Here is a 144,179-nt window from a genome sequence, read left to right on the forward strand (position 1 = left end):
GAGTATGTCAATACCACCCATGTGGTTGTTGTAATCTGCCACAATTGCAGGCATGGAAACATCAATCCTTTTCTTTGCCTTGTCCCATCTTCCAGTCATGCGCAGTGGCTCTACACAGGTATGGGTCGAGAGCAATGTCACTGCTCGGTTGTCAAACCATCTAACAGCCGAAATGTTGTGTCTTCGACCCGAAAGTCAAATGACCCTCTGCCTTCCTTCTTGAGCTCTTTTTCACCTTTGATGTTACAGTTTGAAAGCCGATTCTGTCTGACAGTGCCAGTGTACTGTAATCCCCACCCTAAAAGTTTCTCCAGGAGTGGAATGTGGTGAATAAATTGTCTGCATAGATCTTATAGTTTGAATTCTTTGCTAGTGTAGAGACAAGCTTCATCACTACATCTCCACCTTGGCCAAGGTGGCTTCGGGTGCCATCGCCACCTTGATAAATGTCAAAGTCAAAGAGCATTCCGCTGGTACCAGCTCTACCCCATACCTTGAATCCCCATGGATGTGGTTTGCTTTTTATATACTGCCTGATTGGGCTGGTTGTTCCTCGATACTGTACCATCATTTCATCAATTGAGTTGCGCTCTTCTGCTGTTACTTTTAGGCACTGATCCCTCAGACTGTCTAATCATGGTCGAATTTTCCAAAGCTTGTCTTTCTTCTGTTCATCTAATATGCTGCTATTGTTGATAAAGTGCAGTTGGGTAGTAAGCTGTTGGAACCTATTCCGTAGCATTACACTACTTACTGGTACATAGTTGGTACTTTGTTCCCAGTATTGTCTCACGCTGCTCATTCGTACAAGGCCCATATGAAAATACATTCCCATCATCTGCTCTACTTCTTTCTTCGTGGTGTTGATGATTTTTCCCGTTTTTGTGTGCTGTAGAGGTTGGTATTGTCAACCATGCCATCAATCATATCCGCAGTCACAAATTGTTGGAAGTACTGATATGGTGTTTTTATATTCTGATTAGCTGGAGCCTCCAATTTGGCACCGGTGAATGCCAAATTTGGTGGTTGAAAGAGCTTTTTCCTCCAGCGGTATGAGGGCAGGACTCTTTTTGGTACATTGCCGGCTGTAGGTGCAGTTGCCTGCACTGTGTTACATAAAGGTTCTTCATCACTTTCATCACTTGGCTCGCAATCATTACCACCAATAGTCTACAGTAGATCAAGAAACAATGTTATAGATGTTAATTTTGTTGTCGAAGGACAAGTTTAGCACCCTAAAGCAACAATTATATCGAGACCAGCTGCGCTTACGCCTACATATAAAGCATTCACAACTAAATACCTGCAAGTCTGGATGCCAATCTTCATCTGAATCACTCTCCTCATAATCTTCAATTTCACTGTCATCGCCGTCAATAATTTCTAGTATATCCTCGACATTCACGCGAGATCGAGAAGCCATGTTGGTTACCACCAAAATTCAAAAATTTAATTACACTGAACTACTATTTCACAGAACTCACGATGCTCAACTACAGAATGTGACTATGCTCTTCTCAAGTTCTCAACTTATATACCATCGTCAAAACAACTCACTTGGTGCAAAGAATATTCACCTTTACCTTACTTGATAATCCATTTGTATCGGTGACGACCCTCAGTTTAAACACAGAAAGAACTACATAATTGGAACCACATATTAGCCAATGCAGATTAGTTTTACAATGCATGTTTGTCAGCCATAATTCAACTATAAGCTAGGAAGTGCAGGAAATGAGAACAAAGGCCCACTGTTACACCGGTGTAACATGAATTATTTTTGCTTATGAAAAGGACCAAGACATCAAAGGATTTATTACATAATTATTTTGAGTAAAGTACAGATCCTGTTAAACAATATTAAGGATGATTTTGGCAGTGGAAATGCACTTTGGACTTGAGATTATTTGAAGATTCTAGCCAGTTCTTGCCAGTGGCTGGCAATGTGGCACCTGCTCTTTTTCAGGATGGGCTATAAATGCACAACCCAGTATACTAGGGAAAAATTGACTCTGTATGTAAATATAGGACAGTTTATGTACTCTAGATAAATTGAATAAGAAAATGATAATTTTACAAGGCACCACAGCTGCTCAAATGTTATGTTACGTATGCGTCACAGAGGGCTCTTTGGGGTTAAATATTATTATCCAGGCAGCACATGGTTGTTAATACTCAACATGGACTAGCATTTCTGTACAAGTAATTTGACTGACTCTGAACATGGAGTTGTCTGTACTACCGGTTTACTGTATTCATCGCATGGTCTCTGATGTCCATGTGTGTGTCGCATCGCAATTCTGTTAAACAAAAACATTGAATATCAACCACATCATTTAGAATTCATAAGTATATAGCCTTAGTTCTTTGTGATTAATTTTGCTATAACAAAACCTTTGAAAGCATCTTCTTTCAGTACTAAAATTACTTTCAAATAACGTCTTTGTGTTTGTTAGAAAACTCATAGAACAATTTATATTAAAATAAAACTCAGTATTAATGAAAAAAGTTTTTACTATGAGTTTTCTGGCTCAAGGGCACTCAGTAATAACAGAGAAGCGTAAATACAGGGTACTTTCCGGACTGCTAACAAGATAAGGCAATTTCTCAAAGAAATTTGCGCATACATTATCAAAGGCCCATAGAAATTTTGTATTTGGAAACTCGAAATCATTGGTCAATTATGCCAGGTTTGTAAGTTGGTGTCTTTCTGTTGTAGTGGCATGGCTTCACTACCTTGGGGGTGCATGAGGTAGCTGTCCGGTTCTCGAACAGATATGGCCAGGTAGCGACAAGCTTATCAGTCATTGTCGTTTCAAAAGATATTCACAACGTGTCGGTGGTGCCCGAACAGACATCGCTCACAACCTGGGCAGACGCACGACTCGCGTTTAGTGTTCTCACATCCAGTCGTTACTTCACTTACATAGAGATCAACCTGGGAGATGGTACCGTCAGCCGATTCTCTGCAGCTGATCCCATCATCAACAGGATGGACCAGAATCTAAGGTAGCCCCTTGTACTATATCAAAACTGTCTTTGGATAAAGCATAAGATGGTGCTGCGCTATGGGCTGCGCTATGTCCTGTGCTATGGTGTCTCAATTGTATTGTACTATTGAGTTTGATATTTAACACAAGCAGTAGGCTTGGTGATGTCTGGGCTTTCTTCCATTAAAAGTCAAATAGCCTGAAGGAGGGTGTTTAAGAGACTGTTTTTCAGGATCCAAGCAGAGAATTGAAAACAAGTAGTTTTAGCAACCTGGTGGAAGACGCGGCGCGTAGACGAACTGAGATTTATTAATATAGATATTTAATATGTTTATATGTAATATAGGTGTTTTATTAATGTATATTTAATATGTTTATATGTCATATAGATGTTTTATTAATGTATATTTAATATGTTTATATGTCATATAGGTGTTTTATTAATGTATATTTAATATGTTTATATGTCATATAGATGTTTTATTAATGTATATTTAATATGTTTATATGTAATATAGATGTTTTATTAATGTATATTTAATATGTTTCTATGTAATATAGGTGTTTTATTGATATAGATATTTAATGTTTCTATGTAATATAGATGTTTTATTAATATAGGTTTCCAGTTTTTTGCAAATTATAAATCCATAGTATCGCTGATACATATGTACCTGTAGGTATTTGCATGCTTTTGAAAGTGAATTGGAAGATGCATTAGATATGGCTTCTATAATTTTTCGGCTCTCTAAAAAAATACTCGAATTGAAATAAAGAAAAGTTTGACCCATAAAGATCAGCACTTTTTTGTCGTTTTCACCTGAACTATGTTAATTCTTCTTTGGTTGTTCACCAGAATGTTTAAAAAATGTTAAAACATGCTCTTATACATACTCGCTTGACAAATAGTATCATGTATTCATTTACTAGATTTAGGTAATGTAATGGTCTGTTGAAACAGTTCCAAATACTGATTAATATTGGCTAGCCATTAAAAGAGAAAGTTTCTGAAGCCAATAAAGGATCCTATCACCTTTTTCATTATTTTAAAATATTTTAACCTTTATCATGTTTTGATGTATTACAATACTTATTATTAATAATAGTACACAAGGCTTACTCATTTTCATACAGTATGAAATTTTCTTCAGTATGACAATGATTTTAACTTGCTTTGGGATTTCTAATCTGGCTGTCATTATGCAGATATAGCTGTGCATAGATGTATCGTGAAATATTCTTACATTCTATTGTACTAGACTCAGTAGGCATACTAGTATGACGATTGAAAAACTTTAGTTTTAACCATTACATAAAATTAGTTTCTTGTAACTGTTTGTTTGACCAATTTTCATAGGAAATTTCTTATGAACTTGCTTTAGTTGAATTTTGTCATTTTTTGTTTTAGACCAGCGCAACGAAATGGATATAGAAAGGTTACGTCAAGCTATGGAATCGGCTGTCTTCTCACCTTTGATGCATATATCGCATACAGCACTAGGGAAGGCCATTACAACCTCACTTGGTCTGTTTTTAACAATGACACCATGATCAACTCTACAGAGCCCATTCCTTATTCAGGTACGAGGAGTGAATCATGTGATAATGATGACTGATATATTAAATTTTATTAAACATATTTTTCATATTTTAAACTAGAAATTCCTATGTCATACAGCCCACGACTAAAGTGATATTGGAAAAAAGAAAGGGTACTGATGGTTGAGAAATGCAATATTAGCAATCAAATGGCACTGCAGTGCAATAGGATAACTGCAATGGTAGCTGTTATGTACTGGGTGTGGGTGTTATTATATACAACAAACAGCAATAATTAAAGGAAAAGATTATATGTTTATATCTCTCCCCCTGCAATAGGGGAAATGCAATATTGGCCAATATTAGAAGTAAAATGCACTGATATTATTAGAATAACCAATATTATTAATATAGTAATAATAGAAAACCAATGCACAATTTTGTTTACATTTCAAAATGTCTTAGCTAACAATATCAAGAAGTTGTGATATTTATATAGATTTTTAGAAAATCTATTTAACAAAACTATTTAGAAAAAATATTGCTCATCATCGATGTTGTTAGTGCGACTCATACTTCAATAGTCATCCAAACTTATTAAATATTGTAATAATCTCATAAGAATCATTAGAAAAAAATATCATCGTCATTTCCTTTACTTTCACTGCTTTGGACATCAGTTAGAATACCAAAGTACTCAAAAGTTTCCAAAATGTCAGTTACTTTGAAATCGGCAAAAAAGAAATGATTTCAGCACTTCTACGTTAATTACAGAAACCTTCGGCAATTCGCCAATGCTATAGACTGGTGAAATGTGCACGTTATTCTTTCGTGAAATGTGCACGACTTAATGGTTCTATTCTCTGTCGCTCGGCGGTTCGTTTGCCGGTCTTAATTTTGATAACAGCAAGGCTTGGCAAGTTTTAATAACGATTTTCAGCCAAATTAATCTGTCTATTTGTGTATAATCCGTTCAGATGTGTAAGTTTTAAAATACTGTCAACACTTTTCAAAGACTTGGTAATATATTTAAATATGTTTTTATGTGTTTTGTATCGTTATTATACTTAAACAACTACACAAAAATGGTTAAATTTGTTGATGAGATTTCGGTACAAGGGTTTGCGACGTTGTTGATGAATAATTTTCGTGAGTTGTGTGCACATGCATTTATCATAAAACTCTCAAACAATCGCTCCGCTCCTTTGGTCGTGGGAACATTTAAACTGCAGTTTCACTCTGCAGTTAACCCAAACTAACAAATGGACAAAATTCTCTACAGTATTTGTGCTGTAGTCTGTTGCTGTTAGAGACGCTCTAAGCTGTACACTAATCCTGTGTACTGTTACTTTAAAGATGCAACTCTAATTACCTTAGCATCTGTCTAAGCGGATCAACAGTCAGTGTAGAACAAGTATGCAATGGCTTATGAAATATATAGAGTAAAAGATTGTCTCTGTTATAGTATATGAGCCCATTGCTGGCATGAAGTTTCAAGGTCATCTCTCATATCAAGTTGGAATGACTGCTAGGATATCAGTCTACTTTGACTCAGTGTCTTACGAGCACACCAGTCGGTGGACCTTGATCAACGCAGACACTGGTGAAACTACATACACGGTAGGTTGATTGACGTCTCATCTTTTGTCGTATAACTAACCTAGCATGCTCTTAGTCAGATGAAAAGTAGTTAAAGCCAGATTATGTTGGGCTGACTATTGCTGCACTGTAGGCAGCGTGTTGCCCGCACTACATATTGGTTAGATCATTTAACCCTTTCACTGCCAGATGTCAGCTGTGTCTTCTGCTGCGGTTTCACAATAGTTTCAGCTCATTAGTAAGCATCGTTTTGTTTCATTTAATATCAAACAAGTAATGCTAAAAACAACTGAAAATGTAGATTTTAGCTTCCTAACATATTTATGATTAAAAAAATTATTATAGTCCACCGTAACGGAAGTCAAATATCACACCAACAATATGATTGAAAATATGATTTCACTTTCATGAGTAAATTATAAAAATTTTTGTGATATTGAAAGTGCTCCTTACCAATAATAATAATTTAAATAAACTGTTTTAGGTCCAACTGAATTGTGGTTGCTGTAACCAAATTGAATATTCAGCAAAAACTGTAGGCTATACTTACATTATTTTGGTAAATTTCCTTATCGTAGCATTAGCTCTTAAAATGGGAAAAATTGACTGCAAAAAATTTGCTCATGTGAACATGTAACATTTCAATTGGTTTTGGATTTGTTGAGCAGAGTTTTTGCCAAAGATGAATGACTGACCTAAAAATCAAACTATCTTTTCCGAGTTGTTGGCTGATGAAAAATAGTTTACCTGCGAATCTTATGTGAAAAGAATGTCTCAAACTGCTTGAAACTCACTCGATAAATTCTGGGGTTGTTTTAAGAAGAATTTTAGCTTCCTAGTTTCACGCCATCTTACAAAAAAATTTAAAAACTATTTTTATCAGCCGGTTGAGCTGAAGGCATTGCCAGTGTGAAATAGGAGCGAAAGAATAGAGTTCCTTGTCTGTGACCACATGAAAAAAAATAAAGTCAAATTTGCTGATTTGAGTCGGCTTACCTTGCCACTGCTGTAAATTGACTAAAGGGATGTCCCTGACATCCCTGACAGATATCCCTGAAATTTAATAAAAGCCTTGTGTGTTATCAAAGGATTTGACTGTGTTTTTTTCACTTTTCCTTAAACATTGTGCAGAATCACCTAGCCATTACTGTTTTTGAGCAATAATGCGTTTTTAGGTAGTTTTATCATTTCGTATGCAGGTTACGGAGGAAAGAGGAGATGAGTTCAGCCTGATGATAAATGCGACAGGCACCTTCAACCTTAGGTGTGAAGTTTGGAATCCAGTCAGTGGTATGTAGTCATTCTTCACCCACTCAACAACTAATCTAGAAAAACGGAGTAATTGTTAGATGCTAGACTTTGTTGTAGTAAGGCTGATTGCGATTAGAGGTATTGAATAAAATAGCATACGATATGTACTTATCGATAAGCATAGGCAGCTAGATAAATTCGTTGCGATTTATATAAAAAATCCAGTCCAACTATTTCGAAGTAGCTGAGTGAAGTTGAGTTGATCACTTTAGTACCTGGTTGTCTGCTATTTATTGAGGGGTGATTGCAGAGAAAAGCTTTGTTGGGTTCACTAGTATCATAGTTGAGCGCTGATGAGACATACTTTATTCATTTGCTAATTAACTGCAACATTTTTAGGGAATACATTCAAAATATGTGAAATAAAAGAAATGCATGTGTAATTTGGTTTTAGATCATTAAAGCTCATATCTTCCAGCTTTTTTGAACAGATGTCATATTTTTAAGCACTTTCCATTTGAGCCATCGAATCAGAGTGCGCTATTTCTCATGATAGTGATATATTCTTAATGTCTATGTTATAGAGCCTTTGAGGAAGGAGGTCTTGATACTCATTCTCGAGAGACTGGGTAACCTTTACATAGACCCTGTAAATGACACGCTGCGTATTCCTACTCACCGAACTTTGACATTTGGGGCACACTTAGACTCGGGTTTTGGCGCTAACTATTTCTGGAATGTAACATCAGTACGCAGATCTGTCAGCTACATAGCGCAGGATAACCTAGGTCTTACTGGAGAATGTCACGTCACCTTTGTGCAGCCCGACATCTACAACGTGTCAGTAAGTGATCTTTGATAAAGTTTCTCTTTAATTGTTTGTTTATATTAGTATCAAATTATATAGGAGTTGTCTTTCCTTCTCAAGTCTACATTCACTGTCTCAATCCTGTTTGAGTGGCTTTACATAAGAATATTTTCATGTAAACTCATTGAGGTCCATGGATGCAAATTGTTGCTTTGCCAAGTTTGATGCGCCTATTGCTGGTTCATTGGTATCAAAGGAGTATTTTCAGTCGTGTGGGTTAAGTTACCCTCTTAATTGATTTGAAAAATTTGTTTTTATTGTAAGTTATTCAAGTTTTTTTAGCATTTGCTCGGGATTGGTTACATTCTTCGCTGAATTAAAAGATCAGTCGTAATCCAGAGTTATTCAAACTTTTTTCAGGTTTCAGCGCGGATTGGCGCAGTTTCTACCTCATCCTTACATGTGCGTACTGTGTATGTGTATGAGAAGGTATCACGTGTTACCTGTATAGCTGAGAATCATCCTGACTCTAACTGCGCAATAAAAGCTTTCCTGTGGGTTGGTTCAGACGTCAGTGTGAACTTCTATTACCCTGGTGAAGTTATCTCTCGGGACTTTTCTCTTAGCAATCAAATAACAGTCGCACCATCCCTTTGTCCGGCTATTGGGTGAGTCTTAGCTGCATTTCACTTTCCATGGTGTGAATGTGGTACTTTTTAGGTTTTATCACGCAACCATTAGACCGACCTCCATTAGACAACCATCGACTTCAATATTTGGTGCTAGTTTACCTTACTTAATATGCACAAACATAGACTGTCTTCTATCGCAAGTTGATAATCTTGAGGGTAGTATATGTAATCAACTGGAGGCAGTGCTAAGTGATGTCAAGGATCACTTACTAGAATAGTTCAAGGATAGATTTCTAGGTTTACTGCCACACTGTTGAGTTATTGTTGGCTCGTTACCTACAACTCGTTTCGATTTGATGTACTATAGAATCCTACATGGTGCAAATAACTTGGTAGATTAAATTAAAAATTGTGCAACAAAGGTGTTTGGTGAGTAATGCACAAAAGGCTGCGCATAGATTAGGTTATTGAAGACGTTAAAAAGTCGTTTGACAGAGTTTGTCGCTAGAAATCTCATTAAAACTTGTTTTTTATGTTAGTTCTTACTATTGTTGCCGTTTTATTTTAATGCAGCTTAAAAATTTACTGTAACTTTTGTTACTTTTGTTGTTATGTCATTGTGATCGCACATGTTTATGCTGGTCTATCGTTGTGTTAACACACGATTGTCTTGTGTTTTAGTGTCCATGACATTCGGTTAGTTGCCAGTAACCTCGTATCGAGTGTGGAGTCGTCTTGTCCTGTTATTGTACAGCCCTCGGCCGACTCTGTAACCATAAGTGTTACTGCAGCATCTCAAATGCAGTTGTCAGCTTCTGTGTTACCAGGTAAGCACTTTTTCATGCATGAAATAGTGATACACCATCATTTGGTTGATAGTAAAGTCTTATTTGAATGCGTGATGAGCAAATCTTTAACTTTCATTAAGATTTCAAAGACTACTAATCGCCTGTTGATGTTATTCAAGATCAGTGGCTTTGTTATTCAACTGTTGCAGCTTTCTGCCCTTCATTCAAAAGAGATTCCAGTTTCTATTGCATTTAGTATTACCCAATTAGATACAGTAGATGCTGCTATAACGGAAACCTCCTATAACATTAATTCCACTTAACATAAAGAATTTATGTTAAGTCTTCTGCTTTGTAAGAAACATAACAAACTGCATATAACATAAAGCGTCATGTTGGTGCAATTCTTAAATTTGATATGAATAACAATAATTCCATAATAAGCCTTATAAGTGATTTTCTCTCTTGTCGCACTTGGGAGAGAGTATCTCTATTATATTTCTTAGTGCCCTGACAGTCTAGTACACCATTAGAGATCGTCAGGTGTGGGGATGAAGCACAGAATAAGTAGCGTAAAATCCCTATAATGTAAACATTCTTGGAACGTTTATGGCTCCAATTAATGGTCATATAGTGATGGTCAATCCCACACTTTGCCTAGTATTTGACTGTAACATGATCACCACAAATTTTGGTCACTTTCCCTGACCTGTGGCAAAGAAGTTCTACTCTAACTTTAATTTAAACTTTCTTTCAAACCAGCTTATGTTTGAAAAGAAGTAGGGATTTTTCAACTGTCCGGGTTCTCTCATACGAAAAAATTTGACTGACTCTACTTCTGCCCACAACTATTTGATTTTCTCAAATATAACATTTATGAATGTGAATATGGAGACTTTCCCATGGTCAAGATAGTCAGATTTTACACAGATAATATTTACATCTTGTGGTGTATAAACACATCAATTTTGCAATGTGCCTTCTAACTCTTTCAACACTATAGTAGAGCAGGAGGGCATCAAAAAGCTGTCAAAAAAGTTATTTATTCCTTTTGAAGGTGGGCTATGTGATAAGAGTGGCTTCTAGATCAGAATTTGGAGCTGATTTCAAATATCTGGTTTCTACACCTCTCAGATTGTTCATTTTTGAGCAATATAATTAATATATTATTTTAATTAAATAGATGTCTGTAATGTTTTATGTGCTTCTACCAACAATGTGATTATGAAAATAACATATAAATACTAAATAATTAGCAATAACCTAAGTTGGAATCAATTCTGGTAACACTAAAATATTTATTCTTCAAATACTATAATTTAGAATTGTATTATATAATATTATGTATTCCCAATTTGGTTGATATTGTGGCAGCTTTACAGTTTGTCCTTGTTATTCCGCAACTCCTATATCATTACAGATCTGCAAAACGAAATGAAAAGTATTTATAAAGACTTAGACCATGTATATACAACATTTTAGTATACATATATTCATAATTAATGCTTATTATGTTGAACCGTTTACTTTACTATGCAAGCGAAATCGCAATTATTCAGTCTTTTATACGATGGGACACATATGTATTCTAATCAAACATGAAGCACACCTTTGATTACAATACCATTCGAATACTAACCTTCTAATTCACAGTCATCTGAGTCTTCTGCATCACTACTTTCATCTTCATCCTCTTTATTTCTATTGCTACAGCAGCTGCTTCTGCACATGTCCATACATTTGAGATCTGTATTGTTGCACTGACAGCGACGAGACTGGCACCCAGTTTTGCATCGACAAAACAAGTCCACGAGCACATCAAAAGGTGCTGGTTGTTGTGTCATCCATCTAGCTTTAGGCTCTCTCTCTCTCTTCCATAAACCATCCATGTTGCTGGGGGATGGGGCATTGATAATGATTTGCTTGGCTATTCTCCATATCGCGGCCTGATAGGCAGCCCTAGAAATATGGAGATTTAACTCATCTAGTGTGGGTGGTAGGTTTGATTGTGATGTGCGAGACGGTGAGCAGATCTTATACCGTGCTTCATCGATGGAATTTGTCTCTTCACTATATAATCTGCATATGAATGTCTCAATAGATTCTCTTATTGCACAATCAACTTCAAAATCTGTTCCCAATGATTTCAGTGTGACAGAATTCAAGATTGTTCTTTAGCACCTTGAAGAAAGTTATTTTCCCTTTGGAATAGAATGCACTTACACTGTCGCATCCACTTAGAGTCTTAGAGCATGGAGCCCGAGCAGTGCTTTGCATCGTACGGGTGTGAGGACGGTAGACAGACAGCCTGTTTACATATCTTAACTGCTTCTTACTACAGCAGTAAATGAGTTTTTGTGATGGCAGCTCATCCACTAGAGATAGACAGCTTAGGAAAACATCTGTGTCCTGGCACTCGACTAGAACTTTTGAGCTGGTTTTGTCTTCCATTATTTTTGCAATATGTGATAACATGCACGTATCTGCCTCCTCGTGGTCTGATGTCAAACTATCTATTTGACTTACAGCGATTGATTTGTCAAGGTCATAGCTGATCATGTGGCATTTTTGAGAAAAAGCTGTTACAAGATCTAGTTTCTGCTTCACAGTTGACTTCCTCCATGTATCCTTTAAAAATTTCACTAGAGCAGTCTTGTTTGAGCCATCTGCTAAAAATTCAGACATTTTTGGCACTGATTAGTTCGGACTAAACACAGCAACCTTCTGCCTTCCTTTCACACTTCTACGACTTCTCTCACCTCCTTTAATGCTGATATCAGAGTATGTGTCACAAACAAAATCCACATGACATGTGCGATACACGTTTGCAATACTAACTATCCGTTGCAAAAGCTGACTTGCAACCATGCCAAAAGTTGGAGGAGCTTTCAGGGTCTGAATTTTGGCCATAGCATCAACCACAACAGCGTCAAAGACTGGTAACAAATCCTGGTTAACATAGATTGATGGTTGATCATCAACATCTTCCTCAACAGCAGCCATCAGAGCCGACTTCGCAGTTTTCAATATAGAGCAATCAAAGTTAGCCAGGGACCAGCTGATGTTGCCAAGATAGAATTATAACACTTTTCTCAAATCCAGGTTACGCTGTTGGCTGATCACTAACAAATTCTCAAACAGTCTGTGCGAACACTCTAGGACTTTTTCTTTTGATTTTTTTAGCTGATGGTAATGTGGTGAAGGTTTTGAGCTTGTTTGACTTGATGGATGCATTGAAATCAATTTCTTGGGTGCTTAATCTCTTCTGGACAAATTCTGAAAGCAGTTTCTCTCCTATCACATTTGCCATTTCAAGATCCTGCTTCACTTCCATGGAGGCTTTTGCACCACTGGTAATATCTACTAGCTTGGTGGTTTGAAACGCAAACGGATTTATTCTAGCTGTTATGAGTCTTTCATGACTTCCCTCATTTCCTCATCAGCCTTCCATGCCTTTTCACGCATCTCATAACTTGCTGCATCCAAATCACCAGGTACTAGCATCTTCCTCATGTCTGTATGTACAGCTGTTCGTACAGCTGTTCGTTCCGGGTGAGATAGAGTTCAGCGTTGAGAGGCCGATTATTCCTGGTAAACCCTATGATTCCACTGTTAGACCTTGAGACTCTTTTAACTGTTTGCTCAATAGATTGGTCACAAGCAATAGAGCTGAATGGACAGTGATGTCGTGACTGATAAGTAAAATACCCCTTCTTCATAAGAGCCTCATACACCTTGCGATGTGATACTTTCAGATTAGTCATCTCAGCACAGTACAGCGTGCCATATCTAGCGTAGTTTGTGTGATCATATGCAAAAAACCAAGGAAGGATCATACATGTAATTTATCTATAAATTTATGTCCAAATTGTAGGCTATAACACGTCATGTAAACTGCAAAGAGTTAGTTTTGCTGCTCACAAAATGTGCAGACAAAAATGAAAATGTTTTCTTTTTCTCCCACCAAAGTACCATCATCATGGAGTAATTATCATGAATTTGTAAAGTTATAAATATCTAATCTCACTTCTTCTGTTGTATCACATTCCTTCTGTCTCTTCTCATTTCTTTTCTCAGCTCTTTCCATAACGAGTTTGTTACAATACTTTTTATAACAAGCATAATGAAATAACAAATCTTAACTCTCATCAAAGTTTTCAACGCTTAGCACTTTTTGAGCAATTTTACATTGAATGCTCTCTTCTTCCAATATCAACCATCTGTTTGAATAATGTTTGGCCGTCTCATATTGAAGTTTAGTCACTCTGACTAAGACTTCACAGACTGATCAAGACAGTGAAGCAAGCAGTCTTGCTGCATCCTTGGCATGGATTTAGAAATACTGAGAAATGACTTACCTATTCTCAAATAAAAGCATTTATAAATTTGAGATTATAAAAGAGTTTTCTTTGTCTGATATGTAAGGTTTTCCAAGCAAACTCGGAGTTGCCCCCTCCCATTTCAAAAGTGCTCTCTAGCTCAGAAATGTGCAAGCACATAGGTGTAGAAACATTATAATTGAAATCAGCATAAATTTCTGACTATAAAACATCTTTGTTTGAGTAGCCCACCCTCTGAAGGAAAAGGCTGAAAGATAAGTTTGTTCCTGCTCTACTACTAGTGTTGCCTATGTTGGCGCATATGTGAAACTGGTGGCATAGGCAAGGCACAAATTCACTATAAAAGCTGTTCGCGATTATTTTAGTTCCTGTGTATTTATGGAGACAAAATTCAACATTTTGCTTCTCACAGTTAAACAGTATCAGAGTTTTCCAGATATCCCATCACCAACTATGACAAACTTGCATAATTCCATAATTCAGATTCATAAATGCATTAAATCAATATAACTCATTAAACTAGGGGTGTCACATAACACATAGGTATGACGGGACCAAATTAAACATCTGTTTATTGAAACTTAATGAGGCCAACAAAAAAGTCTTTTGCATATAGATTAGTGCTATCATGTAATAAGAGAACACGTAAAAGTTCGCATTTGAAGTTAAATTTATTCACCTTGCTTTTATATTCATTTTTCATGTATGATGTAACAAACATGTTTCATTTATGTAAACCAGTTTAACTTAAAATATAAGTTTTCAATGCAGGTATGCTTTTCTGTCCTGCTTTTACCAAACTTCAATATTACCTAAACAAAGATTTAATGAATGTAATATGAGTTAGACTTTGTTAAAAAGCGCTTATAGAATCATGAAATTTTGATGGACAATTGGCTTTGCGTCACTGCTAGAGGAAAATGCTCAGTTGGGGAACCTGCGGTTTAAATGTTGTGAAATCTTAGACACACATGCTTGAATATGTGTATAATAATCATACAAAAAGATTGCAGCTCAGCTCATACATTTGCAAAATGACCTCTCAGATCCATATTTTATGGACAGACCCACATGCATTCAAGAGATCTTTGGAGAACAATACGTAATATCTTTAGTAACTTGTCCTTATCCCACTTGTGAAACTTCCTCAACTGAAAGTATTAACAGTCAGTTTTGTATTAACTTGTTTTCAGCTGATGTCACAGATCAGGTGCTCTATGTCTGGTGGTACGAGCAGGATGGCAGAGGAATGGAGAGTGTTAGTGCCCTTCCATTTCTCACCTTGCAAGAAAGTCAACTCAATTCAAGTATAGTTGTGAACCTACATGTGTATGGGTTAAAGGGTGGCACACTCACTGTTCCTCCCACTTCCTATCAACATACTCGTTCCTTGCTAGATCATCCCACTGTTGTGAAACCTAATGAGCCTGTTGTCATCAATGTCAAGGTGGGTCAAGTCAATGAAATATAGCAGCAGAGACGCGTAAATCGTTTTATTTGCATTTGTATCTCTGTGTCAATTGCTGTTCTAGTTGGAGCCATGTGAAACAACTGTCATTTGATATTGATAATATTAGCGCGTAATTTTTTCTTCCTCATCATTGCCTTATAACCAGTTCCTTTTAGTACAGTCATACCTCGACATTGGAGCTTAGTGCGTTTTGGGACTGAGCTCGTCTGTCAATTCACTTGTGTCTCAGGGCATTATTTCCTCTATGAAATAACTAAATACAAATTCATTCGTTACCATACTAAGAAAAAAACACCTAAAACAGAATACATGTATTATGATGGAAAAGCGTGTTTTGTAATTTAGTACGTTCACTAAAAAGTGACAAATACCTATTACAGTAGTTGTTAGAATCTGCAATAAAATGTAACAGTGTTATGTACATTACTGTAAGATTTTAGCTTCGAGACAAAGACTTGATGACAACGTGTTCGGGACACTAAACTTTTGTGACGCTACGTCACAGAAACTTTGAATTTAACTTAAATTAATTCAGCTTATTAAATACACACTTAAAGCTAAGTTTTAATCTTTTACTAAACTTAATGTAATTTTGTCATTTTAATTTTTTTATTATCTGTTTCCGGTTTGGCGCTTTTTCCCACGTTCACTAAAACTTTAGCCAACCTTTTTAAAACTTTTTTCAAACTGATTCGAAGAGAAGACAGAGCGATGCTGTTCTCGAAAGTGGTCTCTTGCATATTTGTCCATATCGTAGCCACCCATAACCGGCTCATTGCTCGTACCTCAAAGATTACTCGTATCTCAAAGAAGAAACTTGCTCAAAACGCTGCTTGTATCTTGATTTTCTCATATGTTGGGCCACTGGTATGTCGTGGTATGACTATACGTGCTTACAATATCGGTTTACTATTAAAATACCTGTTACAGTGTTGTGTATGGTGTATAGCTATTGTTTTGGTTTTCGTTGGAATGCGATGGCTGCTCTTTGTATTGTATCATTCTTTTTGTCCTTCTATGCTGCTGCATTCCTGTCTTACTAATTCTACCTTTTGATTATTCTTAGCAGTTGTCTTACCTTGTAATAACATTCATTGCCCTGTGACTCTAGGAAGGTTAGGATGATATTCATTATAGTAATCCTTTTGTAGAATGTAGAGGATTTTTCCAGCCCAGTGATAAGAGTATTCTCAGATGAGTGTTTCTTCAACCAGTCTCAATCTACATGCACAGTTAGCTCTGATAGGTCACAAGTTGCTACTCTCAACTTTTCTGCGTTTGATCGCTCTGGTAATGAAGCGAAATGGTCATCAATCATAGCCGTAGTTCCTGTAATTCCCGGCACTTTAGATATGGCTTGCCCTGAGCGACTTGCAGCGAGCAGGTAGATACCTTTCTTACTAGTAGCTGCAGGTACTCCATAAAAATTTCCATTCTTCCCAGAGATCTCACTAACCATAAAACTTTAAAATGTTTGACAAAAAGTTTGGTCCATACTTTCACATGCAATATTAGTGTTTTCATTACCATCTTGTGTGGCTGTTTGTTTTCCGGAATCTTTTACAGTACATATACTTTATTTCAACATGTTTCGTCATTGTCAATCACAATTCCAAATGTTTATCCATTTGTAGAATGTCAAAGACATCTCCAATGGGAAATGAAATTGCTTGTCCTATAACCATAGACTGCCAAAGTTTGCTGATTTAATGGCAGGAATTTTAAAACTTATTTTAAATGTCTCCATTTTAGAGACAGTATTCAAAAATATTTATTCTAAAACTTTTTGGCGGTGACAGTATTGGAATATGCAAAAATAACCTTAGCCTGTGTACCCACGCAATCCATGTGCACTTGGCTCATCAGTCAGAGTCTGGCATGTAGTAGTAACAACTTGATGCATTGTAACTCAAATCTTTAGTTGTTTACCAAAAATCTTCACTCCATAATGCATTGTTGAAAACGTTTTCACAGTATCAAGACGTGCTTTGTTGAGCTTCGGTCATTGGTGTTAATAGATTGAGGTGCTGCCCTAGAATTTATGACACGGACCTGCTCACTAACCATCTAATTTACATGCAGAGTGATTTAACGTGATACCTCTTGAGCATACGCTTTAAACCTTATTGCTGACCTACCAAAGAGCTACTTGAACTACTGCACTATTACATATGCTAAAGGGCTTTTATTCATCTACTGATATAGTTGACTTGATGTATATTACGACTCGTCCAGGTATTCTCAGACTCTTGTTCGTGTAAGCTTGGCCGAAGGGAATCTCGCAGACTACTTCGCCTATTTCACCTGGTATAAAAATGATGAGATGCTGGCTAACACAGCTGTGCCTGCAGTAAGTTGATGTAGCTGATTATTTGAACAGTGAGAACTGTTTTCTATTATCTTTATAATTGACATTTTTTGACCTTGAAATGAAAGAAACAGACTCCCTTGTCAGTTGCACTTCAGTTCCAAGACAACAAGTTTTTGCAGTGTTTGCAGTTGCTGTATAATTCGTAATTAGGTCAACAGAAGACCCTGTATATTGAAGTTGCTGTATAATTCGTAATTAGGTCAACAGAAGACCCTGTGTATTGCTGTTACTGTATAATTTGTAATTAGGTCAACAGAATACCCTGTGTTTTGCAGATGCCATATGAGTTCTCCACAGAAGGAGACTACAATATTACTATTGTAGCAAGCAATGCTTGGGGCAGCGTCAGCGCATCCTGCTTTGTCACTGCAATCACACCTCTTATTGAACTAGAGGTCTGTTTATTTGCCTATTCGACTGTTACATTCATCTGCTGGTAAAAGCTGTCATATTTCTCATACAATGTTTGCTTGCTCAAACTTGATTGAATGGCACCAACTAAAAATCAGTAGGTCTTGCTACCGTTGCTAGCCGTCGCTAGCCACCATTGCTAGCCACCATTGCTAGCTACCGTCAACACATGCGTCAGCTAAATGTGAGAGATGTCATGAGTGACCATTCAGTCAGTTCATTCGTTACAACGATTACCTTCTTGCGGTAACATTAACGACACCGATGTATTAATCTTTGAAAACTCTTATTAGAACAAGATGTGTGATGTTTATCTATAGCGCTATATTTTAAATTGATTATATAATTGTATTTACACATTTGGTTATAAATATCCCAGAGCAGTACATGTCATTTTACTAATTATGATACAATACGATATCTATACATACATGTATATGCATGTATGTATGCATGTACATATGTACATGAGTATGTATGTACATATGTATGATTGTACATATGCTACATATGTATATTTGGATATATACACATATGTATATATGCATGTACATTACATGCATGCATACATATGTAAATACACACATATGTAAGAATATATGCACGCATGCGCGCACACACAAATATCTATATATGTATACCTATATAGATACACACATGCATAAAAGCATATCTTGTAGGAATATATTAGATGAACCATGAATGTTATCATTTGCAGTTTGACTTCAATTAGAATACCGATTAGCGGATGGTTTATTAATTGAATATACATGTACCTATAGGTCATTCAAGTGGGTAAAGCCAACAAGAGCTATATGATCATACCACACTTAGCTGGTTTGCTTCTATATCTTTGATGAAAATATGTTGTTCAACGTTTTCCACACATTTTAGAAGCTGACATCGCTTATTCAAAATTTATGAAAATTATAAAAAATATTATTTTATGCATCAAAACTGTAAAACAATACAAGTCATCCATATTCCTGTTTTCTTGTAATACACTGGTCTGTTGGCTATTTGCCATTTTGCTACTTTGCAGGTGAAACCAACTGTCGTCTACAAAATTGGCAGGTATCGTTTAATATTGGAGCCAACCGATATAACAGTGATTGTATATGGCCCAAGAACTCTTTTCAATCTTACGATAGACTATGGAGATGGTCAGAATACCACATACAATGCCTCTGCTATTCAACAACTTCGATGGAGTCCGTGAGTAGCCTATGATTTACATTTCTGCACTCCTATTGTTTGTTTGTCCTACAAGTTCAAATATTTTATTTAAACATTTAGTAGTACGGCTTGGCAACGAATTCACGTATATCCAAGATCTGCTCGTTTCCATCCAAGATCTCAAGATTCTAAATGTTTCTAATTAGTGAGTAGGTAATTAAATTGCCTATCGTACCTGTACCTAAACAAAAGGAAACCATTATCTGCATGCGTTGAGCCAATAAAAAATGATTATAACCCATCATGAGCGTAGTTTCGCTTCGCAAAAACCTTATTTTCATCACAATTTTTTCTTAGCAATGACCATTGGTGTCAGACGCATTACAGCTATAACGGTTGCACTAATTGTAGATCAATTGACTTTGAGTGATTTTTATTGAACAATAGTACTACTGAGAGCTATTATTTTATTTTTAGCACTAATAATAATTCTGTAAGCTGTAATAATATTGATAACTTGTCCGACTCGGACACGCTCAGGGTCATAGAGGAAATGCCCAAAATGTGTCCGAGCTCATTTTGCAACATCTTTGTGGCATTCTTATGCTGTCAGCTGATGTAAAATATTTTATGCTGATTGATTTGATATCAAAACATTTTTTATAGGCCGTGTGGTTCAAAAGTTATGACAACCTATATGCTCCCTTGTCAAATACTTCCTTTTACCGAATATGTAATAATGTCCCGGTCATGATATTAATATGGTAGCGGAAGAGTTAACAATACTCACATTGTAATGGCTAGTAGTAGCGCAATCTGTGAAGGTTCAGGCTCATTGGCTTACACATCTCTCTGCATGCATTTTGTCTAGAGTGGACCCACATAGAAGTTCCTTCATCATCGAGCATCAGTATGAAACGGATAAACAACACAGAGTTTACGTAACGGCTTCTACAGCCCACTCTACCGTCAATGCTACAGGCATTGTCTACAGGTGTGTGCAGTTACATCTTCATGACATTTTTGATGCCTCAATCTCATTGGGCTTGTTGGTTGTTTCTTACCTCCAAATACTACGGCCACTCGTTAATACAGTGCACCCTCAGGTGGAGGATGTGCCTGTTTTACGGTTTTTTCGCTTTATAATGTGGAACACAATGTTTTTTCGTCCTCTTGTTATGACATCTTTTTAGCCATACGACATCATCAAAAATGTCTTTTAATATTCAAATTTGGCGATGAGTGTGCTGAAGGCGTCGGAATAACGAAGATGCTGATATGCTGTTCACCGAAATCCGTCCCACAACACCTAAAAGAGATTTGATGCTCTCCCGCCCTCCCCCCTCTCTCTCCCCCCCTCTCTCTCCCCCCTCTCTCTCCCCCCCCCCCTCTCTCTCCCACCCTCTCCCACTCTCTCTCCCTTTCAGTTCAGCATTCTTGGTGTTTCATAAATGCAAGATAAGCAAGAAACAAAAATTTGTGAAAAGTAAGCGAAGGTAAAAATTTAATGTGCATTGTAGCATCTAATATAATATTTACAATAGACTTTAATTCATTATACATATATAACTATATAACTACATATATAACTACATATATAACTCTATAACTACATATATAACTATATAACTACATATATAACTATATAACTACATATATAACTACATATATAACTCTATAACTACATATATAACTATATAACTACATATATAACTACATATATAACTCTATAACTACATATATAACTATATAACTACATATATAACTATATAACTACATATATAACTATATAACTACATATATAACTATATAACTTTGATTCGATAGCCATGAATGATAAGATTGAAACGACAAAACGATCAAAGGGAGAAGTAAGAATCATAATCATAAGTAGATCATAACCAGTAAATACACTAAAGTTACTGTAGAGAAGTATAATTACTAAGGTTGATATACTATTTTGGTACTAATTTCAATGCGTATGATTTGCGTGTGAAATTTTGATATTTTTTACCAGAGGTGTTTGCATTAGATAATTACTGTACTTTTCGGACTATTAGCCGCTACTTTTTTCTGATGATTTGAGCCATGTGGCTTATATAAGGGTGCAGCTATTTTGTGGCTTTTTCTTTGACCACTAGGACGCATTAACCAGAATATTTGGTTAGTGCGCCTTTAGCGGTGAAAGAAAATACGAAACAATCCCTAACGGTACTGTTTCGCTAGGCACTAGGTTAATAAGCGTCGGTTAATACGAAACAGTGCCGTTAGGCACTGCTCCGTTTTAAACAGGAATGTTGCTGGCGCCGTTAAAATTGAAAAGTACCGTCCTGAGTTCTGCGGCCTATACAAAGGTGTGGCCTATGTATTGTTTTATTATCGTTCTTTTGGAGAATAAAGCAGATGCCGCTTATATAGGGGTGCAGTTTATAGTCCTAAAAGTACGGTACTATGGGTTTCTATACTCTTCAATACAACATTTTTGCCTTACGATGCCACTAGCACCGGATCGATTAATGTCATATGGCAGGTGTCATCTGTATCATCGCTAATATTAACTATTTTATGGTAATATAATTATTACCTACTACTATATTAATGCTATTTCTGTCATTTATATGCTATAACTTTATTGGTCAAATTTCACTTATATATGTTACGTAGCTAGGTAATAATTATGCAGTTTAAACATCAATTTAAATTTACCAAGATTTGATGTGAAATTTTAGAAAATTATACTTTTAAAGTTATTTCCAGCATGCATGTGCATTTAAAAAATTTTGAAGCTTTCAAAGCTAATTGCAGTTTCATAACAGAAATTAAAAGACTAGTAAAGATTAAAAAACTGTGTATAAAAGTAACGAAGGTACATAAACTATGTTAGTTTGATCTTCACTGAGTCTACGAGTAAATCAAGCCATTATCTGTTCCACCTCTACTTTTGAACCTATGCACCACTAATCAAGTAACTTAGTCTAAACTTGCATTTGTGTTTTTAGTAAAAGGAAAACCTCTTTTTATTGATTATGGTTTGACTAGTTTAGCTTTTTTACATAGAATTTAGTTTTAAACGTTAAGTTTTTGACTTAGTCTATGCAATGAATTTATTTTAGTTTTTTAAGGATTTACATGCAGTATTTATTGAGGAGTTATTATAGGATGTTGAGCTTCAAAACGAAATGAACTAATTACAATGCGAAATTGTTTTCTAGGCAAACCTGATCTTAGAGTGACTTGCCTCAATTTGTAAAAGTCTGACTGTATAATCCTTCAGCAATCGTTTTGATGTTACTTAAATGGGCAGTGGTGACCTTAGGATCTAGAGTTCCTGAACTGTCAACAGCGGTTGGTGCTCATTATTTACAAAGGTTCACTGGTGGTGACATGAAGAGCATCCAACCATAAATTGCTCTCTCTCTCTGTTTTTTAGGCTACAATAACTGACTGCTCATTTCATAACAATCGTGTTTGTTGACACGTTTTATTCAATGCTTTCGTAAATCATGTACTGATCGCTGACTATTGAAAGCGGCATGTGGTAGATAACTCCAGATACTTAACTACATATTGTGCACCCCAATCAATGATAGATATTTTCACATGTATATTGGAGGAGTGTGTAGAAGAAATGACTAAGTATCCCAAGTTACTTAATTATTAGTTCAAAGCGACACATCTGAGCTGGTATTATGACTCTTGCAAAAACTCTAGGAATATTAGAACATTTAAACTAGTTGATGACCTTGAGTTCTGGTATAAAATGGCTGCTTTTGTTTTGGAACAGGAGCGTCGCAGGTGTGCTAAGCCATCTAATTGGAGCCGAGAGAGGAAGTAACTTTGAGAAAGGTGAAACAGCAGTTTTGATGACGACCGTGCAGTATGGCAACTATCTTTCTTTTGAATGGTTCTACGATGGCCGAGTCGATGTCATAGAAACGTAAGGGAAACCTTTATATGTTCCCATAGACTTATATGTTCCCATAGACTGATAAGAATATAGACTTATATGTTCCCATAGACTGATAAGAGTGTAGACTTGTATGTTCCCATAGACTGATAAGATTATAGACCTATATGTTCCCATAGACTGATGAGAATATAGACATATATGTTCCCATAGACTGATAAGAATATAGACTTATATGTTCCCATAGACTGATAAGAATATAGACTTATGTGTTCCCATAGACTGATAAGAATATAGACTTATATGTTCCCATAGACTGATAAGAGTATAGACTTATATGTTCCCATAGACTGATACGAGTATAGACTTATATGTTCCCATAGACTGATAAGAGTATAGACTTATATGTTCCCATAGATTGATACGAGTATAGACTTATATGTTCCCATAGACTGATAAGAATATAGCGTGTAATCAATATATCTTTTGAATATTTTCATTTTTTAGCTTTTTATGACATAATCGTAAGGTTTGAAAGAACTAAAAATACTCATGGCTTTTTTCAAGACCTTGTAGAGGTAATAATGACAACATTTGTATTAAGGAAGGCATTTGTTTTTAATTTGGGCTGTTATTCACTCAACTGCTAAAGGTTTAAACATGACAATAACTGGTAAAATCAATTAGCTAGAAATATCAGTTAGCTAGAAACACCGTTTCGATTATTTTAACAAATAAACCAGCCGTTACTGTAGTGTGCCCTGTCTCCTGTTTTGATCAAAGTTGCACCAAGCCAACTTTCACTCCCGCGAGGGAGTGCAACTTGGAACTTGCAACTTAGGTGCAACTTGTTAAGTGTACTTAACAGGCCAAGGTTGTTAGTGGCATCAGGACTGGCATTCAATTTTAAATACCATATTATAGCATAAAATGTAATGATGAATCATGTAACTTTAGCTAGAAACTCGACTCGCTGTCACCTCTATGCACCCTCTTGCTCAACACGCCAAGTAATTTCATACATTCGCTGTCTGAAATGTTTTAAAACACTGCAGATATTATTAATTATCTTTTAATATATAAATTGAATAAATTTAAACAGTCTTAGCACAGTTTAGAGTTCAAATAGAGGTTTTATGGTATGTCGTACATTTGTATCACTAGTTTTGCTACGGAACCAATGCACTGTAGAACCTAAACTTCCAATGATCTTTCTATTCGAAGGACCTATAGAAACCCTTTTTGTATTTGTTATTACTTTATTCATTTTCACGTGTAATTTAGTTGTTACTATTAGTTTTATATGAGCTTTAGTTGAACAAGTTTTATGTGACCGCTTGATGTATTTATTCAAATTATTGAGCTCTAGAATGAATGAAGCATAATTCATTGTATTGTTATAATAAAAGTTGTTCCCGCGTGCGATGACTTTGACATATAGAGCAAATATCAGAATATTTCAATTCAATTTGTAGAGGTCTGCCTCTGTAATGCAATTTATTATTCTAGTTCAATCTTCTAATCTTTTCATTGGACAGGAGTAAAAATCATTCGAAAGTTGCAGTAAAGCTAAAAGCCCTAGGACATCCCAACATTACTTGCATTGTCCACCACCCAGCCTACCCAGATGGAATTCCTGTCGACTTCTCTCAGATACTCCTTGTAGTTATCAAACCAGGTCCGATAGCAATCGGTGCTGTCGGTGACATCACCAGTGCAGAACTCACCGCTGGCACTCTCAATATCACCTTTTATATCAGGTACAAGTCTAAAAACTGTCAATTGATATGTGCAAGGTGTATTTGTTCTGTTGCTAGCCTTTGTTCCTACATTTTATTTCTTATTTCTTAGCCTGCCTTTTAATCACAATTAGTTCAGTATAAACTTACATTGAATAAATTTAACACTTCGAAACAATAAACGGCTTTGTACATGTTAGTAGTGCTTCTTGTTTATCATAAAATCTTAGTCAGTACATTTCAGCCATTGCTTGTGTTCCATATGTCAGTCTTCTCTCAATCTCTGATTGCTGTAAGTTACAGTTAGTTTGTCTTTAGGTATACAGCCGGCCCGGACAATGCTTTGGTGGAATTGTGGGGTGATTATGCTAATGGGCCTTTAAGCGGGGAGACGATTTCTAAGTGTGAAACCGAGGTTCTAACCTTGGTCGTTTGCAGGGCATACGCCTCTCACGTCTATAATAAAGGTACAGGCCAATAGATAATTTAGAGCTTGAAAGTATTACTTGATTAAGTGTTTGTGTATTATGTATCTGTGTGAATGTCTTTTCTTCCCCTGCAGTGTGTGCTATCATTCTGTTTTACATCTTAGTTGAAATACTAGAAAAGAATGCAGGTACAGTTGACACTCGTTGAGACACAGTTGACAAACGGATCCCGTTCATCCTGATAACGGATAAGATTGACAAATATGGACATGGTAGTTGTAATCAAAGCGCAGTTACATTCAGACAATTGATAATTGGCTTAAATTAATTTTAGTATAATTAGTTAATTATTAAATGTAAGAAACACTTGTCTATTGGAGCTATTTAATTAAATCATTCGCAGGAGTGAAATACATTTTGCAATCATATCATTTGTGTGCTATTCGACTTTCATGATGGTAAAATACAATTTTACGTTTTATAAATACATGTATGTTGTAAAACCATGACGTAAGTTTAAATTAATAACTTATTTAATATTAAGTCAAGCAAAAGAATGATTTTCATAAAAGAAAAATATCTTTGAGTAATTTTCCATTACTGGAGTTGTCTAACCTTTGTTGCTAATTTTAAACATTTCTGCGCTTTGGATATTTTTTTCTTGCAAGCTAAATATAAGTTTATATAGTCTAGTGTGCAGTATATAGTGCAATATATAAAGGCTTCATTACTGTGATTTTTTTCACTATAATTATATAGGTACATCGGTTAAACCAGCCAATGGGCTATATCGGACCACCCAACACTATTATTGGTTCATTCAGGATCGACTGTAACATGGTTGAACCTTTACTAAATTTTAGCTGGACTCTACAACGTAACAATGCTTCTGATGGTTGGAGATGAGCCATACTACAAGTCGATGAGCTTTGAGGTTATACCACCAAAGATGCTGCTCGCGTTTACTGACCCTCACAGAATCGTAGCTGGTCAACTTCCGATCTATTACTTTCATGCTAACGACACGGTCAGTCTGTAATCCTAGTCACTTATAAAGTGATTAGTCGATATGTTCTTCCTTACTCTTCTTTTACATGTATAGTATTGATTCAAGGTAATTATGTTAGAAGAGAGAACATTAATATACTAAACTCTAAGAGTTGAGTACAGTGAAACTTGGATAACTCGCCCTCGGATAACTCGAAAAGACGGTTAACTCAACGTATTTGTTTGGTCCGTTCCCACGCAATGATAAATGGCTTTAAATAACTCGACCGAAACTCCGTTAACTCGAACAGTTTTTTGCCAAACGGCTACAGAGACAGTTGTTACTATCGCTTTAGAATATCACTTTATTAAACATCGACTTTTAGTAGCTCTTAGGCTTCGTTATTACCAACATTGGCAAAATATTTTCAATAATGACTTTTCTAAAGGTTTGCAAAAATCAAATTTTACTAAACATCCGCTTAGCGATAGCCCTCCGAAAGCAAGAACAGCGAGGTAAAATTCGGATAAATTTAAAGTAAAATCGACAAAATTGATAATGGGTTTTTAATAACAAAGCAGTTTTGTAATAACTGACTGCAAAATTGATCTTGGTTAAAACGCTCGGTAGAAAAATATGTATGAAGTTTTTCTGAGCGTTTTAACCGTGATCAAGTTTTGCCAATTTTAATCTGAGAACGTCCTTGGCAGTCGCATCACCTAAAACAACAAACAAATCTCAAGTGATAAAAAAATATCTATACTTTCTGATTAAAAATATTTAAAACTTCACACGAGAGACCCTTTAACTTGCAACAAGCAATCTATGCTTTTGATTGATATATAGTTTGTATATGTACATGTATCTACTGATAAATACGTGCACTTATGACTGTCTTGATAACTTGAACGCTCTAATAACTCGAACACTTTTGCTCGGTCCCTTGAAGTTTGAGTTATCCGAGTTTCACTGTATATTAAAACTAGACAGTTTTTTACATGTGTGAACTTTGTCGTTGCAGCCACGATGCTGCTACATGCTTGCCACTCATCAGGCTTTGATTGATTGGTCGCAACCTGATGAGCCCCCAGCGTAAAACAGCTTTGTAGCTCCCAGGACAAATTGTAGTCATATTAAAAGCCGTCTAGTTTATATATACATATATATTAGCATTACTGAAGTAGTTATCTTTTACTACTGTATATACATGTATATGTTATATTTGTAACTATATATATATATATATACTGTTGTGAGGTTTTGGCCTATCACCTCTCCGCTTCTAACAGACTTTGGGTTTTACTTGCTTTTTGATTGCATTTTTCGGCTGCTAGTTGTTTTAGATATTTATTGATTTCTATTTGACTTGCTGAGCTAATTAAATTGTATTTTGTTTGATGTATTTCTGTTGCATTTGTATTTATGCGCAACTTGGGAATTTCTCTGATTTATTTCCTCATGTGTAGTATTTAACAATCGTAGTCTGAAGAGGGGTTCATCTTTTGCAACTGCACATTTCACCAAACAGTTGAACAGCTGAGGTGGAAAGCATATCTATGGTTGAGTCTATGTATCAAGGTTTGTATGCAGTTGGCCAAACTTTCTTTCTCCACTAGGCCAAGTTCAATGTCGAGCTTCAGAGCACCGAGTCTATCACCCTGCCGATTACATATCGCTGGTCGTTTGGAGACCAAGAAATGCAGTTTGAAGAGGCTGGATTCCATACTAATATCAGCCACAAGTACACATCAATAAGGGAGGCTGGCTTCACTGTCTCTGTTGTTGCATCAAACACTGAGATAAGCATGGAGGCTATCGCCATGGCAATAATCTACAAGCCTATTCAACGTACGTGTCTAGAGAGTGGTATATATGATTTCTTTAAAACATTTTAGCTGTGTGATGCTTTATATATTTATAACGGTTTGTTTGGTAGGGTTTAATTTTTTAAAACAGAAGCTTGTATTTGCTGCCATAAAAGAACAAACCTTTACATTCTTCATTTCCATTGACACTTTTTGTCTCATCTCCTAGGAGCAGGTATTGCACAGAGTTATTTGAAGTTAATCTGCGATATTTGTGTAGGTGTGGAGTTGCTAGTCGAGGGACGAAGTTGGACAGAGGAGAACCAGGGAAAGCTCTACTTCCTCCCTGATGAACTAATCAACTCCTTGCACCTCATAGTCAAGGTTTATCCTGAGAATGTGCCATTCGAGAGTTGTCACATCGTGAAGGGAACACCATATGATGAGCCTACCGTAACAAACACATTTTTTCCCGAGAACACTGAAGTTGACATGCATGCCTATGACAGCAACTTCATTGTCGTCAATAATCGACCTATTCTCAGGTCTGCGTAGTGTCTTTATGCAAATATTTAAAGGTTGACTTGCAACAAAATTCACATTACAGTTATTTGATATGAAAAGATTCACCATGCCTTACTCTGTTGTGTTGTAGGTGCAAAATATGTGGGAATGTGATTACAAGCTCTTAAAAGCTCAAAAACGAACAGTTAATCGCAGCCACACGAGACTGCCGTAGTTTCGATTATCTTTCCAAAACGGCTCAAATGTGACGTAGCTGTGTTAGATGGTTTTTGTTTACACTTTCATGCAGCCTTATTCGTCGAAATATTTCACAAATATACTTCACGCATTCAATTAAACCATGTCTATTGTTCTTACGCGTCTGTTTTATCGTCATTGTAATGCTGTCACTTTTAGCTGTGATATCTTATAACTTACCTTAAAAATTCGTTGAATTTTTTAGCCTTAGCTTGAAGGAGTACATATCATTGTCTGATAATCATGACGAGCCTGTTGGTCATTTGTGATAATCGAAAAGTGCTGCAGAAATTATTTGCGAAGTATTGGGTCACATGATCAGATTACGACTTGCCGATTAGACCAAACCGAAACAAAACTGTAAAGTAGTGAGCATCTATATTTGATACGGGGTCTTCGGTAAAACCCGAAGTGTTTGTCATAACTAACGCTATGATAAGTTTTATATTGAGCTTTTTATTGCCTTTTCAATTCACGGGAGAACATCACGCGACAAGACGATAACCAAATTTCACGGCTACGTCAGAGAAATAAAGAGATTCCAGTCTACGGCGGCTTTTCGTTTTTGAGCTTTTAAGAGCTTGTAAATACATTTCCACATATGTGGCACCTACAACACAACAGAGTAAGACATGGTGAATCTTTTGATACCAAATAACTGTAATGTGAATTTTGTTGCAAGTCAACCTTTAAGCACTTCTGTACTAATAATTCACACAGAAGTTTATTGATTCATAAGTAACTTGTTGAAGAATGAACATCTTTATGGCACTGTAACTTTATTAGGTACCAACAACAGAATGCCTAAGTTAATACTACTCCAGAGTTTTCAAAAAGTGTCAATTTTTTCTTGACATGACACAAACTCACTGCCTCACTTTTGAGGTCATGCTAGGGTCACACCGCAGTGCACACACTCTCACTAACATGGATGGGAATAAGGAGTAGTACTACAGTAGTAGCATAAGTAGTAGCATATAAGAAGGCAACTAGGGAGTCTAATTGAACTGTAATGACCATGTAACTTAACTGTAAGAGAACCTGCCTCTAGTTATATTCTCAGTTTGTTAAACTACTTGGTTTCACCTGCGTACTTTTGTTGTTTTGTAGAAGGCTAGTTGTATCAGCCCTGTGTGTTAATGTCCGACTTCCCGATGTGCCAATCAATAAGGTACATGCCGAAGTTCTCACAATTTATCGAAGAACACCGATTCTCAGAATGTACTATCAGCATCCTTCGTAAGTAACATCTACTTCTCTTACACCGGTTATATTGCGATTTTCTGCTTTTTGCCGGCCACAACTTTTTGTTTTGCTGTTCTATCACCATGTCAGCTGTCACATGTCAGCTCTATTACCATTGTCAGCTGTCACATGGCAGCTCTATTACCATTGTCAGCTGTCACATGTCATCATGTCAGCTCTATTACCATTGTCAGCTGTCACATGTCAGATATATTACCATTGTCAGCTGTCACATGTCAGCTATGTTACCATTGTCAGCTGGCACATGTCAGCCCTATCACCATTATCAGCTGTCACATGTCAGCTGTCACATGTCACCATGTCACATGTCAGCTCTATCACCATTGTCAGCTGCATATTTTACTACTGTGGCAGCTTGTAATCTGCCGATAATGATTGTTTTTCGGTGTCATTTTTGTTAAGCTATTCTCAGCTGTTTCAAGATATATGCCTCGAGCATTTTAGTGTGAAAATAACATGTAAAATATTAATAATGTGTTAATAATTTCACACATAAGTCACTGCGGAGTATCAGGTGCACCTCTGGCCAAGCTATGAAAAACCTTGACTTACAGCCCGGAAACTACAGTACTGTTCAAAAAGACCGGCACTTTTGGAGCGTTTCATGAGTGAGCTGCCTGCTGGATAAACCCACTAGTAAATCTGCTGTTTAGGTTTCTAGCAGTTTTTTTGTTAGTTATGTGCCCCTAAAGATTTCTTTCCAATGGGCTATTTATCTTATTCTGCTACCACGCAACATTTTTGAAATTGTTGGTAATATAATAATATTATACATCTAACATCAATGAAAACTCATTATGATGGGCCATTACGTTTACAATATTTTTACTCATGTAAAGTTTGAAATAAAAAAAGTACAAGCAAATCTAATCTACTCATAAAACTAGTGAAATTGTATTCCTTTTTAAGATACATGGGAGCGCTTGACATAAATTTCGCGTTTCAACTTGGAACATTACAAAGTACGATGTAAGATTTTACTACTTTGCTGAACTTTTCAAGATCTGGCGTTGAAGGTGTCGCTGAATACTCCATGTATCAACAGCATTAGTTATACATGTGTTAGCTATCAACAGTATTAGTTGTTTTAGCTATCAATTGTATTTGTCTCTCTGGCAAGCATGCCTGTCTGGTATGCTTGCTTGTCTGGTACGCTTGCTTGTCTGGTATGCTTGCTTGTCTGGTATGCTTGCTTGTCTGGTATGCTTGCTTGTCTGGCATGTTTGCTTGTCTGGTATGCTTGCTTGTCTGGTATGCTTGCCTGTCTAGTTTGCATGCCTGTCTGGATGCTTGCTTGTCTGGTATGTTCGCTTGTCTTATTGTTATGCCTGCTTTATGCATACATTTTTTAGCTAGCTTACCTTGTAAGCTACAAGTAAGTTTATGTTCTTTCCTATGTGCTATCTTATGTGTGGATGGACTTTCCTATAAGATGACTACACGTTGCAACTTAGTTTGGGTTTTAAATTTCTTGTATGGGTCACCTGCCGGATGTTGTGCTTACAGGGCCGCTTCACCTAAGATAAAAATAGGTAATAACCTCACATATGACTGTCGTGGCTTGGACAACAGCAATGATGGGTACTACACTCATTACCTGGATGGTGAGATAATCGCCGAAGGCATGGGTCAGGCGCTTGTCACTTTTACACCCATGAGGTTGGTACTTCGGTAATACTTGATCTACCGTATGAACTCATGTATATGTTGATCACGTGTGTAAGCCGATCGGTATTTTAAGACAAAAATATTGCGTCATTTAAGTATTGCTCTTTTGCAAGTCGACCCCGTTAATCCAGAATAATTGTATCGAAGCTAAATTGATTTTTACTATTTTTACTATCCGGAATATTCCGGAATAAAAACGCAACATTCAAAATTTAAAGCTTTTTTAATCCAAACAATAAATCGAGTTCTTCAACAAAATGAGGTTTGGGATGACTCGCTTACGGTATGGTAATATTTGTGAAATGACTGTAAGCTAAAACGTTAGTTTAACGTTTCCTGTTATCAATCGTGTTTATATACTTCATTACTAGTAAACAAACAAAAGAGAAAATTTATAGGGCACAATCTAATTGAATATACACGCATTAGACTCAATGCGGAATATACTGTTGTGAAATTTCGCTTAACGTTTTTCTAAATATATTACTTGTTAAATTTAAACTTCTAAAACTGTCGTAAGCTTGTTGTTTACTGGTAATATATACCATATTTTTACTGATATTTGATAGCGGTAATTCTATGAACTAACTGTAACATTCACTAGTGTTACATGCTACAAACTTTGTCGTATGTTTCATTTTTGTAGCATGTAAATGGTTAGAAATGTCGCATATTTAATTTTTCAAAGCGATTCAAACTTCCGATTCAAGGGGGTATCTTTGAAAACATCAACCACGAAGTAGGCATGGAACGAAATGGAATCAACATCAATATTCGTACTATTGCACAAATCTTTGCGATCGGAAGTCGGATTTTCATCGGCTTCATTGGTGACCTCCTTACAGCATCCCTACGCGGCTCTGTTTTTAACGCGCGTGTTTTAACAATATTCTATTAATTTTAAAACATCGCTTAAGAAAATAATTATGAATTTGAAAGTAAAATTTCTTGAACATTTTGACATTTGACCTTAGACGCATTTTAATCGTGTCAGCCGCAATATAAAATATGTGCCCCGTGTAGCTAAAAGCGCAACAGACTAATATAAAAAAACGCGGAGTTGTTCGACAATTTCTTCATAGCATGTATACTCATCAGCTACAAACAATTGAGTTGTGCTTAAAATTGTTTCCTAGAAACTCGACTTATTAACGAGTATATACTGCATCCTTCCTAGTCGCTAATTTCATACATTCATACTATGTCACATTATTGTAGGTGAAAGTATGATCATTGCTAAAAAAAATGCCTTTCATCATTCTATACATTCTCTTTTTGTCATACCAATAGGGACGATGTTTACAACCTCACTTGTCATATTGACAATGGAGTCAGCGAGAAGTCTTTTACAATGTTGCTGCCTGTCACCAACTTTGCGTGTGATGTCACTCTGATAATAAAATCCAAGAGCTTGCCAAATGCTGAGGCGGTTGTACTTCCCTCACAATGGTATAGTTCTGAGGCCATCACTTTACAAGGGCTTATGAAAAGAGATGGATGCCAGGCGGTTCGTTGCTTATTCTCATTGTGAATGCACATTATAAAGTGTTTGGGTAATTATAACCTTGAACCATTTGTTTGAAGCTGGCGATATAGCTTACCTATATTAGATAACGCTCTGCCCTGGCAAAAATTTAAATTTACCGGTGTTTTTGAGCAGATGTGGTATTTCTTCTGCTTCACTCCTGATGTGGTTGTGATTGCGTTAACTCTTTCACTACCGAATTATTTTCTTTAATTAATATTTAATAATTAAATATTCCGTAAAACCTCATAAAAACTAAACCAGGCAGATAATTGTTTCCTTTCGTTCAAGTTCAGATGTGATTGGCTAATTAATTTGGGGAAGGCGGGGTAGGCTGGCCTAGGTGCCAACTTGCCCCAAATGTAAAGCGTCAACCTGCCTCCAACTACCATTTTTGAAAAACTTGTCTGTAATTTCTTTTTTTGAAAAGCATGCATTCAAGTTGAACAAGGATTCTAGTGCAAACATGCAAGATGATATATTGGAAAAAATATAAACTTGGTTGTCAATCCTCTGTGACAAAATTAGACCACAAAGTCATCTAACAAAAACTACTTTTACATATAAATTTCACTTTTGTAAAGATTAAAAACTCACCTTGACTTTATTAAAATGGCTGAACTGGCAGGAAGTGATGTCACTTCAACCTTATTCTTTTGATGTAGTAACATAACTCCTAAACTTGGAAGGTTTCCTGAAGAGTTGGAAGTGCCAACCTACCCCTTCCCCTAACTACTTATTAATCACAAAATGTTCTTCAAATCCTACTAAAGCCCCCCCCCCTCCACACCGCTCTTGGCCATTTACAAAGGGTTAGCAATCGTAGTTTATATTACGATATATTTATTTTATTATGATATTTATATTATTATATTATGAAGTGTTTTGTCACACTCACAACTCTCAGCTTGTTCTTAAACTGCTGTAGTTTATGTAAGTTATCTTTCTATCAATGTTTCACTATGGTATTGCGTTTAAGATAGCCCATAATGTCGTTAAGTAAAATCCATGTATAGGACAATGACAAGGCTAACACCTACACTCAAAACATATTTCAGGCAACAAACTGGAGTATGAGTTGGGAAGTGAAGAAGATGGAAGGTGACAGTCTGGTTGAGGTTGGAGTCTACATACCGCCATTTTCTGACCTCTATTTGCCTCCCCGGACTCTTGCTCCAGGCAACTACATCATCTCTTGGAATGTATGTATACGTTCTGAGCAGCCGTCCGATACTGAGGAATTCTATGTGAGAGCCTGGTGCTTATGAGCTCCTATGGCTCATTCATATCGTTGATTTCAAATAGCGCATAGCGGTTGTATTTGGATGTATTTGCTTGCAATCCATGATTGTGCGGATATTGTTGGTGCTTTGATTAATTAGAGCTACCTTGAGGCGCACGCCGGTTGGACGGTGAAGATAACTACGGGTCTGTGTCTGTAGCCCTTGGGTTTGAAGGTCTCCATCTTTGGAATCAGACATAGATATACATTGACCAACGTGGTTGTATTTTTGTTGGATTCAAGCTTTCCACATCCTATGTTGCTGTATCTCTCGAATCAGATGCATGATGTATTTGTTTACGGTCTAATGGAAAATGGATTGACAGCATTTCATAATATTCATTGCAAAATCAATCTCTAGAATCCCAAGTACAATGGTTGTATATGTCATATACGGTTTAGCATTATATACATCGAACTTACAGTCGTTCAAATGGTGTGATTCACTCGAGCAGAGCCAATTAAAATCAAACTTCCACTTGTGATTGTCTTAACGTATGAATTATTTAACATCCAATATGAAATTTAAGCAAATGTTGGTTTCTTCATCTGTAATAAACATCATAGTTTTCTAAGCAAAAGGGAAGATAATGAAGATAAAAGTGAGAAAAAGAAAATTTCAGCAATAATATAATAATAGAATAAATAATCTAATCTAAATTAGTCTTTCTTGCAGGTTTCAATCGTGGGCACTAAATTCAAGCAGAGTGTCTCTGAGCGGCTGATAATATCTCCAACCCCTTTTAGAGCTGTCATAGCTGGAGGTGAGTAGAGCTGTCATAACCCGGAGGGGAGATTGCGTGTTCTTGTTTGTCATCTCTTCACATTTGGAGCAATTACAAGTATCTCTCCTGCACATAATTTTGGCATCCTTTAAGTTTACTGATAATCGCACAATATCTTAATTAAAAGTGATTTTAACATTTTTCATTAATCCAGTGATTACTTTTTTAGTCAAAGAAGTTAGTGAGTTGTGTACGACTTTCCTTGTTTATGAGTTTTGTCAGCTTTTCTTTGGTTTAATCATAAACAACCTGTGGTTATGCTTTTGTTTTCCAGTAAAAACTCTACATAGGAAATTAATCCGTTCCTGAAGCCATTTTTTAAGCTGAAAATTTGCTAAGGAAGAATGCATTTTACTCAATAAATGCCTTAATCTGTTCTGAGACCCACAAAACTGCTGCATAACATTTGTATAAATTATAAATGATAGTTAAAACCTTTGGCATTGGCCGACTAAGAAGTAAGTTGCTGGGCATCAGCTAATGGCAGACCAGCTCAGCTGCGCTATTGTCAAACCAGGCTACTCATTTATTTAATGGCTAGCATCTTTTAAATTTTCAGGTTTTATCTTTCTGTTTTGAGATTAGTTTAGAAGCATCTTTCATTATTCCGAGAAATATTTATATGAAGACATTTCGTAACAAGAAATTATTTATTAGAGGTTCTTTGTGACTAGAAGTATTACTGTACGATTGTGTAAAATGGTAGTCGGCACTTTAAAGTATGAGAGTAATTTCTTTCTCATTAGAACTGTTAGAAACGGTCACAATTGGTTTCTAACCTCCTAGATTACTTCCTGTGTGTTCTACTAGTAATTCTACAATGGCTTGAGTGGTAGCAATGGTCCTAGTAGTGTCATCACTACAGCATTTGCAAGCATGATGAAAGGTTTAGCAAAACTTATATGTCCATATTCTGAGCTATCTAATATCCTAAACATGTTCATAGATATAGTTGACAAGCCTACATATTGTCTCTTTATCATTGGCAATTGCTGATAGCTAGTCAAATTAGCAGTTGCTAATATCTTTTCAATTAGCTATTATTGATAGCGACCCAAAAAGCGATTGCTAATAGCTTCAAAAAGCTATTGCTGATCGCTACTTCAATTAACAATAACTAGTAGCCTTTTTCGTTAGCAATTGCTCTTAGCTTCTCAAGTTAGCAATTGCTAATGGCTTTCTCAATTAGTAATTGTTGATAGTTACCCAAATTAGCATTCATAACACGCAATTGATTCAACTGTTAACAGGGATAGCAAGGAAGCTAGGTGCATCTATAGAGCAAGATGTAGAGCTAGATGGAAGCATGTCATATGATCCTGATTGCCCCGATTGTGACGACCTCCAATACTTGTGGGCTTGTAATATTCTACACAAACTCAATACTTCCTGCTTTGTCAACAGCTCAAAGTGAGTAGCCCCTTTTTTACTACTGTTAGCTATCAGGAGTTCCTCAGATGTTTTTTAAATTTGTTTCATCAGGTTGGAAGGTTACACATTCAGAATCCTAAATTGTCTCGAGCTTTGATTTCAAATTGTGGCATAGTTTTAATGTTGCAGGAGCATTGGTGTTGTCAACAGATCTACAACTGTTTATATTATTTGAGCCAGTCTCAGGAGAAATAGTTTTTCAATAGAATACTTAGTCTTTTCTCTATGATTAGGTGTGAATGCCAAGTTCATCATAATGGTAAGAGTGTACCCCAGGTCTCGTCATCAAAGAAATTGCTTGTATTCCTACTTGTGGTACGACGTTTACATCGCATAGTTGCGCATGCTAGCCGAACTCTCTCGGTGCAAATATTATTTTGAAGCTAGGAGATTTTCCAAGCTTTAAAGTTGACTGACAGCACTTTGAAAAGTGCATCTATTTCCAGCTTTATGGTCATGATTTAGTCATATTTCACTAATGATTTTGATGTTAGAAAACAAAAACCAGTTTTCGTGGCAAAAACACTCATGATGCTCACTCCAAGTTGTGATGTATATGGAGGGCATTTCTTTGGCAAAACATGGACGTGTGATATGCAATGTTAATGCCGATGATTAGCCAATGTGTGAATACGAGACAAAAACACTTCTGTTGGCCGCAACTCTACATTTTCCTCATCTAATCGCCAAGCTACATCGTTTTGATTGTCTCACAAGCTACATTGTTTTGTTCAACCAGCATGGCAGATAATTATAACACAAGGTTGAAGCAGATCACATACATACTGAAAAAGTCTTCATCCGTATTTTTACATCCCATATTAATGTTCGAGCGGTGGTTATAGAATTACTCTATAGGCTTGTACATACATCTTGCGTAGTGCCCTAACACAAAATTCTTCCTTCACACAAATTGAACGTTTTAAAATTGGTCCATAAAAAGTTATCTCTTACAAACCTATTAGCGTGTGCTTGACTCTTATGAGTAAAGATTTTGAATGGAAAATTTTTAGACAATTTGTGTAGTTCAAAAGGGTTCAAAAGATATATATACAATCTATGTATATATATATATTTCTCAGTGTTGGTGTGTAGGTGTGGCTAGCTATAGCTGGACGCTGATTATTTTACCAATGTGGCCACGCGTTACAATGCCCCTGTATGTATTTCTTTTTGGTAATATTTTTAGGGATTGGAAACAAATTTAACAAAATAAGCTGTATTTTTGTAACAAAATTTGCCCCGACGCGTGGCAGTTTTAATATATGAAGCAATTATCAGAATGAATCAACTTTTTATGTTAAGATTGTCTGTAGCTATACGACACACTGCAGTGTTGCAGTAAGTCAGGCATAGTATGGATCATGGTAAATCATAGATATTTACTCTTTGTGGTACTATTTAGGATTGAGTTCTCGGCTGAAAAGAGGACATCAATAAACACCGCCTCACTGGCGCCTAGTGGCCAGAAAGAAGGCTATCAAATCTCTCTGGTCGTGTTTCGAGGTAGCAGATCAGTTGTGGTGAAGCAAACGCTGGATACCAAACAAGAAGACGACTCTACCATTTCTACAAGGTTTGCGGTTATTACCTAGTGATTAAAGTCATGGTTGTTTAGTTTGATGTTAATTCCAAGCGTCATTACTGTACACCCTATTCATCTGGGGAAGAGGAATGTGGACAAAAATATAGAGTTTGTAATCTTAGTAGCCGGTAGTACATATACATGCTTGTTGCTCGTCGGGCTTCTATTCACAGCCTTCTAGCTGCTGCTAGAAATTTTAGTCTAAAATTATCTAGTTTTTATATATGTATCAATAATTGTGTTTATGTATACACCAAGTCTTGCTAGCACATTTTCAATATTTTATGTCAATTATTTTGCAAATATTGCAGTGATGTGGAAGCCAAATGTGAGACGTGTGTCGATGGACTGGACTTACGCTCGTCCATCGTCAGACCCCTCGTTATCAAGGCGGAGTGTCATCATGCTCATCCAGATAAATGTAGCAATTTTGAATATTCTTGGAAGATGTTCAGGATGACAGTTTTTAGCAGAAGTGACCAGGCGAGGGAGAGATGTTGTTCTCTCAGGGACACCTATCTGGAGGCAACTACTCCTCAGAGCACAATCAGAGGTAAGCGTATGCAAAAAGCCAGAATAGCCTATAGTTTTGTGTGACTAGCTGCTAGCTGTTTCTGCATGCGCTATTTCTGCAAAGGTTGTCTAATAAAATTAAGAAGGCTGTGTTCCGCTTGTATCTTATATAGTAGTACGCTTACCAGTCTCAAGCACTGTGGGAGATTGTCATGAATAATCAGAATATGGAGAATTACCCCATGAATCAGTACGGCACCTGGGGGGTGTTAGTGGTAGCTTGGCTGTCTTTTAATCTGTAGCCCCGGATCTGATTCTGGTTTGATCTGGTTTGGGATCTGATTCTGGTTTGATCTGGTTTGGGATCTGATTCTGGTGCGAGAACATTTTTTTTATTATTGCTCTTAGCATGGCTTTGGACAGATGAACACTGCTATTATTATAGTAAAGATTAGCTGAATACCCCACGTTGCATGAGTAAAAAGACTGGCTCATAAACATTTCATTACTTACATTACCTTTACACCACCTGCAACTGTTTATAAGCTGTTTTTATTACCCATGCAATGCTGGGTATTCACCTAGTGAGACTGAGGCCAGCTCGTTACCAACTGGCCAGCTCGTTACGTGTGATGTAACGTCAGTACACACATTTTAACCGATGTAATGAATATCTTCATTATTATTGATCGTAACGCTTAGGGTCCTACTATGTTTTATGACAATTTTGACGACCTTATGACAGGGATAATTGAGAAGTGACAGACGAGATGACCATTTATCACTGTAGGTGACGTTGAGGAAGTGATGATAATTGTGTACGTAGGATTACTAACTGCCTTATTATTTGTCCATAAATTGACACTATCAAACGAAACCTCACTAGTTTTGGTTTGAAGCAACTGGCCCAGCATTCATAGACTGACAGGTAATTCATGTAAACAGCTGTAAACCGCTACAATAGACTGGCAGCATATGTTTGCAAGTCTGTGGCTGACAGTGATTATTGAAGACAATCTGGATCTATTTTTTGTACAGGAAGTGTAGCCCTAAAAACTTAAGACGTCTGTCACTCTTTGCGGAGTAATCAGCAACGCTCCCAAACATCACTCATAAGTTTGTGAAGGTCACTGGTTGAGCCATGCTTTTGACTAGCAGAAGTTCAAGCTCAGAGCCGTATAGCTTCACAGATCTCGCAACTGACGAAAACACATAATAGAGTTCGCTCGGTTCCAAACAAACAGGCCCCGCCCACTATTCTTTTATATAAGTTATAATGGAGAGGCCGCATCACTAATCAACAAAAATTACTCCCATTGTCAGTCGCTCTGAAATTGATCGTTGTATTATACACCATTTGAAAGAAAACAAAATTTCCTACAAGAAACTACCAATAATTTTTTGTAAAAATGTAAGGTAAAGGCAAAAGAGAGAGGTATTGAGAGCGGGTAAGAATATTACATTAGAGATCAGTATGTCGACCGGATTTGTTTGGAAACAAGCGTTTTTGTTTCCGGGTTTGCTGCGGGACTCTGAAGCTGTACGCCTCTGTTCAAGCTGAGCAAGTTTCAGGTTTTCAGCGCAACCCAGTGCCACCAGAATGGATATTTGTATTAAAATAACGAATGTGAAGAAAGAGGTTGTTTTGGTTGCCAACTTGAAAAAGGTGACGACAGTGATTTTATAAGGTGACGACAGTGATTTTAAAAGTGACTATTCTGACAACAACTTTGTGTGGTAGGACCCCCATGCTTAGTTGAATGCGTAGTCTACTGGATAAGCTCAATGCCTTTGATCTCAAGGTTCCACGATCAAGGATCAAAACCTCAAGTTTTGATCTCAAGGTTCCACGATCAAAACCTCTGCAAAGTTAATTTTTCGTTACTAAAACTTTATCACTACAGACAGACAAACAGACAGACAAACAATGACAGACACTCACATATATATATGATTATTATTGCAAACTGTGTTAGCTATATATACATGTAGGGAATCTTTTTACAGCTGAAGACCATATAACATGACAGTACTTTTTCTGTCATACTCACTCGTGATGGAATATGGCTCTACAGTAGAGCTTCACGATATGGCGATTTTTTAGGTAGACAATTTGAAAATCGTCACCATTTAAAAAAATGTTGCCACTCGTATAAATGATATAATTGTGTAATGGTGATTTCTCACTTCTGATATTTTTCAGAGTGAGCAAAACTAATACTAGAATGCCTTCTAGTATTATAATATGCTGATTCCATAGACTTCCACGCTCACGGGCATTCATGTCCTAAATGTTTCTAATTGTCATGAGCACAAAATTTTTTGTCAAGTTAAAATGTACAAACAATTGTTAATAAAAATTTACAAGTAGGTTTTTACATAATAATAATATTGCGGTATATCGTGAATCGTATATTTGCAATATCGAATCAAATTAACTGGTGATTTTTAGAAATCGTGAAGCTCTACTTTATCAACAATTTTCAAGGTTGTTACATAATTATTACATAATTATCTGTTACATAATTATCTGTTATAAAAAAACTTAGTGTTAGAAGTTATAATATATTTGCAAAGTTTTTAAAGTACTTGGGATTTACTGAACTTCAACCTCTCCCAGTTTCTTATCTGTTGATCTCCTCAGGATTTTTGGGTTGCTGAGTAATGAAGCCTATTTTGGCGCATTGTCTTGTTTGGCTGGGCTAATACCATGTTTTGCTGGGTATGTACATCTGGTTCTTATTTATTCTCCAGCAGAAGCCACAACCCAAGAGATAATTACTAAAGAGACAATCGTGCCTACCACCATATTCACTACTTCCCTAGTTCCTGATGGTTCGGGAGGTGATCCTGTCGTTCCCATTATTCCCAGGGAGAACACAGATGGCTTGGAGGAAGGTACAGATTTACTTTGTCTTCCACTCACATAATATATTCTCACCCTAGTTCCTTGTTTTCTGTCTTGTTGGTTTCTTTAGTTAAGTGTTTAGATTGGATTAATCCTCTCGGTCTAGCAACACGAAATCTCTGGCGTGATATTTGTATCTCCCTTGTTGTTATTCATTTGTGATTGTCAGTTGTTGTGTTTTAAAAATGAAAATTGAATTACACTCTAAGAAAATGATGAGATTCAATTTAAATATTTAACCAATGTTTAATTTAATAAAAGGTGTAATTCGGATGGAAAATCATTTTAAAAATTGTTGCGCTTGTTGCGTTTATGTTTAAAACTGGTTGTTGTTTTGCCATGTTATCAATCAAGATGTTTTACCTTTGCAATAGTCTCAGAATAATTTTCTGTGAGCAGTGTCCGGTTTAACAAAAGGCTGTTTTTGAATTTTCTTGCGACATAATCTAATAATAATAACGTATCACAAGTATTAATTGATATAGTAAACTAAAACAACATTATTTAAACACCAAGTATAGCAAAGAAATGGCTTGTAGAAATATCAAATCCAGATTTCACATAGATTGTTTCTAGCGTGCGCATTCCATCTTCAATCTGCTTCACCCGTTTCTGCTCTCTCACTCACAAGAAGACAGTTTAACGTGGCCATATGTAAAACATGGATGGTGTTTTCTTTTTCCATTCACCATAGGATAGGTACTAAAGACATAGGATAGGTACTAAAGACATATGATAGGTAATAAAGACATAGGATAGGTACTAAAGACATAGGATAGGTACTAAAGACCAAGTATAGGACTAAAGACATAGGATAGGTAGTAAAGACATAGGATAGGTAGTAAAGACATAGGATAGGTAGTAAAGATATAGGATAGGCACTAAAGACATATGATAGGTACTAAAGACATAGGATAGGTAGTAAAGACATAGGATAGGTACTAAAGACATATGATAGGTAATAAAGACATAGGATAGGTACTAAAGACATAGGATAGGTACTAAAGACCAAGTATAGGACTAAAGACATAGGATAGGTAGTAAAGACATAGGATAGGTAGTAAAGACATAGGATAGGTAGTAAAGACATAGGATAGGTAGTAAAGACATAGGATAGGTAGTAAAGACATAGGATAGGTAGTAAAGACATAGGATAGGTAGTAAAGACATTGGATCAAAGGCTAATAGCAAGTTACAGGCAACTACATCACCTCTCATTGTTAATAAGCTTATTTTTAATACCCGGGCAACACCGGGCATCCAGCTAGTCATCAATATTTTCAACATCAAATCACTACGAAAAGCCTAGAGAGATTCAACCAGCAGCTAGCCTCATAGGCTGAATGATTGTACATCATGTTTTGTATATTATCATCATGTATAAAACGTGATACTCATAGATCGCTAGTGAACTAGCCTATGTACAGATATGTTTTGAAGGCAAGACAGCAAGGTGTAAAAATTACATTCAGTTTTTATACAAACTATGTCTTACCATACCTTTGAATAAGTAAATACATGAAAATATCATCACCACGTCTCACAATGACGTTTGGTGTTTCATTTTATAACCCATGTTATATTGGTAGTTGTCATGTCCTGTCATTTATATGTTATTTTACAGGTCAGTCAATCCTCTTCGTGGTAGAGGACCATGGATCAGGAACAGATGAACCATCTGTATATGAGGGTGGTATCTCTTCTACCACTACAGATCCATTAATATTTGACAACATCGACTACAGTCATGCTTACGGATATGGCGGTGAGCTCCATTTTTTCTCATAGTTCAAGCCATTATATGATAACTAGTATTCTGACAGTCTCGAGTGCCCCGAGAGACTGTCAAGTGTGTTAATAAAACACAAAGTAAGTAGTATGTATGGGCACAATAATTGTAAACTCCAAGAAGGTGAATGATTGGTATGAGTTATCGGGTGACAGGCCGGAAAGTGTAATGTTGCGGACTCAAATTTCCTACTTTGCAATCTTTTTTTTCACGAACCTTCAAAAGTGGCTTTGGGCTGTCGGATGGACACGGATGTTATTATAGTAAAGACTCTGGATTACGGAATGCAGGAGAACTGGCTCACTCTCATCGTTCCCTTTGTTCTTAATTAATCAGCTCCATGTGATACTCTCTACAGTTGTATCTTGGAGATCATTTGCGCTTTAACATTGTTTTTTGTTATCCAAATCATCAGTGTTAATGAGTTGCGTTTGATTGCATACAGGTAGAATCCAAACAAACCTATATCATTGGAAGTGTATATAAAAGGATATGTCCATTTAGAGCTGTGTGTATGATATGGTGTAACAACAGTCGTGTCTCTAATGAGAATGCCACACACCTGGTGATGCTGTAGTGATGCGTAGTATTGCACAGCTGTTGTTAGATATAACACTGTTAGCTGTTCAGAACCACTCAATCTAAATCTAGACAATGCCTTTCTTAAGATGATTGCCAAAGCCATCAGAGCTGTTTTAATTATTATTATTATGATCATTAAAAACCTTGAAGGTTTTTATCACAACCTTCAAGGTTGTTTGTAAATGAGCCCAGGCTCCATCTATGGGCCAGTGGGGTTGTCATTGTCTTCTGCCCTTAGATAAGGCCCAGGCTCATTTATATAACCGACCATAATTATTATTATTTCAGCAATGTAAAGTTGAGGTCATAAGATTCTATATAAGCGGTAAAGTTCTGAGTTGTGGCCTTTCTACTTTTCAGATCGAGTAGTTCAGAATAGAATCTTCCTTGTTTGAAGGATCTCAAATTTCATCAAACATTTGGTTGAAATAGGACTTTTACATAATTGCAGTTGTATTGTCGTTCCATCAGTTTTGTGCAAGTTCACGTGTATCTATCGAGAGTAGGTTGTTTGCTTTTTGATTTGCTTATCAATTTCTGCATCTTTGTAAAACTCGGACCTAATAGTACTCTAAACGTTGGGTTAGCCAACTTTGTTACAAACAATATTGCAACTAACATTGATTCCCTTTTTAGCCTGGGCTCCATATTTTTTACCTTCGTTAAATTAGGAGTTTCGATTAATTGCAGGGTACACTCGACGCCAACCTTACACGACAACTCCAGCAATAAGTACTACTAGTACTCCTGCTGCATCTAACATAATTCTGGATGGTTGTACTTGTGCCATTGATGGTGACTTGGTCGTGACGAATTTCAACCTGACAATATATGAAAGTGATCGAAAGTAGGTTATTTACTTACTTGTTATTTATATGCCCGCACTTACTCATCTCAGAAACTCCTATTTACCTTAAAGTTTTGTTTCATAATTTATTGTGTCAAAACGTCCTTTTATAAACCGTAAACTATAGAAGTAGTCGATAAGTTTGGTTATTCATAGAGTTGTTCAATATCAAATTTCTTATAATTGCAGTTGCAGTAAATAAAGAATTTAACATACCTTTTGGCTTTCTCTCTTAATGCCGCCCAAAGGAAGTATTTTTTTGTTGTTGGAAGAGTATTTTTTAAAGCTGAAAACCACCTCAGCTTTAAACCCAAATTCGCCTACAAAAATGATATTATAGCAAGTGACCAGCTTAACTCTTTCACTACTGCGCTACAGTCGCTATTCTGGCCAAATTAATTCAAAAGGGTCTTCGAAAACGATTAACCGCTAATATTTATGCAATAGCTCGAGAATCAATGCAGATATTGTTTTACTGTCAAATGCATCTTATTCAGAACAAAATTCCCCACAAGATAAATATAAAATTGTTTAGTGAATCCCGCTCTCGCATAATTTCTGAGGCTTCCTTTGCATTGAACGAACGCGGTGAATTTCTTATTGCCATGACAATAGCGATCTGGTTTTCCCGTTATAAAAAATAATTACAATTGGAATTGTTCAGCAAAAAGTTTTCGATCATCAGTTGCTCGTGATCGGCAACAAGGTTGTTTCGTTGGAGACAAATTTTGATTGGTCTAGCTTATGTGTAGGCTCTGTAATGAAGAGAAAAGTGAAACCCTATTGATAAGCCGATATATCGGCTTACGGTCTGTACTTCTATTACGGTAGCAAAAGAGTTAATTAAATGATTAGTGTGGATGCTGCGGAGTTCTGATTCAAAGTTGACGCCCGGTTTTTAATTTGGTTTATTATTTGTGAAACCAGATGCTTGTGAAGTTCGTATCGCAGCTCAATTATTACAAAATATTTTAACTTTCAAATAAGTAGATATCGTTCCTTGCAATTAGGGTTGTCGCTTCCATAGGGGTATTCTTGTTGACATAACCTTTGAAACCTTCCATAGGCATTTGTTGACTGCCTCATAAGATTTTTTATTTTGTACTTGTAGCAAAAGGAAAGTTTCCTAATATAAACGCTTGTAATCAGTTCATTGAATTCGGCACAATAATATTGGCAGCCTCTTTGTAGTAAGTTTTGAGATAAATGCTTTTAGTTTATGGTGAAAATTTATAAAATATCAGATTACAATCTCATCATAATTCATTGAGAATCTATGACCATAAATAACATTTAGCATTCATCTACAACTTGATGTCAGATTCCATTAAATTTTCAATAAGGACGTTGTATTATTATTTGGCTGTAGCATTGTTGGAGCTTTTTGAGTCCTCATACGAAGGGTGTACACAATTGTGTGGGCTTTATGCATTCCGATATCAATAGAATATCTCTCATAGTTTTAGGTAAACGCATTAGTTAATTGCAAAGTACATTATGATACACGATGGCTGATTAGGTGGAGTCCGTCGACAGTGGCTAAGCGTGGGCATCAGCAAAACCCGTTGTCTGTATTATGAGATCTATATTAATAAAGCCAACGTTGTTATGGTGTGTGTACACATGCGAGTAAAAATGTTATGCGTTTCCATATTTTTCAGGCAAATTTATCAAAAGTTCACATGCACATGCTCCGTACCTTCCGTTATATAGCTAAGAATATTTAGGTTTTAAAACTCCGTCTGGTTCCTGAGAATCAGCTTCTTAAACACCCAGCTGATGAGAAACTCAAGAATTCCTGTTAAGGACACAATAAACTCACAATAAATGCCTTCATAGATTGTCGTGAAAGCAAAGTAGCAACTTGCATTGAGATCTACACGCGTGCCGCAGGCCATCTGATTGAAAACGAAAGAAATTCTCGGAAATACCGGGCTTACTGCTAACCTTCATTAATTGTTTAATGTTTTTCATCTGTTTACTGAATGTCTTCCGTTTGATAGATTCTTTTAGTTTGTGTTAAAATGAACCATTGGCTTCACTCGTGGTTCTTTAACAGAGTCACGTTCCTTTATCAGTCTCGTATTGCTGAAAGCAGCATGTGGAAGATAACTCCAAGTTTATAAATGTCTGTAGGACTAAAATGCTTATAGCGACATGATTTGACATCTCAACACGAGTACACCTTTAGGGAAGCTGAAACTATTGGGTGAACAATAACGCCTTTTTTCACAGGTGAATAGGTATACCATTTTGCCTCCACCTCAATGAGTAGATATTTTTAAGTTTGCTTGTGAATGCAGGGAACGAGTTGCGCAATCCTCGAGTGATACTATTGGAGGATCGGGATCAAAGGACTTTATAATCAAACCCAACATTCTGAACAGCGAGAGTACTTACCTGGTGGAGGTACGTATAATTGTGTTTGCTGTGTTTCTGCCTTACCTTAAGTTGATAATGCTGAATTGCTTGAAATAGTACGAGCGTTACTATTGTTTATCTATGCTTTGTTTATCATCTTACAGCTAGTTAGCCTTAGTCTCATCTTGACAGTATCTCCTCTTTAGCCTTAGTTTCATCTTGACAGTATCTCCTCTTTAGCCTTAGTTTCATCTTGACAGTATCTCCTCTGCCAAATTTATTTTTTCGCTAAAATACATTGTAAACTCAACATGCGTTTCTATTGATTTCCAGTATCAAGTGACTGTACCAAGGAAACTATTAGGTTGAACTGCGACTTGCTGATGTTAAGCAAATATTTTTTATAGCTCAAAGTAGACACTGGCTCAGGGTTGTCCGAAATGGTGTATCTCGTGACCACCGGGGAGGTTCCCAAAAACATAGTCTGCTACCCGAGTTACCTCAGGAGGCGTGTCGACAAAAATGTGGACTTTCTTGCCTTCAATGAATATTCTGGTGAAGAGCTCCATAAGGCTTATCTTTTCCAGTGTGAATTTCCTCAGGCATTTTATCATGTACGTATCATCTTAGATTCTGTTATATTTCTATCTCATAAGGTTATATTCGAGTAGTCATGACCGAATTATTGATATTCTAAATGTCACCGCAATGTATGGAGCCGAGGTCTATCACGTATGTAGCTGCTCCCCAGTGCTACAGCGCAACGGGATGACGAGTCATCGGAAAAAATAGCATAGGTTTAAGATTTTTAAATTGAACATTAATTATACTTTAATTCTACATTAATGGTGTTTAAAATTTGGTAAACATGTCATGTTTGAAGTGTTTCTGATTAAACAAAAAAGAGCAGGATTGTTTTTTGTCGACAAGCTGCAAAACTGGATTATATTTTAAACAACATACTACAAGTACCCAAATTATTCCTCAATAAGCTTATGCCAATGATTTGAATAGTTGGTTAACATTAAAAACATCTGGTCAGGCTAGCCTGTTTTGACAAACTGTTGTTTTTGCGGAGTTGTCCCCCATTGCGCAAGCGAGCAACACAACAGCTTGTCACAAAACGTACTGCACCTGATGCATCAGCTGCACTTATAGGGAGTTGTTCTCTTCCGTCTATGCGGCTTGGTTGCAATGTTATATCGGTCACTCAATTGATAACGTAATTGATAACTGATTTCGCGCAAAAATTTATGTAGAAAAAATAAAATTACAACGTTTCACCACAGACCGTTGGTTGTTTACAACTCTGTTGTAAACTTTAGTAGAACTTAAGAATAAAATAAATTGAAAATAAAATCCATAAGAACAAATAAAACTGACGGATACAAAAATATAAATTGTTTAGTTAAATGTTTAGTCGCTGTTGTTGCCTAAGTTCTCAAGCTTTACTAAAGTTTACCGCAGAGACTGGTCGCTGGTTAAACGTTGTAATCTTATTTTTTCTACATAAAACTTTGCACGAAATCCGTTATGATTACCAATGGAGCGACCGAAATAACATCGCAACCAAGCCGCATAGATGGAAGAGAACAACTCCCTATAAGTGCAGCTGATGCATCAGGTGCAGTACGTCTTGTGACAAGCTGTTGTGTTGCTCGCCCGCGCGACGGGGGACAACTCCGCAAAAACAACAGCTTGTAAAGACAGGCTAGGTCAGGCTGACAAAATTGTATTTCACATGCAAACTAATGGCTGCGTCATGGAGTGACCAGTTTATGAAGCAGAGTTTTGCGCATGAGTAAAAGAAGAATTTTCGCTTTATAAATAAATGCATGTTTAATTTCTTGTTTCATCCAAGTTGCTAATTGCTTAGTATTATGTAAATGCAAATTATGTAATTATGCTAATTACTTTGTCATTATGTAGCCTTTTTCTTGTTAAACTAATATGTATTATCAAGTTTTATCTTATTTTGTAGCTTTTTGCGTTTAATTTAATATCTCATTTGCTGCCACTACAAACTTAATTTTATGTCTTCAGGTTATTTAGGCTATTTCTTTATTTGTTGGAGGTTATTTTGGAGTTATCAACTCTTTCAGTTGGTTGTTCCCCAAATACAAAATCATTTAGATAGGAGTTTGTATGGATACAATTTGGTGTAATATGCAGAATTAATAGTCGATAAGAAAGACATAACACGTCGTTTATATCTAAGCTTGCATTAAGAAAATCTGTAAAATCTTTTTTGAAGCTTGTTGAAATCGTAGAACAAACCTTGGGCGTGTTTTTAAGATAAACAGACCATTTGAGAAGTCATTATCATAATCACTATGTTCCCAGGACGCGGTTATGTCAATGTCTATTAAACCACTTATCGCATGGTAACTCAATGAGAGCACAACTCCAAATCCACATCATGAAAACAGTGCATAGTGCATACCTGATGCACTGTTGTTTGTCTTGATGCTCTATTTTGTTGGCTTGTGTAGGGGTGGTTGTCTTGTTGCTGTTATGCATTAGTATACCATCCAACAGCTTTGTTAATAGTTTTCTATCACACTCTGTAATATACTATATTATGTCCATATGTCATATCCTGTTAACTCTGTTCAGGATTACGCATACATATATGAGGTGTATGTCGAGAGAAGACCAGGGGAACTCGAATTTGTCTATAGGTCCTATACTAATGATTTCGACAGCGAGCAGTTGCAAAGGCTTCCTGCCGGCTTCCCCGAGCACAATTATACAGGTAAGCTGTTACCCTTTACTTTTTCCTGTGTCATCAGCAGGAAGGAGAGGAGGCAAGAGAAAGATTGCAAAATTTGTTCACACATATGATAGTATTAGAAAGATTGTCCTATCAGAAATGTATTAATTCAGCAAATATTCAGTCTTAAAAAGCTTAAGATAAAAAGGTTGTTCAAAGCCTGTATGCATGGGATTAGCCTGTCTTGACAAACTGTTGTTTTTGCGGAGTTGTTCCCCTGTCGAGCGGGCGAGCAACACAACAGCTTGTCATAAGACGTACTGCACCTGATGCATCAGCAGCACATATAGGGAGTTGTTCTCATTCGTCTATGCAGCTTTGTTGCGATGTTATGGCGGTCGCTCCATTGGTAATCATAACGAATTTTGTGCAAAAATTTATGTAGAAAAATTAAGATTACAACGTTTAACCAGCGACCAGTCTCTGCGGTAAATTATAGTAGAATTTAAGAATAAAATAAATCTCCATCCCCCACCCCGCTCACGAAATAAAAAGCCTCTAAAATCATCTCTAATAGTCATTTTTGTCATTAAGCATCTTCTTCTTCCAATGAACAATTTTAAGGTCGTTGACATTTAACAGACATGATAAAGGATGTCACAAGCACTTTGCAATGGTACGCTACCAAAATGTAACAGGAAAACAGTGAACGGCGATGACAGTTATCGTACTAATGCTCGAGGAGCGATCTCACTATGCAAACGTATGAGAGAGGTTTATGTAATTCAGTTTTTTTACTTTAACTTTATTTTTTTAATAAATATTTTTTAACCCATGAAGTAGTGGAGTCGAGAAAGGTGAATCCCGAAGTAGTGAGGGGTCACGGTACTATTTAACGGCTTTAGTAGATTGATTTACCTTCACCAATCGAAGATGTTAAAAGGTTTTGCTTGCAAATGAAGGCTGAGCTCTCAAAGGCTTTATTGACATCTACAAATGTTCAATAATGCTGTCACTTATTTCCACTTTCATAATTCTGACCGTTTATTTATGGTGACAGTTTAATTATTCTCCTTAAAACTTATAAACAAAAAGTGTATATGTAAAAACATGAAAAATTTACTCAAAATCATTGTTATATTTTGAGTCATCAAAATCTGCATGACGTCATATTTATGAAAAGGTTTCTCTGAATGCTTGTGACCTTTTTTATCAAATTGATTATTAAAAATCACAGGAGTCAAACTATTTTAAATTGTAATATTTTGCAATTATCTCACTTACAGTTTTATCAAGATTCCAGCAAGATTTATAGTTTACTCATTGTACATGCATTGCGTTCTTGGCTCTCAAATTACACATTGTTACTAGCTAGAGTTGAGAGATGTGCATGGGTATAGTTGAGAAGTGTTTATTTATAGTAGTGACAGACAGCTGGGTCACTGGCAGCATTGACTCCCAGCTGATTTACTAGTGATGCATTGTCCTGATGCAATAAGCCAGTCCTTTCTGGAAATAGTTCACGAATATCTTTTGCCATAGGATTTTTTGACCTTTGTTACCGCAACTCACAACTCGGTAGAAAGTGTTAGGTAGCAGGCCTTCACGTTGTCTTGTACAGAGTTGCGCTGACTGTTTAAAATTTTTACCACTTTTTATTTATTTCTAGAAATGTGAAGTTTTTGATGTGGTCTTAGGCGTTTACTTTGTGTGATAACTTGTTTTTTGTTCCGTATTATTTATAATGCAAAATAGCAGTGTTTTATCCTTTAACAAGCATGCTTTTAAATGGGTTACAGAGTTTTTATAAAATTTCTCATTCATTCACCTTTAATCATTTTCTGTCTGCTCCCACTTTTGAAATGTAGTTTTTGATACCGTTTCATTTTGCATTTTTGCTTTACAATCACTGCTATTGCAGTCTAAGTAATTCCATGATTTTGTCATTGCAGATAAATTGTTGTTTCGTTTGCTCCATCTATATTGTAAATGCATTTTTATATCCTACAGTAAACATAGAGATGCACGTGGTCGACCTAAATGGCAATAGATTTGTGACTTGTCCGCAAGAGGGAAAGGCGCTGGTGCAGCACCGTATACTACCAAAGGCCTTCAACGGAACTAGCACTTCTGAGGCTATGTAAGTAGCTGCTCCTTCCTGTCTCGCATATTTTAACACACTTCCTCTGCAATCCAGCCTACTGAATTAATGGATGTTTGTGGCTTGCTTAGTGTACCTTGTTAGAATATAGTGGGCTCTCTTCCTGTGAGCACAGTCATCCTGTCTCCTTCTTTAACAATTTGAAGCCTGACCTTGTATATACAAGCGGGTCTCCTGATCCTAAACCGTAGTAACAACATTCCATCAACTGTGGAAGTACTTAGAATAGCGCAATACCTTTTGAACTGAATACCATTTTGAAGTAATAAGCTTGTAGAACTGAATGTAAAACAGAAATCAAATAAAATTAATCTTTTTTTCTTTCTGGTTCAGAAAAATGATGTTTAAGAAGTAACTGGAGAAACCTATTGGTTGCAATGGTTGGATTGTGTCTATTTATTATGAATAGGAAAACAAAGTTTCCGTTTAAAGCTTTTGTTTCTGAGGAGGAGAAGCTTTCGAGCTTTCTTTGTTTTTGATCATTCTTTACCAAGAATTTCAATGAGTGTGTCATTAGATACTTATGCTCTGTCAGCAGGAAATGGTCAATTTCCTTGTCAGTTAGAAGTGTCCATTTTCGGCGATATCTCAAGAACTAACTGTCCAGTCGATCTGAAATCGTGGAATTATACTGAAAACACCCACCACTCAAAGTGACCAAAATTTCGTAATCCTGCATAAAATGGAATTCTGGAAAAACAAAGCGAAACTATGCATCTGAGTATATACTAGTTTGTAGGATCCTGTGGGGAAACAATTCCCCGAACTATTTCTGGTCAAGCTTCAAAATGTTAAGTCTGTGTCCTTCAGCGATTCCAAATTTGCTGATCAAATAGTCATAGAAATGTGAATTCTTTTTAATATGCTGGTTACTCTGATATGTCTAATCACACAGCAACTGATCCAAAGCTTCTGAAGCTATCATACCTCAGCTGAAGCAATCGACATTGATACAACACAAATTGATCGAACACAAAAATTTTAGTCTGTTTTAGCTATTTCCTGTTTTATTGTTGTGCAGTTTGATGTGTTGCATTCTGAATCAAATTGAATCAATCGTTTGTGGGGATACAAAGGGAATATTGGATTCGCTAATAATAAGTTGTCCAATCAAATGCAGGCTTTAGTTATAGCCAGCTGAACAAAATTGAGCGTGACCAAAGTCATTTTGTTGCAATCTTTTACACTTCGGTTGCTCAGACTGCTTCTGCCAACCAAAGCTTTCGACATCATTGTTGACGTGACAATAGGGCAGTTGTCAGCGATGACACATGTAATATATACTAGATCAAGTCTTCATGTCTGAATGGAAATGCATATTAAAAACTCGAACAATATCCGAAGTACACTTTCTCATCGAAAATCAGTAGGCGGCAAGGTATGCTCACTTATTCTTTGTGTGATCATTCTTCAGCCCCCCCCCCAAGCAAATAAAAACTATTTACTTTCTTCCACAACATGGGTTGTGGCTGGAAGTTTTTTTAAAATGGTGGTGAGTTAGGGCCTTTATTTAAGACAAGTCATTTTTCTCAATGGCCCTTTGCTAAAACTCATTTTACTGAAAACTCGATGTACGAGTCAGCCATCAGGGATTACAGATGTAGTCAGACCTTCGCTTACAATCGACTTTACGCGCTAGTTTTTGAGAAAATATTTTTTTTGGCATACAAAGTGTTTTTCATCATACAGTTTAATATTTGTCGAAACAACACAGTTTGGTAACTAGCCTGCATGTAAAAGTAAAAAAAACTGATGGAAATTAAAAATAAAAGGTCGAATAATAAATGAAATAGATAAATTAAGTCCGTTCAAACCATATCTATTATAAGTTAGCTTAAGTTATGCCGTATATTGCAATCGCTCACTTTACCACCAAACCCATGTACTGCCGAATCTCGTGTCTTTAAGGGAAGAATAGCAATAGAAATCTCTTTTTTGCTGATTGTTACTTTATTAATTCGGTTTTTCGTTTAGAGGATTTCAGGTTTAATATTCATTTTTTACATCATTTTCTCTAATATATTTATTTTAATCTTGATTTTAATTAGCTTTAATGTTCAGAAGTATTTATAATTATTTGAAATATTACTCTTTGTTTTTCTTCTCTAGAACAATTTAAACGGCACACAATGTTTTGTTATAAGAATATTTCTTTTCGTGTTTTACAGTTGACATACAAATATCGGAAACGGGTTAAAGCTGAACTTGCGCAAAATTTTCGGAGATTTTATCCGAAAGTATCGGTCTTTTTCTATCATTTGCAATTGTTTTTGTTGTTTGAGGTAATCGGCTGCCAGGATGTTTCAAAATTAAAATCGGTAAAACTTAATCGCGGTTAAAACATTCAGACAAAAAATTGGTGCAAAATGGTGTCACTAGTTGCTGTCGTTGCTATAATTGGCATCGGCTATTGTGTTCCACTTGCAGTGTTGCACGTCTCTATTCCGTCGGTTTGTTTGCAACTATAGATGTCATAATTGCACATTCGCTTGATCTGAGCATTTTAACCGCGATCAAGTTTCGTCGATCCTAATCTTTAAAATTTCTGGCAGTCGAATTGCCTCAAACAATCGCAAATGATAGAAAAATACTGTGATAAAATTTACTAAAATTTTATGCAAGGTCATCTCAACTTTGTGTGTCGAGGTTAGACTACTGATATAACACAGAAGGCTTTGGTATTGCTACTACAGTGTGTTGTTAGCATGTGAGTCAGAATCGTAGTCTCACGTGGCTTGCTTTCGATGTTCAAGTATTTTCAGGCGTTTAAACATTTTACACTCGCAGTATTTGTAAATACCTCCCTTACCAAGTGTTTGCTTGGACACCTATTAACATTCAATTTAGTCTGTCAGTGTGTGTCTTGCGCAACAGAACGAAATAAACTTTTGGCAGGAACTGATGGGCCGGTAGTTTTCATGTCTCCATTTACTAACCATAGGATGTGGTTTCAGCCATCGATGTAGCATCTCTGTTCTACTCTGTCAACAAACTTCATTCCAACTAAGTGTGCTTGCTAGAGGACTAGCTTAGAAATGAGTTATGTCAGCAAACAGATGACCATGTTACGTTAGTGGTGCATATCTTGGCACTGGCTCACCTTCCCTGCGCAACCATCTTATCGCTCATAAAGCCAGACTCCTTCCTGCTAATACATACCATGTATAAGTAATTAAAATCCTTTCTTAGATTTCTGCTGTTTATTTATTTGGTAGTTATGTGTGGTAATATTGCATTCTGAAATGCCTGTTTGCCAAGTCTGTTCAGTTTAGCTCGGTTCAAGCGCTCAAAAATTTCATTCTAGTTGATAGTTGGATTCTCTTTAAGCAATAGGCACTTGTGCTCCATGTTTTTATTGCCTATTCGGTAAATGTAGGAGATTAATTTTCCACCATTCCATTTCAATGTTCATTTGAAAAGCAGCTGTGCTTTAATTGGTGATTTCATGTTCTTTGTAAGTTTCTTCTCCAAAATGTCAACAATTGATGGATCCTCCTTAGCATGCAGGGTCATCGTTTTTTATTACCACCTTCCCATTTGTTTTCAAGCATTTTATCTGCTTCACTATGTGAGAGATTTATTTTGAAAAGCTTGTCAATCAAGACTCTGCTAGTAACATTACTAACCCACTGGAGTAGACAGTAACTAATCAAAAGTGTCTTTTATGGAATAATAAAGGGTTTAGATTTCATGTCCACCGATTCAGTTGGCAATCAATGCATGTACTTTGCTTTGTAAAAGAAGGCAACTTCCATTTAAAAGCTTCCAATGTAAATTTACCAAGAAACGCTGAAGGACTAGCCATAGCCTTTTGTCAAGTGTATCTCAGGATTATTGTTTATATTGCTTCAACTCTCTCTCTCTCTCTTTTGCTAAAGGCTTGAAAGGAATGTAGTGTTGCCGAAACTGATGGTTCTCAAAGGCCCATAATATTTCACTTTCCGGTGTTTTTTTGGATAAATATTATTTTGCTTAGCAAGAGACCTTCTATAGAAGTCTTCACACTCTCGTCTTGTTGCTGTCTAAATATTGCCTCATTGAGGCTATAGACATCCTGGCAGGCTCCGGCGTGTCTCGCTGTTTCTCCTCTCTGTGTATATGCAGTTCCTTCTGTCTCAAATCGCCTGCATGTTGACAAGAATCAGTTGTAGCAACCCTTGCTAGTAACAGATGACCAGTTGACTGGGGTAGACATGTTACGTAAATTAGCAGTATCCTGGGTCTAGCATTCAAGCATGGTCAATTTGAACTTAAAGAAGCTTTTGCATTCCGAACTACGAATAATTCTATTTTAGGCAAAAGATATTTAAAGGTTTCTAGCAAATTTCTGTAGTTTGAGCCGATCGCACTCGGTGCGAGTTTGTTCCTCGACGGTGTGATAGCGTGGTAGTACTATTAGCTGCAAACTCTTGTAGGCTAACTTATTGTGAAGCCGATGAGTGATCTAGCAATTGCTTGTTGACTGATCTGTGTAGCGGGAGCAGTGGGAAACGTATCTCCCGCAGGTTATTCCAAAGCAATTAACTTGACAGAATGTCAAGACACTCAATAGGGATGGTAGAGCATAGGAAGATAAATTGATTTTTGCAATCTTGTAGTCTGAATAGCCTTGAGAGGCGAGTAAGCGGTGAAAGAGTATATGTGTGAATGGGTCAAGTAGCCTGATGAAGGGAGAGCGGAAAGCGTGTCTCCCTTTGCGATGCATACCAATTTATCCGAGTTACCTCGCCGTCTTTTAGGTCTACATGTATATTTAGTGTCGCTTATTGTGTGATAATCAAGTTTTATCGCTTGGCTCTTGTACTTGCGGTGATGTTCGCCTAATTTGATGTATGGTCACTTTTTCCTTAGGCATTCATTTTCAGTAATTGCTTCATTTATCTGCGTCATCCGCGTCATTATGCTTGTTTTATCTGAGCTAATTGTAAGATGAGAGTAGCTTCACACGCCTCCCTCGGGTTTCAGCTCGTTCCACCACTATTCAAGTGTTCATAAAGAATATTTTTAAAGATTATTCTTTGCGTATGTTGCAGACAGGAGATGAGTTTCTTGATCAACAGTTTTGTTTAAAACATGCTGTATGTCATATAGGCGTGGTTAGAGGGTTTGTTGAAATGTTTGTGTAAAAGCTACCCTTAGAACAATAATTAATTCTCTAAAGTATAATACAAAATGAGTTCATAATCAATATGAAATATAGTGTTTATCCAGGTGCTGAACTAGGTGTGAATAAGGTGACTGCATCACTAACAAGAGGTTACCAGGTAGAAAATTAGTAGACATTTACATCAACTTCTATAGATCTTTGTTGTTTTGACTTCACCAAAAAACCTCCCAGCCCCTCGTTATTTGTATGTGAAACCGAATTTTCATAGAATTTTCTAAAATTTCTATGGTTAGTTTCACATTGTATAATTTAATCTTTGGATAAACATGTACATAGATATATTAGTCCAATATTTCTATTTGTCACACAGCCATATGAATCCCATTGCTGTTATAAATCATTCAGTTGGTCTCAAACCATATGCGGATGAGTATCGCTGCCTGGCCGAATCTTTCCTGTTAGACAGATGTTTGACATAATGTGAAATTGCATTACACATACCTTGCCATTTCTTCCTTCCTCGTATACGAGAGCAAGCAGTAAGGATTTATTGATATCACTTTATTAACAGTCACAAATTATGTGACACGGAAGACTGAGTCTGTTTCTGAGAGCCATGTAGAAGTGCTAGAAAAATATTGATTGGAGCAGGTCTCCTTGTTTGCTAAAACAGGTCTTGCAAAGTATTAGTTGATCAGTTATAGTTCAGTAATGGAGTAGGCTAGAGTCCTACATCGCTCTAAAAAATTTAGTTTTTGTTCATCCTAAATTTCATCTTTGCACAGCGTTGGTATTTTCAAAATTGACATTTGCTTCGTGAGAGAAATTCAGTAGATTGAGATTATAAAACAATTTTACTTTAATTTTATCTCCAAGACAGGCAGTTGCATGATAAGTTATATAGATGGAGAGGCTTTACGTAACTTTCAGTTGTATGTTGAGTGGCTAGGGTTTCGAGTCAGGTCCAGACAAAGGTATTTTACTCTTTTCTTTGTCGGTGTAATACCATTACGTAAGGCTCCTTTAATGTAGTGCGGATGAGGCAATGACGCTAAGTAAGAACATTCCTGAATTTTTCATTTAAATAATTTAAATTCATCTTTTAATTTATCACTTGTTTTAAATGCAGCAAGCAGTGTTCTATTGCTTGGAATTCAAATCAATATATAGATTAAATTTATGATTGTGTCTAAGTAAAGCTTTTATTCATCATTGTAATGAGCACAGGGTGGATACACGGGCTGCCCAGGAATGCCCCAAACTTCAGATCTTAGATGATCCGCAAAATTACTGTAAAAATGGTAGCTGTTCATATAATTCGTAATAAAACTTAAACTGTTCATATATAGCCTCAAATTGGTTTGTGTTACCATCTGTGGTTTACAGTGCTGCCCAAGTATCCTCAAGAGGAATACCATTTCAAGTTACTGAAAGTGTATAGGTTTCCACCAAGTTATATTTTATTTCAACATAATAATAAAGATTAAAAACGCAATTATCATTAATGATAAGTTATGGTATTACTAATAATTTTAAACGCATTTGTCTGTAGCTGAATTAGCAAAGGCCATTAAAAAGGGAACATTTTTGTGTTTACATGAATCGTAAAAAGCTACCTTTTAAACTAAGAATCAACAGCATGTGTTTTTTCACAACAAATGTTCCCTACTAATAGGTCGCCAGGTTGGAGGCAATCCAGCTGGTGGCTAGCTTGTTGAGTGTTACAAAAAAAATTTCTTACATTTCTTTGAACTACTCCAATGAGGGCCACCTCTGGATGGTCCATGGCGTAACATCTGTATAAATGGAATTGAATATATGCTCAGTGTTGCAAAATCATGAAATAACATACAGTGAAGCTCGGATAACTCGCCCTCAGATAGCTTGAACACATGGTTAACTTGAACGGATTTGTTTGGTCCGTTCCCACGCAATGATAAATTGCTTTAAATAACTCAACCTTAACTTCGTTAACTCGAACAGTTTTTTGCCCAACGGCTACCGATACGGTTGTTATCGCTTTAGAATATCACTTTATTCCAAGCCATAGAGATAAACATCAACTTCTAGTAGTTCTTAGGCGTCATTATTACCACTATCTTTTATCCAGCAAAATATTTTCGTTAACGACTTTTCTAAAGGTTTGCAAAAAATCAAATTTTACCAAACATCCGCTCGGGGATAGCCCTCCGTAAGCAAGGAGAAGCGAGCTAACCTTCAAATAAACTTGTAGAAAAATCGGCAAAACTGGTTTTTGTTAAAACGCTCAAAAGAAAAATGTCTTTTATTCTGAGCGCTTCAACCGCGATCAAGTTTTGTCTATTTTAATCTGAAAACGTCCTAGCAGTCACATCACCTAAAACAAACAAACAAATCTCAAGTAATAGAAAAATATTTATGCTTTCTGATAAAAATTGTTAAAACATTACATGAGAGGCCCCTTAATTTGCAACAAGCAATCAATGCTTTTGATTTATATATAGTTTTTATATGTACTGATAAATACAATAATACATGCACTTGTGACAGTGTTCTCATAACTTGAACGCTCTGATAACTTGAACACTTTCTCTCGGTCCTGTGAAGGTCGAGTTAGCCGAGTTTCACTGTATTATCCTTATCGTAAAACTTCTTTTGGAACTTCATAGCGCTCAATTTTTTCCAATCCTTTCCCATATTGGCACTCAAATAAAGGTGGTGTTCAAATAAAGTTGTAAGTCAAATACAGGTTTTATGGTATGTTAATCCAGTCAATGCACCCTTGTTTTAATTTTTTTTATCAAAACTCAATCGAGTTGGTTTTGAACCAACTTGAGTGAGTTTTGCTAAGAAAATGTGCTTTACGCTTCATGAATAAATACTAATACAAGTTATCTGACTATGTTTGTTTTTTGAACTCAAAGGACTACATCATTTGTGTCGATCGAAGGTTTCATTGTCATAAAACATATGTTGTAGCAATCCAGATTACATAATTATACCCTGCACCCCTGAGTTATGATTAACCTGTTATACAGATTTTTCATTTTACACGATGTATTTTCACCCATGCCATATGGACATTTTGTTCGCTACAAGGTCATTTTGTTCCCCATATGATATCGACAAATTTTTGGTCGAAATTAAAATTTAGCAGGAGGTGGTTTGAATACGTCGAAATAACAAAGATGTCGATATGCTATTACCCGAAATCCCTCCCACAACACCTTAAAGATATACGATGCTCATACATAATAAAACTTAGCTTCGAATGTATGTTTGGTAAGCTAAATTCACTCGAGTTAAATTCAACATTTATGTTATACGTCTGTCTCGAAGGTAAGAACTCCTACGGTATGAACTGTGCATAGTACATTGTAATGTAACATTTCATTGTGGATCATAACTTCTAAATACAATAGTTACTGTAGGTAACTATAATTGCTAAGGTTAACATACTATTTTGTTAGTAATTTTTAATATGTACAGAATGTATATAAAATTTTGATGTTGTTACCGGGGAGGTGTCTGCATTAAATAATTTCTATGGATTTCTATACCCCTGTATATGACATTTTCGCCTTATGCCAACGCTGGAACAAATTTATGTCTTACGGCGAAGGTTCACTGTAGATCCTTGACTTTAGCCGACATTCGACATGTCATTTAGTAGAATCACTCTATGACATTTATGACGCTCTCAGCAATTGTACGACCATGCATATTAACGAAGCATATGATATTTGGTATTGTAAAAATATTTCTATATTTAAATTTTCATGGAAATGCAAGCCAATACTGAATATTAAAAGTAGGCTCACAACAGGCGAGAAGCCTTATTCCATGCACACTTAGGCATGTGGGCTGCAATTCACGTCAATATCATGTTGATTAATAGCAAACAGAAATTTACTTTCCCCTGTAGCTTGTTCCACTACCATCACTGTTGTTGACATTCAAAGAAAGTTTGCCATGCCGCTTCTAGTCCCTGTGGATTGACAACAACAGTACCAGTTTTGAGCTACCCTTATAATTATCGAGACTAGTTCAACTCTCCACACGCCTAAATGTCATACATTGTTTCATCGACAAATGGGAGGATCCCTGCAAGGGATGCATTGCATTTATTATCGTTTCTGAGTTTTCATGCCAATGCTTGAAGGTATAAATCTATAGAATAAGACGTCTCATAGGTTTGACATTCCTCATTTGGTTTGTCTACTTCTGGTACTTGCCACTACCTAGTTTGCGCAAAAGATTGTTCAAGTTTTGGGTGTTTTTTATTTAGAAATTATGGTCAAGTTGGAAGCAAGCTTAATTTGTTTAAGATACACCTTTGTCGTGAGGCAATGTGTTTGTTAAGGAGGGCTGTTGCGTTCGTTCATATAGGTTAGAAAAAAACAGTAACTTCTGGTTGGTTGGGAAGCTGTTCATCCGATTTGTTATGTACGTCGGTATCGCTTTGCGATGCCATTCTATTCGAAAGAATTCTTTAACCCTTTCGCAACGGCTGGCAAAGTACCAGCGTACAGAGGCAATTACTAGGGCGATTTGAGCCTTCGACATGACTGCATAAAAACTGCAGCAACTTACATCACAATTGTGGTAGTTACATAAATTAACATGCATAAGAAAGCTGAGAAATTTCTCTACAAGCTGATATTTTTTCTATGCGGATAGCTTACAAATGCTTACCAGCAAAAGTCTCAGATTGTTGAAGCAATGATTTTTTTTTATGCCCCATTTTCCATTGCATTTTTCTAATTGTTAAAGGTAATTAACAATGTTGTATAAATACTACTTACAAGGATTCATAGGTTCGCAACAATGTGCAAAAGAAATTGGTAGTTAAAGAATAGAGAAAGCATAATATTATTATGATTTATTAGTTATCTTGAGGTGTTGACTGATGTTCTAAAAAAAGAATCAAGGAGATTGACCCCCTAGAAGCTGAGATATAGACAGCCAAACACAGGTCTACCTAATAAAGAATCAGAGGAAAACCCTTCGAAAATCCCGAAAACTATGACGTATAAAATCGACTTAATGGTCATGTGCTGGAGTTGCGCACCCTTACCGCCGTTACTTATAATGATTGTTTTGGCTACGAGATGTGAAACGCTTCTCGCGATAGTAAATAATTTACATATTAGCTCTGGTTTCTCAGGAAAATCATCCAAACATTGTGTGGTAAAGGCATTTGCCCACAACCCCTCGTCATGATTTTTTAAAGCAGAAGAGCAGATTTTGACTATTGTGCTTCAAATTTTAACTCGATCTCCACGGATATGCTCCGAAGATCATCTGTTCAACGAACGGCGCGTGTATAGTCTATATGCGATATCCGCGATTGCAGTTTTTTAGAATACGAAATAGGAATGGGACTTTTTGTTCCTTCATCATTTTTCTACTGTGTATCTACTGCAGCATTCAGTTGATTTTCATGATTATCGTCACTATTAACAGACTGGAAGTTCACTACAGCCATAATCTTAAAAAGACTAACTTGACCGTGCTGCTCTTGCTATAAGAAAAGAAAACGATAACTTTTGCTTTGATTTTTCTATTGATCTATTATCTTATCTATGATTATTTTTTATGATTTATATAATATTCATAATGCATATTATACAAAATAATAATATAACTGCGTATAGAATAAATGATGTAACTAATATAATTTGTAGAAAATTCCAAATGATAACCGAGATTGATTTAATTGATTCTATTTATTAGCTATAGTTAAAAAATCTGAACAACGCTAAAGATGAGTCTGAATAGGGAAGCTAAGTAGGAGAACAACAAAACTGAGCTGAACTAGCAAGATAGCGAAATGTTGCGAAATAATAGATGCGTGTAATTATTTTATGCTAAAACTAATCTACACGTCAGAGGGACTGGTTCGGAATTCTAGGAGCGATGATTGTTAGGCCCAATTTGATTGTTCTATACTTCCAGGGATTAAACCAATTAAAACGCCATGATTGTTATAGGAGAGCGCATTAGTTGGCTTAATTGACCAATGACACACAAGTCGATTTCATACGTCATATATTGATGATTACCAAAACACTTTTGTTTTTTGGTAGACCTGTGTTTGGCTGGCTATATCTCAGCTTCTGGTTGGTCAATCTCCTTGATTCTTTTTTTAGAACATCAGTCAACACCTCAAGATGAATAATAAAGCATAATAATATTATGCTTTCTCTATTCTTTAAAGAGCATTGAAAGTGGAGTAATGAGCCCCGATGCATTACGAGACTGCCACTCGAAATTCTTAGTGCGTGACCCAAAAGATCAGCAAAAAATAGAGGCCTGACATGGTCGCCTAAACTTCACTATAACTTACATGCAAATTGGTATAAAGCTGCAAATGAATATGCATCTGAAAGCTGAAATATGTTCCTACAGACTGACATTTTTTCCTCCACACAGCTTGCAAGTCTTTGCAACTTGAGATCTATTTGTTCGCAGTTATGATTTTCTGCTGTCAGATTTTTATGTATTTCTTGAAACTATAGATTTATGTACCACTAACAATTTTGCATATAAACTCATTGTACAGATTCATGTGTGTTGCAGCAAAGATTAACTGGTTATGTACAAGAAAAATTGAGTGGTGAGCCTGTATTCACACATTTGGTAAAGCAACAAAAGACCGGAAGCAACATTTATTATTAGCAGAAACTGAGCAGAAACGGCAAATGATGGACTGCTAGACTGCAAAACAATATAAGAACTGAACGCTTTGATTAGGTGGGTGCCCTGAAGAGGGCAGTGGACAACAATTACAACATACTAATGCATAACAAATACAATAGATTATGACATTTCAGCGAATGTAACGATGTACAAAAGCTAGCAATACGAAGCAATGAAGCATTTGTAGAAACTAAATAAAATACAATTTGTAAATAAATTTAGTTAGCATGGCAAGGATCAAAACATGACTCGCGCAAAGATACTCCACAAGTGACTCTACAGCACCTTCAGTATCTTCAGCTTGCTCTCACTTATTACCGATGTATACAGACAGCTTGTGCACATAGCCAGATACAGCATCGCAGAGAGCAAATAATTCATTCTAGATCTGTTAGATGGAATATACAGCCTGAAGCTGAGCCATCCTTTCCATGCCAGCAAGCTTTCATATATAGATATAAATTTACCAGGCAGCAAAGCAGAATATAATTGGTCGCATATCATGGCAAAAACATATTCTAACTTGAACAATTTATCGCCAGCAGGCTGTTCAAAATAGTCAACAAAAAGTAAACCTGCTTCTATTTTTCTTTCTATTTTTGAATTTATTAACAATCAGCGTAGATAATAAAGGATTGTGGACCAGTAAGACAACAGAGTAGGCTTTTTGAAAATACCTATATGCAAAACTAAACCAATAACTAGCCAGATATCTTTACCATCAACAGGCTCCGAAGCATCGCAATGATTTTGAAAGCCATATTTGGTCGTTTCGTTTTAAATATATCATTTATAATGGCCGATGTTATAAAAAGCTTTGAATAATTAAAAAACTTACCTGTTTAAAAATTCGAACTTTTACTCTTGCCAAGCTGTCAGCAAAACGTAATTCTTTTGGTTTTAAGTCAGCTCTTTGAAATCCATAAATACTCCGTTTCATCGCCAGCCGTTTCACTGTCATTTTCGCAATCCAATTCACTCTGTTGATTTTCTTTTCACTTCCATCGTCTTCCCCACATTCTTCTGACCTATTATCCTCTTCCTCACTTCCAAACCAGCCGATATCTTCCTCTAAACAAACTTTTTTAGCTGAGCTTGAACAATCGCGTGCGTACACGATGAATAACTTTCCAAAAAGCAAGGTCATGCGTATTAGGGATTATTCACAGCCTCAAACAAGTAGTACAAAGCCTACCGAAATTGATGGAATTATTAGTTTCAATTTTAAACGCTTTATTTAATGAATAAAAGATTTTAAAAAAGGTCTATCGAAGACAGGATTATTTCGGGATTATTCTGGCTCCGTACGCTGGGACATTGATCGTTTTACGGGCTTTGACGGGCTTCATTGCGAAAGAGTTAACGTCGCCTAGTGACTTGCTCTTATTGATTCAATTTATAAGGATAGCGTTTGTTAAAAATATATCATAATTGGTATACAATAAAACTTGTGTCCAAATAGGATATGCGTACTCCTCATGTTAACCAAGAAACTATTGGTAGATCCAAATAATTGTGGGTTTGTCTGCTCATGAGTTGTTGTATTGTATCCATCTATTTGCTTCAACGCATAGATTTCTAAGATAATTTCAAATGTTGGCAATGCGCCAGCATCTTTAAATTTTCATGATAATTTGAAACTGTCAAATGATCCATTCGCCTACGCTTGGCTGCACATAGCGTTTGTGCTTCGTAATCCATGGTAGCAGTCCCTTTGTTTTTAGCCTTGTGTGAGACTTCCAGTTGCAGCGATGAACTTGAATTAGCTCCGCCCTATGAAGATCTTGTGCTGGTAGCTGGATGTGTTAATTTCATTGTGCATTCGGCGCTCGAGCAGTCTTGTTTGTGCTAAAAAGCATTGTTAGATAGGCATACTCATCAGGTAATCTTCGTTTTTCTATTACATACTTGCTTTGTACGATGCATTGAGTAAGTTTTCTGGTTGACCTGCAAGAATGTCCATGTTTGCTAGGTATGACTTGGTGCGCAGAGGAGAAGACTTTGACTGGTATGATGATGAAAGATCGAGAGGTAATGTATTCACCATCCGTAATAACATGTTCGTCGTGTCGGAGGTTCTCAACAGAGTCGCGGAGTCCGAGTTTGATGACGAACAAGTCGAAAAAAGGACAGTTACTAGAGGTCTACTCCTTAAACAGCTGATCGACACACCGCATCGCTATATGGTTAGTAATGGCTACTTTGTTATATCTCAACTGTGAAATTACTTTCTTCGATCGAAACCAACAGGACCTTGCGATTATTTATAGAATGCTATCTGTGGCAGCCTCTTGCTCTTTTCATATAATAACGATATTCTATCATTCTAGACTGTTCATGAAGTCGGACTCAAACGCAGTAAAATTTAATAACCCTCAATGCGTACAAAAGAATCCATTAGGTGGCAGATGAGCCTATTCATTACAATATTTTACCATAACACCGTGGCTATCAACAGCTGGAATCGCTTCTTTGTCCGGCTTGATAACATTGCGAGTTCTTTGGTCTCTAATCACCCCAAGCTGTTCAAATGTATAAACGCCGCTGCATATTGTAAATTTGTGCAGTTTTAATTCTCCTAAATAAAAGGATAAACGTTTAAATGAAGTTCATTGATAATGGCTTCCTTTCAACTGTTGCAACTTCTCAAGGTGAATCAACGCCGCACACCTGGACTCGTAAAGCTTTGATGATTGTTCGTCGCTTCACGTCTTTTCAATCCAAACGATGTCAGCAAAAGATACTACTATAGGGCTGTTATTAAGGATCTAGTCGTCGGTAATTGTATGCAATTTTATTTAAGATTAAGTGGTCAACCTAAGGAGTTTCTTCCGGACTCTTCCAAAGTGCTTCAGCGTTAGTAAATTCACTTGTGAAAATTTGTTAACTTAACATGACAACTTTGGGTCAGCAATGTTTCAGCTTAGAAATGTCCTTGATCTTTCGCACTTACATGCTCAAATTATATAGAATAGTTTGAATTAATGGATGGTTGATTGCAACTACTAGTTTGGTCTATCTGTCACTACTAGTTTGGTCTATCTGTCACTAATAGTTTAATATCTCTGTCACCACTAGTTTGGTTTATCTGTCACCACTACTAGTTTTGTCTACCTGCCACTACTAGTTTGGTCCATCTGCTTACAGAGCCCTATGAGCTTATATGAGCCCAAGAATTTATAGTTCAATATTTTGGTCCATTTTCTTTAATAGCTAATCACATGTACACGTCTTTTCTTGTGTTCGTCTGTGTATAATAGCACACGGGTTTGTACTGTGTAGAAGTACCACAGTTAATACTGGCATCTCCAGATTACCTGCGCTTGTTTGTCAACGGTTGAAACCATCAGCTGCTGAGTACTACTGGAAATGAGCATACCTAAAAAGAGGCAGTCAATGACAGTCATTTGCTAGACCGCTTCCCTTCATCAACCCTCTCTTTAATGTTGTTTCATTGCTTTTGTTTAGGCAGAGGTCGAGCAGAAGCTGGTAGTCCTGAGGTCAATAGTGATGCTCAAACCAGAGGTAGGTTAACAACTTCCTCCCAACACAGGCTTGTGAGCATAGTTGGCAGAGGCGCCTGCCTTCGGGAGTCCATCATTATGCAATCGCACATCCGTTGTCAGCTTGTCTAGCACCATCCAAATAACTGGCAACTGTTTACCGTGCAAATGTAGATGGCTTGTGTCATGTTGTTGTCAGGCTAGCTGTAATTCACCATGGTGTTGTGACAAGTTTTGCTAAGTAGCCAGAGAGTGCGAGAATTGATTTCTCATAAATGAGAGCCGCTGGAGTGCTCTTTCATCCTCTTCGGACGCTCGTAGCTCATAATCTACGGCTTGCTTTCTTGCCATTACTGTGCGTGTTGGAGGCTGTTAGCCGTTGGAGGCTGTTAGCCGGCCAGAGCTGCTGGTCTCAATCAATGTTAGTAATTAGAATTGCTATCAGTTGCAAGCCTGAAGGGAGATGATAAATGAGATGTGGGGTGTTAGCCGTGATGGTAGGCATTTCGAAGGAAGGAAATACGAGAGGCTGTCTTGTTATCTTTGCTGATCCTTTGCCTAGCTAACCTTACAAGGTGTGAATGGCGAGTCATCATGCACTAAGGCTCAGTAATCATGCACTAAGGCTCGCTACCATGAGTCCTTGAACTTTCAGTTGTCTCCTTTTGGATCAGCAGTATATAGTTTGTCTTAGGTCTTCCTCTTAAGTAAAGCATAAATGGTTATGAACTTATGAGATTATTTGTTCTGTTTTTTGTAGCTGGATACAGACAGCACTGTGGCAGCTGCTGACCTTCTTGAGGACCTGGTGACCAAGTTTATAGCTGTTGAACCTACAGATAGAGCTCGTGATGTTAATTTTACCACCCATTTAGTGATAGATATCAGCAGCAATCTAGTTCGCTGCCTCTCAGCCAATCTGGACAATCTATATGGCCACACAAGCAAGCTCGATCGCATCATCAACACCATCGTAATGGTTCGTTTGCTTCATAGTCCGGTTTATCAAGAGTACTACTACCTCTTTGCTAGTAGTGCTGGTAGTTGTGCAGTGGTTGTGGTTAGAGAGAACTATTGCTTCCATCCGGTGGTTGGCTTTTGTCATAGGGATGCTGGAGGCCTAAGGAGATCTTATTCTGGGCATAGTATCTACATCAGTTAGTTTTTTCTAATTTAAACATAATATTACCATAAAATGCTCAATGTTTAATGTTTTGAATCCATCATATCACTCAAGAAATTTTAAAAGTTGGTGACTGATGCGAGAAGTTTGTATTCGGAAATCTATAGCAGCCCACAGTATGTATCTCTCGCATGTTTATAATGTTTCTTTCAGCTCTGTTAGATGCTTGATTTGGTGCAAGACAGTAGGAAGATTTGTCTACCCATTTCGTTGTCTTTTACACATTGGAATGTAGTCTTTCTGGATATGAATATTGCATAATCGACAGTTATTTTAATACCGCTGTACATAGTCCAACAACCCTGTAAAGTCTGGTTCCCTTATCTTCCCATATCGGCTGCAAGACCCCGGCGGTAATCATGCGCAGCAAAACAATTGCGACGCTAGGCTCGGCGGCTTCTGTCCATGTGAAGCTGAATCGCTAATAATCGCATAAAAAATTTTCGCTCGCCATGCAGTCTCAAAAATGCTGACTACCACCTGTACAGTGCATTTCGAAAGGTTTTGTATGCGATTCTTCGCGAAACTTCAACAGTGCTAAACTCTTGCGTACTCGGCGCGTAGGTTCACATATCACCGCTGATAGCTCTGCGGTGCTGTCGCCGGTGTTTGCCGATTATATGGGAACCATGATTTAGCAAACAACTTAGCTAAAATAGTAAATTGTTCATTAAAATATGCATTTTCAGCTCTATCGTTATTAACCTCCTCTGCGGTTGCTATACATTTGGCTAGCACTAGCTCGGCGTCTAGTAGTCTGCCTGTTTTAGCCAATCATTATGCCTTTCCAATAATAACATCTGTCATGTTGGCAATCAGTTTAGTACCTCCGCTGTTTACGTCATCTTCGAGTGTGCCATCATATATTGACTGATTATTCATCTTAATTATTTTCGAATATCAAGGGCAGCCTGTTGCATGATCATAAACTGTATTGTTAAATAAAGGTTTCTTCTTACTCGTTGTTGCTGTAGATGTGGAGACCAAAAACTGAAAGCTGGCAAAATGTGCTGTTCTTGATGGCTGACAATACTTGTTTTTACCTTGTTAAGACTGGAACTGTTTGGTTGATTGCCATAGCTTTTCGCAAATTCAGAGTTGGGTAGAAAGACAATTTAGAAAGAGTTCACTTACTGAACTACTGTTGGGCTAAGTATTACAGTTGGGCCTACAGGGATACTGTCTATAGATAAGCTTTCCATTCCCATGAGTAGCGTCATGTGAACTTACCATAGCTTGCAGATCCATCTCTACCTATGCTGGAGGCAGCCATGGTTTCCATATCGGATGCGAGACCCTGGCGGTAGTCTCGCGAAGCAAAACACTTGCGGGGCTAGGCTCGGTGGCTTATGTTCACATAAAACTGTGTCGCTGATTATCGCATAAAAATGGCTGCTCGCCGTGCCATTTCAAAAGTGTTGACCTTCTCATGTACAGTGCATTTTGGGAATGTTTTGTCTGCAGCTCTTTGCGAAAGTTGAACAGCACTGAACTCTTGCGTTGACTACTGGCAACAACCGCTGTACTCAGTACCACCCGTCGTTTTTCAGTTCACTGTAGGTTTCCAGCTCATTGCTGGTAGCCTTGCCATCTTTGAGAACCAGGCTTTAATCAAATTACCTAAAGCTATAAATTATTATGTAACATGTATTTGTCTAGGTAAGCTTGACAGTGATTTTATTACCTCAATTCTCTGTGTATTCCAAATAGCATCATCATAAAATGCATCTGCATTACGTAATGCTTGCTTCTGTCGCTCCAGGTTTATTGGATTTTATGCATGAACATTTTAAATAAGAAATCGGTGGTCCTTTTTGCTCCGAAGTAATTGGTTTTTATTATATAAACTCTGTCTTGGTATTATATTTCCTTGTTCTAGTTTGACCTACATGCACCTAGCATTCCTATTGGTGTTAGCAATACAAATTTTATCTAAAACTTTGTATTATGATTACAGTGTTGTTTAATCATAATAAAAATAATTCATGAGAAATTTTTAAAATCTCAAGAAGAACTGTATTGCGGAGATATGCATTCATGCGAACTGAATGGAAAGACAGTGTGAGACTTGAAATATGGAATTGTACACATTTTATATAACAGCTTTTTCCCAGGAGTTATCATTCCTAAAGATGAACTCGCACAAAATCTTATTTGATTTTATCAGAAAAATCACACTTTCGCTCGTTCTTAGGGTTTTAATTGCAATCAAGTTTGGTCGATTTCAATCTTGAAAGATCGTGGCCGTCAGATTTTGTTCAAACATCAAAAACAATTGCAAATGATAGAAAATAACAAGTTTTTCTGCTAAAATCTACTGAAGTATTGTGTGTAAGTTCATCGTTAAGTATAGACAAATCAAAAGCTTCCTTCACTTGTCAAAATTTTATCTTATTGAACAAATCTGCTAGCGATGAGGTAAAATGATTTGCATGTACGAAACGAAAAAAAACTGTCAGGCAGATTTCATAGTCTGCACCAATATAACCTTCATCTAATCTTGTTTACAACTGAAGACTCATTTCTCAATGCTATGAGGGGGGGATGAATCGGCACAGCAAATGTTTTCATGGTCGTTATACAGATATAAAAAATCACATGTGTTAGTCATGTTTTTATTTCAAATGATCAACTTTATAATAGGCTCTATAATAGGCTTTCTGGTAGATGAGAGTTGCACGAAGCTAAAAGCTTCCCTCTTGATGATTTCAATAAGTACATTGACTCTGTGTTTTTCTATGATGCCTTTTATAAAAATTCTTTTATTAATAGAATCCATTAGATGCTAATAGAGTTCAGGGTCATTTTAATCAATTTTTCTATTAGAATTGCCGTGTTATGGTTTCTGGGTCACTCCTCAGAAGGCAAAAGCTTGTTCAGAATTAGCCGACTAGTCGCTATTTGGTGTCAATAGCTTCCTGTATCTGTGCAAGACAGTTCATTTAGTTCAACTGTGAGCCCGATACCATAACATAACTGTTTGCTAGCCATTTCTTAAATATGAAACGTCAACGTTTTCTCATCGTCTTTGCTCTTATTTACGCTCTCATAATGCTAAAAATCTTCAGGCGTCAGTGAAGGAGAGGCTGGTGCCAGCAGCAGAAGGAGAAACGATGAGAAGAGCCCATGGCATGACTATAGTAACTAGCCACTCGACAAAGATAGCTGATAAAGTGATTGCTTCCGGTGATGTTTCATTTACTGTGCCGGCAGCCGCTCTCCAACAGCTCAGCGAAGATTACAATGTCAAGGTAGGTGATGTCGTAGTCGAATTCATATCTGTTTCGTATTCCTCTTTTCTCGGAGAGTACACATTTAGTCGGGTCAAATTCAGAATAAGCATTAGTAAGATTCCGGTTTTCTTTGTTTGGCTTGGATATATAAAGATATACATTATTAATATTATCTTATCGATTTAACTTATCTTTGTTCTCTGTCCAGATTGCAACCAACACCACTAATTAACAGTTTGCAAATAAAACTGATTTTTGGCATGATAAGGTGCCTTTTATACAGCGCATGGACTCGTAAGCATACAGTTAGCTGTTAAGATTACTGGGAGCTTTCACACAAAGTTTGTTACTCCTGATTTTTGACACCGCCCTCTTTTGTCATATATTCTATCTTAGTAGGTAGTGTACTTTGTAATGCGAATGCAGAACATCATCTATAAAACGTATATTTTGGGAATATTTGTTAATATAAAGTAGGGAATTTAAGTGTGTATTGTTTAGGTTATGTGTGTTTGTGTAATCTCATTCATTCAATATTACCTCATCCATTCAATATTACGTCAGCGACTGTGCATTGCTACTATGTTGGCTGTTCCTTGACTTACTCTTGCTTATGACTGACAATTGGTGGCCCTCCACCACTTGTGTGAAAGTCCTATAACATTTCTTTCACACGAAATGCAAATGTCTCATTACCGGTACTCATACTGCGAGCAACCTTCAGTACATTTTCTAGTAAATGCTACAATTAGCCTCCATAATCCATTTCCTCTTGACAATTGATGGCATTTATCTGTCTTGGCCCTTCAATAAGCTAGTTAGAGCACGCCTGCGGGTCCATCCCTCTGGCAGTCATATTTTCTCTATCCGATGCCATTAGGCTGCATAAATGCTTATTTTAACAGGAGTGTCACACAGCCAGCATGACTGAGTATGCCACAAATCCCTTCAAGCAAGGTGTTGATAGCGTCGTAACAGCCTTGACCTTGTTTGACTGTGACGGTGAGGAGATGCGAGTGAAAAAGCTACACGATCCTGAATCTTATATCAAGTTTACCCTCCCTTCAATATCTAACCAAACTCAGGTATTTTCTGTCGCTTTCGATCTCACCGGTTTACTGTAAGTTCAAAGGCATAAAAAAAGGGATGAACTTAACATGCTGCAGTGAACCCCCACCCCCCCCCCCCCCGGCTACCTTTAATTTTATTTTTTATAAAACTGTACTATCACAATTCACAACTGTCTCACAGTTATTGATTGTAAAGGACATCTGCTAGACTTTTATTAGTGGTAATCTTTTCAAGTTTAAAATACATAGCAATAGAATGTGTTAGTATTCTGAAACACAAAGTGCATAAAGCAATTTGTGGAATAACCTTGACACTAGTCATAAACTACAAAGTAACTTTAGTTCATAACATTATTATGTAATAGTGACCTCAGCTGTTAGTAATAAATGGATGCGAGAGCTAATAGCGCATTCCATTAATAATTCAGTGAGAGAGTAACTCAGGATGTATTAATGCTTTGAGTTAGTGAAACATTAATCACGTTGTACGGCTAAACAACCGTAAGTTGGTTGGAGATAGAATAACGGAACATCAGTGATTCACTGCGTTCATTATTAGTTTGTTGTATCAAGTATGACATCTACATGTATTCACGGAATTGTATAAATAACCCGTCAAACATATGCGCCACGCTTACGTTGTGTTATTGGCAGTCGCAGTTGCCATAGCAACGCGGCACCAGCTGTTATGTTCGCACTAGACCTAGCAGCGCTTCAAGTATTGTATATTTCATGTAGATCTTTGTACTTTCATGTTCATTAGTTTAGTATTTAATGTTGATGATTAGCAGTAACCGTTGTATCCGCTAATAGGGCATGTGTTATACTGGTAGGTGATAATTACTGATGGTTAGCCGATGGTTAGCCACAAGGGGATTGAATAAACCCTGTATTGTTTTCAGACCGGTTTCAACTTCACTATAGACAAGGCTGAAATGAATTATCATTTGATCGACATCGATAGAAAACCATTGGATGGGAAATCTCTCAATATAATATTCAGGTTCACAGTCTATGAAGAGCACACGTTCCCACTCGCTATCCTCATTAGGTAAGAGTGGCTATGTTGATCTTTTCATCACAGATAGGAAGTTAGTTGTACTTCTCTCAGGGGTGATGAGTCTTTAGTAATATGGTTGGTCAGGGAATGAACAGAGCAGTTGAACGCAGAGTTGATCGGATTCTCTTGTCAACTAGCATTCAGAGGAATGACACAAAAATTTTAAAAGCATTCACAGGTAATCAACTTTTTATATTTTGATTTTTGCCAAAAGGAAATTTAACTTTTTCTTCTCTCGTCTGCCTATTACTCAATGGTATTGCTGCTATTTAAACTGCTCACAAAGCAATATCTCATATGATTAATTAAAAACTGCCAAAATAAGTTGTGTTCATATTTTCTGTGCAATTAAAATTCGAGGTTTGGCATGTTTCCTTAGCGTAATTTTTTCCTACGTTTGATAAACAAAAAATGTAAATTTAAGAAGTAGTGTACAGTTAAACTTCCAAATATTGCACCAACAACTGCATCGGTAGTAAGGTTGTTTTTGGTAACTAACAGTAGGTTAATGTAAGGAAAGTTTCGTAAACAATAATATAAAATAATGGTTCTATACAATACATTGCCAACTTTATAAGGTTTTCAGGTGGGTTGGTAGGAAGTCATAGCAAGAAGTGTTACATACAGCATCTGTTATTGGCCTATGCTACTGCTATGCTACTGCTCGTAAACAAGCATAGAGTTGCTTAAAAACTGTTCCTCGAGACTCCACACAGAAGTATTAAGTTATTCATTATATATGTGTCTTTGCAGAGTGGTTTGGCTTTTTTTAATGGCGGCCTGTAACGAAAGTCGTTTGGCCAAAACAATGGATTTACTAAGGTTTTTGTAACAACGGGTCATGTTAGGTCTCATAGATTCCTTAGGGGAGTTCATCGATATGTATGGGTAGTTCTAGCTTTTGTCGTCTCCTTATTGGATGGAGCTAGGCCTACGCTATATGTCAATTGCTTGCTGGAATGTTCAGGCACGCGCGGTGTGTAGCCTGCTTCATTGGTTAAATCGGAGAGTCAAACAAAACGGTCAGAGAGAAGCTTGTGCTATGTTGAAGATGGCTGCTCATTTGGGTTGCACATAGATATACAGTGAGTCTTTTCTCGCAGTGTTCAATCTGTTCACTGAATGACTACAAGAAAAAACGTTTTGATAATGTTTTGAAAGTTTTATAGACCAGATTGTCCGCAATACAGAAGGTCTTATATTTATAACTTTCATTTATTTGGTTTGTTAAGACATTGAGCGTCATTTCGCAATACTGCTAAACATTTCAGAAGTCAACTAAAGCCTATGGTTGTTAAATATATAGCCCAGTTTTTTGTTAACTTTTTGTTTAACTCTTTTGTCATACTGCATTTGAATAGTAGTTTCCTACATGATGACCCCAAAGTTTTGTATGTCTTCACTCTGAGCAAACCAGAGCAAGAATTAAATGGTGCATACGCTTGTGAAACCCATCATTTTCATGAGGTGCTTATTGATATTAATCCACAGATCTTAAATATTTAAAGAGATTATTGTAACGTAGGCTAGGGATTATCTGTGTACACTCATCGAGTATACGTGTACAACTTATCGTGACTGGGGCTAGGGATTATCTGTGTACACTCATCGAGTATACGTGTACAACTTATCATAACTGAGGCTAGGGATTATCTGTGTACACTCATCAAGTATACATGTACAACTTATCGTAACTGAGGCTAGGGATTATCTGTGTACACTCATCGAGTATATGTGTACAACTTATCGTAACTGAGGCTAGGGATTATCTGTGTACATTCATCGAGTGTACGTGTACAACTTATCGTAACTGAGGCTAGGGATTATCTGTGTACATTCATTGAGTGTACGTGTACAACTTATCGTGACTGAGGCTAGGGATTATCTGTGTACACTTCTCTCGAGTATACATGTACAACTTATCGTGACTGAGGCTAGGGATTATCTGTTTACACTAAGGTCCTCTCTCTAAGGTTGGTTGCGTTTAGCAACATGATCTTGGCTTGCCCATCTGATTCCTTGCGCAGCATTGCAGCTTACGTTGTTGAGCAAAGCTTCAGGTGTGCTGGCTGCAGATTACATGCCCTCGATAACTGTTGATCGTTGCCTTTGGTCGCTGCCTCTCATCGCCTGTCATTCCGAAGGTTGGAGCTGTTGAGTGGTAGGTGATAGGTAGATAATCTAAATTGTTATGAACAGACAGTTTTAGAGCAGTCGGTCTCGCATGCATAAGATGCCTGACTCGTTGTTCAACCTTTGTTATGGTGCAGGTGAGCAAAGATTCAGGTGTCTTGTATATGCGACATAAGTCAGCAAATGAACGATGTGAATCAGCAAACGAATGACATGGTTACTATCCTAAAACATTACGTCTCATCTGTAGTGTATACTCGAGTTTTATAAATTCAGTTTTGTTGCGTTGGCATACTTCCGCGAGCGTACTTCATCATTTCACCATTAATATGTGTCTGCATAACCTTGCAGTTCTAGATTGCTCAGTTAGGTACATCATATTATGTATCTTTTCATGTTCACATGCCAGTCATTTGTAGCGTAACTACTATGTTTTCATAGAGCGATATTGTAGCGAAACACTTTAGTATGGCGCTGCAATGCTATGATGGGAACAGTCTAGTTACTCTCATTCTGTCACGATGCGCCGTCTTGTCTTTGTCTTTTTTTTCCTGTTGTTTTATATGCATAGCCAGTGTCATTTGCATCATGAATAACGCCATAAGTAGCTTGTATTTTGATCATCCATGGTTTGTTCATGACACAACCTTGATGTAAGGCGTGTCACCATCGCTCTACCATTGCGCCCTATGGAAACATGGTCTGCTTGTCGGTCCGGTGTAACGCTTTTGCGTTGACCCACCCAGGTGTCGCTACACCATCATTTTCATTTTATTTAGTAATAGTTTAACTCTCCCCGCTTTCCATAATCTTGAAATGTTTGTCATGTTTTACAGAAAAGACGCAAAGCCCACTCCTCACCAAGGAGGATATGACATCATGAAGCAAGTCAGTATCAAGGAAACAGAGCTTCAACTTTTCTTGAGCAGTGCTGATATAGGGTCAGCCACCAAAATCTATCTCGCCGTTTCAGATGCCAACTTCAATGAGGGAAAACCTAGAGGTAGACAGGTGTGTGTCTGTTAGCAAGTCGATATATATTTATGTAGGTTAGTAGGATAGAATGGTTTGTCAGGTGTCTGCAGGTGTCTGCAGATGGATGTGTGAGCAATCTCCCGAAGATAGAATCTGATTGTTTAGAATTAAACCCCAACCTGTTGTTTGCAGGTAGATCATTCCAGTCCAGTAGACCACAGGCTGGCTCTCTTGTAATAAGTCCACGGCTCCTCTCTTGTAATAAGGCAACGGCTCCTCTCTTGTAATAAGTCCATAAGCGAGTATGTCTTATTTTTTATCATGTTTCTAATGTTGCAGGTTACTGAGCGCATGTACAGCTTGTCAAGTTGGTGGAGTGAGTGCGTCTACTGGGACACTCAAGCTAGTGAATGGTCACGCGACGGTTGCCGTGTTGGAAAGGAGACGAGTTCAGCAATCAGTCATTGCTCTTGCAGCCATCTTACGGCGTTTGCCAGCAAGCGAGAAGTAATTCGTGTGAAGGTGGAGCGTTGCGCAGTCGACCGATTTTTTTCGTGAGTTATCCTTTATTTAGCTTGTTTTATGCTTGTTTATTGAAGATAAGTTTCTATAAATTTTAATTGATTTTATCCGAAAGTATCGGTATTGTTCTATCATTTGGAAAACTTTTTTGATGTTTGAGGTGATCTGACTGCCAGGATGTTTCAAGATTAAAATCGTCAAAACTTGATCCGTGGTTAAAACGTTCAGATCAAGTTGAGGTGCATTTATGATGGCTATGGTTGCAAAGAGACTGACAGAATGGAGATGCATAACGTTACAACGCATTAGCTGATATCAATTATCGCAATGATCACCACTAGTGACATCATTTTACCTGCTGAGTGTTTTAATCGCAATCAGGTTTTGTCGATTTCAAGCTTGAAACATCCTGGCAGTCAGATAACCTCACACATAAAAAACACTTGTATATGATACAAAAGTTCCGATACTTTTTGATAAAATCTACAAAAATTTTTGTAGATTTTAAAAATTTTGTAAGTTCACCTTAAAAACATCATTTCACTCTTCCGGCTGTCTATATTCATATTTTAGCTATTCCACTTCTTACAAAAATTTCAAGATGCTGAATGCCTGTTAGAAGTCACTGCTAGGGTGTGACAATACTGGTGCAGGTGGTGTCAAGTTATCCCCCATACAGTAGTGCAGTACTCCTCATCGTATTTGCCTTGTCGTCACCTTACCTTTTTATATTACGCTAGGCTCAATAAGAGAGAATTATTTTAGTTACTATTGTTAATGGCTTAAATTCCTGGTGTTTCTGATAATTGTAGCAGATAATATTAATATTGGTTCAGTAATGGCTGTCCTGGTCCAAAGGGTAATTGGTGACCTTCAAAAACAGTTGTGAGGTGAGCATCGTCAGAATTGCTCAAGTGAACCTTAAGCAACGGTTGATGAGGATATCAGAGCACACAGGATGCTGGACTAGTCTCCAGTATTACTCATGCTTGGGTATATACCTGTATTATGTTGTTTAGACAAGTGTTTGTTCTATTCACAAAGCTATTGACTAACCAGGAAATTTCTCCCTAACGCCAGGTGCTCTGCTAAAACTTGCGCTGTCTTTATCGATAATAGCAATCTCGTTTAAATTCTCGCTAGGCTATTTTAGTAGAATCGGCTTTTCTCTCGGGAACTCTTTTTTACCTATAGCGCTTCTTCGTCACGTTTGCGTTCAGCACTTTTGTTTTTCATAATCCCCGAAGGCCTACGCTGATGTTTATAGGAAAATATTTTGGTTCTGGATGATTCCTATTTGATAATTCCTGTTTGCATCTTTCCAAGCTGATTATCATCTGCTTCATTTTCATCTTATTCAAGTCTTAGCATATGACAAAGGTGGCTTTGCTTGGTTTTGTTTATACGTGTATGTTCAAGTTATAATCATTGTAAAAATGCATCACTCGATAGACTGAGGGTCCAAAATATGCTCTCAAGCTTTAGACATGCTGGTCGCATCTAGTCCCGAAAAGTATGTATGTATATATAACTTTTTATTGGCGTTAGTAATCATCAATAAAATGAGGTTTTTCACTACATGCCAAAAGAAAAACTGAAAAAACAGAAATCAGGAATTATTGAGCGAGTCAAACAGAAGTGTTTTAAAAGTTGATAATCTAATAGTATTGTGGAGTCAGGATAGCGAATTGTAGGTTATAGTAACAGAAAGTTTCATACACTGGAACACATGATGGTGGATGCAGTATGTTGGTGTCACGAAATAGCAAACGGTGTTGGTCATTCGTGTGGAAGGGTAAATACAAATCTTCTGGGCATGTTTAAGCAGGATTTCAATTAAAGTCTGTAAGATTCCAATTCAAGTAAGGGTTTCTATTTTGATTTCAGCATTCTCACTCTTCCTTACGTCTGGCATTCATTCATCCTTTAGGTTATACATAAGTGGATATTTTAATCAGATCAAGTCAGCATCACTCTTATCGAGGGACTTTATAATGAAGGCTAGTTGCTGTATTTTTGAATTGTTCCACGTAAGCATTGGTAGCATTTCGCTTTCACATCATTGTTTACAAATCAGTACAACGTAGCGCCATACTATGTGACTTAAATTGTCGTCTCTTCATTTGCAAATGCCTATAATTGTTTTATGAATTGCCTAAAGTGATAAGTTGACACTCTCAAGTAGGATTGCATCCACTTGTGCGAGATTTCCATCAACTTGCTGTAACGGTCAAGCCACTTCTTGCCAACTTCCTGCTGTCAGTAGTCTCTCCACTTTGTTCTAAGCTCAACAAAGAATTGATTTATACACTAGACAAGTGACTCTTCGGGAGGAATCTGATTACCCATAATTACTAGTAATTAGCTTTGTCCTTCATCTGCTGCGGGTATCAGCCGATAGCTGCAAGGCATGAATGATAACTTCAACAAGCTGTGCGCTTTCCAACTCTCTCGCTAGTATTTTTTGTACTCTTGTTAATATATCACATGAATTTTGTGAAAAATGTAGCTTGCTCAGGCTGTAGGTGTTCTTTAGCCTTCCGGAAGGCATCGCGATTTTGCTTTGCGTTCAGCTTCATTTTCTTCAAAGCGTTTGTCGATTCCGTTTTCACTCAAGCATATCTGGCCTCGGTTGATTCAGTCAGCAATGAAATTGCAGCAATACCATGCTTCGTTTGCTACGCTGCATCCTTCATTTCCCTGACTCTAACACGCTTGTGATTTCACATTTTCTCAAGCATTCTGTTGGGAAATAACTTGAACACGCATGATGATTTGTATGGATCTCTAATGCTCAGATCTGAACAACTTTTCCGCGTTCATAACAATCTTTCATGATTCGCTCTAGAGACTCGTGTTTACTAAATATCTGTTTTATCTCTTATCTGGCATATCAAGTCCATGAAATGAATGAATGCGTCATGAATAGTGCTGAGATATGTTACACTAAGTGCTGTTAGAATGTGATTTGGAGTTGTCTTTTCTCAAACTTGTTTTCTCAAATTTAAACTTTCCAAATTACTTTACACCATTTTACGTGTGTCATAGGACTGTAGTAGCATTGTAGGAAGTTCTTTTGTCCTTTTGAACGGAAACTCCTGTGGCTCGGATGGTTCAATAGTGTAGTACTACTTGTAAACATCGGCCATGTAGCCTATGTCTTTAAACTTTCCAATAGCGGTAAAGCTGTAAGTGTAGCTATCATTGCGTGATGTTGTGACAACGACTCAAAATTCTGTTTCAATTAAACGTAGTGGAATCATGCTTGGCATTTGCATAGTTCTGTTTCAGTCACTACTTGATATACGTAAACTAAAGGGTCACATCGTGTAAATACCTGGTGAAATAAGAGATAAATTTAGTTCATTGAGAAAAGCTAACCGATGGAAAGCAAATCTGGAGAATATTGTGGGCATTTGAGAATCTTGTGTACAGTTGAGTATGTTGTATTTAGGCTGAAGAACTACCCGACTACCAAGGTGATGGTGTCACTTATTCTTGTGATCTACGTCGTGCTGGCCATCGTTTGTTACGTGGCAGATCAAAAGTCACCTGTCCAAGAGAAAGTCATAGCGATTCAAGATAACAGCCCCTCTGACCGGCAGCGCTACATCATTACAATAGAGACAGGAAGTGAAGCAAGTTCCGGCACAACAGCCAAAGTAGGTAGTACGGGTACTTTTATCGAGGTTGTACATGATCGGTATGTTGTTGAAAAATTGGCCTGGTAGGTAGAGCAGTGTTGTAATGATATGGGTCAGTAAGTGTTCACATAAATATGCATGATCAGTAGATAGAGTCGTAGTTACCGCTTCGATTCCCTCAAGTAGAAGAGATTGTGCGCATTAATAGTCAATTTTCATTTCAAAGTTTATGTTCTCAATAGCTAGCTAGGTTATGGTAGGCAGTGTTGGATTCTTTCCTCAAAACCTTTCTACGTAAATTTACCGTAAACCTTAGATTGTGGTGCTCGTTTAATATTCGACCTTCACCTTAGTCGCAGTTAATGGAATAAATGTTACCGTGGCCAACAATGATCACAAAGTTATTTTTCTCAAACCCATTCACCGCCGATCGTTTATATGGAGGTTAAGCATATATTCTATTATTTTCCAGCATTGCATCCTAAAACAGAACCAATGCTTTCAGTCTGATGAATTTATGGGTCTTTTGATATCTTTCTGCAGTAGTCGTTCCCATAGCAGCAAGTGATTACATTTATGTCTAGCCGAGTTACTTCATTACAAATAGCTTATTATCTGTATTTGTCTCGGTAACATTAAAAAGTACGAAATATTTCTATTATTTAACTGTCTAAAAACACTTAAATTGTAATCTAAAACTGTTCAGTGTGTACTTGAGTGGCTTATAGAAGAGTATTTTTAATTTTATCAGATGTAATCTTTGACCAGTTTTCAATTGGCAATATTTATACCATATAGGTGAGCTTGGTATTGCATGGCGAGGAAGGCATGTCGGAGACGAGGGAACTTATTGGTCCAATTGACAGCAATGTTTTCATGGCCAATTCTAGAGACACTTTCCTCCTCACGCTACCCTCTAGCCTTGGTCCCATCTGGAAGGTGAACACCGTTTGTTATACTCACCGCTTTCTACTTGCGTAGTATTCTTTCTCATCTGAAGTTATTTACTCATGTTGCCCCGTGAGAAGATAATTCATAAATTTATTTTAGTCAAAATTTATTTACTTAAAACTTTAAAAATAGCTACTTGCAAAAATAGTACTAACTCATAAAAAGTGTTTTCCATCAGCTACAAAAACCTCAAACTACGGTTACCTCAAACCCGATGTCTATTTGAAAGCGTGTATAATTATTTTTTTAGACCAGATTCGTTTATATCATGACTGCATTGTAATTATGTATTCTCAGCGATGTGACTGTATGGAGTCATGTCCTGAACTTTTTTTGCCCTATGTGTCACATGATTGACTATTTAGGTCTATGTGTCACATGATTGTCTGTAGGTCTATATGTGTCACATGATTGACTATAGGTCTATATGTGTCACATGATTGACTATAGGTCTATATGTCACATGATTGACTATAGGTCTATGTGTCACATGATTGACTGTAAGTCTATATGTGTCACATGATTGACTATAGGTCTATATGTGTCACATGATTGACTATAGGTCTATATGTCACATGATTGACTATAGGTCTATATGTGTCACATGATTGACTATAGGTCTATATGTCACATGATTGACTATAGGTCTATGTGTCACATGATTGACTATTTAGGTCTATGTGTCACATGATTGACTGTAGGTCTATATGTGTCACATGATTGACTATAGGTCTATGTGTCACATGATTGACTGTAGGTCTATACTCTACATCGACTGCAGTTGATGCATCATTAACTGCCACATTTACACATCAAACTAGACTGCACTTTGCTTACTGTTGAATGTTATTGTTTAATATCTGGGAGTTGTTTTCTTGTGTAGGTTCAGTTATGGCACAATAACAAGGGCTGCTCACCAGGCTGGTACGTGAAACGAGTAACTGTAAGAGACTTGGAGACACGCCAATCTTACTACTTCCTCTGTGAGCATTGGCTCGCAGTCGAGGAGAGCGACGGCAAGGTTGAGAGAGAGTTCATGGCTCTTGACTCCCATATAGGATTTAAAGTGGTGAGCTGTCAGGCTTAGCTGTACATTCGATGGCCAAGCTAGCTAAGGTGCTAGCATGGTTGTTATTTCAAAAACAGAACTCAAAAAAATTGTTAAATGACTTTTGGCTTGTCAAAACTACTCATTTTATATAGAAATGGGGTGACATATCTCACAAGTTTACAACTAGAATGTTTCTTGAAAAATGTCAACAGGTGCCCTTTTTTCTGCAGGTGTTTAATGTGAAGGCTCCTCAGTACTTCAATGACTATCATCTCATTCGCTCACTCATTTATAAACCGACTTTCAGCCATTTCTCGAGATTGGAAAGGCTAACATGCGTTTTCGTTGGACTTCTCGCCCACATGGTGCTCTGTACAGCATATTTCTATCTCAAGGTGGAGGTATGCACCGATTAGTCTTTACACAATATACAATGTATATAGCTGCTAGGCCCGGCTCGGCCCGGCTGTAGTTATTCCGTTTGTTTTGTTATTTCACTTAGATGGTTGGCCTCGCATCCTAAATTCTATTGGCCAAAATTCATAAAGCTATTTGATGACAGCATGTCCGTTTAGAGGAAGGCTGTAATAGCATGCATGTCTTGTGAGATCACCCACAATGAGAAACTTTAGCCCGTGCTCCTGCGGTTGTGTACTTAGTTAGTGTTTCAGAGTGGATTGCTGCAGATCATCAGTGAAGAACAGCTGTAATTATTTAATAATTAATAAATATTAATAAAGCTAGAACTTATTATTATTATTATGATGTTTAAAAGTTTCTTCTGATTTTGCATACTGGGAGTCTCGCTCAGAAACTGGCTTACCTGTACTTTTAGATTTCATTAGCTAAGAAGACAACTCCTAGTTTGGCAATGCGGTATATTTACATGGTTGACGGAGGATTAACAATTTACCTTTGTTCTATTTGGTAGGCTAAAAAAATATTTTTGGTTAGTTTGACTATTAATTAGTGATTGTTTTGTAGGAGTTTCGGGGAGAATATCACCTGTTTGACTTGTCAACTCACACCATACTAGTGTCCCTCGGTGTCAACGCGATCGCTTGCCCTCTCATGCTCACTCTTTCTATGATCTTCAGGTTGGTCTGTCAGCTCTTTATGATGGGTTTTGTTGAAGCTTTCTTGAGTTTCCCTTGGATCTGAGTAAGTCTTGACCTTGACACCGATGACACATTGTACCATTTATATTTGATAGTTTTGTAACGTTTTCCATATCATTATTTCTTAAGTTTTAACTTCTCTCTAAACTTCATGCTAGCCTGAGACTCGCTTGTTGTCTCAGAGATACGATAAATAAGACATGAGTCAACCCTTTCAACTGTTGCACCATGTTTAGACGCAGTACCATTGGTGGGCGACCCATATTTCCGACCAGAGAGCACAAGAAGTATAAACACAACAGCGGTAGTCTAGATAAAAATAGTGACGATGGCCGCTCTCCGCAACCACCACACGTCTCGCATTCGTTCCTTGAGCAAAGCCTTCAGCATTGGCAGTCATTGCAAGAATGGGCACAGAAACAGTGGGAAAAGAGGTACCAGAAGGCCCTGCTGGCTGGGGAGGAACTCAATAATATTGAGATGCAAATGCAAGAGCAGGTGATTCAGTGCAGTCGAGTTTCTTTGTGATTATCGCTTGCTTTATAGACTACCTAGAATACTAGAATAGGTTTTAGAGAATTTTTAATCCGCTTTTTGTGACTCACATAATCACAAAGCATGTTGTCGATAATAAAATAAAACTTATTTCCATAAGTGGTTGGTATCAGTTTACCATTGGAACATGGTTTTATACAACCTTCATGGGTAACACCTGCCAGTGTTAGTATGGCTAGCAGGACAGCATTAGTGTCGGGAGTTGTCTGCCCCATATAGTCGGCAGTTTGTGAACACAAGCGTTTAGTGAACTTTTCTTAGGCTAGGATTTTCATTTCTCAATCATAAAGACTTATTTCCGCCATTTTCGTTTATGATTGATCAAGTGGCACACCTTGTAACCGCATGAATAAGGATGATGTAGTGTACTCGACTACTAACTTTGTCATTAACTGAAATCACAATTAGGAGTTGTGCTCTCACAGTTTAAAAGGCCATACGAGTGAACTTTCTGCATAATTCTGTTTGTATAACTTGCCAATAATGTGATTAGGCAATTAACAAACCAAAAATTTAGCTCTGGTTATGTGTAGGAACTTATGTTCTGCTTAATCTTTGCTGAAGCGCTCACCTTGACCTAAATTATTTTTTCTTTTGAGCAGGTTCTGACACTAGCTGAAGCCCAGGCTGGGGGAAGTCTATTCTCTGGTAAAGTTGACCATTCCAAGGCCAGCTCACAAAGTGATGTTAAGTGTCTCATACGCGACAGCGAGAGTAGCAGCAATTCCAGTTCTAGCCAGGGTAGGTATCTGTTGTTCTTTCAATGGATTTATCACTTTTCATAGCAACCATGGCAAATCGGTCATTGTGTTTGTTTTGGGAAGTCTTTTGATCACATATTGATAGCTATTTATTAAAAAGTTCTGTACTTGTTGCTGCATATCAGCATTTCTTTCCTGTTCATACCTATCTTGCTGTTATGTCCAACAAACATAACTGGTAATCGCACAACAGTTTGGAATTGTGTCTACAGACTACCGTACTTTTCAAACTATAAACCGCACCCCCATGTAAGCCTGATCTGCTTTATTTTCCAAAAAACGATAATAAAACAATACATAGGCCGCACCTTTGTATAGGCGGCAGAACTCAGGACAGTGCTTTTTAACACGGCCGCAACTTTGCTGTTTAAAACGGAGCAGTGCCTAATGGCACTGTTTCGTATTATCCGATGCTTTTTAACCTAGCGCCTAATGGAACAGTGCCACTAGGCATTGTTTCATATTTTCTTTCACCGCTAGAGGCCCACTAATCGGAGAATCTGGTTAATGCGCCCTAGCGGTGAAAGAAAAAAGCCACAAATTAGCCTCACCCTCATATAAGCCGCATGGCTCAAATCATCAGAAAAAAGTAGCGGCTAATAGTCCGAAAAGTACGGTATATCATCTCACTATGTTTTTAAGCGGTTCGTCGCAGTTTGAATAGACTAGAGTCACTAGACTTCCCTGATGTCAGTTGTGCCCATTTGAATTTTCATTTGGCATCACCTTACAGGTTCTTCCTCTGTCCGCTCCTTCATGAAATCAAGAAGATGGTTTCTCCCTTCATGGTTTCGACTCTTTGCTTGGGTTCTGTGTTTTGGCTGCTCTGCGGGAAGTGCATTTGCCACTATACATTACAGCAAGGAGTTTCAGGAAGGCAGATTCGTGCGCTGGTTGCAGGCAATATTTGTTACATTTCTCTTCTGCAACTTTCTCATCCAACCAATGGGCATTCTTTCCAAGGCCGTGCTCACCGCTTTGTGGTATAGGAGAGATCCAACAGTAAGTAGCTAGCGTCGTTTTTAGTCACCACATGCATAGCTGAACATCTCTCTACACTCAAAATGGCCAATGATTATGATATAAGCTCATCGTGTTAAATGCATCCTTCACTTGTAAATCATAAGATAAACTTGTTGTCTTTATCTGTTATAGCTGTGAAATCGAGTCATTTTTTACCTGCATGGAGTACAATAATTTGTTGTTGCAAGCTACGATGTCATTATTTTGCATGTTTATGGCTCATAATATTGCTTGTTACAAATGCGTTATTTTGTATTTGCTTTCTTTGCACACCAGGTCCTTCAACACTTCCCAGACAGATACGAGGATGACATAGAGGAAATCAGGGTTCGCTTTTCTAACATCTCCGAGGAGGATGAGATAACAAGAGGTACACGAGCGAGGCAGAGATCACGGTACTTGCGGTTCGCTCGGCCCCCTCAGGAGCGTCAGTTGATCGCCGCACGAAAAAGGACGATGAAGGAAAAGAAATTCATGAATCTTGCCGCAGAGTTCTGCGTGCTCGCCTTGAACCTAACTCTGCTTCTCGTCGTTGTTCTCTGTAAGTGGCTTTGTCCATTTTTGGCTGTCATTGTCTTCTCACAACCTTGCCTCCCATCGCTTAGCTGAATGTTATACTTGGAGTTGTCTTACATCAAAATTATTTTTATAGCTTCGAATCATGATGTTTTAATGATTGAGAATAGAATTGAGTTTGGAGCTAGTGTTTCTACTGTTTTAAATCACCCGTCATTTTAATGTTACTTTTTCCAACTACTAGTTTGTACGCTCACGTCTTCTATATAACAAGTAATCGGAATTCTGAAGACTCTTGTTATGTTACATGATTCTATTACAATAATCGCTGCAACGTAACTAGTTTGCTTTTGTGCTATACCTTTATCATTATTCCCATACCTATCCTGTCTGCAGCTTATCAGTTTCTGTGACATTCAGGCTGTGAGAGGGACAAGTCATTCAACCTCAATTCGCATGTCAAGGCTTTGATATCTACAAATGAAATAACAGCAAGATATCAGGCATTTAATAGCATAAAGAGGCCTCATCATCTATGGGATTGGCTGCAGAATGACCTCAAAGACCTTCTTTTCACTGAACACGCCCACAACCTCGGTGCTAGTATCATTATCGGAAATGCAAGTCGGATCAAGCAGGTTGGTAGGCAGCCTTGTCGTACCGAACTCATAGCTTGTCGTAACTAGCAGTTAAATACGACAACTATTCTTTGCGCGTTTCTATGGCTTCTTGGAGTAACCATGGTGCTTTCTGTTTAAAAACATTTGTGTTTGTGTCTTATTATGTCATCATGACAGCACTAACATTCCATCAAAACCTCTGCAAGCGCCTGTACCCTATAATCATTAGTCCTTTTATAGTCACCAACCAATGTGCATATGCACACTAACTGATATTAAGAGAGCTTTTTCAGCGTTCTGTTAACCAACTATCGTATCTGTATTTGTAGGTGCGAGTGCAAGACGAGGAGTGTATGGCCCGAGGTCGAATGCCTGCGTGGACGATGAGGGACTATTGTCACCCGTCCTACTCTAGGTACACGGTAGATAAGGATACATATAAATTTGGAGACAAGAATATTTCCTTCTCTGAAGTAACTGGCACAGAAGATGCGCTGATTTATGGCAAATTAACCAGCTACACAGAGTCAGGTGAGTATTGTCCATTTAACGACTTGATCTTTATTCCTATGTCCTGGTGTATACATTGAAATGTATCACTGTTCTTTCTCGACTCTTTGTGTTTTTAACAGGGGTTAAAGTTTGTGTACTCATTTTTTGCCTGTTTTGGCATTCGCAGATCATTGCATTCTTTATAGAATGTCACAAGAAATAATTGCTATCTGACCTCTAGGTTGTAGTTCCTTATATGCTTTGCGAGTTGCTTGCGCCTTCATCATCGTTATCATATCGACGCTCCAATTATTAATCCAATCTCAATTTGAAGAAGTTGCTGTAAACATTTTTTATTTGTATGGGCAAAAAATTTCTTAGTTGTCAAAAATTTCGCCATTGACTTCCAAAGTTAACTAGTTTATAATCTAGATCAGTCTTCATGTATGTGGAATAATATAGTTTTAGTAGCCGCAGTAGCACAATCAGTGCAGCAGTAGAGTCAATTGTTTGTCCAGTGATTGGCTACTGTGATGTTGTTTTATGTTTCAGGTTACGAGATGTTGCTGCCCGTTACGGAGCCAGAGTTTATTAAGGCTATCGATGAGTTGCGGAGCTTCGGCTGGGCCGATAAAAAGACTCGTGCTGTGTTCGTAGAGCTTACCATTTACAATTTACCAACTCATCTCTACTGCTCTGTCACGGCTGTACTCGAGTTTTCTGCCACTGGGCAGATTATTCCCTCCATAGATGTTGACTCGGCAAAGCTCTACAGGTACTCTTGCTCATGTTGCTGCTATAAGGAAGTTACCAGCAATTTGACTGACTTGTATTCTGAGAATGAAAACTATTTTGTTCTGCGTTACATCAAAACATATCTTTCTGCGAGTTTTGTTTGTCATGGTTTTAGTAATGCAGTGTATATATAAGGTTAACATCAGCTGCAGATTATCTTTCCCATTATTTTGGCTGGTGTGTGTGTGTAATTGAATATACTTCTACAAACATGGCCTAGGTTTCAGTTTTTTAATAGAGTTAAGTGGGCTGCATTTGAATTGGCAATTTTGTGTTATAAGGCTGACAATTCTATATTTTACGTATCTTGAATCTAAGTTTAAGCATACACATGTTTTTCATATTTGACCTCAAGTTGGAGCAGAAATTACGGATGCTAATAATATAGGTATGTCCAGATGTGTTTTAAAATGCAGAACAGATGTTACAGGTATTAAGGTTTGCTGTTACAGGTATTAAATGTGCTGTTACAGGTATTAGATGCGCTGTTACAGGTATTAGATGCGCTGTTACAGGCATTAGATGCGTTGTTACAGGCATTAGATGCGTTGTTACAGGTATTAGCTGCGTTTTTACAGGTATCGGTCTACAAATGGATATGTGGTTCTCACCGCGGAGCTCATTTTCATCTTCGTTTACCTGTGTCAGCTTCACTTCAACATCATTTCTGTGGTCAAGCTTCGGCGTCAGTACTTCACTCAGATCTGGAACATTCTAGACTGTCTCTCTATGATTCTTTCAGCAGCTTACATCGTCATCTACCTCTATAGATTCGAGGTGAGAATGTAATGTTACATCTTTTGTATTTCCATTTATAGCTGGGAGGGAATGTGTTTTACATTCATTTTCGCTGTTAAAAATAGCTGAGTCGATCGTAACTAAATATGCATGATAGTTATGATTAATTCTTTCAAAGACACTCCCAGCAGGATTTTAGCACCAAGCTTATATCTTTGTCTCTAATAATATTCTTATTAATTATTTACAACGTGTTCATATTAAAGCCGTTAACACTCTTCGTTAACACTCTTCGTATCTCCGCATCTCTCCTTAGTTATGTTAGCGGAGTGCTCCTCTTCTGGACCTGCTAACAACAATTACAGCCATATCATAGTAGTAACCTCACTTGTTTTTCATCAAGTTTTCTTACATCACTAATACAAGGTCTTTGAACTGTAAAAAACGTGAAAGAGAAGTCGCTGATGCATTTATAGGTTATTTATACATGTAGGTTATTTATAGGTTATTTATGGGTTATTTATAGGTTATTGCTATGAAACCACCCAGACTGCTGCATACGTTTAGTAATTAAGGCTACGGAGTCTTAAATAACATAAAATAATAAGTCTTCATAACAAATGCTTGTAATTGGACGACGCTTTTCCATTCGCTACTTCTAATTGGATGACACTTTTCTGTTGGCTATTTGTATTTGGTTAATAGCTTTTTGTTGGCTACTTCTAAGTGGATGGTACTTCTCCATTTGCTATTTCTAATTGGGCACTGTTCTATTGGCTACTTCTGCGACACTATTCCTTTTGCTAATAATAGTGGCGCTGCTCAGTTTTGCCAGGCAATTTGCGGTAACAAACCAAAGATATAAAACATACCTTATGCAATGAACATGCTTACGCTTTTCCAAGATTCCTTGAACAAAATTATATTTTCTAATGATACCAGCACAGGTGACATGTTGACCAATGATGTTGCATGTTTGAGGTCATTTCCAAGTATCCATTTTTATTGCATGCAATTAATTTATCGCAAAAGTGGATTTGCCAGTTTTTACAGCTTTTAAAATTTGAGGTGTCTTTGGGATCAAATGCTAATGAGAATTGAGTGATCACCATCTCTCTTATTTTATAGATCGTTGAGATGCTCCACAACGAGTTGCAGCAGACATTTCACACGGCATTTGTAAATGTGGCGCCTCTTGTGTTCTGGGACAGGGTACTCTGCCTCCTCCTCGGCCTCCTGCTCTTTATCACTGTAGTAAAGACCCTCAAGCTTTTCCGCTACATCAAAACATTTGCTCGCCTTGGCAACGTCTACCGCCGAGCTGCTCGTGACATTCGGGCCTTCGCTGTAAGTTCCTGCAAATATGCACCGCTTTGTTTGTTTTCAGTTTGTTCATTGCAAGCTTTATATTGCATGTAGAAATGTTTTTAAATGTCTGTGCCGCTGACCGGTTGTGGATGGGCAGCTCTTTGTCTAGTTGTGTATTCCAAACTGTTTTGTCTAGTTTTTTATTCCAAACTTTTCAGGTAGAAAGGACTCTTTTTAGTTTCCTTTCTCGTGAATTAGCTATGCTAGCTAAAGAATTACCACTTTTGTTTATAGGTCTTGTTTGGGCTTCTCCTCATAACTTTTGCGAACCTCGGAGTCGCCCTCTTTCAGTCCGTCTCACACGCATTCAGTGACTATTGGCATGGCATTATGTCTGTCACTGAATTCTTGTCAGGCTCAATTGTTAGCTACCACGAGTTTGAGCATACGATGCCATTTTGGGGAGGAGCTTACATAGTGTTGCTAGCGGGAGCAGGGCATGCTATTCTCCTCTCCTTGGTAAGTTCAGTTGGTTTTTCCTCAAAGTATACCATTCATCAGAGCTAGTTTGAACTATTTCATTATTTATACGAAGCAAAGCTCATATCAACGACTTCTAGAGGTTTTAATTATTCAGATGTTGCATGTAGGTTTCCAGTTTTTTTCTGGTTTTGGATTAGTATTTTATCCACAGAGTATTATCTCATCATAATTTATAAAATTACTATATATGATTATATAATACCTACAGATGTGACTAAACTAAACACACCCAAATAGATATGCCCTTGGCCATGTTTAGTCTCAGCACCCATGATTCTCTATCATATAGCTACAATATTACTGTAACTTGTTTTGGTATAATATGTGGAGATGGAGGTGAAGTAGCCACTAACACTAGAGCTCATTTGTGGTCATGCTTCATGTTTATCCTTAGTGTTATGTTTTCCTCTTTTTATGACCATTTGTAGATGAAAACAATCCATTTCCATGAGTTGGAAGCTGCCCTTGTTGTCCTTGTATGATGATTTACAAGAAATTCACTCTATTACTGTATCGCTGAACAGATAATTCATCGTCTTGTGTTTTGTGTTTTCACTTATTTATACTTGCACACCTTTCACTCTCAAATATATGATGAGAGCACAATATATGTGATATGTATTGGTATCTATCATAAACAATCTGAAATTAGTGAGGATTAAGGAAAAAATACTTATATATAAATATTTTATCAATAATTAGCTATGAAAGTAGTGGTGAAGTCACCATTTCACAATAGCATGGCTAGTCAAGGTGCTGGGCTTACGGGAAGGATTCCTGGTCTTATTTGCATTTTGTGCATGTATAGAAGCATTTCCACACAGCTAAAAAAAACTGAGCGATACATAGAGCCGCTGGTTCAAACAGCCAGGATTTATTTCTGTTTGGCACCGATCAAACCTTACCTCGTTATAATCCACTAGAAGGTATTTGAGTTCATAGATCTGTAGCTCGTGTACCTATAGAAGGCTACCCACTACATTTAATTGTTTCTGGAGGATTTCATTGCTTGTAGGCGGTGGCCATGCTTACTTATCACTTGCGCGACTTCAAGCAGGACACAATACTCGCTATGGACCTGAAGGAAGCGCTCGGGTTCATGTTCAAGAAGCTTATGAGAAGGTTTAGTAATAGCGATGCAGAGACGGTAGAAGATAACGACAGTCAGGATCTGTCCCCGGTGAGTCCTCATTTTAGAATTCATATTGTGAAGTATTTTACGTTTATGTAACAAGGTGTCAGCGTTTGTTAGAGTGCATCTGGGTCAGGCTGGTCTCATGAGCTCTTGTTGTATTACTTCTATAGGCTATGGCTGGGAGTGTTCTTTAGGTTTGAAATATTTGAGTATTTTAGCATAGCTGTGATTGCTGTTGCATACCCTGTTGCTGTTAGTTCATAAATGGCCTGACATTTGATTAACCTCCTGGTCATAATTGCCCTCTTAGTGCCTCCACCCAGACATTTGCTTTAAGATAATTAATGAGCTACGGGCCAGATTTGAACTTTAATGTTATCTCGTTTGTTATTCCTATCGCTCTTCACATCTCTCTCCGTCACTATGTTTTCATAACGCAGTTATTTTACAAGCTTGTATCAATTCGTCAGTGATCCACAAGATGGAAACAGCAGAAGTCCGCCAGTCAAACGCGTTTGGTCGCTAGCGAATCTTTATCAAAGGTTTCATGTTTGCGAATGATGGAAATGATTTTTGCGAATGATGTGCAAGAGAATGTGGCAAAAGATATTCTACTTGAAACATTTTTCACACTTGAGTCATTTCTATTTTGATTTGACAGTGTAAGAGTGAGCAGCTACGACCTCTGACGTAGAAATCATTATCTTTTGTAACAAAGAAACGACTGATCACACGAATGATCCTTGAAACACTTTAGGTAACGCAACAGGCGCACAACTCCAAATACTCATCATCTGTGTCATGGAAACGGTGTAGATGGTCACTATTCATATTCAGGTTTACTTGTCTATAGTCTGTTGTAAGATTTGTCTTTGTCTATCTTCACCGTGTCTTACTTTTCACACTCGAGTAGGTCCGACTTCTTCCCATATCGGTTGTTCATAATTGATGGCATAGTTAGCGGATTAACTGTTTGATCTCTTCTTAATATTCGTTGAATCCTTGAAGGAGTTCGCTCTTGCTGAGATGGAGTATCAAGTAGAGGAGTTACTTTTCAAAATGTCGGCGCTGTGTGATGGCGTGTCTCTGCCAGCCAAGCCTAATTTGTACTACACGACTGGATCGGATCCGGTGCTGACAGTAGCTGATACACTCCAGTCCGGTCGAATCGGTCAGGAGAAAGACGATGAGGGCTCCCTGAGTAGATTGTTGCATCTGCAAAACATCGGCACTGAAATCGGGGACAATGAGCAGACGTATAACAGGTAGGTTTAGTCTAGCCAGATCTCTGGCTAGATCTGAAGGTGCTTTTACATTAAAAATAGCGTTTTGATGATTGAGCAATTTTGACCGACATGCTAGGTCATTGGCTGTTTGTGTTCAAGTTACAGGCATTTTACACCATTGAGCGAGATAGCTTTGCATTTAGAAGTTTATTGAAAGTCGTTGAATATCGACTGTGACAAGTCTGTCTGGGTAGTTTTCAACGATTGTAAACTATGGCACATTTTCTTTCGGGTGTTGGTGAATCTAACCATCTATGGCTTCTGTTTGTCATTTAATGAGATGCCATGGTTTGTTTAAATGTACCTCGCTGCATGTAATTTCAAATAACAGTTACTTTTATTCTGTGTAACTCGGCTATATCATCTTAAAAACCAGGGATACATCTAACGTTTCTATTGGGTTTCAGTATTATCAGCCATATATCAACAATGGTGAGATCAATTGTTGTCTTTAGCAATCAAACTAAAAACTGGTTTGAGATTGTTCGCAAAAAAAGATTTAGAAAGTTAAATCCTTGTGATATTAAATTATCTCTTTGATATCTGGTATCACTTTCATTAACTGGCACGCATCTCTGTATTAGAGACTAGCTCTTGTCAGTGAGTGACATGGTTTTTAGAAGAGTAGATAAAACCTTCCATTTATGAAGGAAGTCCTAGCCAAGCTAGACTAAAGTAAAAGATTCGTCGAATTATTAAACAAAGTGGGCGGCATTGATTAGACAAAGATGGATGATGAAACAGATTGTTAATTTTTATATCAATTAAGTTAAATAAAAGTATCTTATTGCGTTCTTACACCATAAATATTAATTATGGCTGTAATATGTAAACTAGATCGGAGTGCACATCTAGACATAATAACATGAATATATTTAATGCTCTGATATGTCAAGTTTGTCATCTCATTCTATGGGAGTTTGATATATCCAAGTTTTACTGTACTTTGTATCAATATTGGTTAGGGTGAGTAAAGTTGGCAGCAGGGTTGCTGAAGGTTATGACAGTTGTCTAATCATGTTTGATTTGATAAGGTTATATAGTACCTGTTGTTGATAGTATATACTCCTCTATCATATGTACAGTTGAGCTCTCGCTATCAAATATCACCTATTATTTGTACAGCTGAGCTCTCTATCAAATATCACATGTACAGTTGAGTTCTCTCTATCAAATATCACCTTTCATCTGTACAGTTTCATCTGTACAGTTGAGTTCTCTATCAAATATCACCTATCATATGTACAGTTGAGCTCTCTATCAATTATCACCTATTATTTGTACAGCTGAGCTCTCTCTATCAAATATCACCTATCATCTGTGCAGTTGAGTTCTCTATCAAATCTCACCTATCATCTGTACAGTTGAGTTCTCTGTCAAATCTCACCTATCATATGTACAGTTGAGCTCTCTGTATAAAATATCACCTATCATCTTACAGTTGAGCTCTCTCTATCAAATATCACCTATCCTGTGTACAGTTGAGTTCTCTATCAAATCTCACCTATCATATGTACAGTTGAGTTCTCTGTCAAATCTCACCTATCATATGTACAGTTGAGCTCTCTGTATAAAATATCACCTATCATCTTACAGTTGAGCTCTCTCTATCAAATATCACCTATCCTGTGTACAGTTGAGTTCTCTATCAAATCTCACCTATCATATGTACAGTTGAGCTCTCTGTCAAATCTCACCTATCATCTGTACAGTTGAGTTCTCTGTCAAATCTCACCTATCATATGTACAGTTGAGCTCTCTGTATAAAATATCACCTATCATCTTACAGTTGAGCTCTCTGTATAAAATATCACCTATCATCTTACAGTTGAGCTCTCTCTATCAAATATCACCTATCCTGTGTACAGTTGAGTTCTCTATCAAATCTCACCTATCATATGTACAGTTGAGCTCTCTGTCAAATCTCACCTATCATCTGTACAGTTGAGTTCTCTGTCAAATCTCACCTATCATATGTACAGTTGAGCTCTCTGTATAAAATATCACCTATCATCTTACAGTTGAGCTCTCTGTATAAAATATCACCTATCATCTTACAGTTGAGCTCTCTCTATCAAATATCACCTATCATCTGTACAGTTGAGTTCTCTATCAAATCTCACCTATCATATGTACAGTTGAGTTCTCTATCAAATCTCACCTATCATCTGTACAGTTGAGTTCTCTATCAAATTTCACCTATCATCTGTACAGTTGAGTTCTCTGTCAAATCTCACCTATCATATGTACAGTTGAGCTCTCTGTATAAAATATCACCTATCATCTTACAGTTGAGCTCTCTCTATCAAATATCACCTATCCTGTGTACAGATGAGCTCTCTTCATGGATTATCATGTGTACAGCTGAGCTCTCTGTATCAAATATCACGTGTACAGTCTAGCTTTCTCTATCATATACTACTGGTCACATGTCCACCCGTCTTGTATACAGTGTTTGTGCCAAACATTTTCGGAAATGCTGCTTTTTATATGCAGTTCAGTAATATTATGGCTGCAGTTATCTGGGTGGTAAAATCATCTCTTGAAAGTTGAATATTAAATCTTTTACCCCAAGTTTGGCCTAGAATAATGGCTCTGGAAACCAGATCAGGCGCCAGATGCTGCCATTTGTCTCTATTTCTCATCAACTCCTCCATAAGATGTGCAAAGGTGTTTTGATACTATGACAACTACAAGTTCATGCACTACAACATGATCACTATTGCTATGACTCTCACTTATATTTCTGTGTTTTTATTACCACCAAATTCCTTTGACTGTTTCCGGATCCTCGTGTTACGGCGGCATGTAAACACACTCCGCTTTGTGTTATCATGGTAGCGTACATGCTCTAATTCTTTGTTGCGTTATCTTTCACACGAATGATCTGTTTTCTCTCGACCGTCTCATTCCTATTGTCTATGTTATAGGTCTCAACTCGAACTGGATGTGCTTCGACAGCTCCAAATGGCGCATCCAAGAGATGCAGGAATCAATGTTTGGGATAATCTTAGAGGAGTCAGTGTAGAAGGGACTCTGTCTGAAGCACTCATCAGTGGTGAGTATGTCGGGGCTCGTAGAGCTTGTTCAAGTAATTTGTCATTATGGATGAATTCTTTACTGTCAAAGAAACTTTGTTTTGTAGGTCATGCTAAGTTAGCTAGCATGTTCCCTGCATATTATTCCTCAAAATACTGGTTTAGATGGCTGTTTTGTGAATCAATAATTCGATATATTCTCATTGTGCTGAGGCGTAACTAAAGGAATGGCATTGTTTAGATTGTGGCTTGTTCAAGTACATAGTAGTGTTGGAGATTGTGATTGCATACGCGGTACTACGTATTGTAACTTCAATTACACCGCTTGCTTTAGGTTACGCTTTGCGGCCTCCTCGACCTTAGCATATTGCTGCATGATAAACTCATGAAACGAGTGTTTAGCCTTTTCAATTTACTCAGACTCATTTCAAATAGCTTTGTTATTTGAGTAGCTCCTATAATCATTATCTAAATAGTTAATTGTAATTATAGCTGTACTTGAAAAGTTTCAGTAAACACCGATTCCACTTTTTGTGAACCAACTTGACCTCTCTATTGCATTGCTGATGAGTTGGTGTCGCCATTTTAACTTTTGTTCATTTTGGTCTTGTAGAGAATGAGATACCAATACACCGGCATGACAGCACTCTCTATCACACTTATGACAAAGGTGATAGTGACGACGATAGCAATGGTTCATTTATCAGCATACCTGATGAAAGTCATACACCATTTTCTCACTACACTTCCAGTTCACCACCAGAAAAACCTTCTAAACACAAGCAGAAAAAGCAAGCGAGCAGAAGTGACAGCAAGCACTGCGCTAATGCTGAGGTGTATGAGATGTGCGAACGCACACGCCCTGTCTTCCATGACATCGAATATCATAATGACGCATATGTCAGTGATGTAGAGATCGAGTTGGACGTGGAATTCACGCCATCGCCGTATCGACGCGGTGGTAGACATATTAAAAAGACAAAATCGGTAACTAGTAAATCGCAAGCTTATCAGAATCAAGCGTATGATGATGATGATGAAGGCAGTGCTACTGAGCAAACAGATTTGTAACCGGCATCGAGAATTACTTTTCTACAATGTAATCTATATTATTTTATTATAGGATCTTTCCTATTTTTCTTACACATTTTCACTGCATATTATTGTTGCAGATCTGGCATATTTCATGGTGCAATTCTTTCCTTCAATTTTCTTTTTGTAGAATATCTCAGTACTTAATTTTATTGGTACTAGTCCAGACCAGCTAGTGAACAAGCATATTTTCATGTTTTAATATATATATATGTGTGTGCAAACCTTTTATCATATGCTCTACATAAAACTAATTTGTATATATTTTATCATATATGTATGTACACCTTATCTATGTAGACTACTGATTAACCCCCTTCTTGCATTATGCAATGTTTGCCAAAACATCTAATCGTGCCATATCTTTTTTCAGTAGATTATTTGTATTCGTTATTTCGCTACCTTTTTCTAGAATTGTTTTACGAAATTCATAAGTTTCTATAATTCATAAGGTTCTATCATATTTTTATATTTATTCAAAGACTTGAACATTAAAATACAAAATATTTCACCTTCAGGTGTCTGCCATACTACATTGACTACTACTCAATTTAATGTTATCTAGTTTAAAAGCCATCAACGCAAAAATTATTTAGAAGCTTGTTCAAAAAAGCAAATATTGGTGGTAAAAGTGAGTGTAATTTGGACGGATAGAAATGATATTCTCTTCTGGTGACTAAGGGCTGTAGGATATCCTTATTTTTCCTCCACACCTGCTTGTGTCATAAGGTCAGCAATGTTTCGCTCCAGGTCATCAATTCTGTTACCCATATCATCCAGTACAAAGACGTCAAGGAGCATAACTTGAAATAATAGGACTGTCTGTCTCTTACCATTGTTCTGTGCAATTTAAGTTATATACATGTAAAAGCCCTAAAAAGGCTAAAAAAGCAAAGCTGTTTAAAGAGCTACAGCAGTTTATAACGAAGTAATGAAAAGGATATGTCTTGAAATGATCTGATCCGACATGTTCTTGAATTTATCTTGCATCTGTTGCATCACCCCTTGTACCTTCAAAGGAACATATGAAAATACAGTTATTACATACAAACTACAAGCAAAGCATATCAATATTTAACATCGTTGTTTTAACGTACATGCGTAGAATTAGAAAGCTTTTCTCGTAATGTGTTCCTTATAAAAGTGACCATATATAATAAAAAAAATTCGAAGTAATTGCCGGTTTGAATGGCTATATTACATGCCTATTTGGTATACGAAGTCTTAATGTATTTTTAATGGTTACTTACAAAAACAGTAAGATCCTGTACATTATGAGGGTTAGCGTCAGCAGTTGTAGCGACATCCATTGCTGTGAAAGATAGAAAAAGCCTTGAAGTTCTTCTCGCAAGCGTCAGCTACAACTAGGCTGTCAAGTGGTTGCAAGGTACGCCAAGAAGTAATCTGCATTTAAAGTATACCGGAAAAGTTGAAAAGTCATATACATTTAGTTTAATTATTTATTTAAAATAAAAAACATATTAATTAAATAAATTTAATTAATAAAATATAAAATAATTTGGTGTTCGTTTCATATTTGATTACTGCAGGTTTTCTGTGAAAGCGTGACAAACAGCTTTGCCCGAGTCGACAACTCTCAAATTTCAAACAAAGTTCTGAAAATACTGCATACGTTAATTATGTTTTATAGCACAACTTGGTCACAACCTCACAGATTTTTTGATTGTTATGCATAGATTTTTGGAGCTCTATTAATTGTGAAAGATAATAACAAAATCAGAATAGATGTTAGAATTTCTCATCAATAAAATAGACAATCACCGACTCTGCTCAACAAAATTTTCTCTAAATTTTTCAACTTGGGGATTGTGATTGCAACTCATATGCTGTCAAAAATGCGGTATTGATAATACATTCTTTATGGTCAGAAATAACTATTAGTTCTAGTTTATTATACTCGCATTTTTTAAATATGCATAATAATACAATAAACACTACTTACCATATTTTTTCTAGTTTACCATATTTTTGACGCCTAGAATAAGTGTTGTTAATTACTTGAGTAGTTATTCTCTCTTGGCATCTTAAACCTGTAGTATTACAATTGTTTATTCAACAGCTTACAAGTTGCAACTTAACTTGCTCAACTCAACTTAACTTAAGTTGACTACCAACCATTTTGTTATGCAACAAGACTCTAGTAAAGACACGGCTAAGTGTAAACATATTTATTACTTTGTCTTACATCAATTTGGGATCCTGAAAATTTTTATTTTCAGTAAACAAGATATTTTTGTGTCAAAGTTTTAGCGCTAAATTCTGCTAATTGATGTCTTTATCAGTCAATCTGTTATGTCTGTAATAATATGATTTGTGATACTGATAGTTGTACATCAGGCTGCCAGTTCTTACTCATTTGCACAGCTTTATAAAATGTCAATCAGTAGTAGGTGAGACCATAACACCCGTCAATGACTAGCCAATATAGCTTTGGTCAGCTTTTTTTAAGTAAATCAAGGGCACACATCGTAGTTATTGAATTTACACATCACCTAATATTGCAGAAGTTGTCTCCTCAATAATTGTAATGTGGTATGCAACCTGACAAATACTATTTGTTTGTTCAGATATTGATACAGAAACGTTATTATTTTTATAAGACTCTGATGTGCATATATTATCTGAGAAAAAACATATTTTTTATGACTTGATGACTAAACTGAGAAACCATGAAGTCGTCTCCCATGGCTGTAGTTTTACAGTCTTCATTAGTAAAACTAACATAAAATCTTTCTACAGAGTTAATGTACAGCCATTATTCATTTATGCTTGTTGTTTACTCTACATAGTAATGGTCTAGATCCGTTCTGTTGCGCTAAATAATTTCTTTCCAAAATTATCTGTATGCTTTTATTGACGAGGAGTGCTTTATTAGTATTTGTTCATCAATATTATATATAGAATATTAGAATTATTGATAAAACTAGATAAATTACACTACAAGGTGTTTTTGAGTTATCTGCCCACATGTATACAAATTTCTACACATTACAGGATATTGACATTTATATGTATTCGGTGTCGTTTCAAGATGTGTAGTGTTAATTTATTATTGAGCTAACTTGTTATTGTTAAATTATTATTCTTTGAACTAACATTGTATCATTACGTCACTGTCTGTATATCATATTACCGGTATATGTTTGTACTAGCTGTGCTACCCAGCGTTGCCCGGGTAGTATGTATAAATATATATATGTATATATTTATCACTGTGGCCTATTGGGTAGGGCATCGGACTGGTGAACAGTAGGGTATGCGATCAAATCTTTGGTACGGTTTCTTTATTTCAAGATTTTAAAGACTATGGCCAGAATGCAGACAGATATACTTTGAGAAATATATATATAGATGGTTCGCACACTTTTTATCAAATTATTTTTGTGAGCCCAATTCAGACAATGATTTCTACCAACTGCAATGTTCTCATGGCTCATTGTATTATCAAATAAATACTCTCAGAAGTCTGACAGTCAGAGTTTTAACTCGGGTTACAACTTTCTAGTGAATTAAGTCAAGGACTGGAAAAAGATGGTAGATGCCTTAAAGGGTTGTCTAAGGTACTGCTTAAGGTTTCACATACTCATGAGCTGATTTATTTATGTTTGTTGCTGGTTATCAACAAAGGTGAGTTTTGATCTCACAATTTATTCTCACTGCGAGTTTTGAATTAACTGACTAAAAACCAGAGAGAGAAGATAAAAACGACATAAGATAAAAAGCAAAGAACTAAATGATGAATATTTGAGATCCTTCTGATCTGAAGGGAGATGACCATGGAACGAGCTCAATTTTGCTTGTAGAGGTATGCAATATTCAAGCACTGAGCTCAACGGATGAACGCAAGCTTGTCTGTTATTCTTCTTATGTGAAGTTCAAGAGAGTGTTGAAAAGGAGATTCTTGCATTCTACAGATGTTTTCAAGGTCTCTCTGGTGAATTTTATAATATATCATTACTTGAAGTGGTAGGTGGCTAAATCACAATGGTTTTAGGAGCATGGATTATCTGTCTATAATCTTATCAAGGCGAAGGCTTCTGAAATCTAAATATATATTTAAGTGAACTGGAGTCTTTGTTGTTTCAGTGAACAGGTTTGAGCAAAGTAGATGAGCAGATTTGGTACACAAGCGTTTGCTGCTAATAAGTACCCTGCAGTTTAGATATTTCAATACCTCAATATTTACATGTTACTGTTAGAGAAATGTGAAGAAAAAATATTTTCATCCAGTTAAAAATCTTTATCAGCCAAATAAAGTAAGAAATTCTTGAAAATGCTAAAACCTTCAATTTAATTAGAAAGTACTGAGTGAACAGAATCATTAAGAGATTGCACCTGAAAACTATGAAGTTCGTCGTACACAGAAATTTAGCAATATAAGTGAAAGTCATTCAATTGGCAGCGCAATAGAATAGCATATATGTGAGCAGCATTAAGCTCAGTCGTGCCATCAGACCCTGTTGACAGTTGCTTAGCAGAGCAACTGAAAACTCATAAATAAATGCGGAATGCAGTAACTGTTAGTTTTTCACCCACCAATACTTCTCTAATTGACAAAATTTTAAAAATTAAAAACGGCAATAATGAATCTGATTGGTTACTAGAAACATAATTAATAATAAATATACAGTTTTTAATCATCCAGGTTTTATACCGTGATGAGCCTCATAATGGTCAGTAGAAAGTTTCCAAGAGAATAGGAGGCCAGTGTGTTGGTTGTGAGACAAAGTTGGAAGACTGGAAACACTTTGACCTTCAGAGTTTCACTACAATAGATTAATAAATTCACATTTATCAGAAATGTGTAATTAAAACTGAACTACAATGTATTATGTCAAAATAACTCCTTGTTGAAGATGCAAAAACATGATTTGAAATAACAGGAAGACTAATCTTACACTGGCTGTATGATGGCGGGGCCTCTTCAGAGTATTTTGGAGGCAGAGGAAGGTGAGAGATTTCTGAATATGGTTCAGGTTGATGCTGCCACTGAAGAGAATCTACTGAATTTTGGTGGACTGTCGGATCAGGTTCACCTAAAAAGTGTATCCATAGCGAACCTAGTACGTCAAGTTCTTGTCTCCCGTTGACACGTGTTTGAAGCAGCATCTCTCATCAGCAGTTTTGAACTTAGTAGTAATGTTAGTATTATTAAGTTGGCGTAAATCTATATTAGTTTATTTATCTGTTAAAATTTTGTCACAAATGCAGCTATTGGCTAAAATAGCAGCTGCATGTCTAGACAGGCTTAAGGCGTGGTCACACGAGCACCGAACCGACGTAGGATCGGTTCGGTTCGGAGGCTGGTTCGGTTCGTGGCACATGTCACACGGCCACCGAAGTAACTTCGCTTACTAGATACCATACGTATAGAGACAGGACACGGTTTCATTAGTAGTTGTTATGTATTTGAGTTAAATATTTCTATTGTAAACAAAAAACTTTGAGGAACAATTATAAATTATAATTACACAGCAGATTTATCAGAAGATCGTTTGGCTGCTCAAAATAAATCACTCGATACAAATATTTTGCTAACCCTTCCCATCAACATAATTATATTTTTTTTTATTAACATATGAATGTTTTTCTATGCTGAGTACATAACAAACAAAAACAGTCTTTATCATAGTACTGTGGTTTTACATAAATAAATCAGTCAACGATAGTTCATCAGGATGAATATGACACATTACTTATATTCTACACGAAAGAAAATCACAACCATTCCCTTACATTTATGCAAAACTTAAGTGCAACATCTTACATTTATGCAACCCAATCACAAGTCCGGGTGAACCTTGTCGTAAATTGCTTCATGTTGTTTATTTAACGAAATTAAAAGTATCGTCCCATTTCTTTTTTAACTTTACTCACGCGCACGTAAGAAGAAATGTGACGCGTGCTCGCTAGAATTCTAGAATTTTAACCAGCCAATAAGAGCAAGGGTTCGGCACGAAATTTCGAGCAGTACCGAAATAGTTCGCTTCGGCCAGAAATGTCCTCAGCCGAACTTTTTAGAGCTGAAAACGACGTCGTTTTGCGTCATTTAGTTCGGTTCGGTGCCCGTGTGACCACGGCTTTACAGTAAACGAGTTTGCCCTCTTTCATCAAGGTTACTGTCTTCCTACGTGAAGACAGTAATACATCAATTATGAGATGGATCTGGTTGTTGTCCACTCTGAGACTACCTACCTGAGCGGTTAACTTGTCCTTTGCTAGACTGATAGCATTTGACTCCACAGAGTATAATAGCAATGCTAAGTCCAATTCCAATAAGAGCTCCGAATATGATACCATACAGAGCAGAGCTAAAAAGCGAACCAAAAACAAGTTCTTGTCTTTCAAAACAAAAAAACACTTGAACACTCAAATAGTTTGTAATCTTTTTTGGATTAGTGACTGTGTAGTGATACAATTACTAAGTTCTGTGTATACTACACCACGCTACGGTATGGTGTAGTACTATCACCACACTGTATAGCGTGGTGATACAATCACTATCACACTGTACAGTGATAGTGTGACGACAAGGGGGCGGATGTGCAAGTGTGACGATATGGGCTGACAAGCCGATCATGTTTTCATAAGGCTTCACATTAGAGCAATGGTTGTACTACGCCGTACGACATGGCCTTATGAAAGCGAAACTTATGCGTACGCACAAGTGCAACGCCATCGGTTCCACAAAGGCTGTTTCTATGGCACAAAGACGGCGCATCGCGCTTGTTCCACTTCTAAACAGCGACACTGAATCGTGACGGAGTGAGAGTATCACTCCGTCACGAGTCAGTGACAGACTGTCACTCTCACTAAATCGTAGGAGTGAAACTCCGAGAGCGTCACACACCCATATGACGCTGCATGCCATGCTGTTTCCATGATGACATTGCAGCGTCATATGGATGTGGCGCTGCATGCCATGGTGGAATCATAGTCATATAGAGTCGTATCGAGTCATATGGATCTCAAAAATAACTACGCTATGGTTCTATAGAAACTTGGTAATAGCCACAGGAAGGACAGCAACAGCCAGCTAAAAGAGACTAAGTAGCAAACAAGCCTTGTCATGATGTTGTCTCATGTTTTAGTTGAACAAATATTCTGCTAGAATACTTTGGCAGTAATTATTATTGAAAACATCCTTGATTATAGCATAATTAAGAGTTTTTTCTCTAAACATTTGGAATTGCAAAGCTTACGCATGAATTATTACTAAGCAAACTATGGTTTGCAGTAATCATATCATAGACTTACAAAAAACCAAATCAATCAAGAGGTTTGGATGAATTTTATCAGTTTATCTACTTTATAACATAATAACCTAAGAATCTTTTATAGATGCCAAAGATCTATGAACGCGCAGTGGATGGCGCTGAGCATAATAGTAGGAAATATTCCATGACTAACAAACTCTTGCAAGCCATGGAGTTTTTCTTTAGCTTTTTGTGCCAACCAGTGCTAACATAAGGCTTTTACAAATCTAAAGCATTCACCTTTGACAAGTTGTTGTGATAACCTATAATTCTTCTATTGAAGTATTTATGCCAAGGCCTAAAAGATTTAATGTATTATGTATACACATTTAGTTTAATATAATAGCTCATATATAGTGTCATTGTTCTGGAGGTGCTTTGTAAGTAGAACCCAAGTACAGCTTCACATCTCAGCTTTCATTTCACATATTCATGAGTTGATTTATTTGTGTTTGTTAATGATTATCAACTAGGCAGAGTGTTGACCTCATAAATTTAGATTCACTGTGGGTTTTAAATTAACTAACAAAAACCATATAGGAAAAATGAAAACAGCTTACCACAAAAAACTACAAAACTAAATGATGAATATTTGAGATCCTTTCATTTAGTAGAATAGAGAGATAACTATGAAACAAGCTCAATTTAGCTTGTAGAGGTATGAAATACTCAAGCACTGATCTCAACAGATAAATTCAAACTTGTTTGTTATATTTTATTCCATGCTTCACAATACTACAAAGTCAGTGCTGCCTGTATATATGCAGACAAGTATTTGGTTTGACAAATGGAGGTCAATTATGGCCTTAAATCTTGAACAATAGAAGTTAGAGTAATGTAACTTACATCTGTAAGTTACATCTGTAAGTTACATCTGTAAGTTACATCTGTAAGTTACATCTGTAAGTTACTGTAAGTGTAAGTTACATCTGTAAGTTACATCTGTAGAAAACACAAAACACTGCAAAAAGGTTTAAACGATTTTTTAACTACATATGAGCTGTTTTAAGTAGTCACATGGGGTAAGCTGCAGCAAGTTATTGTGTTGTAGTAAATGTGTGTTGTGAAACAGTTTGTCAAGTATCGATACAACAATGTAGATAACTATATGTAAGATGTGATTACCTTTTGCCTAGTTTACAGCAATATTCTAATTCTTTCTGTCCACAACAGTAGGTGTGCGAGGAGGGCTCAAAATCTAGAGGGCACTTGAACGTTCCTAAAACCGTCCCATTTTCTGTAGCCTCGTAGTTCTTGCATATGTTTCCTTTTGCATCTACGAAAATACCAGTATTGTTCACTCTCACAAATCCCACAGCTATAGCCTGTGAACCTTGCCATACTACTAAAATTGGCTTACGATTAATTATGGGTTTAGGCTAGTATTTTGTATACTAATACAGTTATTGTAGCCGTATGCAGAGTTTCTAGTTGTTTTATCATCAAAAACTGTCAAAGTTCGAATATGATGTGTGTTTAGGACTACTCACTCGCAGGTAATATGCACACAATTCTTATTATAAGTAAATACTAATGATGACACCTGCAATTTGTCAATTTAACCATGAGTATGGCCGATTCGTAAAAAAGAAAGGGTGACTCGAGTAATGGCTGTCTTCCAGAAAGGTTGCTTGCCAGCTACCCGCATGCAAGCACAAGGCATGGATGTCAGAGACTAAATAAATCTCTTTTCAAAGACTTCTTATGAAGAAACTTTAACACATACGCTGTTGATGACTAAAGGTAACTGTCTTATAATTGAAAAGTGAATAAATGACAAAAGAATGACTGTCTACTGAAAGTTTTAAGTAATTTCTGTGCTTACATTATTTGATTATTATGTAGGCTACAATATTTTAATACTATTTTTATAGAAATTTCATTATTATTATTTTTCACATATTTTCATATGTTAATAGCAAGCAACATGCTTCAGCCTTCATTTACTTTTATGTTAATATTTAAAAGTGTACAAACGAGCTGTTGTAACTCCACAGCATATACAGACCTTTTAAAATATAAATTTCCTTAGCTTATCCAAACCCCAGGTCAATAGGGCAAATCAATTATATATTTAATATATAATTTATTTGTGTTATTTAAAATCTGGTGATGAAATCGATATGCAGATAAAATGGTTCCTAATACTTGGATCATAGTAGACCATTACAAATTAGTGCCTGGCTAAAATCATATTGGACAGAAAATGCTGGAACCATCTTATCAACAGCTTTCATGTTTTTTGTATTTAGGGATATGAAGCGCCTTTAGACATACCTAAGCTGCAGTTCCTCTGAATTATATAATGATTTACCTTGGTTGTAAGTGCTACCACTGATTCCATAGGAGGCCGGAACATATATGTAGTAGTACATGTTAATATAGGTCGTATAGTAGCTGTTCCCTGTGTAGCTCCTCGTGTACCGAATGCTTGGTGTATATGCACTCCTACTTGCCCTGCATTATGTCAAATCTACAAGCTGTTGGGAGAATTTATTGTTCTACTGAATGATAAACTTTTTTGCTTTATTATTTATATTTTTCGAAAGACTTTCTACTTTTGTCCATGAATATGAGTAACTTACATAAACATATATTACTAACATTGTGCAAGGGTGGGAAAGGTTTTTCTGAAGTGTTATACTTCAGAAAACTTCAGGAGAAATTTCACTCTGCAAACCTGTACAATATTCTAGGCAGACATTTTTGAGACCAAATTAGAAAGGTTTATAATAGTTTCCTATTATGTACACTTACAGGTACATACTTTTATCTACTCATAAAGATTGGAGAGGTCATAGGCCTGCATGAACAAACTTTATGAACTTAAATACATATGTGCCTATACTTGCTTGCAAATGCATACCTATGTGCACACATATCCACACACATCCGCATGCACACTCGCACGCGCGCACACACACACCGCAGGCACACACACCGCACGCACACACGCACCCGCATGCACACACGCATACACAAGCACATGCGCATGCGCGCGCATACACACACACTAATGTATGCGCACCCACATACACTTACCAACCACACAAAAGGTTGCTCTTTCTAAACGCATTGTCTGGACATAAACACTCATATACCTATAAGCACAGCGCTATTGTTTGACTTTGTAATTAAGTGCGCTGCCTCACAGGTGTACAACGCTCACGCTAAGATGTTACGTAGGTGAAAAATATATAACCTGAGGTTTGTGTTCTCAGGAATTTTATTTTTTTGCAATATTCAAATATTCGATATTTTTGTAATATTCAAACTCAACTAATAGAGCTGTGGTAACTCTATGTTTATCTCTTCTTTGGACACTTACTAATAATAATATGGGTCCCGGGTTACGACGTTCCTATTTTACGGTTTTTTTGTCTTACGACGTGGAACACGATGTTTTTTCATTCCATCGTTACGTATCATCTTATTTTTTTTACTTTGCTCAAGCTTTTGGTAAAGTGCTTCAGAATTTAGTTATCAGTTCGTATAGCGTCGTAGCTGGAGATGTGGTTGAGAAACTAAACTTCGTTTGTTACTGTTAATGGCATGAGGTCAGAGTTGTTTGCTGTCCCCTCTGCATTGTCGCAGAGATCAGTTCTGGGCCCTATGATGTTTTTGATTTTTGCAAACGACATGCCTCTGGCTGAGAAGGGCCCATTCTGCTGACTTTATGCAGATGGCTTGGATTAGGCATGGATACTATCCATGCCTAATGGATACTATCCTATTAGGCATGGATACTACAGAGTGCGGGGCTGCTGACCCTCAAGATAATGTAACAGCACTGTATGACTGGTCAGTCCAGTGGGACATGACTTTTAACTTTACTAAATAGCACTGCTATCTCACAAGCCAACAGTGTAAGATAGTAGGCGACTTAATTTAAAGAAAATAATTTCAAATGGCATGAACAAATATCAAAAGTAGTCAAGGAAGGTGACAAGATTCTGGGCTTAATAAGAAAAAGTCTTTTTAAACCTGCCTGTAAGACCAAACTTATCGTTTATAAAACAGTTGCAAAGCCAATTCTTAAATACGGCTGTCAGGTGGGGTCAATCTATAATAAGGTATGCTAGAAACTATGCAGAGACGTGCCTTAAGATGGATTTTCAGACTAGGGCAATCAGAAAATGTCACCAACTGTATGAAAGAAAATGCTGTAGATACACTTGAGTATCGGCAACAGAAGTTAGATAAAAAATTTATTGAATGGTTGAATCTGGTCATTATGGCATTGACATATATGATTATGTTTCTTATAACAAATCGTATTCTTTCTGAAAAGGTACTGCCGCTCCTCATTGTCGTTTGGACCAATTCAACTTCTCTTTTATAATGGAGTTTTATTAGATAAACTGGTGCAAATTTCATTTTAGTAATTTGTCGATAATTCCTTGTTTGATGTTAGCGAGAAAAAAAAGGAGAAAAACAAATTTTTTTAGTGAATATCCATGTAATACTCATGAGCCTTGTGGATCATCCTGATTATATATACTATATTTTACACTTCTCTATACCTCCTTTTACTTTGTATAGCAGCTGGCATTTTTTACATACATTTATGGTGCCTTAACTATCGTCCAAGGAGATGACACAAGCTGGGAATCTTTTACATACTTTTATGGTGCCGTAACTATCGCCCAAAGAAATGACACAAGCTGAGAATCTTTTACATACATTTATGGTTCCTTAACTATCGTCCAAAGAGATGACACAAGCTGGCATCTTTTACATACTTTTATGGTGCCTTAACTATCGTCCAAAGAGATGACACAAGCTGGGAATCTTTTACATACTTTTATGGTGCCTTAACTATCGTCCAAAGAAATGACACAAGCTGGGAATCTTTTACATACATTTATGGTGCCTTAACTATCGTCCAAAGAGATGACACAAGCTGGCATCTTTTACATACTTTTATGGTGCCTTAACTATCGTCCAAAGAGATGACACAAGCTGGGAATCTTTTACATACTTTTGTGGTGCCTTAACTATCGTCCAAAGAGATGACACAAGCTGGGAATCTTTTACATACATTTATGGTGCCTTAACTATCGTCCAAAGAAATGACACAAGCTGGGAATCTTTTACATACTTTTATGGTGCCTTAACTATCGTCCAAAGAGATGACACAAGCTGGGAATCTTTTACATACTTTTATGGTGCCTTAACTATCGTCCAAAGAGATGACACAAGCTGGCATCTTTTACATACATTTATGGTGCCTTAACTATCGTCCAAAGAGATGACACAAGCTGGGAATCTTTTACATGCATTTATGGTGCCTTAACTATTGTCCAAAGAAATGGCACAAGCTGGGAATCTTTTACATACATTTATGGTGCCTTAACTATCGTCCAAAGAGATGACACAAGCTGGGAATCTTTTACATACTTTTATGGTGCCTTAACTATCGTCCAAAGAGATGACACAAGCTGGGAATCTTTTACATACATTTATGGTGCCTTAACTATCGTCCAAAGAAATGACACAAGCTGGGAATCTTTTACATACTTTTATGGTGCCTTAACTATCGTCCAAAGAGATGACACAAGCTGGGAATCTTTTACATACATTTATGGTGCCTTAACTATCGTCCAAAGAAATGACACAAGCTGGGAATCTTTTACATACTTTTATGGTGCCTTAACTATCGTCCAAAGAGATGACACAAGCTGGGAATCTTTTACATACTTTTATGGTGCCTTAACTATCGTCCAAAGAGATGACACAAGCTGGGAATCTTTTACATACTTTTATGGTGCCTTAACTATCGTCCAAAGAGACGACACAAGCTGGGAATCTTTTACATACTTTTATGGTGCCTTAACTATTGTTCAAAGAGATGACACAAGCTGGGAATCTTTTACATACTTTTATGGTGCCTTAACTATCGTCCAAAGAGATGACACAAGCTGGGAATCTTTTACATACTTTTATGATGCCGTAACTATCGTTCAAAGAAATGGCACAAGCTGGCATCTTTTACATACATTTATGGTGCCTTAACTATCGTCCAAAGAAATGACACAAGCTACGAATGCTAGACAGAGATCCTGCTTTAGAATTGCTGAAGTCTTACCCGCTGCCATAGCCTGCGTAGTAAGTTCCGGAAGCCCTAGATCCAGACCTGGCTGCTGCCAGAAAGAAGTTCTGAGCTGACGCTGTAAGAAGGGAATATTTATGTTAGCTACTATTATATATAGATATAGAAATATTTTTAGGAATAGCTTGTACTTAGCATAATCAGAGCTACCTGCTAACAAGATTAAATTCAAAGACTACGACATTAGCTGAAGCTACAACTTAAATTACCAGATAATAACTAGATGCTGTTTTATTGTTCAACTCTTAATTTTATAGTGTTACAAGTCTCCACAGTGTGCTTTGTTTTTGTTCATTTTTGAATATTTTCTTATAAAACTTCGTTTATAGTTTATTTAACGGCTTCATTTTTTAAAACCATGCCAATCATACTTGTGGGAACTCGATTATATTTGTCGTACCTCAGGTATAATTTACTCTAATCAAACAATTGACGGAAGCATGACTTAACATTTACTAAACTTACAGTTACAAACAAAACATCAATAAAACTTATTATAGCAAATTGAAGATAAATTTCTAAAACTTAGATTCTTTCCTAGTAATCAGTGCAGTCATAGACTTCACAGACTGTGGCTGATGATGAGCTGAGTAACTGTGTAGAGGCACTTGAAGTTTATGTTGATAATACGTTATTTTAATATAACGTATTATCAACCTTAGATATCTTAGGTATATGTGTACATGTATATGTGTACGTGTATTTGTACTTATACCAACATTATATTAATATAACGTATTATCAACGTAATAGCAGATTTAAGATTTGCATATTAATATTTCAATATCTATGAAATTAGAAAAGTACCAACTTTATTCATTGTATCTATTTTTCTAAGTGAGTTTACTGAATTCAAGCCCTATGGACCGATATATATCTTCTTACCTGCAAGAGAAGCTAGCAATATCAAATGCTTCATTTTGATATATTCAAGACACTGCAAGTTCACTTTAGTTCCTGAGTAAGGTATTCACTAATGAATGGCATTCAAATGAAAAGCACGTGGGTTGGCATTACAGTGTATATTACGTAATTGTCAAGGTGACGGTCAAGAGAAGACAACCATATTGTTTTATGTCATTTTCATGTTTATTGATAAAGTCTTGAATGCTTACATAGTTGTCTGAATGTATGTTTACTGATCCTGTAGTAAAAACTACCTTAAATGTTATAAAACCATTCTTATTGGAGCTGCTTTAGGATTGTTTGTAGTTATTGTCTAGTTGTTGACTAATTACTAGGTGTTCTCTCTCTAAGTGCCACGCCCTGTGAGAATGTAGGCGATCATGGTTCTCCCCCACACACTATAACCATGACTTTTCTGGCAAATTTCAACTGTGGTTTGCTAATGCTTTCTGTTGGGTGTTTTTATTGAGACACCATCTCTAGCTAGCTGATTATTGGCTCGCAGAGGAGCCTCTCCGCTCTTTGTCAGGTTTTGTTATCAGTCCTGCAGGGTTGGTAGAGTTGCTAGCCACCCTCCTCAACCACACTGGAGTGCAGATGGTGAGCCAGTTTAGTCGCCGATGACCCGACCAGATTTGGTACAACAGCAATTTTAGTTGGATGCCCTTTCTAACGCTACCAATGGTTCTTATGTGACTCAAACCACTGACCTACTGATCATAAGCTGGCACCCCAACCAAACCACTGACCTACTAACTAACCACTGTACCCCGCTAGGTGTTAGCAAAATATTTTTAGCACAATATCTTAAAATAACAGTATGGGAGAATAGCAAGCTGATTGGATGTTAGGCAATAGAAATGAACAACTCCGCTGTTGTATTCTTGTAAAGAATTTGAAGCCTGAAGTAGTGTAGATTGTAATGTAGTTTATTCACTGACGGAAACACACAACTTGAACTGAAAATGTTGTGGGTATTTATATGGAACCAAAAGTAGCTTTATAAATATTATCTTAGTATATGGTAAAAATACAATAGAGCGCTATATGGCTATCTTGATTCAGATGTGAACAGAATTGTTATAAGCAAAAGTATTACTATAGCCATAAACTATTATCTCTTAATTGTTACAATCCCTTATAGCTCAATAGCCATAACATCTGCTTAAACAAACCATAGCTTGTGAAAGTTCATAATGTAATGTGATCAACAATTTACATCCTAAACATACAGCAAACAAGACTTTTGTTTCTAGCAAGCAATTTTATACTCTGAGAAAGTTTGCCACCCTTAGTAGTTGATATTTGTTCTACCTTAATTCTTAATTTTATTAGCATATCTTTTAAGGTGGTAAATGATTTTGACAGATGTTTTATGATCGGAAGCTATTTAACACTTAAAGGTTTTCATAGCTAAACTCTCATTTGCTGCCTTCAGTAGTTTGTATTTTGTCAGCGCGTGCTGATGATAATAATGTATTGCATTTCAACAAAGTTCTGAGACAGTCCATCAAGCTTAAATATGACCTTGTTTTTGAAACTGTGTTGAGCAAAGTTAAAAAATTACCTTCAGAAATATTTTGTCTGAAGAGGAAGCATGTTTAGATGCAAATATACATAAGCCACACCACAAGAAAACCATAAAAATTTGCCATTAATTTTAAAAAGTCATTGAAATGCATGGAACATGTTGTACCGCTTTTAACCTAATTCTTAAAACAGGTAATTTAAGAATTATCAGCCCTTGCACACTGTTTGATAGTTTTTGAAAACCAGAGAGGGCCATTTAAACAGTAACTTTTGTCATTTGCATGTGTTGATAAGCAGATTTGTAGAAACTCACAATAATACCTGATGAAAATGCCACGCTGCCGTTACTGAGAGCATTAAGTAGCCTGTTATCTCTTAATAATACTGATCAGAGTTTAAAGATGTTTCTTTTTTCCTTTCAGCTTTTCCTATTTAGCCGTTGCCATGGCAAAAGATCCATTTTGGTGCAGAATATATTGTGACCATATGCTCAAGAGGTTTGGCATGGGAGTGATTGTGGCTGAATGCCCTTCCTAACACCACCAGTGGTCAATCTGGTTCAAATAACTGGCGTACTTATTATATGCTGGCTCACTACCCATTAAACTAAGGCTACTCTTTTCGGTTTCCAAATGTTTCTAAACATCCACAAACTCTCATTTTCAATTGCTAATTGTCAATTGGCATGTGCCAATTAGCAATTTATCCATATTTTTGAAGGCTGTGATTGGCGCGTATTTATGTCATCAGATGTTGTTATGTTCTACAGACGCTTCAAACAGGATTAACTGGCAAAAGCTAGTCATTAGAATGGTAAACCAATTTAACCAGAAATAGAACTCTTGTTTGAGAAGTTAAGAAGTGATAGCTCTTATTAGTAGCTCACTTAAATTATTCATTGGCGATGTTCCAGGCTAATAGCAAGTGGCAGGCAACTTTCATTACCTTTACAAAGTAATGAAAGTTGCCTGCCATTAATTGTTTGCAAGCTGGCAATTAATTAATGCCAGCTTGCAAACAATAATTAATTGCCTTGTTTGCATTAATTGTTTACAAGCTGATTTTTAATACTCGGGCAACATTGGGTAGCACAGCTAGTGCATACATAAAATTGAAAGCAAATTTCAGATATCTGTTAGAGCAAATAAAACAATATTTGGCTGTGCCTTTTTATAGTCGTACTTTTTTAAACTGAGCTTTTACAACTATGAAAATGGCAATAAAAAGACTAAATATGAATAAAAAATAAGGATTAAAAAAGACTGAAATCATAATATTAAAGTCATTAAATCATTCCAATACCTTTGATGTCGCATGAATAAAACTATCAACAGCAGAAAATAAGAATAGATTGTATCAGTATTCGTAGTACAAGTATATGTGTACACGTACTTGTCATTGTACAAATATGTGTACACACATACTTGTCATTGTACAAGTATATGTGTACACAGACTTGTCATTGTACAAGTATATGTGTAAATGTACTTGTAACTAGGAGAGGTCTACAATAATTATTGTGTTGTGCTGGTGGATTGACAGCAAAAGTTAATATTGGAAAAGAGAAATATTATTATTATGCAGTAATAATATTCTAGTAAATAAACTAGTAATTAATACAATTACACAATAAAAATAGTTTTCATGCTGGTATAATTAAGTTCTTAGCCAAAACAACGTATAGGTCTCTTGCGGAATGCATTACGTTATAATAAACAATACACCAGATACAAAAATACCAATACACAGCCATGATCCTTCACCGTATAAATAAAATAAATTTAGAACACATCAATATGTTATTCTATATATATATTCAAAAGGTCATATTCATATAGGTCATATCAGGGTTGAATAGCTGAAATACAAAGAAATATGGTTGGCATCACAAAAAGTAATAAATCTTTTGCCAATTCTTGAGAAATATTGGCAGCAAAAACCAAAGAGTATAAATATTTATAAAAATAGTCAAATACAAAATAAAGTCAAATGAAAGTAGATATGAAATTAATACGAGCAAGTATAATATCCAAAAGGTCTGCACAAATGTGATTGAAAAGGAAGCGGACAGGTCATGTTGTAACAGAGGGCCAGAGCAGCGAGTATACCTGTTAAACTGAGCAGCCAATGCTTAAATATTATGCTATCCCAGAAATCCCTGAAAGGGAAATCATGATTTAAAACACTTTGGTATTTGTGTTTAACAGTTATTCGTTGTTATTCGATGCTTAGTGTAAACATTAGAGGTATATCTTCGTTTTTTCAACTTTAACAAGTTTTCTCATTTTATCATGAAATGAACTAAAAAAAATTGATTGAAATCGATATGAGCTAGAGAGATGCATCACACTCGTTCAATCATCTTTAAGATGCTCGACAACCACGAACAGACCTTCCTAATCAAGTTTTTTTTTTAACACTTTCGGCGAGCAGGTAACATGTGAAACCATGACAACCCTAGAAGCTCGTTACCTCACTTCTGTAGATGAATGCAAATATGTAGCATGCAGGTTGAAAATCCGGTTTAAAATCTTTGTTGCATGTAGACTTTCGATTACCTTAATCTTGTGATTTCAGGGTTTTACAGAAGTCATTCGGAATTACAGAAGTATAGAGGCACTTAGCCAGAAGCTGTCAACACACGAACAGGCTTTGAAAAACGGAGCAGAATTAACAGTTGAAGTTATTTATCAAAAGTGGCTTTAGAAATCATGGGACAGAGTTTGAAAAGAGCCGTTTTAAGAATATGCTGGAGGGGGTGGGTCTGAACTATCCATTTCAAATCCTAGATTTTCTGGATATTTTTGAGGTGGATATGATTGTTGTCCATTCTGATGTGGATATGGTTGTCCACTCTCAGATGCATATGGTTGTTGTCCATTCTGAGGTGGATATGGTTGTTGTCCATTCTGAGATGGATAGTGATTTGAATTGGGCTGGAATCCACCCTGAGTAGGTGGATACTGGTGTGCTGGGTTGGAAGTTCCCTGGTGAGCTGGATGATGCTGCTGTGGAGGTCTCTGGTTTGGTGGAAAATGATTGACTGGAGGCTCTACAATGAAACATGAAAGATCTAGCTGACGGGATGGCTAGTGTTACGACTAGACTTTGTCAGGTTACAATTGAGCTCAACGCTGCCACTCTTGATTTCCTGCAGTCACCTATATATATATTTCTCAAAGTTTGCCCGTTTGTAGGTTTGATTGTCCGGCTATAGCAATTATTAGAATAGTTGCAGTTGAACAATTTTATTAAGCAGCTTACTAGAATTTTCCATTGGCAATGTGCCAGGCTAACAGCTTGAAAGGTACAGTTGTTTGACAAAGTTTCAAAACCTTAACAGTTGTTTTTATTTTATCTCTTAATTTATTTCAACTACACAAAACACTTCTTTCATGATATGTGGTTTGAAATTTAGAAAGGAAAATGTTGTTTTAGGTTAAATGCAAATCAAACTTTCTGTCCAAAGCCTTTTTTATTACTCGGGCAACGCCGGGTAGCACAGCTATTTAGATGATATAGTGAACATAGACTTATATGTTCACTAATATATATATATAAATTGGTGGAGAATTAGATAGTGTACTTATCGTTTGTCAGCTATCGTCAGTTTCTTGCTTACGCAATCATCAGGCTGTAGATCTCAGAGCAAGAAACTGAAAGTCGTTAACAAAAGATACGGTCAGTACACGATCTAATTCTCTACTAATTTATACGTCTCCATTTTATGTTGCACAATTTGATTTTAGTTCTAGGTTAAATTTCAATATATACATATATATTGTATATACATGTATATAATGTATATATATTGTATATTTATATTGTATATATATATATATATATATATATATATATATATATATATATATATATCATTAGCGACTCTGTATTGGCCGTTAGGTTCCCTTTGTTCAGCCACATATATGTCTGGTGAAGATCGCCAACCTTAGATATTTGTCGGTGGTAAGCACCATGAAGAGGTTTCGTGTGCCAGTCAATTTCCTCATCATCAGGGTGAAGCTCCATTGTAAGAGCAGCCAATCTAAATTCAGCTAGCAACTTATCTGAAGTGGCCATAGAGGCTGCATAGATCTTGAGGCGTGTGCTCAAACTCCCAGGTCTCTGGCAGGAGACCCGAGTTAGAGTAGAAATTACCTCCCATACGGGTTAACCGGGATGAAGAAACATTTTTTTAATTTATATATATATGTATATAAATTAAAAAAATGTCAATATATATATACATATATATATATGTATATATATGTATATATATATCGTATATAAATATATACATGTATACCATATATATATACCATATATATATCATATATATATAATATATATCGGGTATATAACATATATAGCGTAAAACCTATAATTTTCATGCCACCTGTAGTTGAACGTCACTTTAACATTCTTTGATCTTTACAAACCCATAATATCAAAGGATCAGTAGAAAAGTGTCCACAAAATTGTATTAAAAATGCATCGTTTACATCAATAACAATTAATTTTCTCATTGTCCAATTTCAAAACTTTTCTTCTATTTTTTGTTAAAACTTTGAAAGCAACACCATAAAAATAATTAAAAACTCTCAGCCTAATAGTAGCGCCTTGTTTAACGCTGTCTTGATACTTCGAAGTACATGTATATTAAAAATGGCTTACATTTACAATGGTAAATGAATGACTAGTTTTGGGCCAAAGGTTACATTTTGCAAACAAAACTTCTATGCATTGTATTTGTGCTAAATGCAACGTGTAAAAGTTTTGCTCAGCCAAAAAATTGTTTGGATGCCAATATTGACCAGTGTAGCAGTGCAGAAGAACTGAAGGCTGAAGACACTTTGGGAGGTATTGAACATTATTGAACAACCAGAAGTTTGTTCTATCGGAAACAACAATCAGAACGCAGTTATCCAAGTCAACGATACAAAAATTTCTTATTTTAAAAACGTTAATTTTTTTTGCATGTAATATACATGTAAGTATGGATCATTTATGTCACCTGTTAATGAATATGTATATTTATAGCATTTGATTGATTATCATTATATAACTTATAAATTTGCAGATTTATAACATATTATTTGATAGCATTCTTGTGGTTATCTTAACACGGTTTACAATGGATCGACGTTCATAACTCCTCTTTGTTGCACATAAAAAGCTAGTTTTGGCTGTGAACTGCAAACATATCAATGAGTGCAACAAGCTTATATTCAACAATGTTAAGTATTAAATAAAACTATGCTTTCAATTTTAGAATGAAATAATAAATTGAAAGCTCTAACAAATTGCGAAGTGAGGCACAGACTATAATATCATCGCAGGTTAATTGCAAGCAATAGATAACTAGTAGAGATATCTCTTGGATCGCTAATGGATATTTTATTTAGAGATATTTGACAAGTTGGAGGTAAGATAGCAGATTTCTTGCATTCAAAAGGTTTAATAGGTAATCGATTCACCTGAAAAAGAGGGCAAAGCATAGGCGACATTCGCTTCGCCTGTACAAGGGCTAAATTTATCTTCCCAAAATTCTGACAAACCATTTGAAAAATATAACGGCAGCCTCTATTTGAACGCCACCCTCTGATTAACCGCCACTAAAAAAGAAAGGTTGAAAAATAGAGCGCCATGACACTATCTAATTCCTTACTAATTTATATATATGTACTAGGTGAATGCCCGGCATTGCTCGGGTAATAAAAGACTTTGCACAGAAAATTTGTTATTATTTATTATATAACAACAGTTACCATTCTAATTTTCAAACTTCATATCACAAGGAAAATGTTTTGTGCAGGTCAAATAAATTAAGAAAAAAAATTAAACGACTATATTGGTGTTTAAATGTAAAATAATTAGCAAGTAATAGCTAAATCAAGTCCGTTTTGCTACAACTACAATAAAAATTGATTTAGTAATGGTTAAATTAATCTTAACTGTGAAAACAAAATTACAATCCTGAATATGTAGAATTAATACTAACAATTCGTTGCATAAAAGTACATGTATGTGTGTATAAAAAAGGTTACTGTTCGAGCAGAAGATATCCATCAAAACTTTGAATACGACGACATTGGTACCTCTTGATACCGGCACAAATGCAAGAATACGATATCGTAGTGTCTTTGTTTGACCATGGAGTGAGAATGTCAAGGCTATTCCTACTCGAGAAAATACAATTGTCTGCGTGAACAGTATTAGCCTTTACTAATTAAGCAATCAAACCTTATGATAAATCAGAAATAGAAGTGTAATGGCATATCTGAATTTGAAATGATACATTTAAAAAGCAAACATAACAAAAAATTAGTTTTTAAACATTTTCAAAAAATAACAAATTCAAAAGGTTATATTAGTTAATAATCAAAAGTGCACATTTAGCGAGTGCATACGGTATGTGGTATATGATAAGAGTGATCGACTGTATAGCTCAGTGGTTAAATGCGGAATTTGAAACTTGTGATTGCAATCTCCGTGAGTTCAAATCCAGCGCACAGCATGCAGCAAGCTTTTCATTCCAAGATTTTAATAACTACTCTTTGTTTTTTCGTGATGTTATTTTGCTGTTGTCGGCCATCTTTATAGACAATTTTATCGTTAAAAACACGAAGCTTTTGCAATTATATTTTGAAAATGATGCTTTTGTTTGCAAATTTTTTATTATAGTATTAAAACAACACTAAAAAGTACTAGTAAATAAAAGAAAAACGATCGTTTTATACAAATATGGCGGCTTTTTCGTGAATGAGGCCTGTGCAAACGACTTGATGACGTCAAAAAACGATGGCTAACTGGACAGGCAGACTTATTAACAGACGAGGACAAACTTTGAAATCTATATAGCATATATGTATATAATACGTAGGCATATGTACCTTATAGTTAAACATTTGTATGTATAAATAATACAATGCATTTAAAGTACCTGACGAATGTGTCTCCCTCTTAGACTTCTTGTACAATTTCACTGAATAGACTGCAAGAATGATGATGACAGCCAGTCCGATGAGAACACCAAAGATTATGCCATATAATGTCCGGCTACAAATAATAAAATATATATTATACCATTTAATGCCTTGCTGCAAATAAAATATTATGCTGTATGCTTACTTATGCTATATATGCTATACTTATGCTATCACTGGAATGTTATACCATACTAGGTGAATGCCTGGCATTGCCCGAGTAATACAAAAGTCTTTACATAAAAAAAACATACAAATACATGTAAAATACATAAAAATATTTCTATTGAACATAATTTAGTTGTTGGTCAAGTTAGCACTAGTTGTCTGGTATATATACGATTAGCCGGCTGCCCGTCTTTATACGGGTATTAAAAACAGCTTATAAACAGTGACAGGTGATGTAGTTGCCTGCCACTCGCTATTAGCCTGGCACGTTGCCAATGACTAATTTGAGCAAGCTAGTATTCGTACTGCTAAAGCTATTAATAAGGGCCGTAAGAGCAAGCTTTAGCGGCGTTGTGTAACGCAGAGTGCTATATGCATATTTTAACCAAAAATAACGACTCACATCCCCTAATGAACTCATTGCAACTCGCCTAGCTTAATCGGTTAGGTTATCACATGGTGAATCGGGAAGTTCCGAGATCAAATCTAGCACGAAATGAATCTTTCATTCCTAGATTTGAATGGCTATAGCTGGACAGCTGAAAAATATGTGGAATCACAGGCTAATTCAAAATCTTTATTACAGCCACTGGCGATGCTAAAATGCTCTCTGCAAAACAGTTGCACACAAAGGGTGAGTAGAGAGCACACTTGTTCTATTCATTGGCCATGTCACAGCTACAAATGCAAACTCTAAAAAAAACTTTGGCCTATTTTTAATCACAAGCCAACTCGAATGTCTTTCTAAACAATGGCCGCACCGTAATGCTTTCCATAGCATATTTGTACTCACAGGCTTATTTGTATAGCGGATTAGTTCTATTCATTGGCCACGGCATGGTTACAAACCTTAACGTTCCCAAACATCGGCCTACTCAGAATCACAGGCTAAATAAATCTCTCTAAGAATAATAATGAGATCGTAATGCTTTCCAAAGCAAATTTGTACGACGAGGGTTTATTTGTATAGCATATTAGTTTTATTCATTGGCTATGGCATGATTATTGAACCATATTGCAATCTTCGACAGTCTTCTTGAGCGCGATTCAATGCTTCACCCTTCAGCAAACCTTCACAAAAAGGAATCAACTAGCAAATAGATTTTCATTGTGCAAAACTGCTTTTATTCACCAACAGATAGTTATGTAAGGCTTCACTGATCGCTGGTTTCACAAGCAGACGTACAAAGAGATGCAGTTCTAACATAGGACAAGAGAAGAGCCTATCGGTAGAGGAGAAACATACCCTTTTCGTGAGAAAATTTATAGAAGCCTTTAACTACAGACAACATCCATCTAAAGCTTATAACTCACCTGCTGCCTAGTTTACAGCAATATTCTAGTTCTTTCTGTCCACAACAGTAGGTGTGCGAGGAGGGCTCAAAATCTAGAGGGCACTTGAATGTTCCTAAAACCGTCCCATTTTCTGTAGCCTCGTAGTTCTTGCATATGTTTCCTTTTGCATCTATTACATAGATGCAAACAGATTGACTCGCGGTAGATATTTTACTAGCAGGTAATTTGTTGTTCTTATCATGCCTTGCTCAAAAGTTAGTAGATTAAAATGTTCAATAATCGCTGTTTCTGCACCTACCCACTATCTACACAAATTGACACATGTTGTTTGCTCTGAAATGATGAATATTGCTTGAAAAGCAAAAGAAGATCAATCTGTCGATGATCAATCTATCGATAAGCAATCTTTTATACTAGTTAATTTTGAGTGAAGAACGTACTTGAGTTGTAAGTGTTGCCATGAATGGAGTAACGAGAGGGAAGGTACATATAGTAGTACATGGATACATAGCTTCTATAGTAGTTGCTTCCTATGTAAATCCTCGCATACCTTATAGTTCCGGCTCTGTGGAAACAAACTGGCAAATGATTTGCATAACTTCACTCTATTATAAGCATACAGGAGCAGCAGTGATATAGTTGCATGCATAGTTAATTTAAAAAGTACAGAAAATTCTATGTTTTATAGACATAACCGCATGACAGGAAAAACCAATGAAGTATTTTGTTTCTACACAATTTGCTAGCTCAACGAAGGATTTGTCTGCTCAATAAGGGATGAAAACAGGGAACATAACTATTCTTACAGCGAATCTCTATTTTACGCCTCTCTGTGTCAACTTAAAATAATTCTCTCCTTAAAATAGATTAACGAAAGAGAGGTTGAACACTCTTAGTGACTGACACCCCGACGAAGCTTCATCTGAAGGCCGAGGCAGCCCAAAGGTCTCGACCGCCCAGCTGCCTCAGCTGAGAAAAAGGAGAAAAGAAGGAGAAAAGAAGCAAGAAACCAAAAGCTCCCGAGTAATCAGATACAGAACCAGAAATAGAGTCTTCTAGTCTATCAGATGAGGAGGAGGCTGATGTTATCCCAAATTTCAATGTTAGAGTTGGCAACTATGCGTGGGTCACGGTATATGGTAAGACACAAAACCAATATAAGAAGTATGTATCAGTGTTGGCTATGATAGAAAGTGATAGAGATCTGTTCACAACCTTCCTGAAGAGAGTACCCCCAATCAAGTATTCTACAACTGAAGAAGAACATTCTGCTGGTAGCTCTGAAGTTATGAGAGTTCTCCCACAACCAATTGTAGGTCATTGTGTTTTGAAATCCCCTGAGGATGTTGATGACGACTGAACTATCCATGAATAACGGTCATTGTTTTGTTACACATAGTTATTGCATGGACATGCAAAACTCTTTGAGTTTACCTGCTTACTAATTTGTGAAGAACAAGAATATCCCTTCGTTAACAAACATTACAAGTTTTCAACTCTTGCGTCTGGATGTTTTATGTTCACTGGTACCAATAATTACATAGATGTTACCAATAATTACATAGATGTTACCAATAATTACATAGATGTTACCAATAATTACATAGATGTTACCAATAATTACATAGATGTTACCAATAATTACATAGATGTTACCAATAATTACATAGATGTTACCAATAATTACATAGATGTTACCAATAATTACATAGATGTTACCAATAATTACATAGATGTTACCAATAATTACATAGATGTTACCAATAATTACATAGATGTTACCAATAATTACATAGATGTTACCAATAATTACATAGATGTTGCATAAGTGTTTCTGTTAGTTGGAAATTCTACTAGTTACATGGAAAGAAGAGTTTAGTTCTGCTGATTCCTCACTTTTCTGAAAACCAACGGGCAGGTAATTTTTAGTGACTTTTTAATATCATTATTTTACAGTCAGTTTTTTTGTTACTGAGTTTGTAACCCTTGCTTACTTGGCTAAAAACCATGTTATTTTGGTGTTGCGTATTCTCATGAAAATGTGCAGTTATATCACTAAGATCCATTAAAATGCATCAAAAACATAAATTTAGTTGTCAGAGTTTCAGAAATAGCTCAAAATCAAGTTTTGCTCAACCTGCCCCACAACAATGCTCAACCCACCCCATGTGTGATCAACCTGCCCCATTTGTTTGGGCCAGTTTTTCCATCACGGTTTGGTGTCAGTTGATTGTTAACATCAATGACTTCAGTGGTGGCTAGTCACATATACTCCGCATCTTTTTCCTAATTTCAAAGTCGTTTGAACCATTAGGTGAGAACTTATGAGACTTTGTCAATACCGTACTCAGCCTACCCCGGTCTCCCCTACTTACGATCTGTAGGTTGAGCGATAAGTGCTACTTCTATAACCGGTGCTTCTATAGCTGCTGCTGCTATAGCTGCTGCTTCTATAGCTGCTGCTTCGATAGCTGCTGCTGCTTCGATAGCTGCTACTCCCACGATATGCTCCCAGCACTGCATGGCAGGCAACTGAAAGAATATGTACCATTACACTGCTGAATGCAACTTTAAAACAGCTAGTAGCCTATTTAGCTGATAGGTTTTACTGCAAGCATACTACAGTGCATACCCCAGCTATGACTTTTGTGCAACTTTTCAGTAGCATGTCATGGAGTGTACATACAATCCATGCACCACAAATGCTAAAAAGACAATGATCCCATAACTGTTTATTTTTCGTCAATAAATTTTCTGTCATAACCAGAAAAAATTTACTTTTGGTAGTGGCACTAACATAATTGTAGGAGAAACAAAGGCTACAAAAAGAGAAACATTTGCATGATTACAAGTATTTGTAGAAAAATCAGACGCTGCAAATCGCAAATATAACGTTCAAACTTCATATCATTAAGGAAACGTTTTGTACAGGTCAAATAAATTAAAAAACAAAATAAAACAACTATAAAAGTGTTTAAATGTAAAATAATTAGCTTTCTTTGCCAGGCAAATGAGCGATGAATTGCACTTACCTAAAGAATTTTGATTACGTGCAATAAGTTTGTGCACCGTCAAACTTCAAATTATTCATTAAAGCAATATTTAATCGATCCACCATGTCAATTGTGCAAGGCTTGCTGAGCAATGTAGTAATATCAACGTGATGACAGTCTGTCAGACCTTGATGCTGCTCAATCCGATCAAGAAACCGATGTCGATACTTCTGATAGCGATTCTGACAGCCAGATAAGCGATATTATTATCATACCCAACAAAAACCAGCTGGCGAATGAGGAGGCAGTGAAGTCATTGCTACAGATGATGGTTGACTCGGAAAGTGAGACCAATAATCTGTCTCCGGTCGACTCCAATGACTCGGACACTGAGAACGAGGCTAAGAAAATGGCTGCCACCAAGAAGAAGTCTACTGTGACCAGAAAGAGTAAACGAAGAGACCGCAAGCTGCATCCTTTCGAACTAGGTCTCGGGGAGAAGAGTGGTCTAGGAGAAAGTTTAGTTTTTCAGTTAGGTCCACCTCCTCCTCTGAAAGTTACGATGATGAATTGGTCAGCAGTGACTCAGAAATTATTCTACGTAAAAAGAAAAAAAAATTTCACTCGCCAGGAAGGGAAACAGACAATACCATAGACAAGAAACGTTCAAGTCGAGACAGCACACGGACTAAGAAAGGAAGGCGGAAAAGAGTCATGCAAATGAACAGCAGTAGCTCTGACGAGCAGGATGATACAGGTTCCACCAATGACATTTTGGAAATGACACCAGTTAAAGGTCGACACAAGATTCAAAAAGTTCTTGATGGTAAAGAACTGAAGGCAGTAGACTAAAAGTGCGCACAAACTAGAGATGGAAAGGAGGAAAAGAATTGAGGAAATGCAAAGAAGTACAATGAGGAGCTGTTGGCGAAAGAGGGACTGCAGGCTTTTATGTCTCACAGAAAGCTTGTACTTGAGAGATCTGAAAAGGGTAAACTAGTCATCCATATGGATCCAAACTTTGTAAAAAAGTTCAAGCCTCACCAGATAGATGATACGATTTATGTCGGAATGTGTTTGTGAGACAGTCAAAAGGTCAAACAAGGGTCTTGATGGAGGCTGCCTGCTAACCCACTGCATGGACCTAGGAAAAACGTTCTTGCTAATAACTTTCCTGCACACTCTTCTGACTCACGATGACAAGTTGAACTTGAGGATGCTTGTGATCGCTCCTCTCAACACTGTCTTCAACTGGAAGAATGAAGTTGAGAAGTGGACATCTAATTTAGATATCGATGTTGATGTGGATGAGCTGCGGTCATGTAGGAAAAACATCGATCATATGCATCGACTGAAAAGGTGGCACAGCATGAGTGGGATCATGATTGTTAGCTATGACTTCTTTAGGAACCTGTCTTTAGGCACTTCTGTCAAAAAGCAGGAGCTTAAGGAAAGATTTCAGCAGTACTTGATTAAACCAGGTGCTGATGTGATAGTGTAAGATGAGGGACACCTTTTAAAGAATGCCAAGTCTGGCATGAGAAAATATGTAATGACTACTGTGAACAAATGACGGATTGTTCTAACGGGCACTCCTCTCCAAAATAATGTCGCTTCTCTGGCTGTCAGAATCGCTGCCAGAAATATTGACATCGGGGTCTTGATCGGATTGAGCAGCACCAAGGTCTGACGACTATCATCACTATCCAGCCCAACAATTATCACTAGAATTTTTGTGGAAGTGAAATGTGATCATCATTCACATCAATTACTGCCACTTACTACATACTTAACTGCCATTAACACATGATACAATTTGTTTATATGTTGTATCTACTTGTTCATATCTTGTATCATTTTATTTTGCTCATACTCGAAGCCTTTTGTATTTCAAGTAAGAAATGTCAGCTTGACAGCGTTTTTGTTCTGATCAACAACTGTTGATTTGAAGCTAGCCACACATAATAATCACGAAAGCATACAGATAGTAACTTTATTTAAATTACAAGTTAAAAAAAGTCGATAATTTTTGTGACACCGATTTGGTTGCAAGATTGTCAATGAGCTCAATGAAATCTTTTAAAAAATTTTAAAGCACATTAGTAGCAGTGTTAGTAGCTAGCGTTTGTGAAACTCTAGCGGCACTACACGAATATGGCGACCCTTACGTTTGTGAGCGACTTTTGATTGTACACAATCGTCATATTTTACAATGTTCCCACAAAACATGTGACATTGTGTAACGCACCAAAGTTTATACTAACCTGCAAAAATAAAGAATGCAACAACAAACTTCATCCTCAAGCTCTGCGTAACTGAACCTGTAACGGGGGCACCCTACAACGGCGTACTAAAACGGGACCAAAACCTGGAGCAGATCAGGACTGTTTACAAGTCGCTATAACGATGACATACGTCAATCATAAAGCAAACTTAATGTAAAGATAACTCCTAACCAACTACGTATATTCGGCCGTAGACTGTCTTGAAAAACTGTTGTTTTTGTGGAGTTGTCCCCCGAGGAGCAAAACAACAACAATACGCACTGCACCTGATGCATCAGCCGCACCGTAACGGAGTTGTTCTCTTCCGTCTATGCGGCTATGTTATGCCGGACGCTCCATTAATAATCATAACGAATGTAGCTCATAAATTTATGATGACGATGAACTCTTTATTGATAAAATATGATATACAACAAAAGCCTCTTTTTGCAGGCTAAAATAAAATTGTATGGTCCGATTATAGTACATATTGACCTGAATAGATTGTAATATATTATATAGCAAAAAATAGATATTATATACAATTAAAATGGACGCGTTTATTTTGATTGTTCATGTTTGGCAATGTTGACTAGGAAAATTTTCCATAATCAAGATTTTATTGAGTGTTTGGCATAATTTTTTTAAGAGTTTGGCAAGAATTGTTTTGAGTGCTTGGGTCGACGGTATCTGCAAACATCTGCGGCGCTGGTCTCCTGACGCAGACGGCCGTAGACGCCGTTAAGGTTAGTGTTGGTCGAGTTAACGCCTGACCAGGGCTATGATATTGTGTGAGTGGTCTGTGTGAGTGGTCTGTGTGTGTGGGCTGTGTGTGTGGGCTGTGTGTGAGAGAGTGTGTGTGTGTGAGAGTGTGTGTGAGAGTGCGTGAGAGGGTGTGTGTGTGAGAGAGAGTGTGTGTGTGAGAGAGAGTATGTGTGAGAGAGTGCGTGTGTGAGAGAGTGTGTGTGATAGTGTGTGTGTGATATTGTGTGTGTGATAGTGTGTGTGTGATAGAGTGTGTGTGATAGAGTGTGTGTGATAGTGTGTGTGAGATAGAGTGTGTGATAGTGTGTGTGCGTGCGTGTGTGATAGTGTGTGTGATAGAGTATGTGTGATAGTTTGTGTGTGTGTGTGCGCGCATGTGATCGAGCATCTTTGTAATCCGCACATATATGGAGGTAATGGTGTAATGGTGAGCGGATTCGTCTTCTTTTAAGCAAGTGCAAGTTGGACTGTAACTCAATCTTGATCTAAATTGGAATAATTGGAGTCTAGCCAAAAATTTATGTAGAAAAAAATAAGATAAAAACGTTTAACCAGATATCAGTTTGGAACCATCAATTCTGCAGACAGGCTAGCTAATCACTACACTGTCTTTGTTATATTATGAAATAATTGTGCACATACCTATGCAGCACTTGCGAAAATATTATCGGTAGCTAGCAGCATGCTTCAAAATAATGATTCCGTGAAAGATCATGACCGGTAACAACAATTATAATTACATGCACAAACTGGCTTTAAGCCAGGGTTTCCCAACCAGGGAGGAATTTCCCCTAGGGGTGAAGTTTGAATATACAAAGGTGGAACAGAGAGGTGTATGATTTGTAAAATTTTCAATTTATGTCTTGCAGGGCCAGGTGAGTTTCATCATTAGACATTTTCATTTTATCACTAGTTGCTAATAATGAGCCATTAGTCAGAACCCAGATGTATGTGAACACATCTATCCGGATTTTAATTGGATAGTAAATGAACCTAGTCATAAACCAACTCACTGCCATGGTGATTGCCATGGTGAAGGCCATGTATTGTTGTGTGTTGCATGCGTCAATGATATACAGCATGTATGTATGTGGGGGGACATTATTGCATGCGTGCTGTATAAAATTTAATGTTTTTATATGCACAATAAAATGGGATTATATTTTGCATCGGTTGCTTTTAGTCGTGCGAGTTGAAAGTGCATTCGAAATCAAATTTGTGAAAAGGTATAAGGGGGAACTGAACGAAAAATGTTGGGAGCCCCCTGCTTTAAATTGACAGACGGGGCACTTATTATAGCAAAGATTTAGAGTAGCTCAAGTTACTAGCTTAAGCTATTCTGATTCATTTGGTAAAAAGATTTTCTGTGCAATAACTTTACTTACTTTGAAGGCCAGGCATTATGCTAGTAAACGTATAAGGCTATTGCAACTTTGCTTATAAATTTAAAGTCAACAAAAATAGAAATTATTTATTCTATCTTGCTCAGTATTTTAAATATATCCTAAGTAAATGACATAGTAATATTAGTATCAGGAATTTCCTTTATTAATAGATAATATTTTAGGCTGAGAGTGTTTGAAGGATGGTGCTCCATGCAAAATCTTAGCTCTTGACAGGAAACTCTTTACCATTTGCTTGACTACTTCATCAAAAAACAATCGAGCGAGAGAGGAGTGGAGGGCAGACCGAAATTCAAAACTGACTGAAAAGTCCAGGACACACGACTGAACGTTAGGCAGCCCTGGACTGAAACGCCAGACTGTCACCAAGTGGTTGAAGAGTCTACCATCCGTGCATACAGACTTTACCAAGTTGGGTTTGACTAATGTAAGAGCTGAGGTATACTTTTCTTGTAAAGGAGGAAATCCTGCAAAATCAAAGACCCTGAGGTTAAAATCTCAAATGGTAAATTGTGGAGATTAAGACAAACTAATGGCATGATAATTACAGCTAAAACTTGTAAAATGAACCACTAAACCAAACCTATTTTGAGTGCCGCTTTGGCGTAGCCAGGTGCTCTCTCCGTTACTTCGCTGCCTACACACCAGGGCACAAAGCCTTTGTACTCGTTTGTACTGCAACTATCTACAATTATGTAGAGCGGCAGAGCATGTAGGCCTACACACCCACACACACACATACATACAGTAAAAGTATAGATCTACATGTATATTCATCAGATAAAGAATGAACAGAAGGGTAACCAAAATAACCGCTCCATACAAAATGATGGCAGATAGTGAAATCTTAAATCATTGAAAATATGAATGGCAGTCACTATAACAGAATAGTAATACCAAAAAGCTCAAAATTACTAGGATTAATTTCATTGTATTTTATATATATTTATATATATATATATATATTAAGTTTATTAAAAACTACAGGTTAAAATCATTACTACTAATAGTTTCATGCAATCGCGTTGCAGTCTTCAGGTAGAGTGACTAAAATGTATAATGTACAAGCTATAAAATTACTTTATAAAGCTGAAGGCTTAATACTATTGTGTGATATATAGTATACAGCAAATATGTAGTCAAATTATGTTATTGAGCTAATTAGGTGTTTTCTAGCATCCCGGCATGTGGATATCAGCTCACTTCTAGTGCTAAGGCTGGCTAACTTCGGTTCGAATACGATGAAGTACTTTTCCCATAGACATAACTGGCAAGATTTTGTTGATGTGTTGTATGACCGCGCTCTTTTGATGATCTTCTAGGTTATACTATAGCGAATGTTCTTGTCTTTTAAGTCTCATATGTATTTACTCAATTCTGTTTGTAGCCTTTTAGTAAGATATTTAAAAGATGTTTTGTGGTTGGCTAATCTTGTTTTAAAAGTTGTTTCAGTGAAGCCTACATACGTTTGTGTCTCTTGCGCATCACGTTCTTCAGACTCTACGGTTGTCTGATATAATATGCAGTTGAAAGGCATTCTCCATTTAGAGGGCAATTTTCCCGTTTTTCGCAGCTGCATTTCCTGTCGATGTCGGTTGGTTGCGATAGTGCTTGTTTATTGTGCCCGCTAATTATGTGGTTGATGTTTGAAGTACAGCTATAACTTAGTTTTACGGAGTCTTTGTTGAAGATTTTGTGTAATTGCAACGCGATTGCATGAAACTACCAGTAGTAATGATTTTAACCTGTAGTTTTTAATAAATTTCATACACAGCTCTAATTGACTCGATTATTGAGCACTTTACTTTACAGTGTAAACCACATATACTATATACATATATATATCTATTAATATATACATATTAATATATATATTGTTCTATATATATATATATATATATATACATGTATATATATATATATATATATATATATATATATATATATATATATATATATATAGAACGTGATAAGAGCGTCTCCTGTACATATATAAGCGATACGGTTGCGATTATAGATATATCTATATATATATAGATATATACAGGAGACGCTCTTATAACGTATACCTCCTATAGCGGAAATTCCAGAGAATGTAAACAATTTATGTGAATTTTTTGCTGTCTACTATGTAAAAATGTCGTATAATGTAAAGGTTCAAGCCAGGCAAGGTCTTGAATGTGATGTGAATGTTAATCTATCTCCCTACATTTGCGAAAGAAAAATGACACGCGCATAGCTTTATAACTTACATATTATATTCATATACAACTTTCGCAACAATCTATTTGTCGTTATAGATGGTCAAATGTGTTAACAAAACATAGAATAGGGTAGCTGCGCAAATGTTCATGAATACAAAGGCGATCTATTTGTGCAGGTGTTACAGCGTCGATCTACCAATTCGAATGTCACAAGTTGGAGTATCGACTTAAGTTCTTTTTTATCCTAACTTTGAGCACCTGGATACAGGTAGGCGATGATCAGGTAGTAATGTTTTTTTTGTAAAATAATTTGTTTTGCTTTCTTGTATACATAATTACATATAACATCTTTGTTATTAGTTTTACTTGGAAGAGTACACAGTGCTGTTTAGATAAATAAGCAAATCGTTTTTAAATGAACGTCGAAGATGTGAGGTCCCCATCGACTTTTTGTAGAATTACCGCAATAATGGTCTATAAAAACCAGTGAGATTGATTATAAAAAGGAGAAAAGTTGTCAGTGTAAACTAACAATGCTGCAGTTATGGTACAGCCCACAAATTATCAAAGTTAAGTCAAGTTTTTCCTTTTTTGTATGTCTGAAGCGGTGAGTTTGGAAAGATCTTGGCACGGATTGGGCAATTTACACGTATTTTACTGTTCTTATAACGTAAATCCCTACAACGTGAACATTCCTGGAACGTATTATTTATGTTGTAGGAGCGCGTACTGTATATGGTTATATATGTACATGAATATGTAGATATATATGTATGGTTACACATGTACATACATATAACATGTTTATATATGTATAACCTTATATAAGTTGTTTATATATGAATTATATATAAAGTTATAAGTTATATGTATATATAATTTGTTTATATACAAACATGTTATATAAATACATATATAGCATATTCATACATACCGGTGCAGAATGTAAAATATAAATAACTTAGAATATAAAGAGCACTTCACTCTTTTTGAGTATCATGTGCTGTGAGAACATAAGCATAAAATTTTCTCTCCACTTTCTCCAAACATGACTTTTCTTGACAGGTTGCAACTGTGGTTTGCCATCACCTTCTGTTAGGTGTTTTTATTGAGACACCATCTCTAGCTAGCTGGCATTGGCTCACAGAGGAGGTCTTCCACCCTTTGTCAGGTTTTGTTTGTAGTCCTGCAAGGTTGCTAGGCACCCTCCTTATCCACACTGAACCCCAGATAGGGAGCCAGTTTAGTCACTGATGACCAGTTCTGGCACAGGAGCGATTGTGGTTAAATGCCCTCCCTAGCACCACCAATGGTTCTTATGTGACTAGAACCACTGACCTACTGATCATAAGCCGGCACCCAAACTACTGATCTACAGCTGATTGTTACAAGAACTAGCATTAAATGCAACTTAACGTGAACTCGTGAACTAACATTAGGAAACTAGCAATTCAACAATAGTATATCTCTATATATAGACTAGAAATTATCTTGAAAATCAAATTTTTTCTGCACTGCCCATCTCTGTTGCTCCTCAGGTGTTTTTTTCCGAACAAGGAGACCTGATGGGCGACACCGCGAAACAGATTTGTAGTGAAGAAAAATATTGACTTTTGAGATAGGTTGTAGTCTATACACCGATGTATATAGATAAATGCGCATATCAGTATATTTAAATATGTATATGCATAGATAATATACATATATATACAGTATATACATATATACGTATTCACAGTATATAACATGTTTGTATATAAACAAATTATATATACATATAACTTGTTTATATATAATTCATATATAAACAAGTTATATAAGGTTATACATATATAATCATGTTATATGTATGTATAACCATACATATATATATATATATATATATATATTTATATATAGAGCCTATATATATATGTGCAGCTATGTATGTACCTGTGTATATATATGGATACCAATGTGTATGTATAAATATCTGTATATTTATGTATAAATGTGAATATATGTATATACATGTATGTATAATAATATAATGTATTAAAAGTATCTGATGATTGTGTCTACCTCTTAGATTTTTTGTTTGAGTTGACTAAACAGGCTGCAAGAATAAAAATGATGACAGCCAGCCCGATGAGACCACCGATGATTATACCAAATAGTGCCTTGCTAAAAATGAAATATTATATCATAAATGCCTTGCTACAAATGGAGTATCATTCCATACAACAATTTACTTATTCCATTTAACCCTTTGCTAGAAGTAAAAGAATGGATCAGTTGTTAAAAATAGGGCAGAACGATTCTTATGGTAATTCTTTAGACAAGTTCTCTAGTAGGTTTTATTTGGTTTTATTTATTTTATTTAGAGCGTCTGTAAAACGCTCGTATAACGTGTTGTCTATGATCTCAAAAATTCCCGTCATTAGAGAATTTACTGATTCATTGCGTTTCTACAGTTTCTTAGTTTTACATAATTTAAAAATGGCTTCAAGTTCGAGCGAATGTGACTCGGAGTTTTCTGAGCAACAGCTGGTAAGAGATTGGAGCAGGCAGCCTATGGTCAAAGCTGACAGGCATCAGCAGTGTTATGCTGCAGAGGAAGACAGAATGGAGGTAAATTAACTTTGAGTCTCCTATATAAATATACTAAAGTAAAGGTGATATTTTTTATAGTCATGAATACATAGGCCTATACTAATTATCAAAATTATAACTTTTTACTATCACCAATTTTCATTTCATAACTTTTTTATTGTTTTACCTAGCTATAATATTTGCTGCAAATTTTCTTTGGAAGTTTTGGCTAGTAAATTAGATTTATGTTTAAAAGTTATGTTCACTTCTTACTTGTAGGAAATGAAGAAAACCGATTGATTAATGCACATTTTTAACTCCCAGAAACAAAGCTTTGAATTGTTGGCTTGGCGTACTTATGCTTTTGCTAAAAATTTATTCATTTTTAAAATTACCTTCGCAATCTATGGATCTAGTAGAACTTCGTCGGAATAGTGTGGCGGAAAGGCATTATTAATAACTTATTATTTTACTATAATAAGTTACTAGCTATACTACTCAAGTTACTCAAATTCACTGGGTTATTATTTTATTTCCTATGCAACTCTAGATCTTGGGCTAATCTATTTATAAATATAAATCTCAGTGTTTGTCTTTTTTTTAGACCCTGCGTTTAGTTATAGCAATTGAAATCTAGCAAAAAAAATCCAATTGACACTGGATTTGATCTCAGGACCAGAGATGTCCCGATTCTAAATCCATCAGCCGATTCAGATACCGATTCGATATACCGATTCTTATCGAAAAATATTCTGATTCAGATATTTTGTGTTGTATAGATAATTGTTCATTTTATTATAGAAAATATAGATATTAATGTATTTGTTTGTATTGATGGAAAAAAGAGATATATATTCACATACTGACATACCATGCATGTAGTAACAAAACAGTTCATGTTTCTTGTAATTTGTAATTAATAATAGTAATTATTGTTAGCGGTACAGCTTTCTCTGTGATAACGAAGTCTCTCTTCTATTGCTGAACGAACTATACGCCTGTACGATTTTAGGGCAAATCAATGTTTCTTTTAATTACTGTTAGTGTTTCAATTCTCTCAAAGAGAAGTCTCTTTCTTCTATTATTACCAATGTAGCCAGTAGCACAGAAAAGGGACTAACTTGCCATAGACGATGAAGGACAGGCTAAATATCGATAAGCCACTGGAATTATTTTGTACGATACAAACAATGCATTCTGCATTGTATCGTCAGGATCAAGAGAGAGATAGATAACTTTATGCATTGTCTGCTCAAAATGCTTTCGTAATGCTAGTAAATAAAAATATTACACTGCATTCTTGTTTCCCTTCTTTGTTATCATGTTAGTGGTTGGCTGCAATAAATCCCATCGCTGTTATTGAGAAATACCACACTTTGTGATTACTACCTGACTAAAGCAAAAAGGTTCCTCAACTGTGTTGATGTTGAGCAGGCTATAGACATGAAATAAATAGTGTGGCAGGCCCATAATTCATTAGGTAAGAGTAAGGAACTTGCAGCTGATAATCATTATCAGTGTAGCAGGCTAAAATACTGTTTTCTGCTCAGTAGTTAATCTGTAAAAATATCTCAAGTTTCATATTTTTCAAGAAAAGATCGGCCGATACCAATTCAGATAACTAACACCCATATCAGCACCGACACCAAAAACGGGGCAACTCTACTCAGGACCTCCATATCTAAAGGCAGCGCACTTAACCATCAACTCTTTTACTTTTGACCAAATTAATTCAAACAGATTTTCGGAAACTCGATATACCGCTAATATTTATTATGCAATAACTCGAGAATCAATGCAGATATTGTTTTACTGTAAAATCCATCTTATTCAAAATGAAATTCTCTACAAGTATAAAATTGTTTAGTGAATCACATTCTCAAAAAATTTCTGTTGCTTACTTTGCATTGAATGAATGTGGTGAATTTCTTATTGCCATGACGATAGCGATGTGGTTCTCCCGTTTGAAAAATAATTAGAAATGGAATTGCTTAGCAAAAAGATTTTTGATGGGTTGCAAGGTTGTTTCGTTTCGTAAAAATTCAGTTACACGGAATACAGTAAGGATTCATCGAGCAAATAGCCATTACATTGGTTAAGATACTCATGCTTGAAACGCTTGCTTGGAATTAATAACTAGCAATGTTGACCCATATATATATATATATATATATATATATATATAAGACAAACACTGATATTTATATATATACTAGCTGTACCACCCGGCGTTGCCCGGGTAATAAAAAAAGTGTTGGGACAGAAAATTGATTTGTATTTAACATATAAAAACATTTCCCCTTCTTACTTTCAAACTACATACCATGAGAGAAGTGTTTTGTGTAGTTGAAGTAAATTAGAAGAAAAATAAAAACAACTGTCAAGGTTTTAAAACTTTGTCAAACAACTGTACCTTTCAAGCTAGTAGCCTGGCATATTACCAATGGAAAATTCCACTAAGCTGACTTTAAGCTGACTGAACACTAAGGTTGACTTGCAGCAAAATTCACATTACAGTTATTTGGTATCAAAAGATTCACCATGTTTTACTCTGTTGTGTTGCAGGTGCCAAATATGTGGAAATGTGATTACAAGCTCTTAAAAGCTCAAAAACGAAAAGCCGCCGTAGATTGAAATCTGTTTATTTCTCTGACGTATTCATTACATTTGGTTATTGTCTTGTCAGGTGATGTTCTCACGTGAATTGAAAGGCCAATAAAAAGCTCATTATAAAACTTATCGTAGCACTAGTTTATAACAAACACTTCGGGTTTTACCGAAGACCCCGTATCAAATATAGATGCTCGCTACTTTACAGTTTTGTTTCGGCTTGATCTAATCGTCAAGTCGTAATCTGATCATGTGACCCAATACTTTGCAAATAATTTCTGCAGCACTTTTCGATTATCACAGATGACCAACAGGTTCGTCATGATTATCAGACAATGATATGTACTTCTTCGAGCTGAGGTTAAAAAATTAAACAAATTTTTACGATAGGTTATAAAATATCAGTGCTAAAAGTGACAGCATTACAATGACGATAAAACATATGCGTAAGAACAAGAGACATGGTTTTATTGAATGCGTGAAGTATATTTGGGAAAATATTTCGACGAATGAAGTTGCATGAAAGAGTACACAGAAACTATCTTGTAACAACTATGTTATATTACTCGGGGGATATAGGCTATATAGGCTTATATTAACTACAGCGGTCTCGTGTGGCTGCGATTAACTGTTCGTTTTTGAGCTTTTAAGAGCTTGTAATCACATTCCCACATATTTTGCACCTACAACACAGCAGAGTAAAACATGGTGAATCTTTTGATACCAAATAACTGTAATGCGAATTTTGTTGCAAGTCAATCTTTAAAAAATTTTGATTTAGTGCAATAGGTTTTTATCGCACTCACAAATTTCAAATTATTCTTCAAAAAGTTTCAATTGAGCCACCTATAGCATGTCAACTGAGCAGGGTTTAAAAGCTCAATTTAGTAATAACATTTGATCATCTTCGTTCACACCCCTTACTGATTTACATACTTACCTTAAAATCTCATTTGAACGCTATGGCGTTCTATTTTTCAACCCTTCTTTTATGATGGCGTTTAATTGTAGATGGCCTTCAATAAAAATATGGCGTCCAATTTTTTAACTAATTGCTCAGGATTTTGAAATGTTAAATTTTATTTAATAAACAACGAACAATAACATTACATCCATCATAAAATTCTTTGACAAAATAATTTAGTGAATAACGAACGATCAAATAGCAACCAATAGACAATTATAATACAAGAAATATGGTACAAGGCATAGTACGAGTCATATCATATATACCAAATGACTAGTGCTAACTCGACCAAGTGTATATCATATCATATATACCAGACAACAAAGACAAAGCTTGAATCCAATGAGTTGAAATAATGGTTTGATTATCAATTGGATCCAATACTTATAAAAACATGTAGCTTTTGAACGTACCTCAAACCCCAGATCTGAAAATTACCTAGAATCACAGGCTAACTCTAAATCTTTATTATAAATTACTAAAATGCTCTTTCAAGGACAATTGTACTCGAAGGGTGTGTATATAAAGCACACTTGTTCTATTCATTAGCCATGTCACAGCTACAAATCAACACTCAAAAAACTTTACTTCTAATCACAGGCTACTTTGAATGTCTTTCTAAACAATAGCAGCATCGTAATGCTTTCCAGAGCATATTTGTATGACAAAAGTTTGCTTGTAAAACAGGCTAGTTCTAATCATTGGCTATGGTAAACATGGTTATTGAACTATGTTAGGTTCAACAGTGTTCTTGAGCAGAAACATGCCCTTTCCATGAGAAAATTTATAGAAGCTTTAAACTATAATAGACAACATTCATGTAAAGCTTATAACTCACCTGCTGCCTAATTTACCGCAATATTCTAATTCTCTCTCTCCACAACAGTAGGTGTGCGAAGGAGGCTCAAAATCTAGAGGGCACTTGAACATTCCTAAAACCGTCCCATTTTCTGTAGCCTCGTAGTTCTTGCATATGTTTCCTTTTGCATCTATGTAATAGATGCAAACAGATTGTCTCACGGTAGATGTTTTACTAGGAAGTAATTTGTTGTTCTTATCATGCCTTGATCAAAAGTTTGTGTACAGTAAGCGCTCCTACAATGTAAATAATCCTTTCCAGGAACATTTACGTTATAGAGAATTTACGTTATAAGAACAGGATTTACGTTATATACATGTGCATCTAAATTACCTAATCCGTTCCAAGATCTTTCCACACTCACCATTTTGGACATGCAAAAAGGATAAACTTGACTTCACTCTTTAATCTGTGGGCTGTACCGCAACTACAGTATTATTAGTTTGCGTCGACAACTTTTCTCCTTTTTATAATCAATCCCACTGGTTTTATAGACCATGATTGCAGTAATTTGACAACAAGTTGATGGGGGACTGCACATTTTTGATGTTCAATTACAAAAAAAAATTTTTCAGATAGAAAAGTCTATTTTGCAAAGTATAACTAACAACAAATATTTTGTATGTGCACAATAAGGCAGAACAACAAAATCTTTTTACTATAAAAAGCGGTTCTACCTGGTTGTCGTCTACCAGGATGACATCGTCGAATGTCAGTATCGTCCTCAAAGATACTGACAATCAGATTGGTAGACTGACGCTGTAACACCCGCACAAATCGATCGCCTTCTTCAAGTATTCATGAGCAATTGCGCATGTATCCTCTTCTGGGTTTGGTCGACACAACTGACGATCTATTACGACAAACTAAAATGTCGCGAAAGTTATATATAATAGATATAATTATATACACACACGTCATTTTTTCTTCTGCAAGTACGGCAAGATAAACTAACATTGAAATCGAATTTGAAAACTCGCCCGACTTGACACTTTACATTATATGGAATTTTTTCCATAGTACAAAGCCAAAACTTCAAATAGATTTTTTTCCCTTATCTGAAATTTGAGTTATAAAAGGTATTCGTTAAATGAGCATTTACTGTAAATTGAAATGTTCAGGAATTGCTGTTTTTGCACCCACTATCTACAAATTCATGTGTTGTTTGCTCTGAAATTAAAAATATTGCTTGAAAAGCAAAAGAAGATGAATCTATCAATGGACAATATCTTAGTTAATTTTGAGTGAAGGACGTACCTGAGTTGTAAATGTGGCCATGAATGGAGTAGCGAGAGGGAAGGTAAATATAGTAATACATGAAAACATAGCTTCTATAGTAGTCGCTTCTTATGTAGCTCCGCGTGTACCTTATAGTTCCGGCTCTGTAGAAAAGAGGTAGCAAATAATTTGCATAATTTCACCCTACTATTAGTTATAAGCATACAATAACAACGATGATATAGTTGTATGTATTGTGATTCATGCATAGTCAATTTGGAAATACAGAAAATTTTATATTCAGCATAGTAGTTTTTAACCAAGACATAAATGCAAGAAGTACCAAAGGGAAGACTGGAGAGATAATTTGTTTCTGCACAATTTGTTAGTTAAATGAAGGAATTGTCTGCTCAATGAGGTATGAACACAAGGAACATACGGAAACTATTCTTACAGCAAACCGCTACTTTACGCTTCTCTGTGTCAACATTAGTTGATTGATACTCGAAAACAATAACATGCAAATATTTTAAGAGTGAAATGATAATGTTTAATATATTAACCAGTAGAATATTCTGGCAAACAGCAAGGGGTCAGTGTAGTTGTCAGCGCGATAGAAAAAAGACTACTGCATTAATTAATACTACCAACATATAACAGATTAAATATGATTATAATATATCCTACATAAGTACAGTAATATACATGCATACAGATCTGTTTACAGTAGTCGGGTGTTTGTTTATACATAAGTACATTGAGAATAGTTCTGCATAAAATCGAGTTGCATTGAACCTGGTTAACCATGTTTAGTCGGACAAAATTGTGGTTGATCATCTATTTTGAAATACAGAGCTATTTCAAAAAGTCACCTAAGGTGCTTACCTAGGATGGAAACAAACCAAAGTGCCTAAACATAAAATTACCATACAAAAAATCAACTTAAATTTCGTAAAATACAGATTATTTCCTAGATTTTATATATTTTCTGCCAATATGCAGCTGATAAAACAAGTCTTGTTAACTTCTTAATGTACAAATGATTTTCATATTCCACTGCAAATATAAAATAGGTGAAAACAAACAATACAAATTAAAATGCATGAGCGAGCGCACACAAGAAGAACATAATATAAATATATACTTATGACCTGTAGGTTGAGCGGTAAGTGCTTCTCCGATGAGATCGTCTGTAATAGTTGCTACCTCTGGAATCATCACCATATGCTCCCAGCACAGCATGGTAGGCAACTGAAAAAAAGTTCACAATTTTACCGCTGAATGTAACTTCACAGCAGCTAGCATTAGCTGATAGGTTCTACTGCAAGCATACCAATGCTATAATTTTTTGTGCAACCCTATTTACCTTGTCATGGAATGTATATCAAATGCATGCACCACATTCGCTAGAGAAACAATGTTTTCAGATACTACGTACTTTTCAGCAATAAAGTTTCTGCTATGATCAATATTTTTTTTACTTCTAATAGTGGTACTGGTATAATTGTAACAGAAGCAAAGGCTACAAAAAGTAAGTTCGGCAGGCAGATAAGCGGGGGATTGCATTTACTTAAAGGTTGACTTGCAACAAAATTCACATTACAGTTATTTGGTATCAAAAGATTCACCAAGTCTTACTCTGCTGTGTTGTAGGTGCAAAATATGTGGAAATGTGATTACAAGCTCTTAAAAGCTAAAAAACGAGCAGTTAATCGCAGCCATCACGAAATCGCCTCAGGTTGGAATCCCTCTCAAAACGGATCATATGTGACGTAGTTAAACATGATGTGCTTCTGTTTACACTTTCATGCAATCTCATCCGCCGAAACATTTTCACAAATATACATTACGCATTCAATAAAACCATGTCTACTGTCCTTACGCGCCTATTCCATTATCATTATAATGCTGTCACTTTGAGAACTGATACCTCAAAACTTAGCCTAAAAATTAGTTTAATTTTTTAACCTTAGCTTGAGGGGTGCATATCATCATCTGATAATCATGAGGAGCCTGTTGATCACCTGTGATGGTCGAACAACGCTGTAAAACTGGTTCGCGCTATTTGGCTAAACATATAGGTTACATGAACAGATTATTGACATGACTAGATGATTAGACCAAGCTGAAACGAAACTGTGAAGTAGCGAGCATCTACCGGTATATTTCATAAGGGCTTTCCGGTAGACCTGAAGTGTTTTTCATAAACTAGTGCTACGAGACGTTTTATACTGAGCCTTTTAGTGGCATTTCATTTGACGTATTAACATCACACGTCAAAACCATAACCACGTTGAGTTAAGCACGCCATCAAAATAATGGGATTTCAACCGATGTCCATTTTTTAAACTGTTAGGTTTTTGAGAACTTGTAATCGCATTTTCACATATTTTGAACCTACAACACAGCAGAGTAAAACACGGTGAATCCTTTGATACCAAATAACTGTAGTGTGAATTTTGTTCCAAGTCAATCATAATTTTAAAGAATTTTGATTTAGTGCAACAGGTTTTTATCGCACTCACAAATTTCAAATTATTCTTCAAAATGTTTCAATTGACCGACCAATAGCGTGTCAACTGTGCAGGGTTTGAAAGCTCAATGTAGTAATAATGTGACAGCTATTGACATTTGTCTAGGTTTGTGGTGCTGAAATTTGATCACCTTCGTTCACATCCCTTACTGATTTACATACTTACCTTAAAACCTTCATTTGAACGCTCTGGCGTTCTATTTTTCAACCCTTCTTTTGTGATGGCGTTTAATTAGAGATGGCCCTCAATAAAAGGGTGGCATTCAATTTTTTCAACTAGCTGCTCAGGATTTTGACAAGCTAAATTTTATTTAGCAAACAACGAACAATAACCTTACATCACAAAATAATTTAGCAAATAACGATCGATGAAATAGCAACCAATATACAATTATAATACAAGAAATATGATACAAAACATATAATACAACATGATGATAACTGGTAAGTAATATAATTTTTACTGTTGAAATTCAAATGATACATTGCTATTGCAACAGTCCTCGTTATTCTCTAGAACTTGCTCATCAGCGTCGAATGCCAGCATTGCTCTACGCTGGCGGGAGACATTCCGATACAGTCTTAATCGGGCCGTCTGACCTGAAACGTTGAATCTTGTTATCCTCAGAGCTGTCTAGAGCATTGGTAAGCCTACCTCTTTTAAACGACTTGACGATTAGCGCCTCCGAGCTCATGAGTGCTCGACTTGTCTTTCCAAGTTTATAGGCACATTTTCATAGTGCTCTGAGGAAGTTTAACACACAACTATGCGGTAGGATCGTCAAGACCTCAATGTAATTGGCTCAATCAGTAGTAGGCATGGTTTAGGTGTGTTTATTCTAGCGTTTGGAGCATGTTAAGTGCATTTAATATTGTGAGATCCGCACTGATTGTTTAGTATGATATGCCTACTTAGGTACCTTTGATTACTAATTAACTGAACATCAAAGTATCGCTCAAATA

At 36.5% G+C, this 144,179-nt stretch overlaps 3 protein-coding genes and 1 long non-coding RNA gene across 4 annotated transcripts; 2 read left to right on the top strand and 2 right to left on the bottom strand.

Annotated features, from left to right (window-relative positions):
- Nucleotides 1–23,230: 23,230 nt before the first annotated feature.
- LOC137387963 (uncharacterized) lies at nucleotides 23,231–38,557 on the top strand. Its single transcript, XM_068074479.1, has 13 exons — nucleotides 23,231–23,313; nucleotides 24,822–25,043; nucleotides 25,341–25,489; nucleotides 26,314–26,477; nucleotides 28,055–28,286; nucleotides 28,524–28,788; nucleotides 30,116–30,244; nucleotides 31,778–31,930; nucleotides 33,230–33,446; nucleotides 34,481–34,666; nucleotides 35,423–35,510; nucleotides 36,782–36,941; nucleotides 38,368–38,557. Exons 1-13 carry the CDS (start codon nucleotides 23,240–23,242, stop codon nucleotides 38,555–38,557), a joined length of 2,229 nt encoding a protein of 742 aa, XP_067930580.1. The 5' UTR covers nucleotides 23,231–23,239.
- Nucleotides 38,492–99,082, top strand: LOC137386971 (polycystin-1-like protein 1). The gene is made up of 36 exons (XM_068073220.1): nucleotides 38,492–38,538; nucleotides 38,859–39,100; nucleotides 41,815–41,958; nucleotides 43,593–43,733; nucleotides 45,030–45,186; nucleotides 47,490–47,595; nucleotides 47,955–48,161; nucleotides 50,164–50,302; nucleotides 52,271–52,400; nucleotides 66,182–66,395; nucleotides 67,678–67,734; nucleotides 68,473–68,691; nucleotides 71,964–72,146; nucleotides 73,034–73,213; nucleotides 74,101–74,249; nucleotides 77,228–77,402; nucleotides 77,706–77,920; nucleotides 81,343–81,550; nucleotides 82,331–82,471; nucleotides 83,367–83,552; nucleotides 83,765–83,935; nucleotides 84,519–84,631; nucleotides 84,889–85,150; nucleotides 85,810–85,948; nucleotides 86,702–86,970; nucleotides 87,268–87,532; nucleotides 87,928–88,145; nucleotides 88,457–88,658; nucleotides 89,172–89,394; nucleotides 89,993–90,191; nucleotides 91,281–91,499; nucleotides 91,755–91,979; nucleotides 93,019–93,183; nucleotides 94,147–94,403; nucleotides 97,355–97,482; nucleotides 98,076–99,082. Exons 2-36 carry the CDS (start codon nucleotides 38,995–38,997, stop codon nucleotides 98,531–98,533), a joined length of 6,570 nt encoding a protein of 2,189 aa, XP_067929321.1. The 5' UTR covers nucleotides 38,492–38,538; nucleotides 38,859–38,994; the 3' UTR covers nucleotides 98,534–99,082.
- A 3,600-nt stretch (nucleotides 99,083–102,682) lies between these two features.
- LOC137388682 (uncharacterized) lies at nucleotides 102,683–104,497 on the bottom strand. The gene is made up of 3 exons (XR_010977991.1): nucleotides 104,343–104,497; nucleotides 103,474–103,611; nucleotides 102,683–103,341 (listed from the first exon to the last, which is right to left on the bottom strand). It is a non-coding gene; the product is annotated as an uncharacterized lncRNA (long non-coding RNA).
- Nucleotides 104,498–130,383: 25,886 nt separating this feature from the next.
- LOC137387964 (coenzyme Q-binding protein COQ10 homolog A, mitochondrial-like) lies at nucleotides 130,384–131,739 on the bottom strand. The gene is made up of 3 exons (XM_068074481.1): nucleotides 131,721–131,739; nucleotides 130,838–130,939; nucleotides 130,384–130,721 (listed from the first exon to the last, which is right to left on the bottom strand). The coding sequence occupies exons 1-3, from the start codon at nucleotides 131,737–131,739 to the stop codon at nucleotides 130,384–130,386; spliced, it is 459 nt and encodes a 152-aa protein (XP_067930582.1).
- Between the last annotated feature and the right edge of the window lie 12,440 nt (nucleotides 131,740–144,179).

Source organism: Watersipora subatra, chromosome 2 (assembly GCF_963576615.1).
Source record: "Watersipora subatra chromosome 2, tzWatSuba1.1, whole genome shotgun sequence".
In the NCBI taxonomy this organism is placed as follows: domain Eukaryota; kingdom Metazoa; phylum Bryozoa; class Gymnolaemata; order Cheilostomatida; family Watersiporidae; genus Watersipora; species Watersipora subatra.

What these genes read in the sequence shown, in the direction of transcription:
- LOC137386971 (XM_068073220.1), top strand. Translation starts at nt 38,995, where the DNA reads ATGTTCAGGATGACAGTTTTTAGCAGAAGTGACCAGGCGAGGGAGAGA. An exon ending in ACAGTCAGGATCTGTCCCCG is followed by an intron (nt 93,184 to 94,146) that starts GTGAGTCCTCAT and finishes GAATCCTTGAAG; the next exon opens with GAGTTCGCTCTTGCTGAGAT. An exon ending in AATGAGCAGACGTATAACAG is followed by an intron (nt 94,404 to 97,354) that starts GTAGGTTTAGTC and finishes TCTATGTTATAG; the next exon opens with GTCTCAACTCGAACTGGATG.
- LOC137387964 (XM_068074481.1), bottom strand. An exon ending in CAAAGCGGCACTCAAAATAG is followed by an intron (nt 130,722 to 130,837) that starts GTTTGGTTTAGT and finishes TTGATTTTGCAG; the next exon opens with GATTTCCTCCTTTACAAGAA.
- LOC137387963 (XM_068074479.1), top strand. Translation starts at nt 23,240, where the DNA reads ATGACGACCGTGCAGTATGGCAACTATCTTTCTTTTGAATGGTTCTAC. An exon ending in ATGTACTATCAGCATCCTTC is followed by an intron (nt 30,245 to 31,777) that starts GTAAGTAACATC and finishes TTGTGCTTACAG; the next exon opens with GGCCGCTTCACCTAAGATAA. An exon ending in ACTACATCATCTCTTGGAAT is followed by an intron (nt 34,667 to 35,422) that starts GTATGTATACGT and finishes TCTTTCTTGCAG; the next exon opens with GTTTCAATCGTGGGCACTAA.